This window comes from Magnolia sinica, chromosome 7, assembly GCF_029962835.1.
Source record: "Magnolia sinica isolate HGM2019 chromosome 7, MsV1, whole genome shotgun sequence".
NCBI lineage: Eukaryota > Viridiplantae > Streptophyta > Magnoliopsida > Magnoliales > Magnoliaceae > Magnolia > Magnolia sinica.
Genome location: NC_080579.1, coordinates 13,006,512 through 13,150,690, shown reverse-complemented (window position 1 = coordinate 13,150,690; position 144,179 = coordinate 13,006,512). Strand labels below are relative to the sequence as shown.

The following is a 144,179-nucleotide window of genomic DNA, read 5'->3' as shown; positions in this document are numbered from 1 at the left end:
GTGAGAGAGAGAGAGAGTTGAGTTACACTTGTAGACTTGTAGTAAAAGAGAGGGGAGAGAGAGAGAGAGAGATTTACACACAAACAAAATTACAATTACAAATTTAAAAAGAGGTTCCAAATTCTTCAATCTTCACTTATTGTCTAAGTTGTCTTTACTTATGCCTTGAGTAGTTGACCCTTGAGTCTTGATCTTAATTCTAAAATTATATATAATGTAGATTTGTAAAGTTGTGTTGTTGTAACTTGTAAGTTGTAACACTAAGTCACTAACACAACACTAACTTGTAACTTGTAACTTGTAATAAAGTAACAAACTAAAAAAAAAAAATTGTTAGAAGTTGTTAGAAAACTTAGAACTTGGATATGATTATGAAACTTTAAGAGAGAATGAGATAGAAAGAGAGAGTGGTGGGTGTGTTGTGGTTGTGTGAATATTTATAACTTGGAAAAATTAAAAACTAGAAAAAGAGTTCAATTCAATGGATGGAGAGTTTGGTTGTCTTGTAATGTCTCTTGAATCCTTGTAGATGTATGTACTTGTCTCTTAATTGAAACTTCAATCTTAAAAGAAATATGGATGAAGGAGCGGAGCTTGGGCTTGGAATTGTGTAAGAGAGTAAAATAGAGATAGAGAGAGAGAGAGTTTGAGCTTTGAGTGCATGTATGAGTACTTAGAATCCTTTTTACAGAGAAAAAATCAGGATTAAAAAAATTAATAATAATAAAATGAAAAAAATCCAACGGTCAGAAAATGGTCAGATTTCTGACCATTGGCAACTATGCGATCACGTATAATCACACATGTAGCATATGCAATCGCATATGTGCAGTAATTGCATATGCCACTATCACATATGCGATCTGTGCATGTGCACGCATATGCGAATGTGTGATCGCACCAGTGGCATATGCGATCTGTGCACATGTGTGCGCATATGCGAATGTGTGATCGCACATGACAATGTTGGTTAGGTCCTCAATCGAACCTTCCTCGTGAGCCCCAAATCCATGAATTTCGCCTCACACGGGCTCCAAATCTATAGGTTCCGTGGGCTACCCAACCCAAGCATGCCGCTGCATCCCACAAGCTACCCCACTCGAGCCCGATGCGAAAATGCCCCTGTAGTAATCACTCCCAGTGAAGAGTCTTGAACACGACACCTTCCGCTCTAATACCAATTTGATGCGGGGACATGTGATGACCTAATCCTATGTTCTCCTATATTGTTATCATTGTTATTCCGGTCTTATATCATATAGAAAAAGCCTTGCTGGAGAGTTTCACGTTACTGGACTCTTTCCTTTAATGCTTCTGCTAAAGAGTTGTTTTTATTGGATTCTTGCATTTAATGATTTCCAACACAAACACGCCTATAACCTCTTGACTTTGATATTCATCTTCAGCTCGTGACATACATGACTATCATATGGCATCTTCTGCACCATCTAATCTGATCATAAAATATTCATTTAGGTGAAAATTCAGGCACGTTGGATACATTAGTGGGCTATTGTATAAAGAGTGCATATGAGCGACACAAAATATATTTATCTATGTATACAATTATAGGGCAAATAGTTTTGGATGATTTTGCCCCTAGAATCACTTTTTGGGAGAGTCCTCAACCTCAATAATTGAAAGGACATAGGAGGGATTCACAGTATATGTTACAGTCAGCATAAAAAATGTTAGAGATTATTTTCGACATTTAAAAAGGCCTTTAGCACCTACTTTTTCTTTCCAAGAATCTCTAGCTCCTATTTTCTTTCTCTGGATCTCTCCTCCTTTCTTTCTCCAATGACAATGCATATGCCAAAGCCCTAGTCTCTATTCATAACACAATCAATTTTAGACAATTTTGCCCCTGCAATTAGTTTTTAGAAAAGTTACCAGCCTAAGATACAAAAGGTCATATGAGTGATTTTCAATTTAGGTTGGGTTATCATGGGCATTAAAAATGTAAGTTATCAACCAAGGTCGCTTTTATCATTTAAAAGAAAAGAAAAGAAAAACTCTAATACCTACATTAGCAACTGCTCCCCCCTCTCTTCCTTTCTCTCACCACATGCAAAGCACATTCCTAATCCTGATTATTTTTCAAATGGAGCCTAAGGTGCGTTTGATGAACTAAAAACAATATCTGAAAGTGAAGTGCTGAAAACTTAAAATGTTGAATTGTAATTTTGAAATAAATTTAAAGATATTTTAGTCAAAAGTGATAAGAAATTTTATTAATGCACTACCACTTTCAGCATTAAATGGAGGAAAGCTGGAAAAATATTCATATTATCAGTGAAAATTAATTTAAAAACTTAAATAATCTAAATATGTCAATCAATCTGAATTGTCTAAGTCTGGAAAAAAAGTGATAAGTACTAAAAATAAGTTCTATCAAACTGTACCTAACATTGAATGTTTTGAGGACATGGAAAAACCCCTAGAAAAGAATATTTTAAAAACTCGAAAATGTAATTAATGTCTAACAAATAGCTTAAATTTCACCAACAAAAGCCAAACAACAGTTCAGCAAAAAGTCTTTATGTCCACTTTCTCTCTCCCTAAAACACTAGCACCAACTCTCCCTCTTTACGATTTCTCTTCCTTTCTCTCTCCACATGCATTGCATGTGCCATTCCTCCTAGTTTATTTTAATGCATTTTTCTTCTGAATCAAAGTTCCTCTGAGGAAGCATACCAACGGATGAATTAAACCTAATCTTGTGGCCAACCTAGGCATCTACCGGGCCTAAAATTCACCTGAATCTGTACTCAATAGCTAGCATAACGAACAGTTCGGATCCTCAACAAATGTTCAGGCACTTGAAGATTTAATTAGAAATGAAAGTAGGTGGCATCCAAACACACCCTTATGTTTAATTCAAGCTGTTGATATGCTTGTCCACACCTATTGGGAGAAAACCGCACAAAAATGCAATTTTAGAGGCTCCCAGACATTTCCTAACACATTCATTCATGTCCAACCAAACAAGGCAAAAGCTAGCTGCTGCGGACTCTGATTTTGATGTCATTCCAAACGCGGCCCTTTTCAATAGGTGGTACTATACAGTCATGGTTTTAAGACAGCACTCCGTGTGTCTCATTTGAGTCAACTCGGACTGAGTCGGACCCGATCCGGTCTGACAGGTTTGACACCACGAGTCACCTAGACGATTCGCCCCCAACTCTCAAGCCGATTCACCCCACGAACAGGGTGAGCCCTAACTAGAGCTCGGCATCTAGTTGAGTTGGACCGAGTTAGGACTGACCCGACTTGATCCGGTTTTGAAATAGGCCTGACCCGAACTCGACCCGACTCGGTACCGAGTCCAGCATGCCTGACCCGATCCAAGTCCGGGTCTAGCCTGGACTAATCCGGACTGAGTCTGATCCAGTCACAAGTACCAAGTCAAGTTGGGTGCAGCAAGTATCCATTGAAATCACAACAAAAAACCTAGGTTCACTTGCCATAATTGCAACTTCTCCATCAGTTACACGGCATCTCAGGTATGGACCGTAATATTTGAGTTATATATGTGTGTGTGTATGCGAGTTGAGTCAATACCGAGCTGGATTTTAGGTCCGGTTGAGTCAAGTTACTAGGTGACTCGAACTCGACTCAGTTTGAGTTCGGATTGAACGAAGTCAACTCGATTGGGATTGACTCACCCACTTGGTTCGGATCGAATCAGACGAGTCGATTTTGCCAAGTCGAGTCATCCTATGCCCAGCTCTAGTCCTAATCCAGCTCGGGGGCAAGCAAGTTGATCCATGTTGTTGTCTTTTAACCATGCATACAATGTAATGCAGGGCATGGGCATTTTCACACCGATCTTAAGTAGGGTGGCTTGTGTGAAGTGGGGGCATACTTGGGGTGAATAGCCCATGTGAAGCGGGACCCATGAGGGGGTTCAACTAAGGGTCTAACCTGGGATATGAGATAAAGGGATTGATTTCCTACACTTTATCAGTTTGAGCTTTTAGAACAAGTGATTAGTTATTCTGCAAGTGCCCCCATGGTTCATTGATCCAAATTGATGATTTGATAGTCCTCGCCACCAATGCTCATGCACAAAAAATCCCCAACTTTTGAATCGGAGCAATAGGACGTCTTCAAGGGTTAGGATTCTTCCAATACGGTGTATTTTCAGTGCATACAAACTGAAAACCTGAGCGGTAGTTGCAAGCAAATATTTGCTAGGCCTACACACACGTGCAATAAAGTTCATCTACACGCCATACATATGCTAGCATGGCACGATAGGTCTAAGATGCAATCCAACAGTCAGAACAGCCTACTATATTCATGCCCTAGCCCAACAATCAGATTGATCCACTGGTCATGTGGGCCACAATTAGAAAAACAAATCTATGGCTTTAAAAAACTTGGTTGAAGTTTTCTAACCCATCCATACGTTTCCAATATTGGGGCCCATATGCTGAATGGACCAGATTTATATTTGAGAAAACATATACAAACCAAACTGGTGGATGGATTGGATATCCCACCCGTTTGCCATTGAGGGAGTATGCTTGGCATGTATAGGAGTTTCATTGCACACGTGTGTGCTTAGAAAAGCTCATTACAAGCATTATGTGGAGCTTTCTCCAATATATCTTTAAGCAGAACTTGGCCAACACTTGGTTTTTTACAGTTGATGTTTTTAACATTTTCATAGAAATCACGCGGGCTAAAATAAATATAATAACATAGATTCTTTTCCACACATTCTCCTTTCCTCTGTTGTGACATTTGGTATTTCATATCTATGTTTTGGTTTCCACCAATCCAAAAATTTACAGAAATTTACATGAACGAGCGTGTACTTAAAATTGAACAAGGATATTTTGAGTAGATCTTACAAGATTAATCATACTCACAGGCCTTTAGATGTTCTTCTGTTGCATGAAGAGTAGGAACCTTCACTCTTGCTGGTTTATGCGAGTTGTAAGGACCCTCAGGGAAGAAAGCAATATAGAGATTGTCACTACCCGGATCGCTTTCTAATCTATAAAGATGCTGCCCAGCAGCAAAGCTGCCTAGCAGCTGGTATGATCTCTCTGATCCGTCCATCGCCAGGCAGAAATCATCAGTACCTGCGAAAAGAAAAATCTGATTCGTAATCATGTAAATTGGACATAGACAAGATAATCATCATCATCGGTTATTGGTCTCAGAGGCATAGCATGATTTTGTTGTGTTGAAGAAAAAAAAAGAGAGAAGAAGAAGAGCAGTCCAACCATGCAATAAAGGTATCAGGAGCGAGTAACCAACCAACAAAAGTATTTCTAAATAACATCTTGTTGTTGCATCAAAACATAGAAAATTGGTATTAAGTTGCAACATATTGTCATAAGAAATGACAGGGCCATAGCTATTGGATCTGGGTTAGTGTTTAAATGATCCAGACGTTTATATGACAGAACTCACACGATCCATCATCATCATCTAAGCCTTGTTCCAACTAATTGGAGTTGGCTAATGAGAAAAGGATATGGCAAAAGTTTTACACAGTCTGCCTACCTTGCACAACCCTCCTTTATCCGAGCATGGGACTGGCAGTAAGAGCACAAAAACTCGCACTAGCAGAGCAAGACTTCGACCCCAGATTCAACGGCTATGGTCCCGATGTATTCTATATGCAGGGATTTATTGTAGCAAGCTTCCTACTTCATCTATAAGCAAGTGACCTTAACTAATTCAAGTACCACTCGCATCCCACCTTTGCAAGGCAGCAAAGTCACCCTTAAATTGGACAAAAATATCATGAAGGGTGGTTGCTATTTTGTTTTTGTTTTGTTTTTTTAATTATTCTTTTCAATTTTATGTCTAACCAAATTTGTTACACTACTTTGAGATACATGACTTTATCTTCATTGCTTCAAAACTCGAAACATGTTCTGAAACAGTGGTAGAATGCATGGGAAGCGATGCAGCAGGAGAGAGAAAAAGTGCTTATGGGTCACCACTAGCCAAAATCCTGGAATCTATGGTAGGCTAGGCACTGTGGAACCACAATGACCAGTGGGTCGAGATGTGCGGTTTAGATTTAAATAACTCCACGTGATCTACGTCTGCAGATTCTGAGGGCCTTGGTTATGAAGAAAGAAAGTGTGGGGCACTGTTCTCCACCCGTACAAATGTTCGATCCATACTTTATGGGATTCGGTATTATTGGGATTTTAGCTCCAGATTATTGCTTGAAAATGGGTAAATGAACAGAGCAAAAAACAAAGCACAAACTACAATACAGGGTGCATGAGAAGTGATGTGGTAATGTAGTACACGAAAAGCAGTGTAAAAGAAAACAGCCCCTTACAATGGGTTTCGAAGATACAAATCCTTCCTTTCTATTGAGCCACAAACCAACCTAAGTAAATCCATGAATTCAATTTGATTATTCATTCATATTCTTAATAACCATCTGAACCTTGAATTGCCTTATGACTCATCAATCAGGTGAATTTTGATTTGTCAAGGAACAAGTAATCTCCTCTCACTACCAGTTTCTCCTCAGATCTATCTCCCCGCTCCATCAACTAATCTTATTCTTAGATCTTTTTCGTGATATTGAGAAAAGATCAATTCAATAAATATCTCTATGGATTCTCTTAATTTTAGTGTTTAGTGTAAATGAACTGCTCGTATTAACGAGGGCCTAAAGATGTGAGAGGAGAGGGAAGAACTTCAACATTCCTCTGAGAAAGAAGATGATCAGTACTCTTAGATCTCCAATTCTACAAAATGTCCAATTGCAAGACGGCGGGGCCTGATTTGAGATGTGAGCAGGGAAGGAAGAACACTAGTACTCCTTAGAGAAGATAGCTGGAGTTCTTCGATCCGCTTCCGAACCTTCTCACATGGAACTTGTGGGAGGGTAGTCTTAGAGAGAGGGAAGCACTTCACCCTTTTTCTCTGGGACGTCCTCACCTATTCTTGTGTGCCATAAATGAGAGGAATGGGGGAGTATTTATAGTTGCAACTAGCAAGTGATGACATTTTGGTTATTAGTGGGTAAGTGATGGGCAAAATATCACATAGCTTATTATGATTGGCTCTTCAAAGTTCTTTGACGCATGGATAGGGCACTCTCTCATTGGTTGGTTGGGGTGGTTGGCTTGGTAATTTAGGTGAGAGCTATGGGTAAAAAATGTAAAGTGATTTTCTTTTAAGGGTTTTTGATAATAAGGTTTGAAGTAGGCTTATGAGGGAGGGGAAGGTGATAGGAAATTTGGAAAAGTAAGAAAATGATAACATAACTGGGCCATCATCAAAAGCAGAAATCCAATTTCCACTTGTAATCTTTGAACAAATCTTGGCATCTGACTGATTGCTGGGACACCTAGCTTTTGGAGAAGAAAAGGTGTCGGTGAAAACTGAATTTATGCTACCACCAAATGGCCAATCTGGCCTTATTATGGCACCCGGATGGCTTGAATCAAGCTCTGGGTCAGTTCAAATTAGGTTGGGAGTGATCTGGGTTGGATTTATGCTTGGCTCATATAAACTTGGATAGAGTGTGTGGTTCCAGATTTCCGTGTGAAAAGCAATTCTTCTAATCAAGCACAATCAAATATTCTGTTACTGGGTGGGGTGTCTACGCACAAATAAAACATTTTTCATCTAAAAGCTAAATATCAATATTATTTGGATGCTAGTCACCAAGTCTTTTTTTAGGGAGACTTGTTATTGAAGGAGATTCAAGCAATGTTACATCTTGTGGAAGGATTTTATTTCTTTATGAAATTTTTTATTTGGCCTCCATGATAAATATATCATTTATGGGCATGTAGAGAGGCAAGTGAAATGGTTGAGACCACAGCTTTTCTGATTTTTCTTTTGGATTGTGTTCGGCTTTTGAATGAAATGTTTGCAGATTATTGGGAAAAAAAGAAAAGTTTCCATCACAATAAACACTCTTAAGGCTGTGTTTGGATGCACCAGAGAATTGAATTGTGAACATTCATCTTAAGAGGGAATGAGAAAAAATAGTGCTGTTTTGTCCCCACTGACAGTTTCTTTTTAAATGTTACCAAAAAAAAACAAAAAAAACAAAAAACAAAACTAATGGTGTTTCCTAGAATTCATAATGTAGTCCTAAATTGTTATTATTATTTTTTTAAGTAATGCTATTGTGATGTGCTTGGGGGTGATTCACTCTCTAATATCAAGACGTGTCCCTTCCCGTTCGTCGCCAGAAACAAAAAAGCTTTATCAGCCCACCATCATCTGTGTTAGATCCACTCCACCCATCAGTTGCACCATCTCATGTTAGGACATGAATCCAAAAACCAGGTTGATAAAAATTGAAGTGGGTTACACCATAGGGAACAATGGGAATGGGTACACCCACCATAGAGACCTTCTTGGGGCCTACTGTGATGTTTATATGACATTGAAGCCATTCATAAGGTGAGTACATCAGGGGATAAAGGGTAAAAACAAACATCAGCCTGATCCAAATCTTCTATTGGCTTCAGGAAGATTTCAATTGTGTGTCCCATCCCCATTGCTCCATTTGGTGTCACCCACTTGAGATTTGGATAGACCTGATTTCAGGGTCACGTCCTAGCATGAGACGGAGCAAACAATGGACAGAGTAGATGCCACACAAGCATCATTGCGGCCCCACAGATTTTTGTTGCAACTGCTGCCTCAGTCAGAAGGAGCAGACACGTGCTGGAATACGAGGGTGAATAGCCATAGCGTTATTCACTTATTCTTTCTTTTAATCGGGAAATTCGAGTTGTATTTGTTTCTTTCAATTCCAACTTGAAACTAATGTAATTGCAATATGGAATCCGGACTCTCAATGTGAATGCAAAGGAAATTATGATTTGGTTATTCCCCTTTTATTGGACAAAAATGCAACCTTACTCACATAAAGCATGTTGGGAAGCAGGATGGATTTGGGTGCAGGAGTAGGGAAGCATCTGCTGTGAAACATTAGCAAGTGTGAAAGGCTAGCAAACGGGAGCGGAAGCAGGAACAATGGTGCAGGACATGAGTAAGAAGTGAGAGCGGCATGTTGGTAAGTCTAGAAGATTTGTGCAACTACAGTTGCTGCTCAATTTAAAAATTTGCAGAAGTTTCGGCACCTAAGATTGCAATTAAATTCGACAGTGCATCCAAATGCATCTAATTTGTGTTTGAGGTTTCGGGTTTTTCGCAAAGAGAAACGCAATCAAACTCAAAATCTTCAAGCTACAATATTTCCTTAAGAAAATTACGATTCAGAACCATCGACTTCTTCTCCATGAAGGGTAAATTGCTAGAAGTATCATGGATACTGAAGTTAAAACAAGATGTAATTGAGATCACTTACAGGCAGCAAGTTCGAGCTGAGTCTGATAAATGAAATCAAGGGCTGCGGATATCTCTTGCTCGAATTGATGAAATGGCCCTTCCGTGAAATTCATCTTCCGGAGCTTACAAAGACCTTCCCCAAGCTCCATCATCGCTCCTCGGTGGTTCTTAAACACAATCAAAACCCAAAACACTGATCTTGAGTAAAACCACAGAAAAAAGGGGATTCCCAAGCTACCAAGTCATGAATCATTACCCCCTGATGGGTAAAAAACAATCAAAAACTAAAACTCGCAACTCGCACTCCAATACCATTTTTTTCAGGATCAGCCTGCATGAATGGGGCCCACATTTAGTGATTCCAACCATTTATCTGGCAGGCCCCACTGTGGAAGGAGACAGAGAAAAAAATTAAATAAATGAAAGAATCTCCGCCATTTAAATGACAGATTTTTTTTTTTTAAGATGCTAAATGATATAATTCTTCCCACTGCGTGTGGACTGTTAGCTCTATTCTTTTTTCTTTCAGCCAAACATTTGCAGGACTTCATGGTTGGGATTGTACAGGGAGAGTGTTTGGAAGCATCACCCATCCACAGTGGGCGCCTTCAGTAATCTAGATCATTCATCTAGTGTGTCCCACCAATACGACATTGATTGGGGAAGGACAAAAAGTCTCCAACAACAAATCTGTCATCTACCAGGCCTTGAATTGGATTGCCACAGAGAGGCCCACTAGATAGATGGCTTGTGTCACTATAAGATGGTCCCCACCCACATGTCTTGAGCTGGCTAGAATGAGGATTTATGTGAGTCCCTCTGGGCATTGTACACGGGAAAACAATCCATATTCAAGAAATATGGTCCACCCATCAGCAGCGCCGCCTAAAAAGCAAAAGAATACTAGTGCCATGTGTCGCGGCCATTTTAGTGGGAGGCCGAATTCAATACAGAGCTTTGTATGTTAAGATGATTGCACAAACGCAAAAATGTGTCTAATTGTGTCTAAATACTGATAAGGACATCATGTCACGTACACCCTTACGTACGTATCAGAGGAGGCGGGTCACGCCGATTTCCTTGTGGCTAGACGAGTACCAATGATTGTGTGCATGTGCGAGCATTTGCAAGACCCCCACCGGGAAGATGCACGTGGGGCTACTTTATGGAGTGATCCAGACCGTTGGATAGGAGGGATGCGGCCATCGGGCCATTGGATCACATGAATCACACGATCGGGTCATTGATCGTTGATCATCCACATCAGTTTTGGACTTTATCATATTTTAAGATTTAGTTTTTTATTATTTTATATTTGGACACATTATGAGTATTTTAGTTGATTTTATTTATACTAGGGCTATTTTCGTTAAAATTCAAAAGATGAGGATTTTTGTAAATTTTGAAACTTTTTTGTTCTATGAAAAGAGGGGGGCATGCGACCACTCTCCCATTGGATTTTGTGATTTAAAGAGAGAGAGAGAGAGAGAGAGAGAGAGAGAGAGAGAGAGAGAGAGAGAGAGAGGGGCTCTTGCTATCTTCTCCCATCTTCATGCGAAGATATTTCCATGCGATTTAGAAGGAAGATTGATGCGAGACTAATCTCCATCAACGGAAGTGTGAGGTCTCCATCTATCCCCACACCATCTTCTCATTTCTCCCTCATCCAAGTATTTTCTTCAGGTTCTTAATTCTCCCATCCTAGATATTCGTCTTCTCCCAAATCCAACTTTATCATACCCATCCACAATCCAAATCATAACCGACCTAAACTTATCCTCCCACGCCACACGTGTGAATCCCATCTGCCCCTTTTGGTTTCCCACCATCATTATCAAAACCCCTTTCTTCCATCCCCTAAACCTAAATTTCCAAATTCTCCTACTTTCCCAAATTACCCAAAACTAATTTTTACCCTAGGTTGTATTATGTTTCCTATTTTAAAATAGACTATATCCTATGCTAATTGGATGTCCTTACATTCATTAGATCCTAGTTTCTTTTTATTTAATGATCTTGTGTTACGACGTTGGTAGCTTAGGTTAGGATTATGCATGATTTTCTTTTGATTTTTATGATATTTGTGATGAATATAACGACGTTTGTGTTTTTTTGTTAAATATCTTAATTTGGTGATTTGATCTCACGTGTTACTTAGTTCATGCATCGATCCTGCATCAAATATAGTTTTGCGTATCCAAGTCCATCACTACATCTAAGTGCAACATACTTTATCCACACTTGGACACATGCAAATGCACTTGAACACGCTTAGACACAACTTGCACGCACAAAGCTTGGATTGTCATTCACAATGAATTACATGATCACATGAGGATATTTAGAGTATCCTCGACTTTCTTTTACTTTGTTTTGCTTTCTTTCTTTCCCTTTTTTCTCTATACAAATTGGTAATTCATACCATTAATGTGATCCATGTTTTTAAAATTCAAAGATTTTGACATAGAATGGGTCAAGTTGACTCGACTCAACTCTATCAGATATCATCAAGACATGATACAACTTGGTCATGGTTCGGCCAAGACTTTAGGACTCCGTAGACTCAACTCAACTCAATAAAACTCAGAAGTTGAAAAGAAAGAGTAGATTTGACTTGCAACAAAATACAATATTTATGAATTTTAAACATCCAATGGTGCTGAGTCATAGTGCACAATGCTAGAGAAAAACTCAGCTGAGTTACCCAACTCAAATCTATGGACTTTTAAATAAAGTCGTGATTTTGAGTTTTGAAACTTTTGGATCTGATGCTCCAAACCATGGATGGACCATGCCCCAAAATCCCACTTCACAGGACAATCCTAACCCTCGGATTAAAGGACTACAAAAAGACAGTCAAGAATATAAATACAGCAACATTTAACAATGAAAATGGAAATTGGACGGCCTTGATTTTCCAATCTGCAAGTTTTTTGAAACATTAATAATCCACATCAACAATCTGGACCGTCCATCAGATCCAACACGATCTTAGTGATTGGTGTCCGAAAAGTACACCCATCCAAGGACCTAACCAACCAATAAATGCTATAGAAAAAACAGTTTGGATCATTTACGACGAAAAAAAGAGAAAAAGAACAAAAAGAGAGGAAACTTTGCGAGAGAGAGAGAGAGAGAGAGAGAGAGAGAGAGAGAGAGAGAGAGAGAGAACAAGCTACCCAATTAATTTAAGTAATGGCTGTGGTACCATTGACTGAAGTTGGATCAGTTGTGTGTGTGTGTGTGTGTGTGTGTGAGAGAGAGAGAGAGAGAGAGAGAGAGCAAGCTACCCAATTAATTTAAGTAATGGCTGTGGTACCATTGACTGAAGTTGGATCAGTTGTCCGAGTGAAGGGGTAGGGCTGAAAGTTGGGCGGGTTCAACCCGACCGACCCATGACCGACCCGACCTTGGGTTGGGCTTGGGCAAGATGTATTGGGTTTGGTCTCGGGCTTGGGCTATAAAAATGCCAACCTGATAAAACTTGGGTTGGGCTCAGGTTGAAGTCTCGGGTTGCCCGACCCAACCCGAACCCGATCAATATACAAGATCCTTGTAAATTAATTATAATTGAGGCAGATCGTCTATGTTGAATGCACGGGAAATTCCAATGCCGTCGGGTTTCATTGGTCCACGTCATTTCTAATAACTTAAGCTAACAAGATACACCGAATTTCTCTCTCCCAAATAGATTGCTTGATCCATAATACAACTTTTAAAGGAGCAGTTGTCCTATATTTTAGCTTGTTTGTTTATAAAAAATGTTCTTTACGATAAATGACTACATATATAATTAATAAAATTATAGGTATAAAAAGTAAAACTTGTATTGAAAATATAATAGACTAAGAAAATATTAACATATATCTACCCAACCAATCCAGTCAACCTGACCAAACCCGCTTGGGTTGAGAATTCCCAACCCGACCCAACCCGCCCGACTTTCAGCCCTACGAAGGGGTCGATGACTGGGGTGGGCCCCACCATGATGTTTACGTGAAATCCACCCCTACCACATGTTGGGCCATACTCACCCTCCAAGTTGTTTCCCTCAGTGTGGCCCACCTCAATCACAGATGGGCCTATTATTTTGGCATGAGATCTAATGGTTTGAGTGGATTTCCTGTAATCATCACAGTGGTCCCTGTAAAAATCAAGGGTGGACATCTCTCTCCCAACCGTCTTTCCTTTGGTATGACCCACCTGAATCACATGCCAACCTGAACTTTTAGCCCTGGGACTAACTTAGGATTACACATCTAATGTCTAGAGTGGATCTCACATACACATCTTGGTGGGCCCTGTCAAAGGCCAAAGGTGGGCATCCCATAAAATTCCATTAATACATGGGCGGAAATCTGGGACCATTTGGGAGAGGGGGACTTGCCCTTGATTTTTTAAGGGGGGCCACAGTGATGTTTATGTGTAATCCACTCCCACCATTAGATGGATAATCCCAGGCTAAGCTCCGGGCCAAAAAATCAGGCTGACCTCCGATTTAGGCGGGCCACACCAAAGGAATCAATTATTAGAGAGATGTCCACCCATGATTTTTACAGGGCCCACCATGATAATTATAAGAAATTCACTCCAACCAATAGATGTCACACCAAAATTTAGGCCTTGGACCCAAAAATCATGCTCATCCGTGATTCAGGTGGACCACACTAAGGGAAATAGTTTGGAGGAAAAGCATTGCTTTATACACTATTTCCAATCATGTGGTCCACCTGAACAGTGGATGGGGCTGATTTTTCGGCCCTTGACCTGACATGGGTTGAAACACCTGGTGTACCGAGTGGATTTCACATAAACATCACAGTGGGGCCTACATGAGCCGCCAGCCCATTTACTCCAATGATAAAAAACATTAATGGGGTATCTTATTGAAAACCATTTTGAAAAAGGCATCAGAATGTAAATTCTATATCAAGTAAGTAGTTTTTTGTAAACACCTTCAACCGTCAGTCCGAACCCGTATATTCAACTTTCATCGGACAATCTTAGCCATCTATCCTTAGAATTGAGAACTAACGGTTATAGAAAGGAAGCCAGCTTCCATAGTGTTAGAGACATGCGATCAGTGTAATTTTTTCCGGGTGGCCCACCAAGCCATGGATGGACCTATTAGACGGTCTAGATCGATGATTTCAAGGTCCATAGTACAATTATAACTACACGCGATTATACTTAGCATCCTGCTACTAAACAGATCGAACTTGAGGTGAATGATGTACCAGGAGCCTACCTGGTTAGAGAGGTGATGAAACCCCACTGCGCACTGTAGAATCCCGTGGATTAAAGTGCGCCGGGGCTCTTCCGCTCTGTTCCAGAGATCCTCAAGGAAATCATGGCACTTGTAGTAATCCCTGCTATTGAAGAGCGAAACCGCTTGATCGAAGTTGCAATCGTCGCCGTCGGATTCTTCGAATGAGCGAACGGTCGATAATCGATAGGAAAGGCGAAAATCGGGCCGTTGATGATTGGATCGTGTGAAGATCCTGCGGTTCGGAGATTGGGAAGGGATGTAGGGTTTTGGAAGAAGGATGAGATGGGGGGAGAGATGGAGAGGGATTGAAAGGGAAATTGAGAGTAGAGAAGGAGAAGAAGCCATTCATGAGAGTGGGAAAATCTTCGCGTGTTCGGACATGAATGTGGTTGAGCTCATGTATCAATCTGGACCGTCCGTTGGTGGTCCCCATCGCGTATGGATTACGTTCAAATTTCACATCCATTACACAATCATTTCCTTCAATTTCTCGTAGTGAAAAATGTTTAGCAATTTACGGGCGCGCTTTCGGTGCATCCGGGGATTCACCGAGATCGGTGTATCCCTGACTGTGGGTCCGACTGTGATCTATATACGTCTCATCCAAGACGTTCATCCGTTTTGACCGCTCATTTTAGTAATGATTCCAAAAATGAAGCAGAACCAAATTGTCCATACCCATTATCACCCTTCCTTGTGAGATTCAATTAGATTAGGTTACGTGTGGTATGGATGATTCCGCACGCTAGACTGAAAGATTTGTAAAAACGTATGAAAAAGATTTCTTGATAATACAGCTGAAACACGTGGACAGTGGCAAGTCATTGTTTAAGCGATGGGTAGAAGAGCGATCATGATGCAGTGATTATAGGGCGAATAGCATAAAGAGGAGCAAAAGATAACGGTGCTGAACGGTTATAACAACCGCTGGAACATGGTGAGGATTCCAATGGCCTAAGGGTTTAAATAGTAAAGTAATTCAGGATAAATGCCTTATGTCATACTAACCACGTCAAAACCAAATATTATCTTCCGATTATCCTTTCAATTATCAGTATTTTTTACATTTTTTTTAGTATAATCATTTTTCTACCAAATAGATTATATTTCTTAATGTAATCCTTTACTTTCAGCTTGCTATTTACATTTATCTAATTCATATTGTTAATCAAGTAGCGAGTAAATTTTAGCAATTATTTGAGTCTATGTTCACACGTTGAATTCAATTATACATAATAAAAAAAATTGTGTTTTGCAGTCGTTCTTCACCGTCGATTGTAAGAATCCATTTCTCATTCCACTTTATATTCATTGAAAAATCATTTCGTACAGAAGGCAAGGGTATAACCCACCATCAAAGGACTAACCCTGCCCTCTGAATATCGTTTGATCTTATTTACACATTGAACGAGTGGCTGAATAGGCGGCTAGATTTCATTAGATATCGGCCATATACTACGGGTCATAAACTCATACACTCAATCCTACATAAGGAAAGAATGTGTGAACTCACACTTGACAACTTATTTGTCAAATTGAGCCCCTTCATCGCATCTTTTTTGAGTTGCTTGATCGATACTCTTATTTGCTTCAATCATCTCTCATTGTGCTCCCTCAATTGATAACGTCGATGCTTCAGCTCCTACGATCGTTCACCTTGAATGTGATGTGCCAATAAGGTGAGCAAGAAATGGAGGTTGGTGGAATCTCTTACAATTAATGGGATAATTGTTTTTCAAAGAAAATTGAGTCTGCTAGAATTTTTAGACAATAATATACCAATAGGTGTATTGTTTGATCCCTAAATAATGGTGGAGATCAAAAGCATATTCATAATGGAGGTTGGAATTATCACTATAGCGGAATCTCAAAGAAAATAACTTGAACCCAAATGATTATACTAGAAAATTGAGAAATATGACCGGGGAATCACCTAAGCTATAAATGCATAAAAACTCATCAAAATATTTAAAAAAACGAATGCTCTTTTATAAGAAACTGATTTGTAACATCTACAAAACAACTAGTTAACACCTCTGTCAATCGGATTAAAAGTCCTTTGATAGGATCGAAATGGTCCTCAATGGGATCGAGCAAAACAAATTTCTAACTGAAATATTACTAGATAGTTTTTATGTTACCTACCCGATGCCATTGAATGACAATTCGATCCCATCGAGTCTCATCGACAACTCCTCAATAGTATCGAAATACACTAAAAAAATTTTGTTTTTTGCATATGATTTCACGGAAACTTAGCACTTCTTTTACCTTACTTATCATATTCCAATTTGGCTCCTAATACTAAATAACGATCAAACAAGGTTTATATATAAAAAGTTATTATCATTTTAAGGCTAGAGATTGTTTTGGGTCTAAGATTAGAGTCACCAAAGTATCTCATTTACTTGTTCCTTACTCCTTGATGCTCCATGTCCACTTATGTTTTCGATCTCTAACTTTCAAGGACTCAACCGACTACATGACACATAAACTCACATGATTGACAAAATACGTGTACAAATAAGTACACTAACAACCTTTCCCTTTGTTAATTATGTGACAAAAAACTAACACAGAACTTGTCATGAGCCATACCAATAACAAACCAAAACAACTAAAATACTATATGTTAATTACAAAAGATTTACAACATGAATACAAAGACATGCAAACACTGCAATGCTCCCCCATAATTTCTCTCTCGTCTCCATAAATCCCCTACAGCAACAAACAAATCCTACAAAATAGAATACACTTGTTTTGCTAGGATTTGATTTTTCTCCTGATTTTTTTTTTTTTGTACTTAACAACGAGACAATTCCATAAATACACCAATTAAGCACAAAAAATGAAAAACTCTATAATAATGGATTTTCCAATAAGAGTATACTAATAAAAGTATAAGATACAAATCATTAAACACATGGAGCATGCATATATGGTCATTAGAAAATATATATCATCATTTGAAGTAACAACGACCAGTGACGGTTTAACATTAATTATATGGTATTTATAATAAAGTAACTTTAAGGTTAAAACTATCAAAATGAAATGAAGCTAAACTCCTCGAATTTAACTATTAAGCTCGTAAATTAGGCTCTAATCATCAGATTTTTCATTTTAGCCATTATAAATCTCTTAAGATCACATTTACCTATTTACAACCCACTTAGGTGTGAATATTCTAGGACCCAGATAAGCTTGGGAAGGGGAATGATTTTTCTATATTTATCTCATTTTATTGAATTCTTAGTTGGAGATTTATGTTTGGAATAGAGGCAATAATATTCCTATTAAGTTCAAATCCTCTATTATCCCGAAAAGGCTTATCCATTCTAAAAGATTTATCAAATATCCATATCCTTAGGTAACCTTAGCTTTTCAACTCATAGGAGGATGTAATTTTATAACGCCCCGAATTTCGAGGGTCAAGCAAAGCTCGACTCCCAAGATTCTGGACATCACTTATGTTTTACGGAAGCTGATTTCTCAGTTACTTCTACATTAGGAAATTAAGCATGTATATGATTATATTAAACCATGTATCATACTCCGGAATAAACACGATCAAAGTAGAAGATTAAATTGAAAAACATATAGTATGATTATCCAAAGTATGGGTCTAGCTGGGTCCAATATATAATTCCAAAATCAATAAAAATGTGAAAATGTTCCATCTATCTAAGCCCGATCACTCGACTCTCCCTGTCGAGAAGTGCGCAGCCTACATCAGCCCATCAGAAAGCTGGAAGTAAGAGAACTCCTCATTCATGCCCGCCTAGTCCAATGCATTGACCTCAGTGGTCCCTGCATCTATATCAGCGTCTGGTTGGTGTTTTAAAACACCGTCCCAGAGTGGGAGTGAGCAATCAACTCAGTGGTTTCATAAAACATGAGTTACACACGTTATCAAGTTTATCAGTACATAAATGATAAAGCAATGTAAAACAAATATTTTCTAATTACTCTTCTTAATGCGAATAATGGAGTTTATGAAATGATGCATGCCCTCACCATACAACACTCCCTCAACACACGGCTTCGACCATCTGTTTCGCAAATGACAATACTTCCTCAATACGCGATTCCAACACCTATTTCGCCACATTCTAAGCTAATACAATGCTGTGAATGATTATGTTAGTCGAGTAATTAATTATACTCATTCATCCAGCAGTTTGGGGAAGCTAGGACGCCTCCCTTTTAATCATTGATCTCAACTGAATCACTAGACGCGGGACGACCACAACAGTCGTACGCTCGTAATTCTTGATCCGTTTAGGTTCGTCACTCCCAGTTGAATACATATGAAAGGCAAGTTGTAAAAGTAATGCTCACGGTCACTAAGGGGAGGCTCGTCACCTCAGCGTAGGCCGACAGCATGGACATAGTGTCCCATACCACCATGGCCGACTCACGAGTCTTGAGGAACATGATGGTAATGGTTAATAATAAACCTTTACAATTGGTAAGGGGGGTGTCCCAGATTCAAACAGTTGTGATCATACATGGTGAACATATATAGGGTTAGTTAGTTCTTTAGACAATTTCGATTGATATAGGTAAACATCGACGTAACTGGCATGAAGTGTGTAAGCGCCCCCCGTGACCCGACCACTATCGATCGTCCATGTTCGACCCAGATCAATCGAACACGTCCGGGGTGGCCAACCTAATTTGGTTAACCCATATCCGGAAATTTGTCGACTAACCAAACTACTCTTGTAGTCTTACTTCTTAATCTAATAAAATCAATGAGCATTAAAGATGATTGGATTTACATTCAATCACTAAAATTAATAATCTACTCATTCAAGCATTTCATCGAACACATAGGTGTCGCTATACTACAAATTGCAATCCATTGAACATAAATTGAAATATATGTAAGTTATCATGCACATACTACATTAGCAATCATAAATCATTAACTAGTGCAGTAACATTGATAAATCGCAACCTAAGCACTTATAGTCTGCACCTTTCGGTAGCACGCTCGATTCAGACTCGCTCCTAAGAATATGTTTCCAAAGGAGAATCGTCGGTCACCTATACAAGTACATGGATTCATTAGGGTTAGAAAAGACTTATTTGGAGACGTATATCTATAAGGAAGTTTGTAGTCTTTACCCTAGGTCGTAGCCGGAGAAGTTCTGGTAGCGGGAGCGGTGGTAGTTAGGCATGTGAGTCAATGAAAGAGAATCACCCTTCGTAGTAAGCACTCTTTCGATCTCTCTCTTCCTTATCTTCCTCTTTTCTCTTCTCTTTCTCACCTTAAGGTTTCCGATTTCGTATTAGGAGGAAATGGGTTGATTTGGGAGTCATTTATAGCTACAAATGGTGTGTAAATGGCCCTAGAGCCACCTAATTTGATACTTATACCCTATGGCCAGCCATTTCTGACTAACGAGGCCCTTAGGAGGGCCCGCAGGCTCATCTATATTATGTGGTAGGTTTCCTATCAATGGATCAATGCTAGGACATAGTTTCGGTGCGATCAAATAAGTAAATCGGCCGCGAGAAACCTGTGTCTGATTAACGGTTGGTAATATTTAATTGAGGCCATGGTTATACGGATGTGTGTGGAGAATTATTCTTATCCTACGTGTGAAGTTTGGTCATAAACTGACAGTTCGAAGCTCTCAACTTCACGAAGGAGTGTGCAACTTAAATCACTTAAGTTTTGGATTCTTCCTTAGGATATTTTGACTTCTCATGCACCCGCCCTTCGACTCAAGTTGAGCGATCCTAGACATTATCCGAGTTTGGCTCCCGCGATGGACGTCGAACCCAGTAAGACGGACATTATTCTATAGTTTCAGAACTAGTGGCCCACTAACGAGTGGTCTAGAGCTCGTTTGGATAATCAAGGCATTTCTGGAATGAATTAGGTAATAAGATTTCTTGTGTGCAATGATTAAGGTTTGGATTAACTATGTTCATAGTGTGGCCTATCGTAATTAGTAAAAATGACAATTCAGTCATAATCACTCTAAACTATTGGTTTGTAGGCTAAATGGATAATTGAGTCACTTTGGTTTGTTAATTACGATTCGACCCCTAGTTATCTTGACTTTGGGTACATCTTTAATTTAGTTGTAGTCGTCTTGATTAGTCAGCGATAGGTCGGCTAGATTTGAGCCCTATGTGAACAAATCACGAGGCTAAACTTGAGGTTTAAGTGATCGGGTGGATTTGTTGGATTTCTACGGTTGATTTATCAAATTTGTGCGGTTCTTTACTAGCTAGTATTACCCGTGTATGGGCTCACCTCGAGTATTAAGGTTCAATTAGTAACCACGTGAGCTAATTATAACTAAATTTTTCAAGAGTTTTTGAAAATCCAAAACAGTGAAAATCCAGGACATTACAATCTACCCCCCTTAAAACAATTTCGCCCCCAAAATTGCCTAGTGTTAACATTTAAAGATATTCTAATTTTTGTATGCTTAAGTTTCTGTTGAGTTTACGTTCATATACGTGTTAGAGTATATACTAACGCTAATAGCTTGGCTTATTGTGGTCTACCCCCCTTAAAAGTTTCCACCTACGAGATTTGAAAACAGGTGTCAAAATTATTATTATTGCACTATGTGTTTGACAATGAAGTTTACTTAAGGGTGGTATATTATGTTCTTCATGATTGAGCTAATACGAAAGAAAAAAAAAACGGTTGTGGTAGGCTCAAATCCGATACGTCGATTGTCCGCCTGACTAGGGTAAAAAACTTGTCGTATTCCTTCCTAATCCTGATAGGTCTTGGTCTTCTGCTCGATCAAAATAGTGAGTCCGTTGGTAGTCGCTCAGGATTGAGAATTGGGTCAAGCTGCAAATACTTCGCAAGTATATGGTCTCGTAATTTCGTATTCCGATCAACCTAAATGGTTAGAGAATGTTACACATTATTGGAAAGTTATTTATAAGGTTGTCATTCGGGTCTTTGTCAAAGAGAGTTCTTGTTTTAATTCATGTCCAAATTAGTGATTAATAAATCTTTCATTATGCCTATGGTCAAACGATTATCCTAGAAAGGTTTCTAAGGGCCTAAGATTGTATTTATATGTTGCAGTTTCGATCATATAGCTAGCAGGTTATAAGCAAAGCATGCCTCGTTTTCATTAATTTCGAGAGAGAATGAAGAATCAGAAATTCTAAGGTATTTCGAAGGTTTGAAGGGTTAATAACGCTAAGAATGACGCAGAAAAGGAAAGACGAAGAATGTCATTTTCTCAATGTGGTATGAACCTTAAATTTATAACAGAATAGGAAAACTTGAAATATTTTACCATAATCCGCCTCTAATACGAACTTACGGAGCATTAAACTATGAAACCCAATCCTACTCAAGGGTTCTAATTCGATTGCATTGAAAACTACTTAAAATATAAAAATATATACAAATTAATCTAATCATAGGATGTTTCCTAGTATTATTAGAAATAAACATCCTTATCTTTGTATGAGTTTTTTTTTTAAAGTTTTGTAAGATAATAAGTTTGATATCAATAAAATTATTTCACCCTCTACTCTATTATTCTTGTTAATGTACTCTTTGTCCATTTCTTATGATTCGTTTATCGAGGTCTCATTGACTCGATAATCGGGTTGCACCAAATGTTTGTCATCATCATCACCACATCCATGTCCTAGCTATTTAATTGGCATTATTGATCCTGTTTCACGATTCAATTGTATCGAAGTCCCTGTCCTCAATAAGTGAACAAGTCTTCGTATCCTTTCTTACCACCTCAATCCAGGTCCTTTTAGGTTTCCTTAGAGCCTTCGTCCAAATCTCATATTCATCATTTTCCTCCTATAATCTCATCATCCAATACCACATCTTGCAGACAACATACACCAAGAGACATCATCCCCAAATAGTGGTTAATTCATCTGTAACAAGTACAAAAAGGTAAGGACTTAATGTTGATACCTGACGAAGATCCACTATTACTAGGTACAATCTCACAAAGCATGTTCTCACTCTTGTGATGGAACCCCTGTAGATTTCTTTAGTGATGTAGATATAGCCTCTTAGGACCCCCTTTTCTCCTTATTACACACCACATAACCCATCAAGGTCTTCTATTCCATGCTTTCTCTAGTAAAATAAAAAATTATGTGTCAATTCTTCCTCCCGTTTCTCTGTCTCCATCAATTGTCTGAATAGAAAAATAATTTCAGTTGTTCATCTTCCTGGCATGAAGGCTAAAATGATTTTATAATATCCTTGTTTCTTGTCTCAATCTTTGTTCCACCCTCCCCTAGAGCTTCATAATGTGACTCATAGGTTCGACCCCCTGATTAATGATGCAACTTTGTCCATCTCTTTTGTTCTCGTAAATATAGCTATTGTGATGCTTCTCCACACATCTAGCATTTCTTGTCTATATTTTATTGAAAAACTAGTTAACCAAACAATCCGATTTCACTCCTTCCCACTTCTATAGGTATATAATCCTGTTCCCACAACCTGCAAGATACACGTGCTCCCAACCCCTAGTGTCTGAGGTCCCTCTTATCATAGTACTAAACTGTGGGTCGACTAGAAACTCCTCTGAGTAAACTCAATTTGGGAAGATTTCATGTCAAGTCTCATAGGAACTCACTGCATAGTATGTTATCTCAGAGAATATGTGAATCATCCAAGGAATTTACTCCTTATATTCATGCTGAAAAGTTCTTTTAAATGTAATGACTTAGCCTTGATTCACTTTACATTGAAAACCAGCGTAATGACATTCTTGTACTTCATAAGCATAGACCACTGGTAGCTCTTGTGCATTTCACATGTTATCTACAACTGATCAGCCAAATTTCATAAAAATGACACATGCACACCAACACATTACTTTTTCTACAATAGATTGGCACATATCTAGAGATATACATGGAACAAAAACAAAGGCTACACTTCCATTTCGACGAGAAATCTAATGGAGAAGAAAAAGTCAATTAATGAGGAATCTAAATAGGCTCTTGGGATTTCATTAGGGAAGCAGGACTGTTAGAGTTGGAGAGGCAACTTGGTTTCTAGTTCTAGTTTAGAGCTTTTGAGGAGAGTATCAAATTGGTTTTGTAGATAAGTGCGGTGAATCAAATTCAGCTTTTGAGAGCAATTAGTTAAAATGATATGTTTCCTACCTCAAAATTCTGCTACTCAAAATTGTCTCGATGCCTGATTTTGTTTTTCTGCTAGAAATTTCATATCACTACCAGTCAATTTAATTTGTTCTGCTGCAATTCTAGTGTGGGAAAATCAAAGGGTTTGGTGGATTCTTATGTTGCTTCAATAGTTAGCAGTTTTTATTTTTTATTTCTTTTGCTTTTCCACTGCACATTTGGTTTTCTACTGCAAACCTGTTTAAAATCAATCCATTATAACCTATTTTGTGTTTATTACAAACCCATTAATAGATTCAGCTTATTGTTTAGTTTCTGCTTCTAGAAATCTTTCCAACACCCATAACCTATCCTGTAACTTGCTTATCAGCTCCTATTTCAGCAGAGTTTTCACCAGTCAACCATCTGGCCAACAGTTAATTCCTAAGGCAATTCAATAGGAAACTAATAATCCAACCTAAATCTGTCCATAGTTAACCATCTGTCTTCATGACTGATCTGTTTCCTAGCCTCTTCCACACCCAACATTGGTACCAAAATCTAGCATTGAGTGTCCATGGCTACAAAGTATCTTCAATTGTGGACAACACAATAATCAGATGGGGATGTGTATATGGAATCACAATCTATTTATTTTTATTTGGAGCAACATCACCTATCTATGATGAAGCACATTAGATGAATGGATTGGGTGGCACATAAAGACCATGGTAGGCCCCCCATAAAACTAATAGTGGATGTTCCTTCTCAACTATTCTGTGGGATGGCCCATTTGAGTTTTAGATGATCATATTTTAGTTCAATGGTTGCCTTTGGAAGAAAGAAAAGAAGAATGGATTGTAATAATGGGTTTTTTATGATGGGTCTGGAGAAGAAGAAAATGATAAAGATGGGGTTTTTTTTTTTATGATGAGATCTAAGAAGAAGAAGATGAAGGAGGGTTTTTGGATGATGAGAATGATAAGGATTTTGGAGATGTAGAGAGTTAGGGGGTTAGGGATTTGGGAGAGGTGAGTGAAATGGGTGAAATAGGGTGGGATTTGGAAGCCTAAGGGAGGCCCCACATGTGCAGCACATGGTGCAGCTAGGACCTCCGGCGGTGGCGCACAAAGTCTACGGCGATGCCGCGGGTTGCTGCCCCAAGCGGTGCGACGCTGCGGGTGCGGCAGCGACGGCCCCGCGGCCTGCTGTCCTTAAATGGCGGCGGTGCACAGTAGTGGTGGGGTCACGCCATTTGCGTGAATGCATTTAGGCAGCAACACGCCTGGCCCGGGGTGGTGTCGCACCTGTCTGTCCTAGATGGAGGTGGAGCACCACCCCTGCGGTGGTAGCAATGGCTGCTACTAGAGCTGGGCATTGGACCGAGTCAGATCGGATTGGGTCCAACTTAATTCGGTCCGAAATCTACATGGGCTAACTCAAACTCGATCCGTTCCGGGACCGAGTCCGGGACATCTGACTCGAACTAATCCGATGCACAGTTGGCCTGACCCGAACCGAGTCTGAATCGATCAAGGAAACCGAGTCAAATCGGGTTGGGTACGATTCAGATCGAATTTTTTAACAATGAAAATCATCATCCTCGCTGCTATTTTCGGTGTGGTCCATTTGAGCTTTAGATATGATTTATTGTTTTTCAAATGCTCTAAAATGATCACGCAAAATGGATAAATGGTATGGATATAATAAATACATCATTGTGGGTCCCATGTAATTTTGATCTCATTTGAGCCGTTCGTACAACTCGGAGCTCGAGGCGCATCTCCGCTTGTCTTTGCACGACATGTATCTACACCATCTCTGTGTTGACGGGACGCATATTAGATACTGACAGGTTGAGTAGAACTGACATCACCAAGTTCTATGGGCCCACTATGATGTATGTGTTGTATCCACACCATCCATCCATTTTGAGATATCATTTTAGGGCATGAGCCAAAGAATGATGCAGATAGAAAGATGTAGTGGACCCCACTACAGAAAACGGTGGGGAGAGTGATTCCCACCGTTGAAACTATCCTAAGGCCCACCGTAATGTTTATTTGAAATCCAACCTGTTCAAAAGTTAAAAAAGACATGAAATGAGGGAAAACACAAATATTAGCTTGATCTAAAACTTTTGTGGCCTATAGAAGTTTTTAATGGTGGGCGTCACTGTCCCCACTGCTTTGTGTTGGGATCCACTGGAGCTTTGGATTTAATTCATTCTTTGGATATTACCCTAAAATGATCTCTCCAAATGGATGGAAGGTGTGGTACAAAACATACATCATGGTGAGGCCCATGGAACTTGGTGACGTCACTTTATTAGGGACTCTCGCTACTCAACCTATCAGTAGCTAATCCACGCACATGTTGATGTGCTACTAGAGCTGGGCATCGGACCGAGTCGGGTCCAACTCAATTCGGTCCGAAATCTATATGGGCTGACCCGAACTCGATCCGATCCGGGACCGAGTCCGGGACATCTGACTCGAATCGATCTGATGCACGATTGGCCTGACCCGAACCAAGTCCGACTCGGTCAGGGAAATCGAGTCGAATCGGGTTGGGTACGATTTGGTTCAAATTTTTGAACGGTGAAAATCATCATCCTCGCTACTATTTTTGGTGCGGTCCATTTGAGCTTTAGATATGATTCTTTTTTTTTTCAAATGCTCTAAAATGATTATGAAAAATGGATAAACGGTATAGATATAATAAATACATCATTGTGGGGCCCATGTAATTTTAATCTCATTTGAGCTGTTCGTACAACTTGGAGCTTGAGGCGTGTCTCTGCTCGTCTTTGCACGACACGTATCTACACCAGCTATGTGTTGACGAGACGTGGATTAAATACTGACAGACAGGTTGAGTAGAAGTGACGTCACCAAGTTTTGTGGGCCCCACTATGATGTATGTGTTGTATCCACACCATCCATCCATTTTGAGATATCATTTTAGGGCATGAGCTAAACAATGATGCAGATAAAAAGCTATAGTAGACCCTACTACAGAAAACAATGCGGAGAGTGATTCCCACCATTGAAAACAGCTGGGGTCCACTGGAGCTAGGGCTGGGCATGTCTGACTCGATCCGGTGTATCCGACACGATCCGAACAGATCCGACCCGATTCGAATCAAACCGACGGCCTGGATCAGCGTGGTTCGAGTAGGATCAGGTAGATCCGACTGTTTATCGGATCGAGTTCGGATCAATGTCAATCCGGACCGAACCGATTCGAAATTTGAAGCATTGATAGTATCTATGTTTAATCAAAATGCCTGATTCTTACAATTAGAGCCCATGTTTCTGTTATCCAGACTTCCGCCTGTGGGCTGCAGGTATAAAATCTCCCTAATGCGAGTCCTATCCCCTTTTTTTGCTTTTTTTTTTTTTAAAAAAAAATTCTTAAAAAAAATACATCTGGACCGATCTAAACCATGTCCAATTCGATCCAACTCGATTTTCCTGACCGAGTCGGACTTGGATCAGATCAAGCCAATAGCGGTTAGGATCGGTTCGAGTCAGAGGACCCGGAATCGGTCCCAGATTGGATCGAGTTTGGGTCAAGCCATGTAGATTTCGGACCGAGTCGAGTTGGACCCAATCTAATCCGACTCGGTTCGATGCCAGCTCTAACTGGAGATTTGGATTTAATTCATTCTTTGGATATTGCCCTGAAATGATCTCTCCAAATGGATGAAAGGTGTGGATACAAAACATACATCATGGTGGGGCCCACGGAACTTGATGATGTCACTTTAGTAGGGACTCTCGCAACTCAACCTGTCAGTAGCTAATCCGCGCCCGTGTTGACATGTTGTGCACATAACTCAGTGGGCTTGTCTTTGCACGACACGTATCTACACCAGCTGGCAGCTGTAAGCTGTTGCCTGTGTTAACGTGCTATGCACGCAACTTAGTAGGCTCTTATCGTACTGAGTAAACTCTGTTGGGGCCCATCGTGAATGCATGTGGTTTATCCACGCCGTCCATTCATTTTTCCATATCATTTTAGTGGTTGAACCCAAAATTGATGCATATCCAAAGCTCAAGTGGACCATACCACAGGAAAAGTAGAAGCATTGATAAGAATCACTCTGGATCGGGCGGATCGGATCAATCCGAATCCACTGGATCGGGTTTTCGGATCAAATCGATCTGGATTGACCACGACCCGATCTCGATCCGAAAAACTGTTAGATCTGAATGGCCCTACTCGATTTGCACCGATCCAGGTCGTCAGTTTGGTTCAGAACGGGTCGGATCAGGTTTGATCGGGTTGGATCCACCGGATCGGATTAGACATGCCTAACTCTAGCTGTTGCGCCCATGCTTGCGAAAATGCTCCTTAGGTAAGGTTCATGGCATGGTGGTGGGTTTTGCTGATGGTTTTTTTTTTTTTTTTTGCTGGCAAAGGGGCATGGTGGGTTTTTTTTTTGTTTTTGCTAGCAAAGGGGCATGGTGATGGGCATGGTGGTGGTTTTGCTAGCCCATTTGCACAACGGGCGCCAGATTGTTGGAAGTCATGACTTCCTTACACACACACACACACTCTCTCTCTCTCTCTCTCTCTCTCTCTCTCTCTCTCTCTCCCATTCCAACCCCTTTTAGTCATTTTATAGTCAAGGTAGACTTAAAATGCTCATTGGAAACGGCAGTGGCCCATTTGGGTAAAGGATCAATTCGTGGCGAAATTAGATTTTTCTCAATCTCTTTTCTATCATCTCTTTATTTCCAACTTCTTTCAACCATTTCGAGGTCAAGATGAATCTCAACAACCCAGTCGAAGTCAGCAGTGGCCCAGGATGGTTCGAAAAGGTCAGATCTGAGTCAACGATGGCCCATTTAGGCAAAATTGTATCAATTTGTGCCGAAGTTAGATTTTTCTTAATCTATTCTTCCCCCTCTTTCTAAATCCGACTCTGTTTTACCCGTCCCATGATCGAGGTGGGCCAGATAAAGGCTCGACCGGAAGTGAAGATGATCTGGGCAGTTAGAACTTAAAACAGACGTACCGAAATGAATTATCGGACGCACGATATATGATTTTGGGGTAAGACGAGCTACTTTAGTCACCCAACTCGCTACACAGGGTTGTGTACATCGTATCTATGAATTTTCCTTCGACCTGATGTCGAATTACTTTCAAATTCCAAGATCTTAGCCCTATCATTTTCTCAACCATCCTCCCTCAGTTTAATTTTTCTCCAAGATTTAAACTCTTCTTTGATACCACCCCGAATTTCGAGGGTCGAGCAAAGCTCGACTCCCGAGATTCCGGACATCACTTATGCTTTGCGGAAGCTGGTTTCTCAGTTACTTCTACATTAAACAATTAAGCATGTACAGGATTATACTAAACAGTGTATCATAATCCGGAATAAACACGATTAAAGTAAAAGATTAAATTGAAACACATATAGTATGATTATCCAGAGTATGGGTCCAGTTGGGTCCAATATACAATTTCAAAATGAAAAAAATGTGGAAAGGTGCCATCTAGCTAAGCTCGATCACTCGACTCTCCTTGTCGAGAAGTGTGCAGCGTACATCAGCCCATCTAAAAGTTGGAAGTAAGAGAACTCCTCCTCACTCATGCCCACCTGGTCCAATGCATCGGCCTTAGTTGGCCCTACATCTATATCAGCATCTAGTTAGTGTTTTAAAACATCATCCTAGAGTGAGAGTGAGCGATCAACTCAGTGGTTCCATAAAGCATAAGTTACACATGTTATCAAGCCTATCAGTACAGGAATGATAAAGCAACATAAGACAAACATTTTCTAATTACTCTTCTTAATGCGAATAATAGAGTTTATGAAATGATGCATGCCCTCACCATACAACACTCCCTCAACATACGACCCCGACCACCTATTTCGTAAATGATAACACTTCCTCAATACGTGACTCTAACGCTTGTTTTACCATATTCTAAGCTATGCAATGCGGTGAATGATTATGTTAGTCGAGTAATTATTTATACCCATTCATCTAACAGTTTGGGAAAGCCATGACACCTCCCTTTAGTCATTGGTCTCAACTAAATCACTAAACGCGAGACGACCAAAACGGTCCTACGCCTATAATCCCTGATCCATTTGGGTCGTCACTCCTAGCTAAATACATACGAAAGGCAAGTTGTAAAAGTAATGCCCGTGGTCACTATGGGGAGGTTCGCCACCTCAGCGTAGGCCGACAACATGGACACGGTATCCCATACCACCATGCCTGGTTCACGAGTCTTGAGGATCACGATGGTAATGGTTAATAATAGACCTTTGAAGATAAGGGGGTGTCCCATATTTAAATAGTTGTGATCATACATGGTGAACATATATAGGGTTAGTCGATTCTTTAGACAATTTTGATTGATATAGGCGAACACCGACGTAACTGGCATGGAGTGTGTAAGCACCCCATGTGGCTCAGCCACTGTCTGTCGTCCGTGTTCGACCTGGATCAATCGAATACGTCCAGGGTGGCCAACATAATTTGGTCAACCCATATCCGGGAATTTGCTGACTAACCAGACTACTCTTGTAGTCCTACTTTTTAATCTAATCAAATCAACGAGCATTGAAGATGATTGGATTTATATTCAATCATTAAAATCAATAATCTACTCATTCAGGCATTTCATTGAACACACAGGTATCACTATGCTACAAATTGCAATCCATTGAACATAAATTGAAATACATGTAAGTTATCATGCACATACTACATTTGTAGTAAGCACTCTTTCGATCTCTCTCTCTTCCTTATCTTTCTCTTTTCTCTTCTCTTTCTCACCTTAAGGTTTTCAATTTCATATTTGGAGGAAATGAGGTGATTTGGGAGTCATTTATAGCTCCATATGGTGTGTAAATGGCCCTAGGGCTACCTAATTTGATACTTATACGCTATGGCCAGCCATTTCTGACTAATGGGGCCCCTAGGAGGGCCCGCGGGCTCATCTATACCATGTGGTAGGTTCCCCATCAATGGATCAACACTATGACACAGTTTCAGTGCGATCGGATAAGCAAATCGGCCGTGGGAAGCTTGTATCTGATTAATGGCCGGTAATATTCAATCGGGGTCGCGGTTATAGGGATGTGTGTGGGGAATTATTCTTATCCTACGGGTGGAGTTTGGTCATAAACTGACGGTCTAAAGCTTTCAACTTCGTGAAGGAGTATACAACTTAAATCACTTAAGTTTCGGGTTCTTCCTTAGGATATTTGCACTTCTCATGCACCCGCCCTTCGACTCAAGTTAAGTGATCCTAGACACTATCCGGGTTTGGCTCCCGCGATGGACGTCGAGCTCAGTAAGATGGACCTTATTCTATAATTTCAGAACTAGTGACCCACTAACGAGCGGTCTAGAGCTTGTTTGGATAATCAAAGCATTTCTAGAATGAATTAAGTAGAGGTGGGCAAATTAGATCCGATCTGGTGGATCCGACTTGATCAGACACGATTCGACCCGAACCGACGGTCTGGATCGGTCTAGATCGGGTTGGGTAATTCAGATCCGAACGAATTTCGGATCGAATTCGGATCTTGGTGGATCCGATCCGACCCGATCCGAAATCGGGTATTATATAAATGCATTTTATTTTTTACCCTAACCTAAAAACACCCGATCGCTATCTCTCTCTCTCTCTCAACGCTCCAACCCCCGACAATTCTCTCTCCTAAACCCTCACACTCCAACCCCCGCCTACTCTCTCTCTCTCTCTTAAAGCTCCAACCCCCGCCTCCTATGCTGATTCATGTAACACCGTTTAGAAGGTGACCCCACACCGGCCAGCTAGCTGGCGTCAAATCTCTCTGGCCCACCATGATGTATTTTTAAATCCACGCCGTTCAAAGCTCTCTCAAAGCCCTCACGCACCATCAAGCATAAGGTATCTCTCTCCCATTCTTTCTTTATCTCTCATTCTCTCAAGTGTAGAAATTGGAGAGTTAGAGCTTCCAATTTTGGGAGTTTTAGGGCCACAGATTTAGGGTTTTTATGGTTATAATTTTGGAGGTTTTAGGGCCACAAAAATAGGGTTTTTATGGTTATGATTTGAGGATTTTAAGAATTTTGTTTTGTGGATTTTAGGAGAGTATATGAATTTTAGGGCTTCTGGTGTAGTAAATTTAAGGGCCATGGAGATTAAAAATTTTAGGGCTTCTGATTTGGTGGATTGTAGATTCATGTAGTTTGAAAATTTTAGGGATTTTTATTATAAAATATAAATCTGGACCGAATCGTCCCCAATCCGATCCAACTTGGTTTTCTTGACCGAGTCGGATTCGGATCGGATCAGGAAATGCACATTTCGGATTGGTCCGAGTCAGGTGACTCGGACTCGGTCCCGGATCGGATCGAGTTCGGGTCAAGCCATTAAGATTTCGGATCGGATCGAGTTGGACCCAATCCGTTCCAATCCAGATCGATGCCCAGCTCTAGAATTAAGTAACAAGATTTCTTGTGCATAATAATTAGGGCTTAGATTAACTATGTTCATAGTGTAGCCTATTCGCAATTAGTGAAAATGACGATTCAATCATAATCACTCTAAACCGTTGGTTCTTAGGCTAAATAGATAATTGAGTCAATTTGGTTTATTAATTACGATTCGACCCCTAATTATCTCGGCTTTGGGTAGATCTTTAATTTAGTTATAGTCATCTTGAATAATCAGTGATAGGTTGGCTAGATTTGAGCCCTATCTGAACAATTCATAAGGCTAGACTTGAGGTTTAAGTGATCGGGCGAATTTGTTGAATTTCTATGGTTGATTTATCGAATTTGTGTGGTTCTTTATCAGTATCACACATGTATGGGCTCACCTCGAGTATTAAGGTTCAGTTAGTGACCATGTGAGCTAATTATAGCGAAAATTTTCAAGGGTTTTTGAAATTCTAAAACAGTGAAAATCCAGGACGTTACATATTTAAAAGTTCATATATGGATCTTACTATGAACGGTTGAGTTATCGAAAAGCAACCTGCATTGATACCAATTGAATTTGTGTGGTGGGAACCAGATAGCCTACCACGTCACGTTCGAAAAGCTTGGAGGAGCTATGAAATTATGGCTAACTCATAGACTGGGGATGATTAAGACTAAATAAAAATTCTACAATTAAAACAAAGTTGCCTACCTTAAATCAATTTACCAATTAAAGGTAAGAAGGCAATTTAACACTCAACCTTCCAAGCCAAAGTGAGTCCAATCACATAGACTAGAAACGATGTTCCAATCAAATAATTACCAGTCTATAGGAGAGATATTGAACGTGTGTATACTTACAAGATAAGTGCATATCATATAACTCGATTCAAGCATTCGTGTGATCTAACTAATTAAATACACACATAAATTAGAATTGTAAACATTCACAATCGTAGACGTAGGCATGTATAATGGTTCAATTTCCTTAGTCTACTCCTGACGGATGCACTGTCCTTGAGTGTACTGGTATTTACTATTGAAGGTTTTGAATCCGATTCACCTCTAACATTTACATGGTTTCTCATAGGCTAACCACTAACCTATACATAAACTTTCGTGTTGGAGACACACATTTCTACATGTGTCATTTACTTCCATAAGAAACTCTAGTTTAATTTTTTTTCGATTAACTAACAACCACTGGTGGTCCTAATATAATGACCTACATACATTCCTGTTGGAGGCTCCCATGGAGACTAACATGTACGCACTCATACCCGGTGGACCACATATACACCCGTGTTGGTGAATTCAACCCTACACAAGAGCCTGGGTCCTATAGAAAAACTTATTCGAGTTTGGGTCACAAATTCTTACACTCAATACAATACAAGAAAGAGTGTGTGGACTCATACTTGACAACTTACTTATCTGATTAAACCCCTTTGTCATGCCTTTTTTGGGTTGCTTGATCGATGTTATCCCGTGTTTCAATCAGCTCCCATTGTGCTCCCCCGATTTATAACACCGATGCTTCTGATCTTATGATCATTCGCCTTGCATGTGATGTGCCAATGAGGTAAGGCAATGAAGGTTGGTGGAATCTCCTACAACTAATGGGATAACTGTTCTTCAAAGGAAATTCACCTAGATGGGTCTCCTAAAAGATTTAGACAGTGATACACTAATAGGCATAATGTCTAACTTCTAGAGAATGGTGAAGATCAAGAGCATCTTTATAATGGAGGTTGGAATCCTCATTATAATAAAATCTCTAGGAAGATGACCTGAATCTCAATATATTAGAGTCATAGAATGATGGATATGAGTGCAGAATCACCTAAGCTCCGAACGCACAAGAAACCCATCTAAATGTCCAAGAACTGAATGCCCTTTTATAATAAACCGATTTGCAACGGTTATAAAAAGGCTAGTTAATGGCTCCGTCAATCAGATTGAAAGGGCCCTTTGATGGGACGAATGTCTTTTGATAGGATCAAGATGGCCCTCAATGGGATCGAGCAAAACGAATTTTAAGCTGAAATGTTAATGAACAATTTTTATGTTACCTACTCGATGCCATCGAGTGGGACTTCGATCACATCAAATCCTATCGACAGCCTGTCGATAAGATTGAGATCCATTTGAAAATTGTTATTTTTGGCATATCATTTCATAGTAGTTTAGCACCTCTTTTAGCCTTAATTATCATGTTCCAACTTGCATCATAAGGCCATGTGATGATCAAACAAGTTTTACCTATAAAGCTTATGATCATCTATAGGCTAAGAGTTGTTTTGGGTATAAGGTTAGGGTCATCAAGGCACCTTATTTACTCATTAATACTTCATGTCTACTTGTATCATCGATTTTTAGCTTCCAAGGACCCAACCAACTATATGACACACGGACTCACGTGACTGATAAAGCATGTTCCTAAATAAGTACACTAACACTAAGATCTCCAACACTCCTCTCATTCCTTTATTTCCTTTTAATCTCATTTTCATTTTCATTTTTTTATATTTAAATTCTCTTATTATCCCTTCTCTTCTCCATGAGAGAGCTCATAGTCATGGCACGTTTCTCTTGCAAATGAGATGCAATGAGAGGGAGAAGTGTAGAGAAAGGAAGTGTACCTAGATCATTTTACTTGGGGCATGTTTAAACAGACGAGGTGCGTGGGAGTAGGTCGTGTTAGGTCAGCTACGAGCTCCCATCCCATCTTGCGTGTGGGACTAATGGCGCATCTCATCCCAGGCGGCCTCATAAACGGCGTTGGCGTCCAAGACGGATTCGGGCAATCCCACCTTGGGATATCGCCCATCCTTGGATTTAGATGTGGGATACGGGATGGGATGGGCTACTCGATTCGGGCGGTCGTCTCAGCAGCGCCTTTTGACGGATGAGACGACTCACAGAGGGGAGGCGGTCTCCATTTAAGGATGATGATAGAAGGTGGTTTGTTGCGAATGGTGAACCCTGTTTTCTCTACCCATCCTGACTAGAAGTGTCGATTGTCTTCATCACAACCTGCGAGGAGGTTGGAAACTCTGGTAATCGTAGATAAGTCCGACCATAACCTTCATTTGGGGAAACGATTTTATTCTTGTACTAGCTTTTGTATGCCATTAATGGGTGTGGGAGTTGCTAAGTATACGAAGAGTATTGATTGATTCTGTGTGGATTCTCAGTAGCATGTTGCATTATTGAGAAGATGAAATTGGAAAGGGGATCGTGATAGGATTTGCTTGTATCCATCCGAATCCTAACAAGATTTCCACGATTAACAACGGGATTGGGATTACAAGCTCCAAACATGACAAATTTTACACCGATTTTAATAGTTGACTAATCTAGTTTCACACATCCGGTGATGGATATTGCTACTGAGGGCCACTCGAATGGCCTTTTGGGGCTTTCATATGGTGAGGGTCATTTAAGTACATGTACCAATTTTGCATGTTGATGATATGAACAACGGTTATTTTCGGATTAAATCCTCTTCAAGTACTGTGACTTTATTTGAGAATCGAAGGACGGTGCGTTATGTTTGATTTGATGAGCCTTTTTTTTCTCTTGCTTGTTTCTCTTATTAGATGAAACAAGTGGATGAAGGATTTCGGGACTGTTGACATGAAGAGGATAGCATGCTCATCCAAACACGATGTGCTCTGATGTCTGGCATCTTAGCACTAATTTGATCCCAGATTGTTTATTAAGGCTGGATTTGGAATGTGGGTATAATGTCCAAGACAAGATTCCTCCAAATGGTCATTGTGCATCTTGACCCCTATCACTTATTTGATCATGGAGATTGTTTATTATGGCTGGATTTGGAATATGTGTAAATGTCCAATACGACATTCATCCAAATGGTCATTGTGTTTGTTTCTTAATTTTAGAGGAAACGAACTCCTAGTCATTTCGGGCTAGTTTCAAGGAGTGTCCGTTAAAGTCACTATGGAATGTTCTTTCCACATTGACAGACTATGAAAATTATAAAAACAAGAGGAAAATGCATAAGTAAGACATTTTCCCTTCACCAAAGTTCGTACTTCCTCAATTTTTCATTAGGATAGTAACAATTCCATCATGTGAAATGCATGAAAAAAAATTATAAAAGAGAGAAGAAGAGAAAAAATAAAATAAAATCGGGTTGTTGGACCTATAATACATCAATGCACATCATTAGTCACAAGTGGAAGAGGAATCCACTCTCCATGCATATCCAAACTCTATGCCTTGTTAATAGACAAGGTTCCTTAAAAACCTTTCTAGTGGAAAGGAAGCTTGAGGATAGTTCCAATGATGCCTTTGTGAAAATCAAATTTTATTTTAATTTTAATTTTATTTTTTTCTTTCTTTCTTTGGTTACTATTGGCACATGGTTTATTTTACTTAATTCATTGAGTTGCTCAGATCTGGTATCTTAGTACTGAGGTAAAAAAGTGGTGACGAGGCAACTCTTATATTTTCAGAAACCAAAGGAACATAGGTTTTTCTAAGTGTCATCTAATAATTTCATTTTCTTTTTTTACTCCTGTAAGTGCTAAAATGTTATAATGATGTTAGTAGAACAATGTGATAGTTGTTTTATCTTTTTGGATACTACAGTATGAATTATCCAAGTGTCATGCCACTGCAGCCATTGTTATTAATAGAAACGTATCTGTTATTTGTGTAATCTGCTTATATTCGCAGATTAGTGGATTCCAATATAAATGTGTTGACATTGGAACACTGGATGTAATCTTCTTATTTGTGTAATCCCAAACATAGACAAAACACTGGATGTGTAATCCAATATAAATGTGTTGACATCAGGAATGTATTTGTAGATTTCTTAAGATTAAGCTCAACAACTGATTACACACCTGTGTTAGGATTGATGATTTACAGATGATTTTTTATCTATGCTTTGTAATTTTTCAATCATAAATTTAGGATTGTATGTATATTTGTTTTACAATGATTTACAGCTGATTACACATCCTTATGCTTGCCTATAAAACAATTAATTTATGTTATCCTAAAAAATATTGGATCTGTAATTTTTCTATGCTACTCTAAGGAAATTACGTTTTTATACTAATCTCAGGACTTGAAGACAATGTTTGATGTGTAATTTTTCTATCATATGTCATTCTTATTTTTTTAACAGATTGTTTTTCACCCTTTCAAAAATATTCGCAAATCCAATGTCAGTTAGAAACTACATATTTTGTCTTCATCCTCATCCTCAATGTCTGTCCACATCAAACATGGGCTTTTACAGTTAGCATTGTTTTTAGAATAGTTCAGTAATTACCTTTTTTTAGTTAAGTCTAAGCACAACACCCCTTACGTTGTGGGATTCGAACATCCAAACCAATAACTGTTGTGAAATTCCCTAATCAGATCATCCTAATTTTCATAAGGCTTATGCATTCAATGGGACCATTTTTAAGAGCAACTTCATCTTTCAATGCATGATATTCTCTCATGGACGGATGAGAAGTTGTTTTTGCACTTGCTCTTCTTTAATAAGTTTAGATGAAACATTAATAAGTTTAGATGAAATATCCGATCCTTATAAAAATGATGTGTCATACCATGAACTCTCATACAGGAAAAATGGAATTTTTTTTGGAAAAATCACTCCTTAGGTGAGCCCCACACAGATAATGAATTCTATCATCGGCTGTCTATTGATTTTGCCTAATAAGCAGAACGTTGCCGGTTGGAAACTACATATTTTGTCCTCATCCTCATTCTTCTCTAATTTATTTATCCTTTTATTTTAATGAATGGGATCAAATGACCAGTTTTGGCTTAAGACCATCTCGTGCCACTAGAGTGTCCCTTTTTCAAGTAGTTCAAGTCTGCGATTTACCTTTGAAATTCTAACTCACAAAACTGGTACACAGATTTGTAGACATTTTTCCCTTATAGAAACAGAGAATTCTCAATCTAGGTGGAACAAAAATCCCATTGAAATAGAATATTTATCAACATAAACAAACCGGTAACAAAAAGAAGAAGAAATTCAGTCGACTTATGTCTTGGTTACCACAACTTAGGTCCTGTGGTGGATTGGCTTGAGTCCCAAGTTGTCAAGGAATGTCCTGTTCCATCAAGGGAGGACATTGGGAAATAATACAGATTTATTTTTCTTTTGAAGGTTGTAAGAATTGAAGGTTGGGGTGGATTGTATAGTGGACTGAAGTCTTCCTTATTTGGTAGTGCAGCATCTCAGGTTGGCCCTTATCCTTTCTTCTCTTTGTATATACTCCACTCATTCGTATAGTATAGAACATTACATGGACAATGTTTATGTGATTTGATTAGTATTAATTGATTCTTGAAAGCACATTAACCTCTCCGTGATTTAGATTGTGGATTGTTCCCTTTTTTTTTGGGGTCATAAAAGAGCTGATACTATTCAAGGTAAATGTACCATTTTTTACTTTCTCATAATTCTTTAAGTTGATCGAATTCTTCACGCCTGTAATGAGCAGGTCACGTTTAGATCATCGGATATTCCACATCGTGTGAACTAATTAATAAGTCAATTCTCATCAAGGTAATCCTATACACAACTTAATACAATTGCGCTCAATACTAGTATCAAGTTTTGTTGTCTACCAATTAGTGATACAATATTATTCCTCTTTACCAACTTTAGAAAAGAATATAATTAAAAAAATAACCTATTTTGAATGGACGCTGGAATATTTAAGGATTAATGATATTTGTCATAGGATTACTGATATTGGTCATAGGAAAAATATTTAAGGACACTGGAATATTTAAGGTCCATTGTTGTTCAGGTGATGATAGCCTATGTGGCCACGGTCGGAGAATATTGTTGAGTATACATGTTCAAACAGTCGGCACGTCACGAAGATGATGAACGGGCGAGGTTCATCAACTCGATCATTCAGGCCAGTGACCGGGACTGTGTTACTCAACCAATAATTAGTCGAGAAGCATTTTTTCAATTATCTAGTCAAATACGCGAGAAGACACATCTCTAAGATAGTTGTAACGTCGATCTTGAAGAACAACAGGTTATTTTCCTACACACAGTTGGTCATAACATTCGCAATCATGTAATATGACACAGATTCATTCGATCAAGTGAAATCGTTAGCCATCATTTTCACTGTGTACTAGATGCATTAGTATCACTATATCCTGAGTACATTAAATAGCCGAACAAGAGACACCCTTTGAGATTCGAACAAATTTAAATTGGGCTGCATACTTTTAGGTATCAATTTACCTGAAGGCCTATTTGTATATATCATTATTCATACACATCTATTTATAGTCATTCTTCCTCCTTTTGAAATTTCATGAAATGCATCTAGGTTTGTGTTGGTGCAATTGGCAGAACATACATTCCTACTCATGTACAAGTAGTCGACTATGAGAGTTTTTGCAACAAGAAAGGGGTCATGTCTCAAAACGTACTTGCAGCCTGTTCATTTGATATGAAGATTTTGTATGTATTGGCTGGTTAGGAATGTTTTGCTTCAGACGCAAGGGTTTTACACAACGCTTTAAGTCGCAATGATGATCCTCTAATTATCCCTACTAGTAGTCTTTGATGATCATAATTATTGTCCTTCCCTTAACTTTTATAATGAATGCTTCGAATGAACTCTTAATAAATCATACATTCAAATGTGTAGGAAAATACTATGTCGTTGATGCTGGATATGCTCATTCACCGGGATTTTTGGCTCCATACTGTGGGGTTCGATACCATTTGCAAGAGTATCGAACTGGGAGAGCACCCGTAAACATGAAGGAGTTATTTAACTATCGACATGCACAGCTCCGCCATGCCATATAACGTTGTTTTTGCGTAATGAAGGCTAGATTTCTGATATTGAAGATGACGATGTAGTATCCATTCCAAACACAAGTGAAAATTGTGATAGCTTGTTGTGTCTTACATAATTTTATACGATTAGATTGTGAGTACCATCAAGATCTACAAGATGCTGGTATATCAGTAAATGACATAAATAGTAACCCTATACCACATGAGGTCTCAACAAATGACGAAAGACAATTGGTACTCCAAATCACTCAATGGGAGAAAGAAGCGTGTGTTAGAGCGTGTGATGATATTGCACAGCGAATGTGGGCAGATTCGCAACACAATAATAAGACTAGATAGCATACTAGATATCCACGATATACAAACTTCTTCTTTGCACGTACTTGTTAAAAATATGAACTATTTTGATTCATGTACTGCAAAGTATGCATTAATGGAGGAATATTTCTAAATAACTTGATGACTGTATAATTAAACAACAACTTCTAATTTGATTCCTCTGGTGTAGTCATTTACATTTCCAATTTCTAGAGTGTTGATTTTAGAGATGTTTCGATTTATGTAACTGTGCGTTATATGCGTAGGTGGAATGTTGGACTCCTAGCCAATTGATGCATCGACACCGATACAGTCACCGATTAGGTCTGTAGTGCCACCAAGTTAATGTTCACCACAGGAGAAGACGGTGAAATCCCTTGGAGAACCACTATCCCGATCAGCAAAGATCAAATAGAGTAAACCAATGGATCAAGTATCATTTGACACTTTGCTGAAACAGATTGCACTGGGATGGAAAAGCTGACAATGGTTTCAGGAGAGAAGTGTATCAAGCTGCTGCTAAGGAAATGGCAAAACATACAAAGGTTCATGTCAATTGGCATTCCTATCAATTGGCAGAATGTGCAGAATCGGTTGCGCTATCACAAAAGAAAGTAAATGACATCAAGGACATGCTCGCAGCCAGTGGATTTGGATGGTATAGTAAGCGAATGGTGGTTACAACACCTGATGAGGTATGGGAAGAGTATCGTAGGGTATGATCTTCAAAACTTTTTAAAGTACAGTACAATATGTAGATGGAATGTCGGAATGACGCTTCTTTTAATTAATATCTTTAAAATTACTTATAAATGCTCATTTGTTGTAGTCACACTCGTGCGCTAAAAGATTACGAGGCAAAAGAATCAAGAGAATGGATAACTTCGTGGTTATTGTTGGATCCGATCAGGCAACAAGACGTTACATGCAATGAAGTAGGAGTATGGTTGCATCATTCTCTTGGATCTAATGAGATTTCAACGAGGTATGGATGAAGGTTGATTATGATGTCAATGATACGGTTGACCTCTCAGAGGATACTCTAGGCGACTCGACGGGGAACAATCAATTTTCCTTAGACACACCGTCCATGAAAAATCGAATGTTTCGCAGCACTCCTAACCACACATCTGATTCTGATACTAATCGTAGTAGGAGTAGCACCAAGAAACCACAGTGACCTCATCGTCCCTTTAATGTACTTGGCATATCTCTTATGACTGTTGCAGAGGCGATGCATGATTTTGGCCTTGAAAAAGGAGGTCAATCGAACAAGCAAAGTATTGAATGTGCTCGAGGAGGTGAAAGGGCTGACCAATTCTAAGTTCATTGAAGATGGTCAGCTCTTAAGTAGGGACGAGAAGCTCACTTATTTCTTTATGAGTCTACGACCTGAGCACCGCGTCAATTGGTTAAAAAAAACTCTCTCCGATAAGTTTGGTGATGTTGGTAATGGATCCATTTGATGGGGATTGTGAACTATTTGATACATATTTGTGTTTTTGGACATGTAATAACTTTTTTTTTGTAGTTTTTTGGACAAGTTAAATTTGGTAGACACCACGTGCTAAACTAATATACTTAGATATATTTTGGAAATTAATCTCCTTATTTATAGATTCATATCTTGGTTTAATACGCATAGATCAGATAACTAATTTTGATATTGTCGATGGACATCATGATTAAATGATAAGTTTTTTATTTTGCTACTCTCTCCCACTCCAAGGGTACATATTCCTAACTATTCAACACATTGGGATAGACACATTGATCTCACCTCTGGGATTTGGTACCGCTTCATTCAATCGTACTCAATTATATGAGATGAATTGACGGTTCCTATTCAAATATATTCATTTATTGACCTATACAGATCGATATGCTAGTCGTTTGTAATTTATATGAAATACTACAACGCTTCTTATTTTATGATTTGTAAATCCACATTCTTCTGAGTTGTTGAACATATATATACAGATGGAAAAAGAAAAATATTACGTTGTACTTGTTGGTTGCCGATCGGGCATGTATCTTTCTTGGGAGGAGGCCAGATTGGAAGTAAAAGGCTACAACGGGAATAGACATCGAGCCTTCAAAAACTGGAAAGAAATGTCTTCTTTTTGGAATAGTCACTATAGTAATACAATTGCCCAACCAACTATAGGACGAGCCACATGTGATGGATGTGTATCCACCTCTTGTAACGAGCTTGACATAAGGAGGACTTCTTGGTCGTCGACCCAACAGACGACATGAGCCATGGTTTCTTGGGCTACTTTGACGGATGATGCCGACATGTCCATTAGTGAGAGAGTAGCTGCATTTGTTACAGGAATCGTGGTTATGTTTATCATTCTATATATTATTATTAGACTCTAGTTTTTCTTATTGGGAAAAATGTTACTATTGTTATGAACTCCATTTACACTTATTTCATGATCTGCATACATGATGCATCATGCTAACTGCCATTTGGTTGCTTCTGTTTGCTCCAATGAAATGAGTTGAAAAGTGAGCGTGGAACTTATATGTCAGGGTGGACACAAATCCCCGCTGATTTTATGGTCAACACTGGCTACGGGCAAGAATGAGTTGATATGAGTAGGTCACCATTTAACCCCACCTCACAGTTTGCCCATGCGTGATCTACATATACTCGGATCCACACTGTGGGATTAATTGATATAATGCTGTAATGGATCAGGCGTGATCTACAACCTTTGGATCGACACCATGGGTAATTTTGATACAATGCAGCGTTATCTTCACAGTTTGGATGGACAGGTTCAACTCATTTTATTTTAATGTTGCGGTGGATCAGCCTGTGGATCGACAGTGGATCATGCGTGATCTATAGATGGTGGATCTACACTATGAGATCACTTGATATTTTTTCTATGTTATCTCAATGGTTTGGATCCACAATTTCAACTTAAAATTATACAATGCTACAGTGCATCAGCCTGTGGATCTGCGATTTCAACACATTTTGATATAATGCTGCAGTGGATTAGGCATGATCTACAGACTGAAACAATGTGTGGGATTGTTTGATAAAATGCTTTGGAGGACCTTACATGAGGTGGGTCACCAACTTACCCACCGCACATCACAGTTTGCCCTGGTGTGATCTACTGCCCTTGGTCCACAGTGTGGGATCGTTATACACTGTACTGGGTATGGACCACATTGACACACAAGGGAGTGGATTAGGCATGATCTACAGACTGGAAACAATGTGTGGGATTGTTTGATAAAATGCTTTGGAGGACCTTACATGAAGTGGGTCACCAACTTACCCCACCGCACATCACAATTTGCCTTGGTGTGATCTACTGCCCTTGGTCCACAGTGTGGGATCGTTATACATTGTACTGGGTATGGACTACATTGACACACAAGGGAGTGGATGGTTGTGGTCGGACGACTGTTGCACTAAACATGCAAGCGGCATGAGAGTACCAATACTTAGGCCTTTCCAAACACGTTTCCACTCTAGATCTGGGACTAGGGGTGTACATCGAGTCGAGCTGGCCTCAGTTCGACTCGGCTTGGCCACTAGCTGACCTCAGCTTGAACTCGACTCGGCTCTGTCCTCGAGCCTGACTGGCCAGCTCGGCTTGGTTTGGTCAGCAGCTCGAGCTAGCTCGGGTCGAGTTCGAGCCAAGATCGAGCCGAGTTCGTCATTGAGCCATTTTCATAAACACCTGAACTTCACCTTCAAAACCTCACTGTATTTGAGATAGCAATAATGATTTTATAGGTATTTTATCAAACATCTTCTAAGCAACATAAAAATCAAGAAAAAAAGGGGGTTGGTATGTACATACCTTCCTTGCCACTAGCCACACTTCTTTGAGTCATTTAATCAACCACTTGGTGAGCAACATCAATATCAAAGTAATCGAGTCACCGAACTAGTTCGATCCGAGTCGGGTCGAGCTGGGGCCAACTCGACTTGGCTCGAACTCATTTTAGAGCTTAAAAAATCAACTCGACTCGGCTCGAACTCAGCTTCGAATCGAGTCGAAATGAGCTTTTTCGAGTCGAGTCGAGCAAGCTAACCGAGCTAGTTCGGTTCGTGTACACCCTTATCTGAGACTACACTGAATCCCACCTGCTCAAACAGACAGCCGTGTACGAAGCATTGCAATTCCATCGCATAAATGGACATTCACTAGCAGCCCATCGATTGCCTTAAGGGCGTGTTTAGACGCAGGGATTAGATGGGAGTAGAGTGGAGTAGGTAAGATAGGGTTTTGAAATCCCACCCCGTCCTCTTGCAGTTCTGTTTGGGCGGCGCGGTATTGACGACGGATGGGAGTGGTCTCTGGATTCGGGAGAGGATCCGGTGGATTGCGAATCCTGTCGACTTCAAATCTCGCCCCATCCCTATCTGTAACGGCCTTGGAATTTTTGTGCTAATCTTTCCTTAAGTAGTTGTTTTGGGGTAATTAGCGCTTTACTCAATTGCTTGTGAAATCCGCATCAATCACTTTAAATTGTATCTGCATGGCTCTAAACGTGTAGATTAGTGAGCGCTACGTTACTCTGAAATCTGGGATCCATCGCTAAATCCAGTTGTTCTGGAGAATTTTTGGAAGATCTGGATCAGACCTGGACCGCGCGTCGAAAGTCCGATAGCGATGATCTTAGGCTGTTGCGGTCACCGAGTTGGGCTTGATCTTCACCTCGAAAACCAAGTCGATCTGATGTTCTGGGTCGATTTGATTGAGTTTGGAGTGAAGAGTGTGAGAACGGTTGGAATTTATTAAGCTTTTATTGAAATCTGAGTCGTGTCGCTTGCGCGACGATTTTAAGCATTTTGACCATTGGATTCTGACCCAATTTCACCCTCTGATCAGGATAGTTGGCCCAGGCATATCCTAGTGCTTGTGGACCTGATCGAGTTTCCGTGACGGTTGAATTGAGTATGGTTCGCCACGGCTGATCTGAAGAGCCGGTCGGTATGAAAACTCAGCTTGACCTAGATCCATGGTCAAGGAGCTTAAGTCCGACCTTTCGTGGTTATAGGCCCACCAGAAGTGCTTCGTTGGATCGAGAAAGGCTTACTTTGGTTATAACCTAAGTATACCTTGTCCCTAGGGTTATTTTCATCAAGAAAAGGCCTATTTATAGTCCTTAAACCCTAGCCCTCTTTTCCATACGATTTTCTCTAACCCTAGCTTGGAAAGAGAGTGGAAAAGAGAGAGAAAGTGAGAGAGATAAGTTGGTGAATCATCTTGATTTCTTCCTTGTTCTTCTTCATCTTCGAACCTTCACTTTGAATCGTTCTTCTGACGATTCTGAGTTCCTTTGGGGTAAGTTAACCTAACCCTAATCTGTGTTAGAGCTTAGACTAGACTTGGTGTTGTTGTATCTCATTTCTATCCTTATTTTAGGGTATTCTAGCGCCGTTGACGAAGACAACTCGTCTAAATCAGCTCGACGGTTCTTTCTTCGCTTAAGGTGAGGACTTTAAGTGTATAGGTTATGGTTTTCAAGGCTTTCAATCCCAGTTAGTGATTTATTCTTGTTATGGATGAGATTTCACATGCCAAATGTTATGTTTACATTGCTTTCCTGATATGCATGTGCTATATTGAGATTTATGTATTCTATGTGTATTTATAAAATACCGTATACGTATAAAATATGCACTTGTGTTTGTCATGATTATTTGTCATGTATGTATGCTAGATGCATGTATGACGACTCGTTGGTAAAAGGAATTGTCTAAGTGCATGTATTCCAACATACGTCATGTATGTTGTTCCATGTATGCTAAGTGTTTGTAGAAATGCATGAATGATCTAAGTGTAACTGATTACACTAATTGTGGGCGTTGAGAAGTGATTCTCAATACTCCTATTGATGCGCATGATTTCCTTTATACAGTTACATTCCAAGTTATTTAAATTCAAGCATTACCTATGCTTACATGTATGTTAAGTTGTTATTTCTTCAAGTGATGATGTACCATGATTTGAGTTGTTGTTCCATTACTGTTTTACATTTCATATGAGTATCTGTAGTGGCGTAATGTGTTTGGGACTATGCCTTAGTCCAAGAAATCGGTAATTGACCCTATATGCGTGGTTGAGATTGCTTTCGCCACGTCGGACGTATTAGACGAACCCGAGTCATATTAGAGTTGCCGGCAGTGGTTTGGCCACGCGGAGTGTTTGCGCACTCCATGTTGCTCAATTCAACGTGCGCTTGTGCTAGTCGAGTTCGTCAAATAACCCGATTGTCCGATGTATGTTAACCATGTATGGACGCTACTGCTTGAATCTAGGATACCGAACTTACCAGTGAAATCCTGTTAACTATGGTACTTGATCCGCCAAGACTCATGAGCCGGACATGGTGGTATGGGACACCGTGGTCGAGCTGTCGGCCTACGCTGGGGTGACGAGCCTCCCCGTAGTGATCAATGAGCAACTAAACTCGTGAGCCGATTATGGTGGTATAAGACACTATATTCGTGCTGTCGGCCTACATTGATTGGTGACGAGCCCTTTGTAGTGACCTCGAGCATACCTGGATACCGCAAGGAGGTGACGAGCCGATCTGTGGTAGTAAGGGCATGAAAGGCGTGCATTGATTGGTGACGAGCCCTTTGCTACGACCTCAAATGTATGATCGTATGAGATATCTAGGATTGACGACCCTAGTATGGATCATTGTTTGGATAGTGATATGAGGAAGGTATCTTAGCTTCCCAATCCTGTTGTGTGAAATGGACTAATAACAACTTGGTAATCATATCCATGCACCGCATTTGCATGTGCTTTGTAGATGTGGCGCACTTTGAGGCGATGTCATGCGTAACGTAAGATGAAGAAGCTGAGGGTGTACGTGTGAGGGCACGCATCATCTTGCATTCATCCTTGCATTAACAAGAGTACTTAGGATTTATTTAATTATCCTGCTGTATCATTACTGTTTGATTGAACTGAGAACATGTTAACCAGTGCCTTATTGTTCCATTGAGTTGATCACTCACTCCCACGTTTCTGGGGCGGTGTTACACACCCACCAGACTCTGTCTTAGGCCCTGATGTTGTAGATGTGGATGCGACATCTGAGGCAGAGCGGGAGCTGGATGACGACGAGGCTGCCTTCTCCTATATGCAGTTTTCAGACGGGTTCTAGCGAGCCTCGGTCTGTTGCGCGGGATCTCTGGGATTATATTTTTGGAACTGAAATGATGTAAATTTGATACTTATAATTTTGTTAAATAACACTTTTACACGATCTGGTTGTATATGTAATTCAGGGATTTACACTTGTACACATGTTTTCCTATAAGTCTTCCGCTTGCTTTATTCACTTGTCCCTGAATCATATCTGTGTTTTGGCTTAATCTATTCCATGTTTTATGCACTAATATAGTCAACATACATCCATCATTAAATATGTTGCATAAGTGATGTTTTGGAACTCGGGAGCTGAGTTATGCTCGACCCCCGAATTCCAGGGCGTTACACTATCCCATGCTCAATCCCATCCCTAGCACATCCGCAGTCCATCGTATGAATTGCGGGATGGGATTTTCCATGCTTCCGATTTGGCGGGGGAGATGTTGTGGTAGGTTTCCGTTTTGGCGTGAAATGGGGTTTATAACAACCACCTGAGGGTCGTGATGGTCGTCTTCATCGATCGGCTGCCAATGCGAGCTGAGGGTCTGATCGTCCTGAGGTATGTCTTCTTCCACTCATGATTAGCATGAGCATGAAAAGAAGAATTTCATATCCTTGAATTTTGCATGGCAATAACTTTGGATGATTCCAATATGACCCTTTTTATTGAGTCAAAATCCTCTGAAATCATTGCTGTCAAACTTCCTTAAAAGGGGGTGAAATGGATTTTGATCAATTTCCCCTAAAATCCTTGCAAACAAACAACTCCTTATTGTTTGTTGTTTTATGTGAGGTGTTTGTTTAAATCTATGACATAATTTTCTTTGTAGTCTCGACTATGTTTTATTCAATAATTTCACGTTGTTGGTTCTTGTTTTTCTACACTGTTTTTAGGGGAAAGTATCAGATGCTAAAGTGTTTAGTTATCAAGCAGTATCTGCCCATACATAGCAGAGATGTATTTGATATGAGATTGCTCATATGTTAGGCCCGACCATTGCTTGGCCATACACTGAAATTTGAATGGTTTTATGATCTTGCCACCGGTTGAGTCTTTTTCCCCATTGACTGCTAACCATTGGTTGGGCTTCTTTCGTACTTACTTATTTCTACTTCTTCCATACTGCATATGATTTTGGGTTTTCTAGTTACTATTTTCTATTTTAATGTGTTTTTCGATCTATGTCATAATTATCTGTGATACGAGTTTTGATTTTGTTTGTTTCTGTAATGCCATGTAGGTTCTTAATTGTTTGTGATACTATTTTTCTTTGTAGTGGAGTGATACACTGCGCATTCAAGAATTGGAAAGAGGTAGTTGCATTCTGGGACGGTAACTTCAGTAAGGCATGTGCATCATCGAGACCTCACACGGATTCTCATGCGGTTCAGTTTGCTGTATTTTCTGATGATCTGGACATCCGCCATTCTTTATCATCATCTATCTAACAGACGGTACAGGCGGCATAGGCGACACCGGCCATGGTTTTTAGGGCTGTGTCGACTGATAAATCTTCCCCCCATCAGACAGAGAGATATTTTGTGCCCTTCTAGTTGGTCTCTGTGTCCTTTTTCTTGCCTTCCTTGTTATTTTCAAATTCTAGCCTAACACGGATGACTGTATGTATCTGTAATATGTCACTTGTTTCTTTTCCTCTCAAATCCCTGTACAACCTATGTTTTGACATGTCATTTTGCTTCTCATGTTTTTATATATCTCTATTTTCGATTGCCATATACCTGTTGGGATCTATCTATATCACACCACTGTCACATAATGTGGTCCATGCAGATACACAGCTATGTTCAATGGTGATAGTGATATTGATTGAATAAACTAGGTATTAAGGGCGTGTTTGGCCGGACCAATTCCACGGGATTAGGTGGGATGGAATGGATTTTAAGGTAATGATGGTGGTGTTAGTGTTTGTCCCTTGATCCCATGGGTTTGGGATAGCCCATGGGATATACAGCAGCCTGTTTGGACCATCCCAAATGGATGGGTTTGCATCTACACTGCTTCTTGTGGTGTGCCCCACTCACTGTTTTATATTTGCCTTAAAACAAGTTTATGGCTAAATGTAGGCCGGTGAAAATGATGGACAGAGTGGATATCTCATTGATATCTTGGTGGGCTCCCTCATAGAGGTGAAAATTTACATCTTGGGATTGGCAGGATCCAGGTTAGCTACGGGCGGTGTTTACGAGGGCGAGGTACATCCCGCCATCCCAAACGGGGGATGGGATGAGATGGCGCGGGATAACCCTCCTAATCCCATCTAATACCATATCCAGTGCCCGACCAAACACGCCCTGAAGGCGCTGATGGGTCTATATCTTAATGTGGTGTGGTCCACCTGAGATAAATCGCGCCTCCAATTTTTGGGACAATGGTGTAAGGTGATATGTCAAAGTGGATGGATGACATGGATGAAACATTTACATCATCCCGTGGCGCAAAGAGCACAAACAACAGCCATGTCATAGGCTGCAGTGCATGTATACATGCAATTCGTCCGTTGATGCGAATGGGACGCGGATGGGCTACTCCCCCTGCCACCAGCCAGTGGCTAGTGGTCGGTGATTTGTGGGCCCCAACATGACTTATGTGTTTCATCCATGCTGTTCATCTATTTTTACAGATCATTTTATGATATGAGACCAAAAATGATGTATATATCATTCTCAATTGGACCACATTACAGGAAACAATGTCAAATGAGCGTCGACCAATTAAAAATCTTTTGGGGCCTTCCGTGTTTTGGATGAAGCTGATTATTTTTTTTTCCATTCATCTGTGCCTGTATGACCTACTTAACAACTTGGATGTCCAATAAATAGTACAGTGGGCCGTAGGATGATTTCCATGGTGGATATCCAATTGCTATTGTTTTCGTGTGGTGTGGTCCACCGGAGATATATATCCCCCTCAATTTTTTGTGTCAGGCCTTAAAATGATCTTTAAAAATGAATGAGTGGAATAGATGAAACACATACATATGGTGGGTCCCACATATCACTGACCACCAGACACGGGGCTAGTGGCAGGGGGGTTATAAACGTTCCTTTGTCCAAGTATATCAATCCCATACAATCCATGCCCGCCCAAACACACTCTGCTTTTGAAATCTCATCCCGTCCGCCCGTCCAAACATGGCAATAGATGGGCTGATGGATATAGCAATCCAATGGGATTGTATGTAATCCAATATCAAACTCATTTATGACATTAGAAGCCGTGCAATCCACCCTAATATAACCCACTCCCACCTAATCCGCGCGTCCAAACACACCCTAAACGTATCCCATCTCTACTCCCCTCTAATGCGGTGTGTTTGGGCAGTGGGATTAGAAGGGATTAGGTGGGATGGGATTCACCTGGTCTCGTGCCAATTCCACTCCATGTTTGGGAAGAACGGGAAAGCTTGGAATTAGAATTTATTGGAATTGCATTGGGTCCCATGCTAATTTTGCTCAATGTTAGCAAGTTGTGTAGGTTCCAGCATGATGTGTGGGCTATATCTACACCGTCCACCCATTTTTTGAGATTATTTTAGAGCATGGGCCAAAAATCAAGTAAAGCTAAAGCTCAAGTGGACCCCACCATAGAAAGCAACAGGGATTGAATACTTACCATTGAAAACTTCATCGGGGCCACATAAGTTTTGGATTCACCTCATTTTTAGGCCCATGCCATAAAATGAGGTTACAAAACAAATGAACTATTTAGATATAACACATGTGTGTTATTCACAGTAATTTCAAATGATGGAGGGTATATCTACTCAATGTACCACTGTATTACCAATAAAGTACGGCAATAATCTTATTCCATGACAACAGGAACAATCCCTGCCCTGCGTAATAATTATGTTTTTTGAATCCCATCCCACCTAATCCCTTCTAATCCCACCGCCCTTAGGGCGTGTTCGGGCGGTGGGACAATCCCTTCTAATTCCACTTGAACTTTAGATTTACGTATTTTTTGGCCCATGCTCTAAAATAATCTCAAAAAATGGGTGGACGGTGTAGCCCACACATCATGGTGGAACCTACACAACTTGCTAACATTGAGTGAAATTAGCATGGCACCCAATGCAATTCCATCTAATCTAATTCCAAGGTTTTCCATTCTTCCCAAACACGGAGTGAAATTGGCACAGGACCAGTTGAATCCCACCCCACCTAATTCCTTCTAATCCCACTGCCTAAACACGCTGTGTTAAGGGGTAGTTTGAGGGGAGAATTTGCATCGGGGAGAAAAAAAATATAGGGGTATTTTGGGTGGTGTAAGGGATGCTTTAGTAGCCAATGTAGGTACTTTCCATCCAACCGTTGATAATGTCACACGGACCTGAATAAAGGTTAAAAATAAATAATAGCCTGATCCAAGATTTTCTTGGCACACGACGATCTTTTAATGATCCATCACCACTGTTTCATGTGGTGTGGTCGACCTGACATCTGGATTTGATCCAGCTTTGAATCTGTTCCCTAAATGATCTGGAAAAACGGATAAACGGCGTGGATCTACAAAAAATACATCGATCAGTTCTCGTCCTGACTGAATTCGAGGGGATGGCACTGCCTCGCGACGGCTCACATTTCAGTTTCACCCACCAAAATCAAAGCACGGAATTTCAAATTCGCGCCACCGCCTATCTCCTGTGCTAGTTTTGTACCCGTTAAAAATGGTGGTGGCTCTTCATATCTACGCATGGCGTAATTGCACGACAACCCTGACCGTTTAAATGGCAGGGCCAACTTTGGATTTGAAGCACTCACCATTTTACTCTTGACCATCCACTACATATCCATGGATTTGATGGTTACAGTTTATTAAACGGATTGATTTTAATATATGTTCCATTAACAATGGAAATCCACAAATTAAATGGTCCGGATAGCTGTACAGCTTTGACACGTGGATGGACGCAGATTGCCAACTGAGTTTACTGAGTAAACTCCGTGGAGCCCATTGTAATGTATGTATCTTATCCATGCCGTCTATTAGTTTTATCAGCTAATTGTAGGGTTGATCCCAAAATCAAAGCATATCCAAAACTCAAGTGGGCCACACCACAGGAAAGAGTGAGGATAATGCTGTCCACCATTGGAACCTTCCCACGGTCCACATTGATGTCGATTTTACATCCAACCAGTTCATGGTGTCACACAATCTTAGATGAAGCGAAAACACAAATATCAGCTTCATCCAAAACTTCCAGCGGCACTTACGAAAATTTCAACGGTAAGCGTTCAATTCCCATTGTTTCCTGTGGTGTGGTACACATGAGTTTTGGATATGCTTCGAGTTTTGGATTATTCCATGAAATGAGCAGGAAAAATAGATGGACGGCTTCGATAAGAGACATACATAAAGGTGGGTCCCACGTAGTTTACCACAGCGTACTGAGTACGTAATCTGCGTCCCATATGGGTATTTAGCAGTTATCTTGATTCTTTAAATGGTGTAAAGCTACCACAGTATCCTACTCCTCCCGCCTCACAAAAAAGTAGCTCCGAACCCTCTCTCCAAACACTCTCCAAACCCTCTCTTTTCTCTAACTCAGGCGATTGAAGAGAGAGAAGGAAAAGGTTAGTTCGGTTTTGATTTTTGATTTTTGATTTTTTTTTTTCATCTGATTGTTTGTTGGGAAAAGCGCTGAATTAATGTGAACCACAACGATCTGGACCTTTCCCTTACTGGGCCACTGATAGAGAGGGTTGATTCGAAGGGGCGGAAGGGGGTTTTGGGGATTGCCCTAAAAAGTCATGAGATATGAACTTCCGTTTCAAAATTGTATTTATATATCTGGAGCTTTTGTTTAGGCATCCTTCATGCATGGCGGGATCCATAAGATAAGTACGATTGTTACCCGTGTCGGGGCAAATGATCCAGACCGTTAATCGAATGGGGCACACCATGGCTAGGGATTCCCCCAAATGGATTTGATTTTTAAGGGTTTTTTTAAAAATCAATCTGATGGTCGATTTTTGGGCAACCATCATCCTCAGTGGGACCCCTACCTAAGCTAGCTATCCAGAAAAAATGGACGCAGATTGCCTGCGACACCCTGTTGCAGGAAGTTCCTGCACTCAGAAGCTACGTGGGGCCCACTGTGATGCTTGTGAGAAATCCACCCGGTCCATCCGTTTTGCCAGATCCTGTTTGGACATGAGCCCAAAAATCAGGCAGATCCAATACTCAAGTGGGCCACATGACAGGAAAAAGTGGGTAGGAAAAATGCCTGCCGGTGAAACCTCCCTGGGTCCACCATGATGTTTCTATGCCCTCCAAACTGTTTGTAAGGTCATTCCTACTGGGGTTAACTGAAAACACAAAAATATTACCTTGATCCAAAACTTTTAGGGCCTATGAATGTTTCAGTGGTGGATGTTCAATCCTCACTGTTTCCTGTTGTGTGGCCCACTTGAGTTTTGGATCTGCTCATTTTTGGGATCATGTCCTAACATGATATGGCAAAATGGATGGGCTGGGTGGATTTCTCACAAACGTCATGGTGGGCCCCACCTAGCTTCTGAGTGCAGGAACTTCCTGCAACAGGGTGTCGCAGGCAATCCGCGGTCCATTAGTTCTTTTTCAACACATACGTCGATCCCACTGTGTGCAAAAGCTGGCATCTGCCGGCCGGCAATCCTGATTGTTGATCTATGGGTCCCACTGCATGCTTAAAGCTTGCACCTGCTGGCAGGCAATTCTAATTGTTGGTCTGATGTGCCACACATGCGTTGGGCACTTTTTGGAGCATGCAAATGCTTGCACCTGCTGCCAGCAATCTTGATTGTTGATCTGATGGGCAGACTGTTTTGGGCAATTTTTGGAGCAATCCCTCATGCACTCTGTGACCCATCAAATAAGGACACTTGCTTTTGCTGCACCATCAATCAAGGCCGTCGATTTATTGGGCAGATTGTGGATGTGGATTGCCAAAGGAAAGTGATGAATCGGATTGTATCCTGGATGCGGATTAGGTACTACCACTACTAGCATTGACCTCCTCTTGACATGACGTAGCAGAATTTGATTGGTTGGCAGGCCATTGCCACAGATGGGGCTATACAAATTATGTTTGAAAGTTGTTTGGTTGAGTACATAATCGACTGGGCTCATCTCTGCTAGAAGCCTGTTGCTCAATCAAATCTCATCGCGTCATTTCAGGAGGGAGGTCAGTGCTGGCAGGAGTAGTTTCTACTCTGCGTCTTTGTATCATCTCCATTTGCTCTCACATTTTATGTTACCACATATGGAGAGGTTTAGAAATCCTACAAACGAGAGGAGCCATAGCAGGGCTCTTATAAAGTTTAAACAAAAAACTCAACCCACAATTTAGCTCTTCCAAACACTGATAGGGGTCGTTTGGATGCCTATAAGTTCTACTTATAGGTAAGTCACTTGTAGGTGGTGTTTAGGGGAGGAAATTCACCTATAAGTCACTCACAACCTGCAAGTCACTTACAAGCAAAACTGCTAGGAAACTTCATGAGGCTGGGGTGAAAAGTCACTTCCTTGTAAGTAATTACGGCTGAAAGTCACTTGCAACCACTGTTTTAAATATCGGCCGATATATCCCACGATATATCTTGTATCCCATCAATGCGATACGAAACGCACAAGTAGGGCGATATATCCCACATGTTTGATCTAGTGAGCATTTTCGAATTTTGATGCTCTTATTTTTTGTAAATTGTGTTAAATTAGTGTCAGATTGTTACAAATTCATGATTTTTCATGTTTTGCATGAAAAATCATGGATTGGGAGTTTCAATTTCGAGATTTGGAGGAGATGGGCTGAGTTGTGAAAAATTGAAAAAAAAATTAAAATTTCTCAATTTCTAGCAAATCGTTCGCAATCTTTGTGTTCAAACATCACATCAAACATGTCTTTAACCTAGTGATTTTTCTTTTGCTTTTGAATGTATTGCTTGTGTTTCCACTCGTCTTCTTGCATTTATAAATTATATGAATAGACATTGAATATACTTGCATCAATTAAGTTAGGCAACGCATAAATTAGGATCCCATACAAAGAAAACCTATTATGTGTACTTGTTTTTTGTAATGTTTTGATTTATAAGTGTGTATTGATGTCTTTTTTAATAATCACCGAAGTTACATTGAAAAATTCAACCAATTTCTCAATGTTTCCTCATGTTTCCAACAATAGTGATACATTGCATGATACAACTGATATATGCGATAACCGATATGTATCCGCATCCCAAGAATGCGATACGTAACGCGATACCGATATTTCTAACACTTCTTGCAACTAAAAAACTTGCAGGCATTCAAATGACCCGTTAAATTCTCATTAAATCACCCACCCAATTGTCTCCTGTCTTCTTAAAGTCTCAAAGCTCCTTTTCCATTTTAAAGTCTCCTATTTTCAATCAATCTCTGTCCAAATCTATTTTGATTTCCATCTCGTAACATCCACTCCACAATCAACATCTCTCAAAAATCTGTCATGAAGGTTGTGGTTAAGGTTTCAAAACCAAAATCTTAACATCCGTCAATCCTTCCCTTTCAAAAATTTCACATCCTTCTCATGAAGATTATGGTTACGGTTTGTTAAAATCCATCCAAAGATAGCTGAATTGAGCTAGAAGCACTACACACTCATACAAGCTTTGATGTCCAGCTGTGCACTGCATGGACAGGAGTTTCATTTGATCTTTGTCTGCATCATCAGAAAAAATCTAGGTTTTTTATTAGATTTTTCATATTTTCATTTCAATTTTCAAGCAACTATTTCTTATCCAACCTTTCAATTCTTCCAGAGCTTTATTATTGGTGCTGTTGTTCTTGTTTCCTTCATATCCTGAAGCACTGTTATATACAGATGGGGCCACCATTATATACAAATGGGCTCATGCTTTGGTCCACTATTATGTACAGATGGGCCCACCATTACAAATGGGGCCCGTGCTTCAATCATCTGGACTGTTGATCTTATGGTCCACATTGTGGATGTGAATTCCTCAAAAATCTCATTTATTAGAGGTTCTGAACCATTAGGCCAGTAACCTAAAAATAAATGGTTAAGAAGAAGATTATAAATGTCCAGAAAAAGGCCAACAAATTGATGGGTAAGATTTCCAGTCCAGAAGATTTTTGGGTTGTTCCCCATATGCAGTGAATCTCATAAGATCAATATTCTGCATCAATGAACTTGGACACCACTTGCACAAAATGCATCACGATCTGATGCATTGGGACTTTATTACTATTGTTATTCTCTAATTTGCATCTTCTAGAGCAGATTAATATAGACAGGAGTTCTCCTTCTTCTCCTTCTTCTATTTTCTTTCTTCTTCCTCTTTTGTTTTATCTTAACTTCACATAAGAAATGCTACAATGATGCATGCTTTGTTGATCTAGATTTTTTATTTGGGGGAAGATTGCGGAACAGTCACAGTGATCAAAGGATACCAACCATGCAACCATTGTGGATTTTTCCAGCTGAGTGTTGACTTTTGCTCGACTTGTTTAATTGTTTATTTGCAGGTCACTGATTGTATGGATACCATTGTTCAATCACCTTGACTTAAAATCCACCCAAAGATGGCGGAATTGAGCTGGAAACACCACACGCTCATACAAGCTTTGATGTCTAGTGGTCCATTGAAGGAATCGGAGTTGCTTTCTATCTTCGGCTGCATCACTGGAAAAAATCCAGGTTTTATTTTTAGTCGATTATTTATATATTTATTTCAGGCTGTGAATTTCTTCAAATCAATCCTTTCTCCTTCTTTTCTTCTTGGACACTTGCATGAAATTGGCACACAAGGATACTACTGCTGCGCTTCAGGACACTTACTGTTCTGATGGATCAAGCATCAGCAGTCTATTATTGTTGTTATTACTACTATTATTATATATTACTTTCATTATTGGATTCTAATTGCATATTCTAGAGCAAGATTCCTTTTTTTTTTCTTTCTTTCTTTTTCTCTTGTTGTTTGTTTTATTTTAGTTTCACCTAAGAGATCTTACATTTATGCGTTGGTGATCTGGACTGTTGATCTGGTTGGCTATAGCCAAATCATCATGGTGATGAAACGATCCCAACTGAGCAGTTGTGGTTTTTGGTTTCCTGTCGATTATTGACTGCTGCCGAGTTTGTGTTAACCACCCATTTGTAGCCACTGATTGAATGGATATCATTGTCCATTGTCCGAGTGGAGGTTAACCGTCCATTAGCAGGTCATTGATTGTATCGGTAACATTACCCAGAAAATCAACAGTCATTATAACAATACATGCACAATGGAGATGTTTTGGATGGCACTACAGGAAGTACCCTAAGTGTGTGCACAGTCATTGTAGCAGGCATTCCTTTCTCAATTTCATTCAACTTCAGATTGCTTTTTCTTATTTTACTGTTTCAAATTTGCTTGGTTGGTTAACTCACTCTATTTCAGTAGCTGACTTATAGAACCTTCTCATATATTGGATATTAGATTTTGTATGTCATGATATTTACTTAACTTTAGATAAGACTATTAAATATCTTTTGTAATGTTCTCGCTATTTTGGGGAGATGATCTAGTGTGACACAAGTCAACTTTAGTAAAAATTTGCTGTTAGTGAGTCTTATAACCATCCGACAAATACTTGATGTTGATGGAACCTGCTTTCCTCAAAATTTTCGAATGAAACTAGATCAAGTAGAAGCAGTTCTCAGTTCCATCTACATGGTCATAAGGTTCACTCCCGGCAAACATGGCTAAAAAGTTATTCACAGAAAGTGATCCCTAGTATATCGGATTTTTTATCCAATGGGATAAAGCAGGGACACTTTCGTCTCTATTTGTTCTTGATTCCATAGTGATAGGGTTTGCTCATAGTGAAATTTAGCTATGGGTGTTTCCCACTGGATCATTTCACTTCTCCCCTCTGCTTGGGGTCTTATTTGAGAAAGTATGCATTATTATTATTATTTTCAGGTAGCCATCAACAACTATTCAACGAATATCTTCGCAAGATTAATAAGGAGTTGGCCTATGTGCAATTTGAGTTGCGGGGGTGCAGAAACCAATATGATGGCTCGGTTTATTATGGTGTGGTCAATAATGTAGCCGATGAACAATCCAAACTAGGAACGAAGTATTCGGTTCCTCAAATTGCATTCTATAAGGCTGTTGTAAGTCTTGTCACACATGGATTGCTGAATTATTGCAATTATTTCAATGTTAAATACTGGTTGTTGATGTTTTGTGTCTTATTATTTCACATGACTCTTGATGGAGGAGAAGAAGAAACTGCAATGCTTGCCCGAATTACTGTTGGGCAAGCATTCTTTACAAGTGCGGCCTACCTTCACTGATCAAGATCATTCATTTGGTGGTTCCATTGTGAATGGGTTATGCTCGAAAAATTTCCTGTGACGAACAGCCTAGCAATTCAGTTCTTGCCTTTGCATGAAAAGAACATGTAAAATGATCCATATGAAATGGGAAAAAAGTTTCAACAATCTGATGGCTGGATTTTTTGACAAGGAGATTCTTGGTCCATTGCCCATCCACTGTGGGTGCACCATGTCAACTGTTTGGATCACTGAAAATTGAGCCCCACCTGTACGGAATGTTTGGCTCAAATGAAAAGTCTTATTGCAGGCCAAGCATTCTATAATGGCTTCCAGTGAAAAGGAATCCAAAACTAGCTGTTTGTGGTTGACTATGATGATTGTAAGTAAGTCTCATTGGGGTCCAGAGCAAGTTCCATATGGTCACTTGTTGTAACATGAGATTTGTCACTTGTGAGAAAATGATCTTGCCAAATTCAATTGGGGTTGTTTCAGTTGACTTTGCATACTGCCATTACCGTCACGTATACTCATACAGGCTCCAATGGAGTTGTGGACTCCCTCATATGGAGGGGTTGCATCATGACCTCATGATGCCTTCAATTACCCAGATTGTGCTTCAGCTTCTTTACTTAGAAAATCAGAAAGTAATTTTTGATAATGCCTATGACATGTGCCCAGCGAACTCACTAGTAAGATAAGAACGGGCACTGCCTGTTCTTGTTTCTGTATTGATTTGGGACAGAAAAAGAGGAAATGGGATCCTGCTTATTGTGGTCTCTGGTTTCCTCTCTATCCCAAATGTAATGCAGGCTAAAGGTGCCAAACAAATAAGGATGATGGTATGTCCAACTGGCCCAAATGAATAAGCACCATACGATCTTAACTTCTATGTTTTTCAGCTTTATTTGTAATCTGGGGGCCATTTGTTTAATTGGATGACAATTACTTTTATATTGGGCTTGTGATGATCTTCACAATAGGTTGGAGACAAGAAGTTGAGAAAGATGCCTTCAAAGTTGCCAAATGAATGAGAGAGAGAGAGAGAGAGAGAGAGAGAGGACCTAGGTTATGTTAGATGTATGAAGAGTGATGACCCGAGGGTACTAGTCAAGGACAATGAGATCAATGAAAGGTGTCCAGACTGCCACTCTTGTTGTTGTTAATTAAAGCTCCTTAATTACACCATAAATGAGAAGCTACCTGTGCAACGTTGAGTGTTAGTTGGGTAAAAGTAGTTAGTTCACCAATTCCATGCAATAGCAGTATAACAATAACAGGCAGCTGAACTCGAGCAAGGATGCATATACATAATTGAAATGAAGATGCTTGTATAATTGTATTCTACTTTTTGAAACTAAGATGCTAGCATTCCATTATCACGTGTACGCAAAAGCAGACTGTGTAATGTACTAATGTTCTAATATGTACACGCAAACATACACGCATACTTATATATACTCATGTATGCCCATTTGTCGCAGATAGAGGCAATTGTGCAAGATGCAACAGCTCAGGGTTGCATATCCAATATCGAAGCTCTTAACGTCAGTTTGGATAATCAGGTCTGTTTGCATGTAGGTTACATGCTCTATGCACTTTTTGTCAAGGAAACATTTTATTTCTCATTGTGATGTAGTTTGTCTGGACAATCAGAATTCTGTAGCATGTTTTAGCCTTGCCGGCAATGATGTTTACTTTTCTAGCTCAGTGCAGTTCTTCAAGGAAACTATGAGAAATTGGATGTCCTTTATAGCACTGTTCTAAAACTTGCTAACTCAACTCAAATTTTGTGCAATTCAACTTGAATCGGCAAGATTTCGAGCCGAGTCTCTTGGAAACTTGGTTCTGGGTCTGACTCGATCCCCACTCAGGAAGACTTATCTAGTCAACTTGATCACTCGGTTGACTCAATGCAACTTGTAGTGACTTACTGTGTTGCTGCATTATTGTTATTAGAAGTACTTGAGGAGGGTGGGAATTGAGCTCGCAGCCTCTCCCACACAAAGAGGCGGTCTTAACCAGAGCAGCAACTAACAATTTCATGACAATGTTTCTGTTTTAAATTACTAATGCATAATTTTAACTATTTTCGACGTCCTTTTGTAAACCTAGTCTTTTTAATTGTAATTATTAAGTATCGAGTTGAGTTGGGTTGAGTCTTTGGCTTGACCTGACCTGTCTGAACATCATATCAAGTTGTGTTTTTGGGTTTTCAAACTATGCTTTATAGAAAGGTGATAAATAAATAAAACGTAGAGACTCCCACTTACATTGGTAAATTTCATTTTTGCTAAATGGAGGAGGTTCTTTGTTTGGTATTATAGACTTTACATTCTTTCCTGACAAGAGATCTTCATCCTAGCTCCCTCCCTATTCCAGTAATAATCCATAAAAGAGATTATAGCTCTGCTTTTCTGAGGTTGTATAATGAAATGCAGTTTTGGAGTTTGGTTAAAGACGGTTCTTTATTTGGTGAGTTCGACAATAGCTGTTTCGTTAACAAAACTCCTTGTGCATTTATCTTATATCATCAATGTTGTCGTTGACTCATTGTCATCATCCAACCCTTATCCCAACTAATTAGGGATCAGCTACATGAATCTTGTTCCGTCATTCCACTCTATAGGGGGATTTATCTGATATGATGATATGACTATTAGCGTGTGCAGATATATGGCCGTGGCTATTTAGTTACTGTTGCTCATTCTGTTGGTTTGGTTTTGTATACAGACAGTGCAGGAATCGCAGGGAGGTCAATCTCACATTCCTTCCGCCCTCAAGAATTTCTCAATATATCAGAAGGAAAAAACTCTCAAGGATCTGGTGCAGGATCGATGGTTGAGCGCTCCCACCAATGGTAATATTGGTCTTGGTGTGAGATCTTTTCTTGATCTACGAAGTTGGTTTCGGAACAATGATGTTCCTTCATGCAATATCTGCAACGAAGCTGGAGTGAAGGTCATACTGCTAATCCTAAAATTTGTCATGATGTAACCAATGCTTTCCTTCACTGAACATTTCCAATGCTGCTGCTGCTCAGATTGACTGCAGCTCATGAAGTTCAGGTAGCATTAGGATGGGCTGCAGGTCATGGTTGATGCAGCTTTACAAGAGTACCTTAGGTGCTTAGCGTTTGGGGCAGTATGTGATATGGGGAATCCACTGAGCAGGACTTGCATTTTCCCTGTCTGTTACGGCACTGATCGTATTGAGATAATGGTGCTGCTCGAGTAGGTTCCAGCCCAATCGGAGAGCAATAAGACAGGATTTGGAGAGTTTGGCAACCACAAATCTCATCAGACACCACAAACCACAAAAACCATAGTTCAAAAACTTGAAAACTCAACTTGACTTGATGTTCAGCCAGGATGGGTTGAATTGAAGACTTTGACGAGTCTTTGACTCGATTCTACATGTAGTAACTAATTCAATAATTTTTATAAATATTTTATGTAGTAATATGAGAATTAAAGTAGGAAAAGTTGAAGAAGACAAAAACCTGACAAGCAGTGTTTGACTTGCTGGTTAAGAGGGATCAGTACCCCTTGGAGAGGTCTCCTAAAAAAAAAAAGCTTTTCAACTAGGTGACTCCATTTGAGTCATGCGAATAGCGTTAAGCCAACCAAGTCATCGAGTTGGCTCGACAAGTCATGCTGAGTCGAGACTAAATCACTTGCACGGTTGAGTTTCATTGTGGCCGCTCAGCTTGAAATATTGGCAAGTCAACAAGTTGTTTGTCAAAAAGCTAGAGGAGAAAGTTAGACTTAGAGAGGAATAATCACGAACACACAAACCTTCCCAGCCTCACGGATTCATGCCAAGTCAAAAAAAGCATATGCACATTTCCCAACCAGTGTTCTCATGGCACTGCTCATGATTGTGATAGGAGTGATTGGACTGTTGGGTGTTGTTTTCTTAACGGTCCATTTTGTATTTTTTTCTTGCTATTTTGTTACTATGATTAATTACAGCCAGAATGGTCTGGGTTTCATAGGTAATTCATGGGATACTTAGGATCAACTGATTGGGGAGATTTTTTTTTATATAATTATTTCGGGGGCATCTCCATCCACAATGTGGCCCACCATATGTATGATTTGGATCAACAGGAGTTGCTTGATTAAACATTGCATGTTTTCTCCTATTGATGTTGGAGAAATGCTAAATTTCATGGGCAGCTGATCACCAACCCCTGGCAATAAATCATGAGAACGTGCTTTGAAATCTTGTGGTTGGTAAAACAGGACTCTTTAAGACCAACCCAGATAGCCGGGACAATGCTATGGTGATGACAAACACAGTGATGATTGGACGATTTGTATCTTTTAGGAGTTAGAGAATGCTGAGTTGCCATGCTTTCTCCTGCTTTCCTTGTTCTTAGCGTATTTAAGATCTGATTGTGCCCTTTGAACTGTTTAATGGCAGGCTGATCTGTGTCGCAACGAAGGCTGCACTGTAAGAATGCACAGCTACTGTCTAAAGAAGAAATTTTCTCAGAGAAAGGTCGGTGTCCTCTCCCCCTCCACCATTTAAACAGGGAAGCACTGAGGTCTTGAGTTCTTCCAAGTGGGTCCTTATTTGGTTATTTGAACCATTGATCTGATGGCCCCCAGGTTCTTGCACGAAAATCTTCCAGATCAGCCTATTTGCCGTCTCTCTCTCTCTCTCTCTCAATAGTTAATCTGGGCTCGAACCTGAGTCCTCAATGTTGCATTGAACTTTGAACATAAACTTTTTCTTCCTTTTCACTTGGGGCCTGTTTGGACGCGACTTCCACAAACAGAGTTTCCAACAAACCACGGTTGACTTCTTTGTCCACTTGCTGAAAACGAATCCAATTAGTTTTCGGCAAGTGGGCTTTTTAACACTGATTTCGAGTGGGGCATCAGATGGGGTTTGTAAAAGTGCATCCAAACATGAAATCCCGAACTGGGTGTTTCTGCATCAAAAGTCCCCCTTTTGAGGGTGCACTGGGTGTTTCTGCATCAAAAGTCCCCCTTTTGAGGGTGCATCCAAAAGGAGCCCTTAAACACTACCATCGAACCACCCTTTCGAGGTATGGATTATGTCATGAGGCAGATGAATGGGGCATGATCCATCTGTAGCAGCAACCATTAGATCAACAGCCTCAAAATGCTTAACCACAGGCCCACCTGCACACGAACTCAAGGCCAGTAGTAAAATTCCTCCAATAACAGAATGCTTGCTTGCTCACACTTCAAGGTTTACTCATGAGACGCAGGTTGATAGAGCTTGTCCGGGCTGTGGCACCGAATGGCAGTGTCCAGAGGCGAATGCAGCAGAGGCAGCAGCCACGGAAGAAGCAGGCTGTGGCACTGAATGGCAGTGTCCAGAAGAGAATGCAGCAGAGGCAGCCGATGGATCCACTCAAAACCAAGTGCCATCCGCCAGCTACCCCAAGAAAAGGAGGCTCAGAAGCTTCAAAGTTGAAGAGGATGTCTCTCAAACCTCCGAACCAGTACCGGATGCAGGAAAGAGAGTACGAAGATCAGACCGTCTACGGTAAATCCGGTCATTGGCATGCTTTTGATAGAGATTTCTTTCCATTTAGACCGGCATCTAGATCTTGGATCAGTGATCGACATATGTAAATGAACAGTAGCTCCTTTCTGTATTTTTGGACAAAAGCAGAGCTGTCTTGAATCAGCTGATCAATGGATGGAAATGAACTGCGAAATTTCAGTTGCTGTTGTTACAGAAGCTTGTTGCAGTAGAGATGATTCCAAAGAAAATTGGATTACACACACACACGCGCGCGCACACACACACACACACTATCCCTGTATGAAATCACTAGATTGCAGCCCACAGTATTGTGATCCAAGTAGCTTGGATAGAGAATAGATTTATGGAGAAAGGGTATTTTCATTACATTCAGCCATAACTTCCAAGACCAAATAAGTGCATGTGACATCCATCATCAACGAAGTTCCCTATTGAAAAATCAGTCATATATACTCATCAAGTGGGCCTAACCACAGGAAACAATGTTGGACAATTCAAAGAGAGTTTTATATATCCCTTGTCAATCTGGCCCATCCCTTATAGAAACCAGGCTAGTTATCAGATCTCTCTGCTCCTGTGGTGGTTAGGCGGACCATTGAACCTACATCTTTGACTGTTGCGAAGGTCACATATCGTGTAGACTGTCGGATCCTACATGCCCATCCATCCGAGCTGTCTTTCACATTCATGGGCTAAAACCAAGTAGAATGTCTCCTCCTGATTGCTCATGGGCTAAAACCAACTACAATGTCTTCACCATATCAAAATCCTTCTTTTGATCTGATAAAAGAACATTGGGGAACTTAGAAGGCAGCCCTTTTGGAATCATCTTAAGGAACCGTTTTGAATACATGGGATAGTGTAAGGATCCCTCCTCTTTTAGATAAGGGAATGATATGTTTATCTCATGATTTTCATCCGATATCTCGTCCTCATATCTCTTCCTCGTCCAAATGAAATTAAAATCGAATTTAAACATCCAATTCAAATTTGATTCTCTTAATCTTGAAATATAATTTCCAAAGATAAAAGTAGAAAAAGGGTTACGGAAGGAAACTCATGCGAGGCCCACCCACTAGTGGTTGCTCACAAATGGGTCCCTTGGGCCCATATACAACAAAATGATCACGGTAAGAAACTGATTATATGTCCAGAAAATCACAAACAGATTTGTTTTATCGAAAAAAAAAAAAAAACCAAGGTAGAGGAAGTGTTCATACCTTCATGTTACAAACTATGAAAATGGTCACCTTAGATTTGAATCAATCAGATTCCAGTACATTCCCAGCCAAGCTTGGCTAACAGGTTCGGCGTAAGCACCCACACACTCTGAAATCATGCCAGCTTCTTCAAATAATCCTTTTTTGTGTTTTGAACTCATCCATTGAGGCAAAGATGCTCTAGGGGGGCCTGCAGCTCTGGCAAACTGGCATGAATTAGTTTGAAAAAAGATGACCATGGCCGCTTTCAGTCTTTGGGTCTCCCAGAATTGAAGTAGATGAACTGAATAAGTATCTGGAAAAGCTGTCAAGAATCTTACATCCATTACTGAAGCATAATAATAAGAAGATGAAGAAAAGATTTGCTAAGCACACACGCAGGTGCATACACACCACATGCCACGCGTGCCATATTGGCATATAGGTGCGGAATCTAATCCATCCATCAGGTGGGTCTGATCTTGTACATGTTTTCCCGAAAATAAAATATGGTCCAATCAGCACATGGACAGGTCGATGGGTTAGAAAACTTTGGCCAAGTTTTTCAGAGCCTTACCTTGAAATGTGGCCCACCTGACTAGTTGATCAACCTGATTCTTGGGCTGGAAAATAAATATAGTGGTGCTGTTCTGATGGATGGATTGGATCTTGGACCTATCTTTCCATGAGCTTTATTTCCCTTGCATATGGGCTTAGCAAGTCCCTAATAAGAACAAGACGAAACTTGAGAAAGTCTTAAAATGGTACAAGTGCAGTATCCATGTAAGTTGATCCAAACCTCAAAATTGCTAGACTCAATGTAGATGTAGCTTAGCTTGAAAATCACGCTTAGCAATCTTAAACATCTGATCTTGCCCATTGAATTTGTACTAGCCATTTTCTTGTCAACTGTCCATTTGATGGCTGCAGCTCAGCCAGTTAGGATGTCCAATTGGTGCCTTTCAAGCTACACTCTGTCCGCACTTCGCCTACTATTCGGGCAGTCAGGATTTAGCATGCATGCAGTTCCTTGATGAGTCGCCACAAATTGCCAGATGGAAATACATTTTTTTTTTTTTTAACACGCACTCACACCCCACATGCACCCACACACTCACACCAATGGTTTTTCACCACAATGGGTACTCGAACCCATGACCTCGTGTTGAAACTCATTGCCACACGGAAATATGATCGAAATACATTTTTTAAACACGCACTCACACCAATAGTTTTTCACTACAACGGGTACTCGAACCCATGACCTCGTGTTGAAACTCCTGTGAGGCATGTATTATTGAAATATACATGTAATAATTAAATTTGACTAAAAATCAAGATATTTTAGTAACTTTCTCTGCGAAATTCACATCTTAAAAAATTGCAAGCTAAACTGACTTTTCAAGGATACAAAGGAATCTAGCATAACGCATCCTCCGGCATCCACCAGCCATGGAAGATTTGGTCTGATTTTTGACCAATGCAAGCTGCTCACGAGTATGCTACACAAAAGGAACGAGTCAATTATAGAGTTCATCAATCAAAAGACATTCATTTTAGGAGTTTTGCTAAGCCCACACATGATCAAACATGCAAACTTGGACATGTGTGGTTTGCCCGAGCATTTGAATCCACGGGCCTAGCTAACCCAACTTATCAAGAGAGCTGTATGACTTCACAGCGTGGACCATTGACAATTTTTCTTAAAAAATCAATTGTTTCCATTCATGGGTGCCCACAAATTGAGTTGATTGGCCCACCCGGCTTTCAAGCTAGGTTGTTTGAGTGGTGGGGCCTGTCTGATGCACAGGTGACCCACACACTCATGCCAAGTTGGCAGATGTGGTTGCTTGTGGCCTTAGCAAAACTCCATCCCAGATTGGTGTAGAAACAAGAACACAAAACTAGAACACTTGGTTCTCTTTCGAAGATATATCTGTAGAAAGAAACGAGGGGGGGAAGAAGCTGAGGAACAAACATGTGAAATCAGGCATAGTTACCTCGCCACATATGTTAAATTTCCGACTAATGCAAAGATGAACATTAATGGATTCAGACCCTGCATAAGAAGATTTTGCATGTAGTCAGCACATAATTGCAAACACCCCACAACCCAAGATGGTTTTGAGCCTCTGAGGCATAGTTGGTAGCGGCACATGATTCTGAACATGTGGAGGTAGGGCTGTCAACAGGTTGGGTCCTATAGTACTTGTATGGCTGTACCCAGGCCAACTAGGTTTGGGTCATTTTGGATCCAGGTCTAGATCTTGAGGACTCAGACCCAGATTTGATTGGGTTTGGATACCCAGTGGGTTTTTTGGTCTAGATTTCGAGTTGGTTTTGGGACAAATGGGGGCATGAAATGGTTGGGCCCACCTGATGGATGAATGAGATTGCATACATGTGCCACTTTTGATGTGCGCATGGTGTGTGAACGGGCTCTCTTATATGTGTGGCTTAGGAAACCTCATTTCTTTTGTTAAAATAACCAATATATGGTAAATATATAATCTTACTAAAATTAACTAGACCCAACTTGGATATGAATATGAGCTGACCTCAACAGGTCCATGTGATCGACCCAGCCCAATTTTCAACCCAATTTTCAACCGGGGATTCAAAAGGTGAGATCCAAACTGATTTCTTAATGGGTCCAATAAATGGGATCTGGACCTGTTAAAATCGGGTTGGGTCCATATCCAGGTACCCATTGACAGCACTATGTGGAGGTTGTGGTTCACTGACCCAAACCACTGCTATGAAGGGGTTGATCGCCGATCTATTCATATTGAAAAAGATATTCAACATGGGAGATATAAGGAGAACTAAGGGTGTCACCACCGTAGCCAAAAATAAAAATAAAAATAAATAAAAGCTAGAATAAGTGGAAGATGGGAAAGCTTACCTCAACATTACCCCTTCTAATCTGCAAAAATATTAGAATTTAATGCATGTTAGATTCATTCATACACATCGAATAATGGATAATTAATACCAAAAAAGTCAAGATTAATTAAAAGCATGCAATTAGTGTATAGAACGTCACGAGACATTGTATCATCATTTCCAAGCTATATTGAACATGGACACAAGGCATCAGATAGAGATACCATGAAAGTTAAACAACATCATCGTCATTGACATCGTCATCATCGTCATTATCTAATAAGCCTTATACCAACTACTTGGGGTGAGTTATGTGAATCCTGTTATGTCATATCACTCTACCATGGAACATATCTGAATGTCATATTGTCAGGATTCATGATAAAAAAGTTAAACAGTAGTTTAAAATCCAGAAACGAATCAATATTCATCTGGGTCGGGTCGACTAGAGGACTCGATCTGACTCAACTTAATAATTATAAATTAAAAATATTAGGAAAAATAAAGAATATTTAAAACAGTCATATGTCTCCTTTAAATATTATCAAATAAGAAAACAAATGGCTAAGTACCACAGAGCTTGCAAGTTGAGAGCGTCTGCTCATCTCACAAAGGTAAAGAGTATGATTCCCATTTTGCTCCTTTTCAGCTTTATTCCACACCCAGAATTGAGTTACCTAATGACTCGGCTTGAAATCTCATCAATTTGAGTTGACTCAGCTGTGTTTCGAGTAGGGGTGCACACAGAACTGGTAGAACCGGTAGAACAGGACTGGAACCGACCAGACCGCACGGTTTGGTCCGGTTCTAAAGTGCACCGGTTCCGAAAATCAAAGAACCGGTTAGTTCGGTTCGGTTCTCGGTTTGGGGTTCAGTAGAACCGAACCGGACCGTAAACCGGACTGTAGAACTGAACCCTGGAACCCGATCCCTTGGTCAATAAATATTTAAATTTTTTAACATAAAAAAACTATAGACCATTTCATCAAATGGATCACAACACGAATAGACATTGGCAGCAAAATAATTTTGGGAACAAGAAAGGGTCACAAAAACAAACCATGACAAGATTACTCCCTGTAAAAATTTTCAGTAGAGGAGCTTGGGCTGGATTATAAAAAAAAAAAACCCATGCAATTGGGCAGGATTATAAAAACAAACCATGCAATTGGGCTATATTATAAAAAGCCTAGAACCGTAGAACTGAACCGGTTTTTTACTGTCCGGTTCCAATTCGGTTCTAGGGTGCAAACGGTCCGATTCCGGTTCTAGTTTTCCAGGAACCGTCGGGAACAGTTTGGTTCTGGTTTCACCACAGAACGGACCGAACCAAACCATGTGCACTCCTAGTTTTGAGTCAAGTCAACGAGTTTTAGAACTATGAGTTAAACACAGCCACACATTCGTGTGTGGATATATTATGGTATTGAATAAAAATTATTACTGTGTTAGTTTATGCAATTTAGTTTGAACAGGCACAAGACAGAATGGTGTATTAGTGTATCTATAAATATTTTAGAACTATACAAATAAATAAGTACAGCTAAAAAATAAGAATGAAAGATATATTAAGGTGTCTCCAAGCGGTAAAAAACCATTTTTCGAGAATAATCAATTCTAAGCGATTCATTCCTTGGCAATGTGTGGGCATGTCAGACAACATGTTTTAAAAACAATGGAATTTCATGGTTAGTTTGCAACAAGGGCAGATATAATGAGGGCGGCTAATAAACACTGCTTGACTTAAAAAACCACAAGACCATTTAACGCAAACACATTGAGTCACTCAAAAATAGAGGCTTGCTAGCCCCATAGGCATCCTTCTACACACACCACTACCTGCAGAAACATGTGCCATGCTGGCAGGTGCCTGCTATGTCTCGGGTGGGACACACAAACAAGTCATGGATAAAAAATCAGGCCGTTAAACTTATCAGGTTAGCCACAAGTGTAGGAAAGAAACTGACGGTCTAAAATATCTTGCAAGTTTTTTTATAGACCATCCATTGTTTTCATACACGTGTGGCCTACCTGATTGTCAGCTTTAGCCGGATCATTTACGATGTGCTTCGGACTTGAGATACAGCTTGGATGTCCTACAGGGTAGGACATGAAACTTGTTAGGTTGCAACATGTGTCCACGGATACATGCACATGTAGAGGGGTGCATGTGCATTTAAAGAACCTCCCAGACCGAGGGTTTTTGAGCATTTGATGTAGATAGCAACTGCTTTCGCATGTGTTACTGGATGAGTAATCGAATATTTAGAATAGTTGATATAATCTCTCACATTTAAACAAATCTGGGGAAGCCGTCCACCCATGTAGATCGCTGCCATCGCCCAACCAAGAAAGGTTCCGATGCCACTGCTTCCACTTCCTCGTCTCAAGTTGATTGATGGCCCACTATTGCTCTGAAAATAGCCCAAGATAAACAAAAACTAGTGAATCATATATCCAAGAAAAGTAGCCCAAGATAAACAAGAATTTTAGATCATATATCTAAGAAACCCATTTCCTAGAATCCAATCAAGTATACTAAGTGGGAAGGACATCTCCTCTGACACACATTGTTGGAGCTGTACCTGTAAAACCAATGTGGATCTTGTCCATTGGTGATATGGATGTATTATTGATCTTATTTGTATATTATCATGAAGTTGCAATGCCATAGTTAATATGTGGGAGTACCACGAACTTGGGTTGAAGGAGAGGGATCCCTCTGGTTGTCCTTAGGGAACTTGTGATTGGACATAATGGTCACTGACCAAGGGAGAGTTATGGGCCATGGATCTCAGTATTTATTGTTTCATGACTGCCTAGCAAGTTATAGGACAGACCTGTGGTTACTACTATCATTATTATGTGGTCATCCTGTGTGAAGGGACTGATGATGAGTTATGATAGGTTGTCTCCACCATCAGGTACAATGATGAGTTGGTGTGCCTTGCCCTACCCCCACATATGTGTGATTGTGCAATGGGAATAGGCACTTGGTTTTGGACCCGTTGGACACTTGCATTAGTAGAGGACACTTGCATTAGTAGATCGAGTTTAAGTCTCTAGACCGGGAGGCCCATCATGCCTATACTATGATCAACTTGAGAATGTACCAGATCCCTTTAACTTGAGAACATGTTAAGAGTTCAAAGTCTTGATTACATGTGCTTTGGCTTATTTTACTAGATTATCATGTGGCTTATTTTACTAGATTATCATGTGGCATTATAGCTAGGTACATCCATCAAGGTTTGGTTGAGGCTCACATGGGCCAACGAGGGACTCAACTAGTTGCTTAGAAACTATCTTATGGCTTACATCTTAGGATTAAACATTCATCAAGTGGTATTTTCATTGGGCCCATCACTCAAAAAGGTTTTAAGTGGTTTTACAAATATTTTCAACCATTGAACTTATGTTTTAACTACTAAAAAGGTTTTGTTTGCGCTCGATGATACTTTGATGGTTTAGATCTAAGGATCCACCACTTGATTTGCATGGGCATTGGATTGATGGCGGATGGCCATGATAGTGGAGGGATTGGATCAGATATTAGGCACATGGAGAGTAGGATCACAAGATTCCAATTAGTAGGGATATGAAAGGTTGTAGGGTGTAGAGCATCATGATTGATATCTCACTGAAACTTAACTCCTTATATGTGTGTGTGTGTGTGTGTGTGTAGGAAAAGGTTCTATGCGGCCAAGCTCATGGGAACTTCCCATGAGGTCAAGCTGTGTGGGCGCCACCATGATGCGTGTTGAACATCTACCCCATCAGTCAGATGCACCATTCCATGGTGGGCCTCGGGCTTAAAAATAAAGTTAATCCGTGACTTGAGTGGGCCACACCACATACAAAAGTTGAGAGGGGTTACCCTCCATTAAAACATTCATAATCATTTGTTGGGCCCACCAAGATGTGGTTCACAAATCCAGCCCATCCATTATGTGTGTCCCACTTGGATGAGGGGTCAGACCAAGTTTCAGACACATCCAAATTTCAGGTGGGCCCCGCCAAGTACTTTTATATGTTTTAGGCATGTCTTCACATGATTTTAGATGGTATGGCCCACCTGAGTTCTATATATGGCTGATTTTTTGGATATCCCATAATTTAAAGGGGACCCATCAAATGCATGGTGTTGATGTTCGCACGCATCATGGCGAAACTCGCACAGCTTGACCTCATGGGAAGTTCCCATGAGCCCGACCGCATAGAACCTTTTCATATATATATATATATATATATATATGAGATGCAATCCCAGAGAGAGAGGATGGTGTAGGGAGAGCTTTGGATGTCCCACCCCTTGGAGCATCACTTGGAGGGAAGGAGAGATTTCTCTCCTTCCCTTCCATCACACGTTCGCATGTGTGGGTCCACCAATGGATGGCTCTATGCATCTTTCCTAGCCCTGCTTCAAGGATGACGTGTTGGCTCTCACCTTCTCCTTCACCTGGGATAGATCTTCTAGTTGAAAGATCGGCATTGGCATTTCGACAGTTTCTCAATGGCTTGATCTAGGTAATCCTAGCCATAGGATTATGTTTTTATCTTCTATAAGCTTAATAATATCAATAAGGTATCCTTAAGTTTGTAAATCTAAAATATACGATTTTGAAAATGTTTATTTTCCTCTACATTGGGAAAATCATAACTAAAGTGGTACAAGAGAGATCATGTTTCTTGATATTCGTTAGTTTCTATTTTTTATCACACGAATGGGTGTGTTTGTTTCGCACTATGATCAACCAAATAGAAAAAACCTTAACAAGCAGATGATCAATTGATCTAATTGATTTGAGCAAGCAGACACATGGATTTGGAGATCTAATTGATTTAAGTTACCATGTCACCGATGATCAACACTGAATCCATTATTAATCAGGGCACATGGGGCTTGTTTTATGTGTTTTTCTTCTTTGTGGATGATGTGGGGTGTGGGTGTTAATTCACGGGTTTGAATTATATTAATGGTGGTGATTTTATGGATTAATTAGAAAGTTAAATGTATGTATGGTTCACATGGATTAGTCAATATGATTGTTTCTTGTGATCCAATGAATGCAATTTTTTGTTTTCTCTTAGATCTCATCATGTATAGTGTCCTAGATGGCTTAGATTACACTGGATCTTGATGTACATTGAAAAACCTAGGGTTTCCAAGTCACACCATTGACGAAGATCCAAGGACACATGGCAAACCACTCATGAAGAGAAGAACATAATTGAACCTGGCTTGGTGGGAGCAGCAAGATGGACAAAGGGGTCCTAAGAATGATTTGGAAAAGAATCGAATGAAGGAATTTCCGTATGCGTCAGTGGTAGGGAGCATCATGTATGCTCAAGTATGCATTGGCTTAGACACCAGCATGTGTGAGTGGAAGAGGGAGATATTTTCTCTCTCCACTTTCCTTCCGTGCACAATTTTCCTCTTTTCTCTCCTCTCGTCTTAATGTGAGTTTTCCACAACTTTCCTAATTAGGAAACCTTCCTCTTTCCTAAGTTGATCATGCTAGTTTTCTTCTCATGAGATGATAATACTGTCCATATTAGGAAAGTGTGCAGATACCAACCATTGGGATGTATAAGGCCTACATGATCATGGTATCTAAACCACTCATGTGGTTGACCAACTTTTGGAATGTCTAGGGTCTGTTAGACAGATCCGATCCAATGGAAGTGTCTAGGACGTGCTGGACAGAAAATTAGTGTGGATGTTCACTTTGGACAACACACAGATGGTGAGAAAAAAATGGATGTTTGTGATTAACCATTCGATGATCGGGCCATATCTCTTAGGCTGTATCTTGGTTTAACCTGAAACTTGGTTTGTTTGGACATCTCAATGAGCTCTACGGGATGGTCCAAATGGATCTGATAGCACATGTCCAGATCTGGATCCGATTCGATTGGAGCCGTCGATCTTGTCTTTGATGGATCTTGTTCATTTGAGATCAAATTAGCCTGATATTTGAACTAGCCCAATGGAAGTATGTTGAAGACATCTAGTGGCTCAAATTGGTCGATGGAAGGCCCAATCTACAAAATCTGATAAAGACAGTCCTTTATTGTTACACAATGAGATCTGAGGTGCACATTGTTTTTATTATTTTTGGACATGTTTTGCATGCCTTATATACCTTAATGTGTGTGGCATTGTTTATCCTATGGTATAGATGGTTGCACGGTCATTCTTAATTGTGATGGTGGATGCTACATGATCTTTATGCATGAGATGGGACATCTTTACCGTTGCATGCCTTCCAACGGAAAACTAGAATGATTTTGTTGGTATCATGGTCTATTGCATATTGACGGACACCCCAACTCCTATTATGCCTTTGATACAGGACAAGAGCCCTTTCATAACCTAGAGCATACCACCACATAGGAAGGTTGTTGAACCCCTAGACCAGCCCGTCGCCTGCGTTCTCCCTTGCTCGAGGTGATCCTTGGAAAGGATGGTTGTCACTGCCCATGTGCTAGATGACACAGAGCGGAAGCATGGCATGGCAAAATCTCTGGTTGCATCATGTTATGATGCTTTATCAATTAGTGAAGAAACCCATTCCCATATGACATAAAAAACCTTGGTAATGTATGGTATGGTTAAATGCCATGTTTATCTTGCCCTTATTGTGAGAACAAGGGATTTAGATGTTAATCACATTGGATGTGGAGGTTTGTATTACTGGCATATCCATCTTTCTCCTATGTTATGGGTTAGTTCTAAGGCGTTAAGTGATATTAACCTACTCACTCCACTTTAGGGATGGATGCCTTAGGGCATCTTTTAACATATAGATATTAGATCCCAGTGGTAAAGTGATTGTTCCTTGCTCTTAAGATGAAGGGAACTTGATGTTCATCGTGTATTGTTTAAGATCAAATGAGAGGTCTTAGTCAGTGGAGGAAGCATAAGACATACCATAAACAACTTGATTCAGAGCTCACGCTAGATGTCTTTCATGATAGATAGATCTTGGTATAAGCATGACTTCAGATCCTCTTGTGTGGATGTGTGATTTTTCACTTGTGGTGATGTCTTAGATATCGGATTTCTTTTGTGGATCTTGCGGTAATATTATTTGGTTCTACATGAAAATGCAAGCTAGTTCCACGATGTTCCAAATGTGTGGGAAGCACATGTTTATTTTCTTTGATGGATTATGGAGTTCTTAAATGAACTAGAAGTTTTTGGATGATCGGTGAATGATCACGATCCAAAAGAATTCCAAGTGCATGACAACTCTGGAACAAATGTTTTGCATAGTATTGTTCTGTACTATGGTTGGACTGTGCATAATGGGCAACGAGGATTACCATTAGAGAGACTATATAGGCTTTCATTAGAGGACCGATATGACACCTTAACCCTCTGTGTTGTTGCCAGCCATGTTCTACATGTTATTAAGTTTCTTGATCATGATTAGTTTTAGGGTAAGTAGGAGATTATTTGAATTGTGCCCTGAAAAACTAATGTGGGTCTTGTCCATTAGTGATATGGATGTGTTATTGAAGATCTTATCCTTATATCATATGACCATGGGTCCTAGATGGATAGGTTGCAGTGCCGGAGCTAATATATGGGAGTACCCTAAACATACATAAACATGGGGTTAAAGGAGGGATTCCTCTGACTGTCCTTGGGGAACTTAAGATTAGACACAACAGTTACTAGCTACCAAAGGGAGAGTGATGGGCCATGGATCTTAGTATCCTATTATTTCATGACCGTTAGTGGTTACTACTATCATTATTATGTGGTCATCCTATGTGAGGGGATTGATGATGAGTCAGGATGGAAGGTCTTCACCATCGGGAGTGATGAAAAGTCATTTGCCTTGTCCTACCCCACATAGGAGTGAGTGTGCCATGGGAATAGACTCTTGTTTTTGGACTTGTTAGGCAGTTGCATTGGTGGACCGAGTACAAGTCCCTAGACCGAGAGGCTCATCATGCTTGGACTATACCGATTTGAAGATGTACTAGATTTAATTAATCCTTTTGACCTGGGGATATTTGAGGAGTTGAAGATATTGGTTATATGTGCTTTGGCTCACTTTACAATGTCATCATGTGGTGGTGTAGCTGGGCAGATCCATTAAGGTCCGGTTGAGGCTCACATGGGCCAATAAGGGATCCACTTGTTTTCTAAGAACTTTAGATTTTGGAATCAAACATTCATCTTTTTCGTTGGGCGCAACACTCGAAAAGTTTAAGAGGATTTACAAACGTTTTAAACCGTTGAACTTTCATTTTAATGGTTAAAAAGGTTTTGATCACACTTGATGATACTATTATGATTTAGATCTAGGGGTCCAACACTTGATTTACATGGGGTTTTGGATCAATGGTGGATGGCCATGACAATGGAGGGATTGGATCAGATATTGTGGTACATGAGAGGGTAGGATCACGGGATTCCAATGTAATTGGGAACATGAAGGATGGTAAAGTACCATAACTGGTGTCTCTAAAACCCTAAATCCTTATATATATGTAGAGAGCCTTGGATGTCCCACCCCCTAGCATCACTTAGGGGGGGGGGGGGGGGGTTGGGGTGTTCCTTCCCTCCTCCTTCCACCACCCATGGGTCCACTGATAGGCAATTCTTTGTCTTCCCCAGCCCTACTCTAGGATTGACGCGTTGGCTCACACCTCCTCCTTCTGGGATAGGTAGGGAAGAGATCTTCCAGTTGATGACATTGGCAATTCGAAAGTGTCTTGGCGGCTTGATTAAGGTAATCCTATCTCTAGGATTTATGTTTTTATCGTCTAAAAACTTGACAATATAGAACAAGGATCTTAGAGTTGTAAATCTAAATTATGGGATTTTGAAAACTTCTATTTTCCGCTGCATTTTTTAATATCCTAAGACAACTAACCTGACAAGTTCATGGTACATCCGAACCGTGCATCAGGTAGGCCTCACCATGTAGATGACCTGGCTCAAGTATTAGGAAGATCAAATTATCAGGTGGGCACACATATACTGAAAAGACAGTTCAATAAAAATGGCTGTTTAACACCAACATACATGTGTGGCCCTATGGATGAGTAGACTGGCCTCCAGATCATCTACATGGTAATGCTCATCTAATGCACAGCTCTAATATCCCACATGTGTGCTAGGTTGGCACATGTGGCTGCAAGAAGAGGTGCACAAGAGCTTAGCCAGGCTAATTTAAATATCCAGAAGGAATAGTGATGAATTTTGTATTCAAAGGGTGAATTTGGTTGCACCAAATATCTATTTAAGGGTGCGTTTGGTTGCATCAAATATCACCCGAAGGTATAGAAAAAAAAATCTCCATTTACAATTACAAATACCCTGCCATTTGTTACCTGTAAAAGCTTTCGCCCTACTCGAATGATGACTCCTTCGGGCGGTTTTCTTATAAACGCATTAAATCCATTATTCACAGAGAGGTTGAGATTGAAGCTGCTGAGGAAGAACATCATAGCCGAGAACTAGAAATAAAAGAAAAAAGAAATATTAAATCCCATCTTCTAAAGCCAGAAAGATGAACTCATACCAACATCACTATCTCCAAGCTCACCACACAAAGCATGCTTTTAGTGTTCAAAGGTGGTGCTGATTGCATGGAGACAGGCCCGCCAAGCAAAGGCTCCTCTGTGGAGTTTTGGTTGTTGATAGCGATGGGACATGTTCTTGTATGATCGTGTGCATGTGCTAAATACGATCTCATTGTCGGTGTACGGCTCTTTGTTAGAGATCTCGCTGACCTGGTCAGTTCATTTTCAAATCCAAACAATACAAATTAGGTGCTATACAATGCTTGATTGAATGAATCTCAATGTGATACATGTGGGGTCCACCTTTTATTGATATATCATTACATCTGGTGGGCCCCATCATGGGATGGACAATGCCCACTGTCTCCCCCATTAGATAATCCTAGCCATCCAATTGGACAGTTAAGATTCATACAAAGGAAAGATTTTTGGGTACATCTGATCCAGAATGGGTCATCAGAAAGTGTGATACAAGTCTTTTTGTTTGGGCCAATCAAAGGCTAAGATTGAGTCAAACAAAATAAAAAGATCATCCGATATCAGCTAAGAATTATATGTTCAACAGATTGATGCTGATGGGTTGTTAGCTCTTGATCACTGAAATTACATCAATGCAATCTTCAAGACTCAGACAACTGAAAATGGGTCTTTTGATTTTCCATGTGAGTTCCTACTCACAATCCTTCCAGACTGAGTTTTGCATCTAGCAGCTTTTTGAACACCTACACAATAATCTGACGTTTCTTCATATTTATTGAAAGCAGTTAAGTTGCAAAGTTAGTTACCACTTTTATTTGATGGGGTGCACTCCAGTCATTCCAATACCACCTTACGCCTACGGTGTTATCGGGAAGAGATGGGTCCATGCGACGTATTCACATCATCTAGACCGTCTATCAGATGATTCACCTCCGAGGACCCCTAGGACCAAAAACTCAGCCCAATCCAAAACTAAGCTCAGTCACGGAAAATGTAACAACCTGGGAGGGTACTTTCACCCTTGAATTTCAAAGGCGCCTACTCGAGTCGCAAAATGGCCTGAATATTGGCCTGACCCTTCATATATACTGGATGAAGGGTCTGAACAGCCTTGCTTATATGTACACAACACGGTGGGCCCTACATGCTAATTAACGGCAGCCATTCCCTCTAAATATTTTCCCTGTGCTGTAACCCATCGGACTGATTTTTGGGCTCTATAGGTTTTATGAGGTGATTCATCTTATGTATGGGTTGGATTCCATGAGCACATCACTGGGCCCGACATGTACTGGTACCACTAGAGTGTGGCCCTGATCAGATTGCATGTTATACCCAAAGTGGCTGCAAAGGATATATGAACTTTGATACTTCTGAACAGATCACTAGAACAAATCACTATCACCACTTTCAACAACAGTTTTTCTCCCCCCCTTAAGAAATTCAAACCTTCCTAAGTTTTCTTGACAGTTATTTTTTATGTAGTAGAATTTCCCAAATCCAAGCTTCAGTCATTTTGAAATCAAGGTTTTCACTTCTTCCTAGACAAACTTCGAGAGCAGTTATGCCATTTAGAGTAAAAGGGAAAGAGAATTACATGTAGTACAAGTCTCTTCCAAGGGAACCATAACGAGGAAGTACTGTGGCAGCAACAGGAATTGGTGAGCTTGGTGGATGAAGTCCTTCCACAGCAATGTTAGATCCGTTCGTTGTATTATCCTGGGCCTTGAAGTCATCAGCAGAGCTGCCATTTGGCTCATTTTTAGTTACAATACCTGATTGGTGATGCTTGGAACCCTGCATTCACAAGTAAGAAAAAGCATATGAAATTAATCAATAGGACTGTTTTCCGGACGAAAAGGATGCGGACAGTTAACTAGACTGACTCAGAACTCAGCTGAGTCGACTGGGTTATACACAAAAACAGGTGGTGTGTATGGTCGGCTCAGACCAATTATTTATGAAATTGGGAAGTTCTAATGCAGGGGCATTTTCAAACCGGGCTCGAGTGGGTTGGCCTGTGGGATGAGGGGGCACACTGGGGGTGGGCGGCCTATGTGAGGCAGGTGGCTCGTATGAGGCAGAGCCCATGTGATTTGGGGCCCATGAGGGGGCGGAACCCATGGATTTGGAGCCTAGGAGGAAGGTTCAGCTGAGGACCTAACCCATGGATCTGTGGCCTAGGCTATGAGATAAAGGGATTAATTCGCCATGCTCAATCAGTTCGAGCTTTTAGAGCAAGTGGTTAGTTGTCCTGGGAGTGATTAATAAATGGGCATTTTCACACTGGGCTCGAGTAGGGCATCTTGTGGGATGCGGGGGCACACTCGACGTGGGCGGCCCCGATTAATTCGCCATGCTTTATGCCTTCAGTTGTTCAACTGAGGGCTGTGGCTCAAGATCCAGAATGTTGGTTTATTAGGCCCGGACCTTGGATGAATCATGGCCCAAAAATATCCTACATTAGATTCTCCTAGCTGCCAATATTGGGCCTTTTTTTCCCAGTTGCATGTAGACCATTGCTGCCTCTCTTTTTTTGAGTCACCATTGCTGTATTTCTCTTCTTGACAATCCATTAGTAGGCTGCACGTTGAAAGGTCAGGATTGGTCTATTCATAATATTTCTGAGTCATGGTCCATCCAAAATAGGGACTAACATACCAATGGTCTGGATTACTGAAACTTTGAGTCTCACCCGTATGAACTGAAAACCAGAGGTAGTATGCATATCCTCATGATGGGGATTACATAATTCCAGTTAGAAAATTGTGAAACTAACATAAGAGGATGATTTTTTAAATTGCATCGACAAGCATCCATGCTGTATCCAGTATTGGAATCACGCAATGCAAAACCAGTACCTTCCAAGTATCTGGTAGGGTAAACTCAGATGGATTGGGTCAGGTTGAGGTTCAACCCTAGCCCGACCTGATCCACAAGCTGACCTAAAAACCAACTGAGGTTCCCAACCTGAGCACAAACCAATTCCTCAAGTACTCTTAACAGACCCAACCCGATCCAAATACATGTTATGCCCAACCAAATGCAATACCAGTACCTAACAAGTATCTGGTAGGGGTGCAACTCAGGTGGGTTGGGTTGGGTTGAGGGTCAACTCGAGCCTGACCTAAAATCCAACTGAGGTTCCCAACCTGAACACAAACCAAATTCCTTGAGTACCCTAAACAGATCCAACCAAATCCAAATACATGTTATGTCTATCCAAATGCAATACCGGTACCTTACAAGTATCAGGTAGGGGTGCAACTCAGATGGATTGGGTCAGGTTGAGGTTCAGCCCTAGCCCGACCCGATCCACAAGCTGACCTAAAAGCCAACTGAGGTTCCCAACCTGAACACAAACCAACTTCCTTGAGTACCCTAAACAGACCCAACCTGATCCAAATACATGTTATGCCCAACCAAATGCAACACCATTACCTCACAAGAATCTGGTAGGGGTGCAACTCAGGTGGGTTTGGTTGGGGTGAGGATCAACCCGAGTCCAAATCCGACCCGACCTGAAATCCAACTGAGATTCCAAACCTGAATCTAAGCCAAATTCCTCCATACTCAACCCTAAACAGACCCAACCTGACCCAAATACATGTAATTACGAACCTGACCCAACCTGATCCAAATTTCTCAACTCAAGCCCCACCTGATTTGAAATTGGGTTGGAGTTTTCCAAACTAACCCAACAAGAGGACCCCGACAACCTGGCCCGAACTCAGGTTGGGTCAGTCGGACACGAACCCCAGCTTGCACCCTAGTACAAGAGTGTGTGAGTATGCAAGCAAACGTTAACAAATTCAAAAAAATAAAAATAAAAAAATCAATTTGCATCTAGAACTGATGTAGGTTTACAAGTCAAATACATGAAAGAACATTTAAATGGCAGATGGGAGAAAAACCATATTTTGCGGGATAAGCCTATCTCATAAGTTAAAAAGTTTGAAGGCCATTTGAATGGTAGGTATGAGAAAAACAATGTTACAAATTCTGACCTTGCAAGGTGAGCCTATCTTATTGGCTTTCGGTCGATGATAGATGTGACCATAGTATGTAGTTTGTGCAGCTAGAATGACTGTAGTAGCTGTGTACAGCTGCAAGTAAGAAAGCCTTCAGGAAATATTATGAGGAGGTTTGCTTGAATACATCCTGATTATTTACAATATGAAATGTCAGGGCTTTAGTCTTTGAATCTGGGCTGTCTCCCAGTGATCCTAACCATTTACACGATGAGTCTCACTTTGTATGATGGATAGAAAACAATAAAAATCTTTAAATTGTATTATCTTAACACTTTAAAATTCGGCTCTTTTACTTTGAAAATGGACGCTTACCATAACCTTTGTATAATCAAAGGATTGAATCATTCAATCTGAGATATTTTTTCAGGACTCCACCATCCAAGAGAAGCCTTATCTGATAAATGGTTTGTGTTATTGAAAAAATTCAATTCAAATGGCTACAGCACTGACATATCATATTGTAATATGTTGGGATGTATTTGACCAAACCTCTATATGAGATCAAATCAAATGCCTGAAAAAAATGTTATATGATGTCTTACCATTGCCATGTAATATTGTGTTGGGAGCTGCAAAAATCAAGCAAAATCATATCAATAAATGTTAGGATAGCATGTTTAGCTTGCAAAAAATTCTATGCTAGATGCACAAGGACTGCTGAACTGTGCTTGGAACAAGAAAAGCTAGACTGTTGGTCAGTTTCTATCACTTAACTTATTGTGATTCACTTTCTATACAAGTGGTACATGTACAAGCTCCCTCTAATAGAATGGTTAGGATTGTCAAGTTGGTTTTTGATTTTGAGTATGGCCCATCCAAGGTATAGCCTACTTGATGATTGGCTTCAATCTCACACACGTTTTCCGCACTTACAAAAGTCAAATCACTGATAAGTTGAACAAAAAGAAGTGACAAACATCATAATCTAGATACTTGGTTATTGCTACTAATTTCAAGTCATTGATTTGTTATCTTTTCCTATGAACTGAATAAGAACTAAGTAGCCCATGTAACACCTCAGAATCAATGCAGTAAAGCAAACACAACGGAGCTCTACTGTGCTAGAAATGGATGGAGTTGAACTGCAATCAATGTTCAAAAGCTCATGGCTTCACTCAGATCTGTGCCAACTTAACTCGGTCTGTTCAACCTCCATAAGCCACGCATTGAGTCCAAATGATCATTTCATAAAATTGGACTGGTTGGTGATCGGCCCGGCTGATTCTTATAAAAACATGGTGAATTTTCATTGAACCAGCTGACTCAAATGCAGAAAAAAGGACCAATTTCCCAGTCGATTTTAAGCCTATGGATATTAATGGAAGCTGTGCAATATAACAGGAGCATAGGGGAGGTAGAACTAAAGACACTCTGTTGTAAAAATAGTTAAACAGAGAAAATCAAGAACTTACAGTAGCTGGCTCCAGCATACAGCCAAAAAGATTGAAGAGATCTCTGTGAGAAATCAGACCAAACTTTCAGAAACTGTAACAACATCAAGCTTTTTAGATTAAAGGAGGTATTATTTCTTTCCTTACAAGGTGAAGTATGGATTCAATCGGCAAACATAGTAGAGGTTTTTATTTATTTATTTATTTTAAATCTCAATTGTAAGTAGAAAATAATCATAAAACCTTGTCATGTTATGCCCACAGTAGGGGAAAGATAATGTCTATGGAGGGAACTCCAACAATGGAAAGTACAACTAACTTCAGCACTTGAAAGAAGCAACGGAGCCATGAAAGTACTAGAAAAGGATCGTGGCAGAGATGTGGCAGGGATGTCTGCAGAAACAACCATAAGGGCCTGTTTGGATTTTGGAAATAGAAAAAAAAAGGAAATTATAATGGTTATCCAATGATGGGTTTTTGTTAATTCTATGAGCACTACGGCAATATCAATTCCCATTGGTTCCATTTTTGGGAAATCTTGTTTGGATAGCAAGTGGAAATCTGATATTTGTGAGACAATAGACACATCATATCTCATGGTATGGAAATTGACTATGGAAAAGAGTAACGACTAATATGTTTTTTCGATTGAATTTTTTGCTACCCAAACATAATAAAACGTCCGATCATGGAAAGAGTGCTTCATTTTCTTTTCTTTTCTTTTATCGCAATAAAAACAGGTCCTGAAAGAAAGGGTCTGCACAATCATATTCTAAGAAAGCAGTCACGCAATCATATTATAAGAAAGCAGTTACACAAACATGTTATAAGAAAGCAGTAAAGAGAAGATTTATTTGAAATGGGTGGTTCACTAATCTCACACATGTGGATGGCCCAGCCCCATGAAGGCTAATGTGGCACACGTGCAACATACACGAGTTAGATTGGAAATGCCCCAATATCTAAAGATGCCCAAGTCCAATAATCAGACAAGTCAGCTGATCAGGTGGTTATTGGACAACTCACGTATAACTGTCTTTTGTTCATTGTGGCCCACCTGATTCCTAGGGCAGGGCATCTGCACATTGCAGCAGACCTAAAGATGGCTTGGACATCACAAACATGTGCTACATTTGGCACTGTGAAGGTGTGTACGGAGCTGGGCTATATGTATCGGCATCCATGAAGGGAGATGATAATAGACCTAAGTGACTGTAAACCTCTTCAGCGTAGTAGTAATTACCCGACTATCCATGTCATCAGAAAAACAATGGAAATACCCTCTGTAGATTTCTTCTTATAGTTGGTAATGATTTGAGGAACCTCAGCCACTCCCCAACTGAAAACACTCACCAAACCTAGAGTAAACGAGAATCTGTCCTTCACACCGCAAAGACAATACTTCATGTAGATTCGAGCCCATTCCGCACAATGCTGAGATCTCAGACAGACAGGCAATGACCCTTTAAGAAACCCCATCACGTACAATTTCCCACTTTCAAAGTGAAAAATCTGTTAAGGAAACTGAATCAAGCTGCTTTAGTTCATGTAAACTTCCAGACCAAAATGCCTGAAATAATGGAAAGTTCAATATCATGTGATAGAAGTGTAATGAAAGATGTGGGTTATGATGTTAGAAGAATCCAAAGAATAATGAATCGTAGAAAACAGACAGTTTTGGCTCTGATATGGAACCGTATATATCAAGTCTCCCCAAACTTACCAGCATAAGCTAGAGATTTGGCTTTGAGAAGAATCAAGAAAAACATAGAAAATAGATTTCTAGATCAATGAAGCAAATCCAGATATTCTGAGACAACTTAAGCCTTCTGATTTTACATACAAGGACTAAATAATGATCTTCCAAAAAGATAACAGTCTCAATAAACTTGCCAGGACAAGCTTGAAAATGTCATGTTATGATGAAACAGTAAAAGCCCACCACATTAAATTTTGGCGCAAGACCTCAGGGGCAATTTGGAGTGAGGAAACTGTAGAAACCAGCTTCAAAGTTCTAATGGGATCATCTTGAACGTGTGGACACAATGGTGACCGCTAAGCACTTGAGCTGTCTTCAAGCGGTTCTGCTCTAGAAAAACCTGATTGAAACAGGAAGCAAAACCAAGGAATCATATCTCCAAAAAATCTTAGAAGCTTACTTTCTCTATAAAAATTAGCAAAACCCAGAAAGCATATCTTGAGATGAAGAGTACAAGCAGTAACCGACCATTTAAAAATCTTTAACATAGATATCAGTGTCCCAAAACACCTTTTTTTTACTGTCAAACCATGAAACCCAAAACTTCTTAAATTTCAACCATCTGTTTCAAGTTAAGCTTAGAAATTTACTTCCTGCATTTGAAAAAACAAATAGAAATCATATTTTTTAGATAAAGCATTGAAATAACTAAGAAGGCTATTGACCTTCAAACGGTTTCAGAAAATTCAATCATTTTGGGGGTCAAATTTTGAGGGTGAAGTCAAAACTTACTATTTTTACTAAGTTAAGATTATGGCTATTTTTAGTTTTTTAAGGGTTTAGAGAGGCCTGCAATAGCTTAAAGTCTCTTTGTAAGTCATCTTAGAGAGTTTCAGTCAATTAAGATGTCTTTTACTATTTTTACTATTTTGGAGAGTTACTATTTCGGAAGAGTTATGAGCCTAGGGATTATGGGTTTATATCAGAAATAACCAGTGTGTTGTAAATGGAATTCACCCATTGTCATCAATTTTATTCTTGTTTTTAGAGATTTTCTACCTTGTGGAGCTCCTTATGGATTCAAGAATTATAGACCAGGAAAGACAGTGATCATCTTTGTCCTTTTCTCCACCCACCCGTTACATTAAAAAACCATGAACTTAGAAGCTTCTGAAAAAAAATCCAACAACCATGAAACTTCCTTTCTAGATCAACATAAGCAAAACCCAGAAATTGTACATTGAAATAAAAGAATTCAAAATACAAACCAATCATCTAAAAATCCTCAAAAGCAGATTTCACAATTTCAAGGCTCATGAATGACTTAAAAGACATACTTAAAAGATTTGGAAATTTTCCAACAACCATGGAACTTACTTTCTGGGCCAAAACATGCAAAACCTGAAACCATACATTGAAATGAGAACATTTGAAAACAAAGCGACCATCTAAATTCCTTAAGAACAGAAAATAGTCTCAAGGCTCATAAATGACTTGGGGAAAAAAACCACTTAGAAGCTTTTGGGCACTTACTTTCTAGATAAAAAAGTGGACACTTATCTTCTAGATCAAAACGAGCAATATCATAAACCATCCATTGGAATAGAAGCACTCAAATACAAACCAACCATGTAAAAATCTTTGAGGAAAGCATGGGAAAGGAAATAGTATTTCCCATGAAACTCACCTTTTGTTGTTTGTTAAGCATTTCTTTGTGGGAAACACCATTTCCCACTTTCTATCTTTGTTGGAAAATAACCACCTCCACCCCTAAGAAATGCATTTTCCCAGGGTGGAAGGAAAATGAGTTTCTCAAGGGTTAAAAGCCCAAATGCCCCCTATCCATGTTCAATTGCCTCACATGTGCCAAATGAGACATTGTATATCTTTGGTCATGCCCCACACATGCCACTATGCCACATGTGCCACCATTCATCTTATCTTGTTGCTCACAGGTGTAAAGAACCCCCATGTGCTAATGTGCCATGTGTCACCATCCATCTTCTCTTGTGCCCCAAGTGCTATTGTGCCACATGTACCCCCAATCATCTTACTTGTGACCCACATGCGCCAATGTGGCACACATGCCATTGTCCATCTTCAACCCTCCAAAATGGCTTGTGCCATTGTCCATCTTCAATTCTCCAAATATGGCACGTGCCAATGTGCACAAGTGCCATCATCTAGCTTTAGTGCCCACATGTCAAATATGCCAATGCGTGTCTCCACACGTGCCACTGTACAACTTCAGGCACCACACATGCACCACGTGTGCCGCAATTTAGTTTAAAATGCCCACATATGGTATGTATTCCACGTGACACTGTTCATCTCCAAGCATCCCACATATGGCACATGCCACGTGTGCTAAACTGCTAATCTAACACAAGCTAGTGACTAAAAAAAATTTCAAGAATTTTTATTTTTTTTGTTTTGCCAAATAATAAACTTGAAAAATAGATTCTAAATTTCTATGAAAAGCTTATTTAAAACAAACAAGGAAAACAATATTTCCTATCCCATACTTTTCCTAGAAATAAGGTTTCCCAAGAAACACTATTTCCTTTCACATGCTTTTCATGAATCCAAACCGGCCCTTAAGGGGTCCTTGATCTTACTCCAGTGGTAGACTCTCAGGAGTTTCAACACCTGTTAAGGGTTCAAGTACCCATAGGTGGTGAAATCCCACTACGGCGTGAGTGTGTGGTGGTGTGTGTGCGTGTGTAAAAAAAAAACCGGCCCTTAAGGCTCATCAATTGAAACCTTCTGAAAATTTCCAACAACATATTTTACAATTTCAAGGTTCATCAATAGGGCTATAAATGGGCTAGGCTTGGTTTGTGATAAGATTTGCCTAGCCCATTTAGCTTTTGAGCCTGAAATTTAGGCCCGGCCCAGGTCTGTGAACCTGAAAGTTAAGCCCATGAACGGCCCATTGTACACAAAAACATGTGCAGATTCATGATCGGGTTGATCTCAAATAGAATTGGTTGTTCAATATTTAAGCCCATGCCGAGTCGGTTTACGTTTCAGCCCAAGCCCAGCCATTGGCTAAAAGTTGAACCCAAGGCCAGACCTTGCTTGACCCGAGAATCTGATGAGCCGGTCCAGCCCATTGACAGCCCTGCAGTCATGGCTTTTAAAAAAAATAAAATAAAGGTATCAACAACATATGAAATTCTCCACCAATCATGAAACTTGCTTTAGATCAAAATAGGCAAAACCCAGAAATCATGCATTAAAAAAGAAGCATTCAAATACCAACCAAGCATCTAGAACTTCAAGAACATGTTACAATTTCAAGCCTCATATGGATGATTAAGGGGAAAAGAAAAGCCTCTGAAGATTTGCAACAACAATGAAACTTGCTTTCTAGATTAAAATAAGCAAAAACCGGAAACCATACATCAAAACAAAAGCATTCAAATGCTAAACAACCATCTAAAACTTCAATAACATATTGTCAAACAACCACTTTCTCTAAAAGCTCGAGCCGGATGGTGTATCAATGTATATCAAGGGACTTTAACACTTACCCCCCCCACAACATGCGGGGTGAAACTCTACACGAGAATGTTGGGGGAACCGCGGAAGCACATGAGATGAATCTAGGGTAGCAATCCAAAAGCACCAAGTAAAAGGGAGAAGAACACAAAGATTTTATTATGGAAAAAACCACGGCACAAAGCGATAGATGATCACTATGAAAGCATAAATTACAAAGAGAAAAAGCTTACCTGATTCAAACAACCTCGAATCTCACCCTTGCTACACCCCTTTGAAACCCTAGGAAAATTTAGAAACCCTTAGAATACCTCCTAATCCTGTTCACACCCATCTATGTAGCCTAGGGAAGAATCCCAAATGAAATCGGAAACAAATTTCGTAGATCCGGCAGACCCACAAGATTCTACGCAAAACGTTTCATGTCATCGACACTTAAACTTCGATGACATTGAAAAAATGCCAAAACTACCTAGAGACAAAACATGGATTTTCTGGAAATCTTTAATTACTTGACCTAGCTTCGATGGCATCAAACACATCTTTGATACCATCGAACACTCCTCAATGTATTGAAAAATGGCACCAATATGTCCACCAACCAACAGAGGAAAACCAGGAAATACTCGATGACATCAAGCCAACTTTGATGGCATCAAACCTGTCATCGACAAACTGTTGATTTTACATATTTAAGACATCTATCAACAACTGGGAACATACTAGGCAAGGGTGGAGGGACACTCACTCACACCATAAACAATGGCCCCTCATGGGAGAATATATTACGAAGGCTTATTTGCTGCTCTCAGGATTCAAACACATGACATTCTGCTTTAATACCTTGTCAAACAACCACTTGATCTAAAACCTCGAGTAATTAGAGGATGGTGGGACTTTAATACATATTACAATTTCAAGCCTTATGAACGACTTCAGTGAAAAAAAAAAAGAAGCATAAAGCTTCTGAAGGATTCCAGCAACCATAAAACTTACTTTCTAGATCAAAATAAGCAAAACCCAGAAACCATGCATCAAAGCAAAAGCAGTCTAATGCTAACCAACCATCTAAAACTTCAATAACATATTACAATTTCATGAATGACATAAAAAGAATGTTTTTGAGAGCTTCTGAAGATTGCCAACAACCATAATACTTGCTTTCCAGACCAAAATAAGAAAAACCCAGAAACCATTTATATTGAAATAAAAGCATGCAAAAGCTGGTGAAAACCAAGAAACTAAAAGCTGGTGAAGAGTTCCACATCCAATGCTTATATTTCTAGATGAAATGAGCAAAACCCAGAAATCATATGATGAAATAAAGGAAATTCAAATACTTTAGGAAGAGATGAACAGTGGTTTAGAGGCTCATACGTGGAAAGAAGAAAGAGAAAACCATGGAATTCAGTGCCTGAAAGAGAACAATTTTCAGGGTCTTTGGAGGGAGAGATTCTGAAAGATGGATGGTTAGATGATGTTGAAACGGTTTCTGGAATTCGGATTGGAGAGAGAGAGAGAGAGAGAGAGAGAGAGCTTTTCTGGAAGCTTTTTTGTATTTTTGCGGGTTTCAGTTGAAGTTGTTTCTGCCTGGAAGTTTAAGGTATATTCTCTCATTTGAGATGGAATAGAGAACTTCGCGGTCCACGTGGAATATTAAATACATTTCAAAGATCGAATCCGTTCATTCTGATTTAGTACACTAAAATTTTGGAAAAAACAACTTCATTTCGGATTTTATTTCTGCCTGCATGTCAGCCATCTGATGAATGGACCATTAATAAAGGTCATCCTTGTAATATCCTATCTGATGAGTGGTGTAGATCTTGCATTCGTATTATACTAAAGAATGTGTGACGCGAAGACCCCGTCCATCTCAAGCGAGCGAGATTACTTGGCATCTTATTCGATATGTGTGGGGCCCACTAGTGATGATCACGTGCCAGGTGGAAGGGATGATGAGGTAGGCAGCCACCAGGCGCCGCGCGCAGGGGCTATGTGACGTATTTTGACACGTGTACGGTCAACTTTAATCTGCTTTGAATATGCCAAGATGAGATGATCTGACTACTGTTGGTCTTATCCAGGGCTATAAACGGGCCGGGCCTATTCCAAATTCTTTTTTCCAAGCCCGCACCCGGCCCATTTACACCCCTAGTCGTATCCTGGGGAAATGATATGGTAGAGACAGGTAGAATCAAGGAATTTGTAGAGCCATCTTGGTGTCTTACACGTGGCGAGTGATATAACAATCGAGACCGTCCATTATAATCTATGGGCCATGTATCAACATGTATAGAAGATACAGATCTGCCCAATTATCCTAACCTATTACTTTTCTTGGATTTTATGCCATGAATGTGGACCGTTAAATATTTTCTTTTCAACCATCTTTTTGAAGATCTCTCTGGTCAGATGCTTGAGATCTAATTTTGAATCATTGGAAGGTAGACATGTTAGAGGCATCATACGTGCGGTCCTGATCGACGTCACACTAACACGTGTACTGTCGAGAAGTGGCGCGGATTGGGTAATACCCCCCAACAGGACCTAGCTAGAGACGGACGGTAGTCTGTGATGTGGTCCACTTGACAATTCAATCTGCTTGGGTACTACCTCCCAAGAAGTTTTCAACCGTAAGGTTTCAATCCCCACTGTTTTCTTGTGGTGTGGTCCACTTTACTTTTCAATCTGCTTTCTTTTCAGCTTCATGCCCTAAAATAATGTGTCAACATAAATGAACGGCCTCGATAAAACATATATATCACAGTGGCCCCAGATAGCTAACACTTTAGTGGGTGTTACTCTAACCGTGTGGGGCCCATATTGATGTGTATATATATATCCACGCCGTCTATCTATTTTTAAATCTCATTTTATGACGGTATACTAAATTTTAATAAGATCCCAATCTCAGGTGGACCATAACACTAGAACCAGTGATGAATGACCATTACAAACATTTTGTGGACTATAAAAGTTTATATCAAGATAATATTTCTATTTTCACTTCATAAAGATATTATATAAATTATCAACAGGTTGGATTGCAAATAAAGATTACGAAAACCATACGATGGGCCTTTTTTTTTTTAATGGTGAGGAACTTAATCACCACTGTTTCCTGTTGTATGGTCCGCCTGAGATTTTAATCTACATAATATTTCTTAATATGTTCTAAAATGGTCTGGAGAAACGGATGGACGGCGTGGATACACAAAAGAATCATCAAGGTGGGCCCCACGGTAAGGGTCACACCTAACCCAAAAAAAAAAAGGGTAACACCAAATCCGCTCCTCTTTTATCGGCGAAAGACGTGTTTATGTATGATCAGACGCAACATCTTCAAGCGCCAAATAATCACGCAGCATGTGGCATAGATATGCAGGATCTGAACCGTTCATTCCATGTTGCGTATACTCTGCAATAAGATTCAGTCCGTTCACTCCATCCATATGGTTTGATCCGTTGGGTGTAGGCCGTCCGTTATCATTTTTCGAGTGGTCCATCTTTGTACACATGTGGGCCACCTGATAAATAAAGTAATCGGATTTCTTAGGAAACGTAACAATCACCTTAAGGACCTACTTATTAACATCCTGGATCTCATGCACATGTGACACGTACGTCGTATGGTGCACACGTTTAGAATAACATTCCTCTCTACAGCCTGGACGCGGATTGCGTCCTACCGTCCGGGCATGGCTCTGTGGGGGCCACCATGGATGTAAGTGTTTTATCCACGCCGTTTATCGCTTTTCTCAGATCATTTTAAGGTATGAGACAAAAAAAATAAAATAAATAAGGTACACAACTCCAGTGGACCACACTAAAGGAAGATGCATTGATAATGACACCCACTGTTGAAACCTTTCTAAGGGCACCGTGATGTTTTTTTTACCATCCAACCTATCCATAAGGTCATGTAGACGTGTATGAAGTGAAAAAACAAATATCAGCTTGATCCGAAGCTTCTCCAGCTCCCAAAAAGTTTTTAATGGTGGACGTTCAATCGCCACTCTGTGGTCCAGTTAAGCCTTGTACCTGTCTCGTTTTTTCGATCATACATTAAAATGATCGGATAAAAACGATGAACGGCGTGGATAAAACAATTACATCACGTTGGGCCCCACATAGCCCTGCCTGGACGGATTGCCGTACGGGCGGGGGAGGACGCAATCGGAGACGGATTGGCTACTCCCCCGACACCAGCCCCGTGGCTGATGGTCGGTGCTCTGTGGGCCCCACCATAATGTATGTGTTTCATCCATTCCGTTCATACATTTTTAAAGATAATTTTATGGATTAAAAATGATATTATAGGATAGAAATGTTAGGTTGACCACACCACAGGAAAATAATAATGATTGGATATCCACCAATAAAATCCTCCTATGGCCCAGTATACTGTTTATTTGTCATCCAATATGTTGATTAGGTCATAAATACCCAGATAAAGGGAAAAAATAAATATCATCTTGATCCAAAACTTTTATGGCCCCCAAAACGTTTTTAATGGTCAACGTTCATTCAACACTGTTTCCTGTAATGTGGTCCACTTGAGATTGATACATATCTCATGTTTTCTCTAATATCATAAAATGATCTATAAAAATATATGGACGGCATGGATGAAATACATACATCATGGTGGGGCCCACAGAGCACCGACCATCAGCCAATGGCTGATGGCAGGGGGAGTAGCCAATCCGTTTCCGACGCAATCCGCGTCCGTACCGCCTAAGGCGTACTATGAGAGTGGGCCCTGCTCTTATGATGCTCTGCCTGCAAGAATAGCCATACTCACATACTCTCTTCACACGTGCAACAGATGCAGTTCGTGTGGAGTGGCCAAACAGGTGAATCACATGGTGGGACGAATGTCTTGTAGCCTAAGGGTAAGACAGAACTCTGCCCAATAAGGCCATCAGGTGGCACACACGTGGATAGACTGATGATCGGGACCGTTGATCTAGATGGTCCATCGCCCGAAACCAACGGGAGTTGGACCTAAGGCTGGGATTGGACTGCATCTAAGATCTCATCAGCCCGCAATTAGTGGACTGTGGAACCGTGGAAATGTGGAAGATAGCATACGGATCCCAACCATCTACTTTGTGGGGCCCACTATGGAATCAACCTTTCCAAAACAATCAATCGATGGGACGATCCATCCTAGCCATTCAAATTATGACTTCAAAATCAACGGCATAAAACAAAATAGTTTTCAGTCCACATTCGGCAGAGAAAAGTAACAAATCTGATGGCTAGAATCCTGCCACGAGTCCCGATCTCTGTACAGTGATATGTCCATCATGTCTTCCAGACGATGAATGGTCCCGATCGTTGCATCCCCCCGGCATGGGGAGTCCTCTACCATTTCATTACAAACAGGGCTGTCAATGGGCCGGGCCTATCCTGTAAAAAGCCCATTAAACTGTTTTGGGCCGGGCTTTCTATGTGGGCCTTTTCAAGGCCCGGCTCATGGAAACATCAATTACAAACCATTAAAAAACCACAAATTAAAAAAAATATATATAAGAAAAAGATTAATAATATCTTATTAAAGCTAAAACAAGCATGTTATTAAGTAACAAAACCCCACTTTCTACGGTGTGAACGGGAACGGGCTCGGTGCCAGGCGGGCCGCTTCATTGGTTTCGCAATACGAAACAACTTTCTCCACATACAATGTAGGAATTTCCAAAGGCGTGAACATCGACGGCCAACATGGCTTCTTGGCTAATCCTTCGATCACATGACAACACGCCGGCGTGATGGTCATCTCAAAATTCGGGTTGATGAACGGTGCAAGGACCATGAATCCACAAAAGTGCATGTTGAGGATCCCGTCCCAGCATTGATCTATGTATATATCGGCTGGGATGGATGGACCCGGTGCATGGGCCGGCCGAGAGGCGAACCCCGGAGAGGCCCATGTGGCTATTAAGGTCATGATCATGATCATAGATGCATGGCCCATTTTCATCATGGTTGAAAATATACTACTCTTGTTTGGTCTTGTAGTTTTAGTTGGTGTGTGAAAATGGAATTTGGAGTGGTGTATTTATAGGGTTTGGGTGAGATATGAAACCGTTAATTAGTTATTGAGTGCATGGGGTTGAAACTCCCGAGCATCAATGGGAAGGCCTTAAGTCCAACCGGTTGGATCACAAGTTACAGTCCACCTAGCCGGTAACTTCCAATCTATTTTATATGTGTGAAATCCAACCCTTCCAATATCTTGGGCCCACAATGAGGATTATTTATGATAGAAATTAGCTCCATCTGATCATAAGGTGGGTCACACTATAAGTATAATTTTTACCCATTGATAAATAAAAAATTAAGGTGTGGTTCATTTATTGGTTTTATGTTGCTGAATTTTTGTATAGATTATATCCATGGTGGGGCCAACCTATTGTACGGATTGGATGATGCACGAATATGAAAGGTTGGAGTTATTCAGAAGATGGATTATGACGTATTGGAGTTGAGAACTCTTCCAATGTATATCACGTGGAGAAATGCGTTGGGATTTTTGGTTCCTATTCTCCCCATGTGTGTGAGATCCAGACCGTTCGTCTGGTAGTCCCCGCCGTTTAGTTTCGATGGATAAAAAATCAGGCTGGTGTGGTCATCGGATGAGCTATGTGTTGATTAAAAGATTGGACGGTTAAAAATGACACCCGGGCATCGTTTAGATAAGTAGCTATCTGATTCCTATTTGCTCATGTGGGTGCGATCCATGTCGTCCATCTATGGCTTGAGAATCAGATTGGTCTGATCATCAGGAGGTCCACATGAGAACTAAAAGATCTGACGGTTAGAAAGTGGACCACGACATTTAACATAAATATGTGGCTTACCTGATGTCTGGACCGACCTACTCTTTCGTCCGTAACGGTTTTCAAATGGGCCAATCTGATGAACGGCCTGGATTTCGCACGTGATTGATAAGTTTACAAGTGCATCGGTACTAGTATTTGGATGACAGCTCAAGCGAGTAGCAATGGCACTTATCATCCTCGTGCAGGTAAATGCATTCCAATCGTCCATTTGCAAGCCATTGATTGAATGGATACGATCGCTTAGTTTCACCATACGTCGCTGTATTCAATGGTCCCGATCACATACAGCATGCCAGGTGTACGGTAGATGATGGGGACTTCCATCACCATTTCCCTCTCGTGTATCTTATTTTACGGTTTCATATTTTATTTTAAAACAATAGCTAACATGCATTGATTGGGCCCACCCACATGCGTCTGGATCATTCGTCCGATGGGCCCACCATGGAAATCGCTGCAACCACAGAAATCACATTGATCCTGCAATCCTAACCATCCGATCAGAGGATCTTCACCATTCGAATCTGCAGTCGTTCCATTTTCAGCCATCCATTTCAATGCCGATGAATGGATGGTTAAGATTAGAAGTAGCTTTTGGACTATTACAAATCGATCGTGGGCCCCACTGGACGAACAGAGAACGGTACAGATGCCTCGTACGTCTCCCCTAATCTACGTGGCACGGGAATGGATAAATAGAATCGGCACCATCCATCTGGTGGGGCCTATCAGGAAATGATCACTGTTTCAGATTCACATTCATCTGACCATCCTAGCCATTACTTCTCTGCAACTTTTCGCTGGCTATTATCAACCGCTAACTTGTTTTGCTTTGTCAAGTTGGCTTGTGGGATCTACCAATTCGATGGTTAGGATCATCTCACCTGCTTAGTTTTGAGACGTTTCGTTAGGACCGTCAATTGGTTCGTGGACTCGATGACTTGACGGACCAGATCCGGCATGAATCCGGATATCGACTTACTTTTCCGATCCATCAGATCAGATCCGGGTTCGGGTCCTATGATCGGATTCAAGGACCTGGTCCAACATGGAGCAAGATCTGGACCCAAATTTCAGATCCATCAGATCAGATTTGGATCCAGGTCCGACATGGATCCAGATCTGTATCCACATTTCAGATTCATCCAATCAGTTCCTGGTTCAGGTCCTTGGATCAATTCCTAATCGGGTCAGATCCGATAACCCGGAGGACCAAATCCAATTCGGGCACCATCACGTGGACCACTTTGTGCAAAAACTAACCCCGTCCAACCACGAGTGTTGTATCTTTTTTTCTTCTTTTTTTGGTTTTTTCTTTTTAAAATCATTCATGAAAATGGCTAATTAAGAATGGATACATGCCATTGCAAAAGAGATATACAACATCGAAATTACAACTCCCACCTGGGTATTTCACTCTTCACAGATGGATGGATTGTCATCAAAAAGCTTGAAAGGAAAATGTAATTGAGAGAAAGATCACACTAAAGTGGTTATTAAGACAGGTATCAAAGAAGAGTTTATAAGGTTAGAGTAATGTCGAAGTAATTATCATAATCAATAAAATGTGGGAAGAAACATTTTAATGACCATAGTAGGAAAATTTATAAATAGTAAAAGAGATCAACAAAACAAAGTATTGCATACTAATCTAATCAAACCAATCAAATATATCAATTATGTTTTATGTTCTTTAGCATTATTGATCTTTTAAATTCCTTAGTATAATCAATAATTTAATCTAACATTAGGAGTAGGTATAATTCAAGTCCATACTTATACGCTAGGTGATTTCCATTTACAATACAAGAAAATTTTCTTTTGAGAGGTACTTTGCAGTTATTCTTGTTACAGTTGACTATTAGTATTTCCTTTTTATTTGTTTTTGTAATTTGAAAGTCATTTCATACAAAAGATAAGTTGCAACTCATTCTCGAATGATGAATTCTACCAATCGATAATCATTTGATCATTTAAAATAACAGCTTACAAGTGGCTAAATAGGTAATCGATTTCCTTAAATCTTAATTATATATGCTCAATTCTAACGTATTTGCCTATCTTAGTACTTGGGGTCAAAGTTGTTTATTAGACTACTCATGCTGTATAGTAGGTTCTAGCACACCCACACATATCATCTAATTGAATTCTACATCCGAAGGACAACAATCAGGTGGGCCACCCTTGTTTTATGCTATTTATCAGCAACTATTCATTGTTTTTCATGGTATGGCCCACCTGCTATTTATATGACATCTAACATGTTCATAAGGTGAGTATATGCATGACAAAGCCAAACAAAATATATTCCCTATATATTGACTTTGGTTGGTCCAAGAAGATTTCATTGGTGTACTTCCTATCTTATCATTTCTTATGGCATGGCCCAGTTGAGTTTTGGATTGACCTCATTTATGGGATCAATCAAATCTTAATAGTGTAAAAATTGTAGACTTTACAAAAACATCAAGATAGCCCCATGTGTATTTACATGCTAAGAAGATGACTTTGTTAATCACGTATTTACAAGTTAACATCAGAATGGTTAGAATTGAGGGAGGAGATTTCTTTTGAACAAAGTTAATCCATGATGGGCCATCAGATCAATGGCTTGGATAAAACAACCATGGCTCCACTACAAACTAGGTGAACAATAATAGAGTTCCATACCTTGTATACAATCAAATATTTAAGCTGTATATAATTTTCCCAATAAAATTACAAAAAATTGAAATTTATCAAGATTTTGAAAATGTATGATTTTAACATGAAATTTTATTTAGAATGATATTTGGTGCAACCAAACGCACCCAATTTTGATTCACCCAATTATGGAGCCTTGTTAAGGTTGGTATAGTTTTGGACGGACCAGATTAATTTATAAAATACATACAAAATTACATTCAAAGATGAGCAACAGCTAATTTTTTAAAGTTGTGTTTGGATGCACCAATGAATTGAAATACAAAAGACAAATTGCAGCAATCTTTAGGATAACATAATTGCAATTTGAAGCAAATACTGCAGAATGCGATATGGCCTTTTCCAATTGCAAATTAAATTAATGTTGCTTCCAAACATCTCCGAAGGACCCGATTTCTTAAACGGATCCTCGTCTCATTTTCAGACCCGTTTAAAAATTGCACCAGGTTCGAGCCCATGTGTTACACACCTTAGCTCTGTGGGGTCTACCATGTGTTAAATGTAAATCCACTCCATCCATCAGGTGAGCTCCATTATTTTAAACTTACATATAAAAGATCAGGCCCATTAAATACTTTTATGGGCTACACCAATAGAAATAATGCAAAATTGATATTAAAACATTTTAAGTTCATAGGATGTGGCCTAACTAATATTTGGATTAGGCTAATTTTTGTATTTTTACTTCATCTTGGTGAATGAAACGAGTTTGATGAAAGTCACACCATGTGGCCCCACACACAAACCTATGGTTGGCACCTATCCCCATTGTTTCCTATGGTGTGGCCCACCTGAAATTTGTATCTACCTGATTTTGTTGCTCCAAAACTAGAATGGAGAATAGAACCTGATGGACGGAGTGGATTTTACATATACAAAATGATGGCCCCACAAGAGTGGCTGATGAGGATACCGGTCCACACCAATCCATGGACATCAATTTGATGGTTGAAAAAAAATGGATCAATGGTCGAAATTCAACCTGAGAATTTTTTATTCTGTGTCCGATCATTGTGAATTTTGAGCTGTGATCCATCCATCAGGGGCCCACACAACTGTTGTGAAAAATGGATGAATTAGATTAGTAAGATCACCCCATCAATGTGAGTTCTAAGATATGGCCCACCCACAAAGGGGCCTCATTTATGGTGGGGCCTACAGCTGTTAGAAAATCGAACCGATGGCATAGCTTTTTAATTACCATTTTGATAACTGCATGAAACGATCTGGGTGTTTAGTTGCAATTAATGCATTGAGAAAAACTTTGATACTCTGGTGTGATGATAGTTGATACTCAGGCACTAAGAAATTGCACATGTGGCATACAGGTGATTTAAATCAACCGATCTCATGGGTTCTACTTTAGGCACCACACAAGATGAAAATTACATTGATTTTATTTCCAAACCGGCTGATTGGTGGTACGGCTGTCAACGGCTGGGTGGACGTGGATTGCCCTGCGAAGTTAGGTGGGCCCCACCGTGATATTTGTGAGAAATTCACCCCGTCCATCCATTTTGATAGCTCAAGTTTGGACATTGGACAAAATGAGATGGATCCAAAACTCAATTGGGCCACGCGACAGGAAAACGTGAGAATTGAAGGCCTACATAAGTTTTGTATCAGGTTAATACTTTCTTGTTTTCAGTTCATTCCAGTGGGAATGACGTTACGAACAACTTGGATGACATTAAAGTGGACCCAGAAAGGCCTCAACCATGGGTATTACTGTACACGAGTTGAGTTAGCTAGGTCAGTTCGCTTAACTTGACTCGGAAAAGCTTGACTCGCCTCGGCTTGAAATTGTATTCAGACCGCGTCTAACTGGTTTTTGGAGCTAGAAAAAATCTCAAGCTGAGTTCGAGCTTGCCCGAGCTCGACTTGACTCGGATCAAATCAGCTCGATTATTTTGATATTAATACTGCCCAGTGTTTGATGAAATAACTCAATGAAGTATGACTGCCCTCATATCTTGATTTCGATATTGCTCGCCTGAGTGTTTGATGAATTACCTGTAAAGTTTTGTTACTGTTTTGCATTTTGTAAGAAATTGAATATGGATTATACATGTTTGAGAAAATGTCCCGAACAGGCTTGAGGACTGAGCCGAGCCGAGTTCGAGCTGGGGTTAGCTATTAGCCGAGTCAACCCGAGCTGTGCCAAGCTTGACTAAGCCATGTGAATTTAAATATCTTATAATGTAGGACAAAGTCATGGACAATGACATGGATGGCTAGATCAAAGGAAATCAAATTAAAAAGTATGATCAAAGAGTCTAAGGTATACTAAAGCTTCTTACAGCCAAAACCTTATGATTAGTTGCCAATTTCACACATGTAATTTATTATTAGAAAGCTATCCACAAGCTCTACACAGGGCAAAACGCCAAAGGCTATTGGCTCTTATATGGTTTTGTAAAATAAAGTCATTTTATAAGTTAAATTATCGATTTCAAAATTAAAATAAAGCCCACTTAAACTTTGGACCTGTCTCATTTTTTGGATCATGCCCTAATACGAGCTCACAAAATGAATGAACATCATGAATAAAACACATACATCATGGTAGGGCCTATAAAGGGTACTGGAGGGTGTCACAAACGAATCCGAGTCCAATATGGACCATTGATACATGGCCCCACATATAGGAAAACTTGTGCATTAACAAACCACATGTGCAAGAGTCTACATGGGCATGGTTTTAACTTTTAAGACATCAAGGCTCGTCCAAGTCAACTAGGACTCAATCAGACCTGATCCCTTGACTCATGCAAGTTCCGACCTGACTCAGGGCATAACGAGCCAGGTCAAGTCACCAAGTCTTTTAACCATGGTGCATAGATCATTGGTTTACTGGCCCCACAATCATGACCGAGCACCTGAAAGCCATCCACTTCCAACTGCTAGCAAACATAAGTAAATCTGATAACTTGTATGTATACATCATATCATATACAACCATACGTGCATCTTCCAAAATTGCATTCACATTCAACACCAAAATAAAAAGAAACTCATCTGAGTCGACTCAGGCCGACTTAAGCGAGTCGAGCCGATTCACCTCTACTCGATCGAGTCACAACTTGACTCAAGACCAAACATGTCGATCCAAGCCACCAACTCATTTAAACATGACATTACCCGTAGCCGGGACGGGCGATGGCCCACCAAATGTACAGTAATCAATGACATTCTGGCCATACGATACAGGAAGGCCCATGAGTATGAACATATAGCTCTTGCACGGCGTGTTTCTCAATTCCCGAACGGATTTGCAACATCCACCCTCTAAAGAGAGATTATTGATCTTGTAAGACATGACGATCGCATTGCCGCAATCATCACCGATGGCTTCCCAACAGAAATCAAGAAACATCGTTGATTTCGGTGGGCCCCCGAGCTTGTGGGCCACTAGGAAGAGATCATGAACGAGCCCGATCACGGCCCATACCATCATGAATGCCATTAACATGAACAAAACAACCCGAGTCGCGTGACTCATTGCATCCTCCTCCTCTAATTTTCCTTTCATTTGTACATTTGAGAATGTGGTATTTAAAAGAGAATAAATGAGAAGGTTACAGGATATTGAAACGGTTGCTCTTATGTAACAGTAGTAACGGTTATGGTATATATTGCACGTGCAATGCACATGCATTGAACTTATGGTCATGCCATACTCCCATAGTTGCATGGGACCCAATCTGATGTTTGAATATCATCCAACCTGTCAAGCCTTCTTATGTTATGTCTATATCCAACAGCCCAGCTTGATCCTTAAGCGGGCCACAAGAAACGTAACCACGAGGAACCAGCGATGTGGGTGGTACCCTGACCTTAGGGCCCACCTCGATGTATGGATTGTATATCTACGCTGTCCATCCGTTTTGCCAACTCATATGATTGCATGAGCTCATAAATGAAGCAGATACAACTCTCAGGTAGGCCACACAAGTTTTTGGATGAAGCTGATATTTGTGCTTTCCCTTCATTGAGGTCTCTGTGACCTTATCAACAGGTTGGATGGGAAATAAACATTACAGTGGGCCCAAGGAAGTTTTTAATGGTGGGGCATTCAATGAACATTGTTTCCTGTGGTGTGGTCCACCTGAGATTTATATCTGATTCATTTTTGGGCTCATGGATGGACTGCGTAGATGTAATGTGCATACATTGAGGTGGGCCCCACAGTCAAGGGCGGCCAACATTTTTTGGGGCCTTAGGCAAGTCATAAAAATGAGGCTTTTTAGTTTAAAAAATAAAAAAATTAATAAATTCAAAATTAAACTATAAATTTCCTTCTTGCCTTTTTAGATGCAAAATTACTAATTAACTTTTGTTTTCAAGTTTACCCAATAAATCAGTTTCGAGATAGATAAAATTGCTAAACCGTTTAATCTATCTTGAGACATAATTGTTCGTAAATAATTTTTTTATAATTTTTAGTTTTGAAAAACTTCTTTTTGTAAATGCAACTGTAACAGGTATGGTAAGTGGTATTTTATATGCAATAAAACAATTTAGAAAACAATCTAATTCTTTTATTAGATTAAGTATTTCAATTGGAGTATTAATTTTTGTTTTTGCAACTTCTTTTAAAATTTTTAATTCCGAAAATAAATCTAAATCATTAATATCAGAATGGATGTCATACTTAAGAAAATTTTTAAGATCGAGACATTTTTTTCTAAAGCACATTCATAAAAAGATCTTAATCTTTCAAGACCAAACAAAAAGCCGAATATGTCATCATATTTTAAAAATAGTTCAAATTTATCCTCCTTGGAAGATATTGCTTGATCTATAATATAATAAAAATAAACAATTTTGAAAGATTCCTCTGCTGACTTCATCTCATCATCATTTTATTCATGTTCATCGAATTGTTTTTTCCTATAAATGACACGCTTTTTACGGAATACAGCTTCTATATCCATCTCAACTGCAACTTTTTTAGATAAATCTAAAGTAGATTTAAAACCATTTTCTGTATAATTTTTAAAATAAGTAATAAGTCCTTTTAATTTATCCATAGTAAAATCTATATGCATATTTTCAAGTTGTAAGCTCTTACTATAGCAAACATTATCTCATACCAGATATTCATTCCCAATAGAAATTAAAAATTTTCAATCTCATAGGTTGTTAAGCAAATGGCTTCACTCCTTGTCTTAGGATCTTCACTAATTTCTACTAATTTCAATAAAGCATCTTTAATTTTTTGGGCTTAAAATTTTAGACCTTTAATACTTTTAATGTGACTTTCCCAACGTGTTTGGGACAAAAGTTTAGGAGTCAAAGTAATATACTCCAATAAAACTTTCCATCTTTTTGTAGAAGAAGCAAATAAAGAATATATATATTGTACTACTCCAAAAAAAATGATATTTCTTTAAAGTATGAATTAGTCATATCATAAAGAACTAAATGCAAACAATGGCAACCACAATGAGTATAAAATGATCTAGGATTTAAATCTAAAAGCCTATTTTGCACACTTTATCTGTTACATTTCATGTTAGATTCATTATCATAGCCTTGTCCTCTAGCATCATCCACATCAAGATCATGTTTCCTTAGTATACTTAAAAGTTCGTCAAAAAGTCTTTTCCCTGATATGTTATCTACTATCAAAAATTCTAAAAAGTGTTCATCAATCTTTATTGGACTCAATGAAGTATCAACGCTTCGTAGTATAACAGTCATTTGTTCTCGATGACTTACGTTAGGAATACAATCAAGAATAACCAAGTAATACTTTGTTTTTTTAATTTTCTTGATGATTATACTTTTGACTTCATCGGCTAACATCAAGATCAACTAATTTTGTATGTTATGTCCTAAGTAATGATTATGAATCTCATGTACTTGAACACGTCTAATATGTTATTGCATTATAAGATCAAACTCTTGATTGTACTCCTGATGCAAGTCATCGAGAACAAATGACTGTAATATTACAAAGTGTTGATACTTCAGTAAGTCCAATAAAGATTGATGAACACTTTTTATAATTTTTTATGGTATCTAGTGTTCATCAATCTTTATTGGACTTACTGAAGTATCAACACTTTGTAGTATAACAGTCATTTGTTCTTGATGACTTGCATCAGGAGTACAATCAAGAATAACCAAGTAATACTTTGCTCTTTTAATTTTCTTGATGATCATACTTTTGACTTCATTGGCTAACATTAAGATCAACTCATTTTGTATGTTATGTCCCAAGTAATGATTATGAATCTCATGTACTTGAACATGTTTAATATGTTTTTACATTATAAGATTAAACTCTGTTATTATCTCTATCAGGCCTAAAAAGTTTCCATTATTATCTTCATATAATTTTTCCTTCTTCCCCTAAAACGCAAGATTGTTTTTAGTTAACATCTTCACCACAGCGATGATTCTAACAAGAATTTTTTCCCAATGTTCTTTCTCCTTGTTAATTCGATCTTGGACACTTTTATCAATTGTCTCATTTTTTGACAATCTCTTTTCTAAGTCAAGTCATCTAGTCATATTGATAATATGCTCATTAGATATTTCGTGAGACTTGAGCTTTTTACTAAGATTTTTTCAATCTCTACATCCTTTGTTAACTAACTGACTTGTACTATATTTTGAGCCAAACTATTTACAACAAAAACAAAATACTCTATCCGTATTTATTGAATACACTAACCATCTCCCATCTTGCTTTTCCTCATTCGATAGTATACAAATATAATATTCTTTCGAGAAATGTCTATTATTTTCATCTTTTGGGAACTCGATATCATCAATTATAATTGGACCTTTCTCTACTAAGATATCTCGTAACTTCATATCAATTTCCTTCAAATGTCCAGAATCATAACAAGTGATATTTAAGATAGATTGATCATCATAACTTGGACTATTTATGTATGTCTCACTAACAATTTATTTTAAAATTTCATTTTATTGTGTCACATCAACATTATCTTTTAAATTCTCTCCTTGAGTCACATCAGGATTATTAACTTCTTCTAAGTCCCCCCTAATACTTGGTTCTTCACTTATTACCTCTTGATTAGAATTTGGTCCCCTTTTGCCAACAAGATATTTGTTAAGGGTCCCTCTTTGAGATTGCACTAAACTTTCTATTCTCATTTTTTTTCTTGAGTTTTTCATATTCAGATGCATATTTTCTACCAGTCATTTTAAAGATTAACAAGTTGACACAAATAAGGAATAATAGTAATAGATAAACAAAAACTAATTGATATAAATAATAAATTGAAATATAAATTCTTAAATAATAGAACCTAACGAATCCTAGATTTGTTAAAGCAGCAACAACCAACGGATCAAAACTTCGAGAAGCTGATTTGCCGATTATTTGAGAAGTTGTTTTGCAGATATTGTTTAGCAAAAAAGTAAGAAATACTTTGAGATTGAGAAGCTGTTTTGCTTAGGAAAAAAGTCGGTTGTGTTGTGCGATTGTTTTGCTGTTTAGCAAAAAGAACAATCCACTACTAATAATCTAATTAGACATTGGTGTGCCACTGTACCGTTAGAAAAATGAAGTTAGAATTTAATTTTAAAAAATGACGTTAGAATTTAATTTATTGAGAACTTAATTAGCAATAAAGTAGGTAGTTGTGGTCCTAGGTTTTAGGAGAAGAATTTATTGGGAATGATGCTATTATTTTGAAAAGAGACGATAGAGTTAGACTGTTATTATTGATAGTGCTCATTTCTAGGATTTGTTTTTTATTTTCAATTTCAAATTTGTAAACTAATTTTTAGATGTTCCTATTTTGTAGGCCTATCAATAAATTTTATTTAAAAAAATGTAGGCTTTTTTTTTTTTTCCTTCTTCTTAAATTTAATTTTATTATAATATAGGACCTTCATAATTAAGAAATTTTAATTTTGTTATAATATAGGGCCTTCATAATTAGGGGGCCTTAGGCGATTGCCTCACCTGCCTACCCCTTAGAGTCGCCCCTGGGGCTCGGGCAGGATGTATCGGGTTTAGTCTCAAGCTTGGGCTATATAAACACCAACCCGATAAAACTTGGGTCTGGCTCAGGTTGAGGTCTTGGGTTGCTAGACCCAACCCGAACCTGATTGATATATAAGTTATAAGTTATAATTGAATGTGGATCATCTGTGTTGAAGGCACAGGAAATTCCAGTGCCATCGGGTCTCATTGGTCCATACCATTTCCGATGACTCAAGCTAACATGGTATGCTGGATTTCTCTCCCCCAAATAGATTGCGTGCTACACGACATGACTTTTAAAGGAGTAGTCTTATATTTTAGTTTGTTTATTAAAAAAATGTACTATAAATAACTACATATATAATTAATAAAATCATAGATACAAAAAATAAGACATGTATTGAAATATAATAGACTTGAAATGTAATAACGAAAATGTTAGCATGTATCCACCCAACCAACCTGACGGAGCCCGCTTGGGTTGAGAATTCCCAACCCGAGGTTGGGTTGGGTTGGGTTAGGGTTGAGGTATAGGAACCTTGGGTTGGGCTAGGGTTGAGCATCGACCCGACCCCGACTTTCAGCCCTATAGAATCCGAACTTGTTAATTGATGGTCGTTGATGTTTTTATTTTATTATATGTTTTAGCAAACTTCTCATTAATGTGATGAACCTGTGGACACACCCCTTCAATCTTCATGGACTGCCTTTTAACCATACTTATCCGGTGATCAAAGCCATTCGGTTAGTGGCATGTAGAATAAAGTCATTTTATAAGTTAAATTATTGATTTCAAAATAAAAATAAAGTCCACTTAAACTTTGGACCTATTTCATTTTTTGGATCATGCCCTGATACAAGCTCGGAAAATGAATGAACATCATGAATAAAACACATACATCATGGTAGGGCCTGTAAAGGGTACTGGAGGGTGTCATGAATAAAACACATACATCATGGTAGGGCCTATAAAGGGTACTGGAGGGTATCACAAACGAATCCGAGTCCAATATGGACCATTGATACATGGCCCCACATATACGAAATCTTATGCATCAACAAACCATATGTGCAAGAGTCTACATGGGATGGTTTTAACTTTTAAGACACCAAGGCTCGTCGTCCGAGTCGACTAGGACTCAATCAGACCCGATCCCTTGACTCATGCAAGTTCTAACCTGACTCAGGGCATAACAAGCCAGGTCAGGTCACCAAGTCTTTTAACCATGGTGCATAGATCATTGGTTTACTGGCCTCACAATCATGGCCGAGCACTTGAAAGCCATCCACTTCCAACTGCTAGCAAACATAAGTAAATCTGATGACTTATATATATACATCATATCATATACAACCATACGTCCATCTTCAAAAATTACATTCACATTCAACACCAAAATAAAAAGAAACTTATCTGAGTCGACTTAGGCCGACTCAAGCGAGTCGAGCCGATTCACCTCTACTCGATCGAGTCACAACTCGATTCAAGACCAAACAAGTCGATCCAAGCCACCAACTCATTTAAACATGACATTACCCAGAGCCGGGACAGGTGATGGCCCACCAAATGTACAGTAATCGATGACGTTTTGGCCGTACGATACAGGAAGGCCCATGAGTATGAACATATAACTCTTGCACGGCATGTTTCTCAAATTCCCAACAGATTTGCAACATCCACCCTCTAAAAAGAGATTATTGATCTTGTAAGACATGAAGATCGCATTGCCGCAATTATCACCGATGGCTTCCCAACAGAAATCAAGAAACATCGTTGATTTCGGTGGGCCCGCGAGCTTGTGGGCCACTAGGAAGAGATCATGAACGAGCCCGATCATGACCCATACCGTCACGAACCCCATTAACATGAACAAAGCAACCCGAGTCGCGTGACTCATTGCATCCTTCTCCTCTGATTTTCCTTTCATTTGTACATTTGAGAATGTGGTATTTAAAAGAGAATAAGCGAGAAGGTTACAGGATCTTGAAACGGTTGCTCTCATGTAATAGTAATAACGGTTATGGTATATATTGCACGTGCAATGCACATGCATTGAACTCATGGTCATGCCATACTCCTATAAGCTGCATGGGACCCAATCTGATGTTTCAATATCATCCAACATGTCAAAGCCTTCCTATGTTATGTCTATATCCAATGGCCCAGCTTGATCCTTAAGTGGGCCACAAAACGTAATAACGAGGAACCAACGATGTGGGTGGTACCCTGACCTTAGGGCCCACCTCGATGTATGGATTGTATATCTACGCTGTCCATCCATTTTGCCAACTCATTTGATTGCATGAGCTCATAAATGAAGCAGATACAACTCTCAGGTAGGCCACACAAGTTTTTGGATGAAGCTGAAATTTGTGCTTTCCCTTCATTGAGGTCTCTGTGACCTTATCAACAGGTTGGATGGGAAATAAACATTACAGTAGGCCCAAGGAAGTTTTTAATGGTGGGAATTCAATGAACATTGTTTCCTGTGGTGTGGTCCACCTGAGATTTATATCAGATTCATTTTTGGGCTCATGCAATCAAAAGAGTTGGCAAAACGGATGGACTGCGTAGATGTACAGTGCATTCATTGAGGTGGGCCCCACAGCCAGGGGTGGCTCAACATTTTCGGGGGCCTTAGGCAAGTCATAAAAATGAGGCTTTTTAGTTTAAAAAATAATTAGTTTTTAATAAATTCAAAATTAAACCATAAATTTGCTTCTTGCCTTTTTAGATGCAAAATTACTAATTAAACTTTTGTATTCAAGTTTACCCATTAAATCAGTTTCAAAAGATAAAATTGCTAAACTGTTTAATCTATCTTGAGACATAATTGTTCGTAAATAATTTTTTATAATCTTTAGTTTTGAAAATTTTCTTTCTGCATATGCAACTATAACAGGTATGGTAAGTAGTATTCTATATGCAATAAAATAATTTGGAAAACAATCCAGTTCTTTTATTAGATTAAGTATTTTAATTGGAGTATTAATTTATGTTTTTACAACTTCTTTTAAAACTTTTAATTCCGAAAATAAATCCAAACCACAAATATCAGAATGCATGTCATGCTTAAGAAAATTTTCAAGATCGAGACATTTTTTTCCTAAAGCGCAATTATCAAAAGATCTTAATCTTTTAAGACCAAACAAAAAGCCGAATATGTAATCATATTTTGAAAATATTTCAAATCTATCCTGCATGAAAGATATTGCTTAATCTAAATATAATAAAAATAATCAATTTTCAAAGATTCCTTCGCTGATTTCATCATCTCATCATCATTTTCTTCATTTTCATCGAATTATTTTTTCCTATGAATGACATGCTTTTTACGGAATACAGCTTCTATATCCATCTCAACTGCAACCTTTTTAGATAAATTCAAAACAGATTTAAAACCATTTTCTCTTTAGTTTTTGAAATAAGTAATAAGTCCCTTTAATTTATCCATAGCAAGATCTATACGCATATTTTCAAGTTGTAAGCTCTTACTAACGGAATTTACAGCAAACAATATCTCATACCAAATATTCATTCCCAATAGAAATTCAAAATTTTCAATCTCATAGGTTGCTAAGCATTTGGCTTCACTCCTTTTCTTAGGATCTTCACTAACTTCTGCTAATTTCAAAAAAGCATCTCTAATTTTTGGGGCTTGAAATTTTAGAACTTTGACACTTTCAATGCGATTTTCCCAACGTATTTGGGACAAAGATTTAGGAGTCAAAGTAATACTTCAATAAAACTTTTCATCTTTTTGTAGAAGAAGCAAATAAAAAATATATACATTGTACTCTAAAAAATGATATTGCTTTAGAGCATGAATTAGCCATATCACAAAGAACTAAATTCAAACTATGGTAGCCACAAGGAGTATAAAATGCTCTAGGATTTAAATCTAAAAGTCTTTTTTTGCACACCTTGTTTGTTACCTTTCATGTTAGATCCATTATCATAGCCTTATCCTCTAACATCATCCACATCAAGATTATGTTTCCTTAGTATACTTAAAAGCTCGTCAAAAAGTCCTTTCATCAATCTTTATTAGACTTACTGAAGTATCAATACTTCGTAGTATAACAGTCATTTGTTCTTGATGACTTGCATCAGGAGTACAATCAAGAATAACCGAGTAATACTTTGCTCTTTTGATTTTCTTGATGATCATACTTTTGACTTCATCAACTAACATCAAGATCAACTCATTTTGTATGTTAATGATTATGAATCTCATGTACTTAAACACGTCTAATATGTTCTCGCATTATAGAATTAAACACTGCTATCATCTCTATCAGGCCTAAAAAGTTCCCGTTATTATCTTCATATAATTTTTTATTCTTCCCTCAAAACGCAAGATTGTTTCTAGCTAACGTCTTTAATACAACAATGATTCTAATAATAATTTTTTTCCAATGTTTTTTCTCCTTGTTAATTCAATCCTGGACACTCTTATCAATTGTTTCATTTTTTGACAATCTCTCTTCCAAGTCAAACCATCCAATCATATTGATAATATGCTCATTAGATATTTCGTGAGACTTGAGCTTTTTACCAAGATTTTTTCAATCTCTACATCATTCGTTAACTAACTGACTTGTACTATATTTTGAGCCAAACAATTTACAACAAAAATAAAATACTCTATCTGTATCTATTGAATACACTAACCATCTCCTATCTTGCTTTTCCTTATTCGATAGTCTACGAATATAATATTCTTTCGAGAAATGTCTATTATTTTAATCTTTTGGAAACTCAATATTATCAATTCTAATTGGACCCTTCTCTACTAAGATCTCTCGTAACTTAGTATTAATTTCCTTCCAATGTCCAGGATCATAACAAGTGATATTTAAGATAGATTGATCATCACAGCTTGGACTATCTATGTATGTCTCACTAACAATATATTTCAAAATTTAATTTTGTTGTGCCATATCAACATTATCTTCTAAGTTCTCCCCTTGAGTAACATTAACATTATCAACTTCTTTTAAGTTCCCCCTAATACTTGGTTTTTCACATATTACCTCTTGATTAGAATTTGGTTCCATTTTTTCAACAAGATATTTGCTAAGGGCCCATCTTTGAGATTGCACTAAACTTTCTATTTTCATTTTTTTCTTGAGTTTTTCATATCCAGATGCATATTTTCAACCAGCCATTTTAAAGATTAACAAGTTGACACAAATGAGGAATAATAATAATAGATAAACAAAAGCTAATTGATATAAATAATAAATTCTTGAACAATAGAACCCGATGAATCCTAGATTTGTTGAAACAGCAACAACCAATGGATCAAGACTCTGAGAAGCTGATTTGTCAATTATTTGAGAAGTTGTTTTGTAGATATTATTTAGTCAAAAAGTAGGAAATACTTTGAGATTGAGAAGCTGCTTTGCTTAGCAAAAAAGTCGGTTGTGTTGTGCGATTGTTTTGTTGTTTAGCAAAAAGAACAATCTACTACTAATAATTTAATTAAACATTGGTGTGCCACTGTACCGTTAGAAAAATGAAGTTAGAATTTAATTTTTTGATAACTTAATTAACAATAAAGCAGGTAGTTGTGGTCCTAGGTTTTAGGAGAATTTATTGAGAATGATGCTATTATTTTGAAAAGAGACGATAGAGTTAGACTGTTATTATTGATAGTGCTAGTTTCTAGGATTTGTTTTTTATTTTCAATTTTAAATTTGTAAACTATTTTTTAGATGTTCTTATTTTGTAGTCCTTTCAATAAGTTTTATTTCAAAAAATGTATGCTTTTTTTTTTCTTCTTAATTTTAATTTTGTTATAATATAGGACCTTCATAAGTAAGAAATTTTAATTTTACTATAATATAGGGCCTTCATAATTAGGGGGCCTTGGGCGATTGCTTCACCTGCCTACCCCTTAGAGCCGCCCCTGCCCACAGTCAGGGTACCACCCACATTGCTGATTGGGGGTACCAGGCATAGGAGAGGGGTGATATGGAATGTAGGTCCAGTGTTGTATAAATCCCATCTATAATCCCAGTCATCGGAAGAGATGGACCAAAATCAAGACCTTACAAGACAAAGTGGGCCACTGACTAGATTTTTTTTTTTACAAGAACAATCTTCTTCCTCCAGTTTTGCATGCCACTAACTGGACAGTTTCGATCATCTATTCAGTAAGATCAAACAATCTCCACCATCCATTTTGCATGACAATAACTGGATGGTTCGGATAGCCTAATCAGTATGAAAATAAATAAATAAATAAATAAATTCTGCATGCCATTAACCGAATGACTTTGATCACCTAATAAGTATGGTTAAAAGGCCGTCCATGAAGATTAAAGGAGTGTGTCCATAGGTTCATCACATTAATGGGAAGTTTGTTAAAAGACATAATAAAATAAAAACATCAACGACCATCAATTAACAAGTTCAGATTCTCTAGGGCTGAAAGTCGGGGTCGAGTCGGGTCGGTGCTCAAGCCTAGCCCAACCCAAGGTTCCTATACCTCAATCCCAACCCAACCTAACCTCGGGTTGGGAATTCTCAACCCAAGCAGGCTCCGTCAGGTTGGTCAGGTGGATACATGCTAACATCTTCGTTATTACATTTCAAGTTTATTATATTTCAATACATGTCTTATTTTTTGTACCTATGATTTTATTAATTATATATGTATTTATTTATAGTACAATTTTTTTTATAAACAAACTAAAATAAAAGACTACTCCTTTAAAAGTCATGTCGTGTAGCACGTAATCTATTTGGGAGAGAGAAATCCGGCATACCTTGTTAGCTTGAGTAATCGGAAATGGCGTGGACCAATGAGACTCGACGGCACTGGAATTTCCTGTGCCTTCAACATAGATGATCCACACTCAATTATAACTTATAACTTATATTTCGATCGGGTTCAGGTTAGGTTTGGCAACCCGAGACCTCAACTTGAGCCCGACCCAAGTTTTATTGGGTTGGTTTTTATATAGCCCAAACTTGAGACCAAACCCATTACATCCTGCCCGAGCCCCAGGGGCGGCTCTAAGGGGTAGGCAAGTGAGGCAATCGCCTAAGGCCCCCTAATTATGAAGGCCCTATATTATAGCAAAATTAAAATTTCTTAATTATGAAGGTCCTATATTATAGCAAAATTAAAATTAAGAAGAAAAAAAAACCTAAATTTTTTGAAATAAAACTTATTAAAAGGCCTACAAAATAGGAACATATAAAAATTAGTTTACAAATTTGAAATTGAAAATAAAAAACAAATCCTAGAAACTAGCACTATTAATAATAACAGTATAACTCTATCGTCTCTTTTCAAAATAATGGCATCATTCCCAATAAATTCTTCTCCTAAAACCTAGCACTACAACTACCTACTTTATTGCTAATTAAGTTCTCAAAAAATTAAATTCTAATGTCATTTTTCTAAATGAAATTCTAACTTCATATTTCTAACAGTACAGTGGCACACCAATGTCTAATTAGATTATTAGTAGTGGATTGTTCTTTTTGCTAGACAACAAAATAATCGCAGAACACAACCAACTTTTTTGTTAAGCAAAGCAGCTTCTCAATCTCAAAGTATTTCCTACTTTTTACATAAACAATATCTTCAAAACAACTTCGGAAATAATCGGTAAATCAACTTCTCAGAGTCTTGATCTGTTAGTTGTTGCTGCTTCAACAAATCTAGGATTCGTTAGGTGCTATTGTTCAAGAATTTATTATTTATATCAATTAGCTTTTATTTATCTATTATTATTATTCCTTATTTGTGTTAACTTGTTAATATTTAAAATGACTGGTAGAAAATATGCATCTGGATATGAAAAACTTAAGAAAAAAAAAAAAGAGAATAGAAAGTTTAGTGTCATCTCAAAGAGGGGCAATTAACAAATATTTTGTTGACAAAATAAAACCAAATTCTAATCAAGAGGTAATAGGTGAAGAATCAAGTATTAGGGGAGACTTAGAAGAAGTTGATAATGTTGATGTGACTCAAAGGGAGAACTTAGAAGAGAATGTTGATGTGAAACAACAAAATGAAATTTTGGAATAAATTGTTAGTGAGACATACATAGATAGTCCAAGCTGTGATGATCAATCTATCTTAAATATCACTTGTTATGATCTTGGACATTGGAAGGAAATTGATACGAAGTTAAGAGATATCTTAGTAGAGAAAGGTCCAATTAAAATTAATGATATTGAGTTTCCAAAAGATGGAAATAATAGACATTTTTCAAAAGAATATTATATTCGTAGACTACCGAATGAGGAAAAGCAAGATGGGAGATGGTTAGTGTGTTCAATAGATAAAGATAGAGTATTTTGTTTTTGTTGTAAATTTTTTAGCTCAAAATATAGTACAAGTCAATTAGTTAATGAAGGATGTAGAAATTGAAAAAATCTTGGTAAAAAGTTCAAGTCTCACGAAATAACTAATGAGCATATTATCAATATGACTAGATGGTTTGACTTGGAAAAGAGATTGTCAAAAAATGAAACAATTGATAAAAGTGTCTAGGATCGAAATAATAAGGAGAGAGAACATTGGGAAAAAAATTCTTGTTAGAATCATTGTTGTGGTGAAGATGCTCGCTAGAAACAATCTCGCGTTTTGGGGGAAGAAGAAAAAATTATATAAAGATAATAATGGGAACCTTTTAGGCCTGATAGAGATGATAGCAGAGTTTGATCCTATAATGCAAGAACATATTAGACGTGTTCAAGTACATGAGATTCATAATCATTACTTGGGACATAACATACAAAATGAGTTGATCTTAATGTTAGCCGATGAAGTCTAAAGTATGATCATCAAGAAAATCAAAAGATCAAAGTATTACTCGGTTATTCTTGATTGTACTCCTGATGCAAGTCATAAAGAATAAATGACTGTTATACTACGAAGTGTTGATACTTCAGTAAGGTCATGTTGTTAACGCTTAATTTTTGCACTTAACGCGGAATGGGGAAAATTTTTCATATTTAGTGGTGTTTGTTAATGCGTTGTTAACGCGGAAGACGGAAAGCGCTAAGTGGTTTTTCACTGAATTCTTTCCGTGATAGGAGTCTGGCTTAATGGTGAACGTGGAATGCGCTCCGTGATTTTTCATTAAACAAAAATTTTTTGCTTCCAAAAGTACCCCTTTAAAGTTACTACAGAAATTTTTTCTTTTAAATTATTTGCGCAATACAAAATCAACCTTCAACCTGTGAAACTTCTTTATGCCCCACCATGATTTATGTGTTTGATACACACCGTCCATCAACTTTTTCAGATAATTTAAGGTGTGATCCAATAAAAGAAGCAGGTCCAATGATTAATTGGACCATAAGGTGGGGATTGAACGTCCACCGTTAAAATTTCTTGAGAGCTGGAGAAGTTTCAGATCAAGCTGATATTTGTGTTTCACTTCATCCACGTCTACATGGCCCAATGAATAGATTGAATGGTAAAAAAACATCACAGTGGACCTGTGAATTTTTTAATGGTGAGAATGATTATTCCGCTGCTATTTTTGGTGTGGTCCTTTTGAGTGTTGGATCTGCATCATTTTTGTGTTCATGCCTTAAAATAATATGAGAAAAGGGATTGATGGTTTAGATGTACAAATACATCACGGTGGGCCCACCCACAGAACTGCTCGTTCGGAGCTAGGGACGGGCGGGGGTAGTACGTAATCCACGTCCTCGTGCTCGTCCTGGACAGAAGACGGGAATGGATTGGATACTTCCACCACCGGTCAATGGGGGGTGGTCAGTGCTCTGTGGGCCCTACCATGATGTATGTGTTTTATCCATGCCATCCATCTATTTTTTAAGATCATTTCATGGTATGTGACAAAAAATTAGGTATATCAAAATCTCAAGTGGGCCACATTACAGGAAACAGTGTTGAATGAGCGTCGACCATTAAAAACCTTTTGGGGGCCATAAAAGTTTTGGATCAAGATGATCTTTGTTTTTTCCCTTCATCTGGGCCTGTATGACCTAATAAAAAGATTGGATGTCAAATAAACAGTACATTGGGCCTTAGGAGGATTTTAATGATACATATCCAATCATTATTGTTTTCCTATGGTGTGGTCCACCTAAGATTTATATCCCTCTAATTTTTGGGATGAAGTACTATAATGATCTATAAAAATGGATGAATGGAATGGATGAAACACATACAACATGGAGGGGCTAACAGAGCACCGCCCAGGGAGTAGCCAATCCGTCTCGAGTCAGGGGACGCGGATTTCCAGCGAAGGGCTTTCGCGGGAAGTTCCTGCGCTGGAAACTTAGGTGGAGCATACCGTGATGTTTGTGATAAATCCACCCCGTCCATCCATTTTTTGAGATTATTTTAGGACTTGAGACAAAAATTGAGAAGGATCCAATACTCAATTGGGCCGCAATAAAGGAAAATGTGTACAGGGAAATTCGTGCCGTTGAAACATTCCTGAGTAGACAATGATGTTTATATGCCATCTATACCGTTTATAATGTCATTCATACTGGGATGAAATGAAAACAAAAATATCATCCTGATTCAAAGCTTCTGTGGCCACACAAATATTTCAACTGTTGACGTTCAATGCTCACATTTTTGTCCCACCTGAGTATCAGATACGGTTCAGTTTTGTCTTTACATCCTAAAATGAACTCACAAAACGAATGGATGGAGTGGATTTCTCACAAACATCACGGTAGGCCCCACCTAAGTTCCCAGCGCAAGAACTTCACGCGAAAGCCTTCCGCGAGGAATCTCCGTCCGAGTCAGGGACGGGATTGGGAAGTGGATTGGCTGGTGTACTGACGTAAGCAAGTTCTGTGGTCCCATCATGATGTATTTGTTATATCCAAACCGTCCATCCATTTTACGAGCTAGTCCTAAGACTTGAGCTGAAAAATAAGACATATATAAAGATAAATTGGACCACACTGCAAAAAGCAGTAGGGGATTGAAAGTGTACCATTGAAACCCTTTTGGGGTCATAGAAGTTTCGGATCAATATGAAATTTGTTTTTCCTCTTCATCCAGATATTTTTGACCTTATGAATACATTAGATGGAAAATAAACGTTATAGTGGCCCTGCAAATTTTTTAATGGTGAAAATCATTATCCAACTGCTATTTTTGGTGTGGTCCATTTGAGTTTTGGATATGATTCATTTTTTGGACAATGCTCTAAAATAATCTTGAAAAAATTATGAACAGTATGGATATAATAAATACATTATTGTAGGGCCCATGTAACTTTGATCTCCTTTGAAACCTTCATACAAGGCGGACCTCGAGTAGCGTCTTCACATGACACGTATCCACGTATCAACGGATTGGCCACTCCCCAGCCACCTGCCTGGTGGGTGATGGTCCGTGGTGTGAGGCCCCATGATGTATGTGTTTCATCCATTCAGTTCATTCATTTTTTACATATCATTTTATATCTCTATCCCAAAAAATTCCACCACACTTGTACATACAAATCATTAATTTGCAATCTGTATTCATGAATAATGATATTTTAATTTTCTATTAAGTATTTTATAGTTTATTTGAATTAAAAAAGATAATTTTATTTTCATTCAATAAAAAATAATTTCTTTATAATGTAAAATATTTTCAAACAAGAGATATGGACAAATGTGTCTAATCAACATATTTCAGACAATTCATATGTTTGTTAACAAACAGATTGTTTCAAATTCAATACTTAATTTTCAGACTTCAGCCATACTTACCAAACAAGTTTTTTGACTTCAGATTTCAGATTCAGGCTTTAGATTTCAGATTCAGCTTTAGATTTCAGATTTAGGCTTTAGACTTCAGATTTAACAAACGGGGCTTAAGTCCAATAAAGATTGATGGACACTTTTTAGATTTTTTTATGGTAGATAACATATCGGGAAAATGATTTTTTGATGAACTTTTGAGTACACTAAGGAAACATGATTTTAATGTGGATGATGTTAGAGGACAAGGCTATGATAATGAATCTAACATGAAAGGTAACAAACAAGGTGTGCAAAAAAGGCTTTTAGATTTAAATCATAGAGCATTTTATACTCCTTGTAACTGCCATAGTTTAAATTTAGTTCTTTGTGATATGGCTAATTCATGCTCTAAAGCAATGTCATTTGTTTTTTTTGAAGTAGTACGACGTATATATTCTTTATTTGCTTCTTCTATAAAAAGATGGAAAGTTTTATTAGAATATATTACTTTGACTCCTAAACCTTTGTCCCAAACACGTTGGGAAAGTCGCATTGAAAGTGTCAAAGCTCTAAAATTTCAAGCCCCAAAAATTAAGGATGTTTTATTGAAATTGGCAGAAGTTAATGAAGATCTTTAGACAATGAGTGAAGCCAAATGCTTAGCAACTTATGAGATTGAAAATTTTGAATTTCTATTGGGAATGAATATATAGTATGAGATATTGTTTGCTGTGAATTACATTAATAAAAGCTTACAACTTGAAAGTATGCTTATAGATCTTGCTATGGATAAATTAAAGGGACTTATTACTTATTTTAAAAACTACAAAGAAAATTGTTCTAAATCTGATTTGGATTTATCTAAAAAAGTTGCAGTTGAGATGGATACAGAAGATGTATTCCGTAAAAAGCGTGTCATTCATAGGTAAAAATAATTCGATGAAAATGAAGAAACTGATGATGAGATGATGAGTCAGCAGAGGAATCTTTCAAAATTGATTATTTTTATTATATTGTAGATCAAACAATATCTTCCATGCAGGATAGATTTGAACTATTTTCAAAGTATGATGACATATTCGGCTTTTTGTTTGGTCTTGAAAGATTAAGATCTTTTGATGATTGCGCTTTAGAAAAAAAAAAAATGTCTCGATCTTGAAAATTTTCTCAAGCATGACATGCATTCTGATATTGATGGTTTGGATTTATTTTCGAAATTAAAAGTTTTAAAAGAAGTTGCAAAAACAGAAATTAATACTCCAATTGAAATACATAATCTAATAAAAGAACTATTATTTTCCAAATTATTTTATTGCATATACAATACTACTTACCATACCTGTTACAGTTGCATCTGAGAAAGAAGTTTTTCAAAACTAAAGATTATAAAAAATTATTTACGAACAATTATGTCTCAAGATAAATTAAACGGTTTAGCAATTTTATCTATCGAAATTGATTTATTGGGTAAACTCGAATACAAAAGTTTAATTAGTAATTTTGCATCTAAAAAGTTAAGAAGCAAATTTATTATTTAATTTTGAATTTATTAAATTTTTTTATTTTTTTAACTAAAAAGCCTCATTTTTATGACTTGCCTAAGGCCCTCAAAAATGTTGAGCCACCCCTGCCGAGCCCAACCCAATGTCAGGTCGGTCACGGGTCAGTGAGGTTGAACCCGCCTGACTTTCAGCCCTAGGATTCTCCCCTCTAAGACCACACAGCAACGGTTTTGGATCACTGAACCATGAGACCCACTTACACGATCTAAAACCTGTGGATAATCTCAAAACGAGCAGCATATCATACCTCATCAATGCAACTGTTTGTGCCTAGAACATGCCAGTTGAAGAAATTACCGAATCAGCTGGCCATCAAAGCTGTTGGCATGGCCCATAAGATCCAGATGGTTCATTCAGTGGGTCCCCATGGTGAATGGACCACAGCCCAAAATCACAAACAGCTCCAAAATCCAAACCCATTTGCCCATTTTTCATTTTCACCGACAACTGTAAGCCACCGACCAGTCTCGGACACAATCATCTGGTCAATGCAATTCAGCAACAGCACTTGCTGCCGTGCTGATGGGGTCTCATAAAGCCATCTAAACTATTACAACAAAAGGCCTGAAGAGAGATTTGAATAGATAGCAACCTAAAAAAGACCATGAATCAATAAGCGATTAGAAGTAATACACATAAAATGAGATGGGATGAAAGATTAAAAAAAAGACAAGGATTCTTAGAACCGAATCATCAATGGTGGATGTTAACCTACAGCAATATGATCCTACATTAGTTCTGGGGTGCTGGTTCCATTGTCTGAACTTGTGGGGCCGTCACAACAGCGGGCCTATGATCAGATGGATTGGAATTGGCTGCCCTGTCGCGGATCTCACGATATTCCTGACAGATGGCACACAAGTGGCAGAAGAGGTGAGTCGCCAGGTCCCCACACGGTGCTTCCTGCACACAACATGAAACAATGGGAAGACGAGATCAGGAGGGAGAAAATTCACAGCAACTTGTAAGAGGTAGAATCATTGTTCGTTGATCCAGAATGTTGATCGGATGGGCTGCAATGCGGTTGGGGGAGTAGCCCAAAAGACTCACATATCAGAAGATCCAGATCTTTCAATCAGATGCTATGTTGGGGAAAAAAATTCAATGATTTACATTCAACAGAGACAAAAAGGCTGAAGGTCTAAGGGTTAGGATCTTCCTATCTGGGAGATCGTTGGGACGTCCCCCAATCCACGATGGGACCATGACCATCAGATCAATATTCCAGATCAACGAACCATGGACCCCATCAATGTCTGACCATACCATTCCCCATAAATTTAATGAAGATACAAAGGTTGGCCAACCAACCTTTCCTATGATGAATTTGAAAGTTCTTGCCAAAAAATTGTATTTGGATGCATGCAGCACAAATACAAAGGGTGTTTTCACCAGTAATGATTTTAGCATTGGGGTGAGACATTCATTTCAGATTTTAGAACTGGCAACTGTGAATTTGCATTGGTGGGACATTTTAAAGAATAAAAACAAAAGAGTCATACCCTATTTGGATGACCCACTCATCATCATGAAACAGTAGTTTTAAATTATTCAATCGGTGAGCTGAATCTTTAGGGAACTTGGTTCTAGCAACGACTCAGCAATGACTCAGAGAGATTTGTTTAATTGACTCGATGCAATTCGTGGCGACTTGGGCTCAGCCAGTTGCCCTGTGAAGAGTATTCAACTCGCCTTGGCGAGATTTTGAGCCAAATCTCTAGGAAACTCGGTTCTAGCACTGACTTGGAGAAGCTTGTCAAGTCGACACGAATTGCAGTGACCCAAGCTGAATCAGTCACCCTGTGAAGAGTTTTTGGTAAATTTTAAGAAGACTAAAGTAGGAATCGAACCTGCAATTATTTAAAATATTCTTCGTTTTAGTAGTATGTTTTTGTATAGCATGCAATTATTTAAAATATTCTTTTTACTATTTCTAAAAATCTTAATTTATATTTATCGAGTCTTCAGTTGGAACGAGTCTCCGAGTCAACTTACCCAGTCATCAAGTCGAGTTTTTGGGTTTTTAAACTATGCATGAAACTGCAAATGCTATTCCAAGCTTGAGCTTTTGCATTGAATATTTCAGCACCGGTAAAGAAGTGTTTTCTCTCACAATTAAGAGGGGGTTGTGCTTATGCAACCAAATTCCAAAGACATGGTTAACGAGGGATAAATAGAATTTGCAAGATTTGATGGAATAGGTTTCGTCCATGACATCAGACCACATACAGCGTCTGAGTAGAGCATATACACAAAACATATGTATACTCTCATTCATGCATGTTGCTTTCTCCCTGACCACACATGCATACTATGTCATGTTGGTTAGATGACTCCTACAGGAAAGACAATGATAATAAGACTGGTATCATTGAGAATCATCAAACGACGAGTCTGCTCAAGGGGTAACATGAATTTTGAACTGTTCTAAGAAATAGCATTAATAAAATGTCATTCCATACTGTAGCAAGTTTTTTTTTTTTCCTAAAAGCCCAAAAAAGGAGAATTTCTAACAAGAGCAGCTTGTTCAATTTCCTTTTCATCCTTTATGTAAGTTTGCTGTCCCAAAGGTAGTTTAATATGGAGTGCATAAATGGAGGAAAAAAAAAAAAAAGAAGCTAAGGCTGATGTACGTGCATTGTATTCAAAAAAGTCATTATCAATTACTTGAAAGAGGCATACTCCAATGGCATCAGTACCACAGTAAGCTTATGCTGGTACCAGCAGAAGTGGGGCCTAGGTGATGTATGCAGGCCATCCAACCAGTTCATTAGATGTGTCACCTCATAGTGCTTACAAGTGCTAAAACTCAGCCCAAGACCACATGCAGGTGGCCACAACATAGGGAAATATGAGAGAGGATGCCCACCCTTGATTTGCACAGGGGCCAACCTGAATTGCAAAAAAGCCTGAGTTGTAGCCTGACCCTTCTCCAGGCCAGATGAAGGGTCAGAACAGCCTAGGTTCCATATAAATAGCATGGTGGGCCCTCTGTGCAAACCCGCGGGGGGGCACCTTATTCAAAGGGATCAGCCTGATTTTTGGGATCTGGAGGTAACATGCGCCGATGCATCTGATAGACAGGTTGGATTACATTCATGCATCACGTGGGCCAAACATCCGTCTGGTAACACCGCAGCTGGAGCACGCCCTTACTTGGAAAACCTCCCTTCTATTGAGAATGAAAGGTTAAAAAGAAAAGGAGAAGGAATTACAAAAGAAAGTGAAATAAAGGAAATAGAAAAGCATCCTATGACAAGCTATACAAAATGAAAACCAACACAGAAAGATGGCACTTAAATTGCCAATGTTACAGAGTGCAAGGTTTCTACCATTGTACGACACAAAAAACAGATGGGTGTATCCAGCAGTTGGAGTGATGGTGTTGCAACAACAACATATTAAGCAGTGGCATACCTGCAGATTATACTTTGCCCGAAGCGTTCTGCGATAACCACAAGCATAACATGCTATGAGAGATCCAGGTAATCCCAAAAGAATACCATCGGTCAACAGACAGCAGAGACCATTGACAAGACCCCACAAAATAAAATGGGTCGCGCATGATCCCACCAAAGTTCCGGAGCCTAAGAATTCTGCATTCCTTCCAAACAAGAAGCAAGGGCACAAAAGACCTACACAGCCTGGAGAAAAATAACCAATCAAGCTTAGAAAATTGTTGCTTGTTGTATGAAAAAAAGTATGCTCAGCAGTCAGTACTTCATCTACCATTCCACAAGCGGTTGCCTAAAAATTGGAAAATGGACACACCAGATGTTAACATGTATATCTCAGTTATACTTGCAAAATGGCATATGTAAGTGAGGCTGGCATTGGGTTGGCCTAGGACCCAGCAAAACCAAAAAATTGAACAGGGCCAGACCTTTTCCAAAGGCCCAGCCCAATCAATTCAAAATTCAGGCCTCGGACCAGTCCATTGCTGAGACTTTATGTAAGAGCACATTCAAATTTCAATCATAACCTTGAAAAGCTAGAAATTACATGCTAAAGATATCAAATAATATACAGATAAATAACCTTTTAAACAGAATACAACTAAATAAATAGAAATAAAGAAGAATACGACAGCACAATAGCTCCTAAAATATTTGATAAGAAACCAAATTTGGATAACTGCATATCCTCCTTCCAGTGTTTTTTCAGGGTATCCTCCTTCCACATTAAAGATAGACTTCACATACATGTATGTTAAGACAAGTTTAAGAAACTTTAACCTTACAGGATTCTTTCATTTTGTTACAAAAGCTTGAGCTACGTTGATGTCAATAAGGAATTATAAAATGTATGGAAACATTGGAAGAAAGAGAAAGCAAAAAGGAAGAAGGTGCTCTTCAAATAGAGGTCGGAGAATGTAATCCGTACAGTAGAAAATGTTCAAATGGAAATTCTTCCTAAACAATGTCCATGGAACACAAGCCGCTAAAATCCTTTGTTCTTTTATATACAATTCCTTTGTTCTGAAACCTTTAAAAAGGAAGGAGTTGACCATAATTATCCCATGGTGCTTCAGGAGTTGACCATAATCATCCCATGGTTAGCATCAGCCCAGGTCTGAATCCATGGTTGCAATTGGCATAAGCAGGGTGAGCTTATGTAAATACCCAGTCTGTTAGCTTTGCAGCCCCTGCAGGTGATAGAATCATATTGCTTTGTTCTGCTGATGAATTACATTAACTTGTCCGTGACAGCTTGCGGTTCCATTTGGCGCGAATATAGATAATATTAAAATTACGGAATAGTTCAATTACTCAAATTATAGATCAGAGCTCTGTATCACATTCAGCTTATGTATGGAGGGCCCATTCATACGCCTTCCAATTTGCCCAAAGCAATTGTTAGACTACTCTAAATGACAAACAAAGATTGGATCAACACCAAACAACGTTGCATGCGTAAGAATGAGGCAAATCGCATAAGCCATCAGCCTGGGCTGATCGGTTATGCCATCGTATAATCGCATAAGCGATCGCTCAGGCTGATGCCCTTTTTTTAAAAAAAAAAAAGGTAAAAAAATAGAAAAAAAAAATCCCAAAAAATAAGAAAAACTATGTATAATTAATACAAGTGATTGGATTGGGTTTATTTACCTATTTCATTGTAGTTTGACTATTAGGTCATCTATATGTTGAGTTATATTATATTATATATAACAAAACAAATTTAAATAATCAACAAGTTACACTAAGAAAGAATTATTTATTGAAAACTACAAATATAGAAATTGTATTGATAACTTGAATCTTGATGAGTTGACACATACAATACAACTTACAACTTACAACTTATTACAATCTACAAGAAACTTGACTGTTGGCCATTATGCCATGGCATATGCGACCATGGCATAAGCGATCTAAGCCATGGTATGCAATTATGCGATCGCATAATTGCTTATGTAATTGCATATGACAACACTTATGTATGTATGCATGGTTGCATGACTGATGCAGGCATTCAGTTCTTAGATTATCCACTTTTTGGTTTGATCTGAACAACCATTTGACTATGTGGAATGAACATCACCTATTGGGTTAACATTAATGATTAAATGCATTTTTTAATCAGAACTTTCATATGTAAGCATGCATGCCTGCAGATATGAAGGCGTTTCTCTTTATGTCATCCATGTTTCTATAGATTGGATCCGATAAATTGTACTACAATGATAGCCAAAGTCTGAACCATAGTTCAAAAAACCCGAAAACTCGACTCAATATCCAACCAGGTCGGGCCAACTCGAAGGCTTGTATGACTCTTTGCTAGACTTGTCTTGATATATTATAATTAAAATATAAATTATATTTTTTGGTGGTCAATATTAAACTTGTTGGATATATCAAATAAATAACTATTAAACACAATTGTAGCACTTGGTGGGCTGTTAGTAGGTTTGTGTCCTCTGTAACTGGTCATGGGTTCAAGTTCTTGCATTTTCATATTTGCATTTTACTAAGAAAGCATTTAACCCGAGCTGAGTGACTCGGTTGAGTCATGACAAGTTGGGTCAAGTAATGGCGAGTCTACAAGTTGACTCACCAAGTATTGTCAAGTCTTGACTGAGTCAAGTGCGTCAACGGGTTTCCAAGAGACTCAGCTCGAAATGTTGTCGAGTTGAGTTGACGAGACCAACTATTGGGTCAAGCCACCGACTTTTGGAACTATGGTCTGAACCCCCAGCAAATCGATGTGGAAGCGTCTCAAAAGATTCAGTGAAGGCATGCCAAATCTTTCATTGATCTTCTCAAATTTTTTTCTGGAAAAACCAACACTTTACGCAACATGACTCAGCAACAAATAATCTGAGCCCAAATTGGGTCATAAGCTTTCTAATATCTTTCACTGTACCATCATGAAAATGGAACGGGAAAATAAAAACAAATCCATCGGATCCTTCTCTACAGTCAACTTGCACCTTTCATGTTTTCCTTCTGATAAATCAAGGGTCACAAGGCAGAAAGTAGCATACAGCTCTGCATATCATCACAGCATGCACAGATTCCAGAAGACCACTGGGTCGGATCTTGGCTGATTTGACGGTGACCGGGGGAGTCATTGTTCTCTGGAATGATGTCGGCTTCAATATCTGACTGATCCAAGGGAATATATGGTGGCGGAACGTAACTGCCTTGGCCTTTCATTTTTTTTTTTTTCTGGAAGACAAACAATGTTCACTATTCATTTACATATTCTCAAAACATATTCACAGTTGACATGATAAATTCCATCAAGAAATAGAAAAAAGAAAAAAGGAAGCATCATCAGAACCTTGTTCCAGTCAAGAAATGGAAAAATAATGGTAAGAAAAAATCCATAGCTCCACTAAGGAATATCAGGAACTCATCAATTCTGCTTTACAGGAAAAAATAAAGTGCACATTGAACTGCTGGGTGGGAAAATGCTCTTGATACAAAGGTTTAAGAGTATCATATGATGGGAAATGGTACTATAAGGTCGACCTCATGGAAACTTCCCATGAGGTCAAGCTGTGTGGGCCCCACCATGATGTGTATTGAACGTCAACACCGTGCATTTGATGGGTCCCCTTTACGTTATGGGATATCCCAAAAATCAGCCGTATACGGAACTCAGGTGGGCCATGCCATTAAAACCATGTGAAGACATGCCTAAAACGTACAAAAACACTTGGTGGGGCCCACCTGAGTTTTGGATGCGGCTGAAACTTAGTCTGACCCCTCATCCAACTGGGACACACACACAATGGATGGGCTGGATTTGTGAACCACATCTCAGTGGGCCCAATAAATGATTATGAATGTTTTAATGGGAGGGTAACCCCTCTCAACTGTTGTACGTGGTGTGGCCCACCCAATCATGGATTGACTTGATTTTTAAGCCCGTAGCCCACCATGGAATGGTGCATCTGACTGATGGGGTAGATGTTCAACACACATCATGGTGGAGCCCACACAGCTCAACCTCATAGTACCATTTCCCTTATATGATATCAGTACGTATATGCGACACAATTTTATATGTACAACTGATTACAGATTTAAAGCAACTAGTTGATTGTAATCAACCTGTGTAATAGACTACTAGATACTGCTTGATTGTATAACCTATGTAATTCTATTACATTGCATCTGTGGAAGTTTTGTTCTCTCATTACTGGCCCCCAGCCCGGATACAAGATGAGGGTTGCATCGGGTTGGCAGCCGGCATCAAACTTGTGCCATAGTTTTCATGATGAATCCCAACAATACCACATTCCAAACAATGCCAGGGTGTTCCCTGCATCGGGCCCCGGTGTAGTGAGCAATGGGAGAGGATTGGCTAGGGTGTCACCTGGAAGTGATGTGCTGCAACAACACCTGGTTGCTGTGAGAAGTAGGAAAGGTTCCCGTGCCATTCTGGATGTGCATGAATAAAGAAGCTAGTCGAAGGGAAGATGATTCATCTTGGAATAAAGAAACATTGGCAGGTGAGAGTATGGAGTTAGCAGATACCATGAAATGAAAGAAAGTTAACATAGCTTGCATTTAGAAGACCAAGTGGAAAAAGGCCAAAACTAGACATATTAATGAACATAAACTTTGCTATGTAGGAAAGGATAATAATAGAAATGGCGTAGGTATAGCAGTAAATAAAGATTTAAAGGATAAAGTTGTAGATGTTAAGAGAGCAAGGGATTGGATTTTGTTGATAAAATTGGGTCAGGAGAGGAGAGGGTTAGAGGATTGAAAGAAGAGACAATTCTAGGAAGGTATGGATCAAAGTATGCCATAATGGCCGTTACAAGGCCATATCGGCCATTATGTAATGGTAATGGTGCCAACCATTATGCATTAAAGTATGGAAAAAAATGACCTATAATGGCCATAACGATCCATTACGAGACTGATGCAGGTTTCTTTTTAATTTTTAATTTTTAATTTATTATTTTTTTAGAGAGAGAGAGAGAGAGAGAGAGAGAGAGTAATGGCCATTATGGGACCCGTAACGACCGTAATGGTCGTTATGACCCATATTGTAATGGTAAAGGTAGCAGTCGGTACAGAATACCATGGTAGGGATGGACTAATGTAAGGAATTGCGAACCGAGAGAAGATATTTATAAGAGGAGAATTAAATGTTCATGCAGTAAAAGAAAATAGAGGATATGAGAGCATACATGGAGGAAATAGTTTCGGGAGAAGAGATGAAATGGGGCATTATATCCTTGATTTCACTATGGCATACAATCTAGCTCTAGCAAAAACATACTTCAAAAGGAGATATGAAGACTTGATAACTTTCAAAAGTGGATCATATACAAGCCAAATAGATTTATTTCTACTTAAAAAACATAACGATCAATATGTAAGGATTGCAAGGTTATACCATGTGAGAGTCTAACTAAGCAACAGAGGTTAATCGGTTATGGATGTCTACATTAAGAGATCAAAGAAAGGGAATGAAATCAATAGGTGTTCGAAAACTAGGTGGTGGAATTTAAAATGAGAGAAAATAATGTTATTCAAAAATAATTTATAGAAGAAATAAAGTCAAATGTCGAGGGAATGAGATGGCTGAGTGCATTGGAAAGTGGCAAAAATAATTTAGAAAAGCCAATCATATAAAGAAACCTAGTGAAAGAAATACGATGTACAAAAAGCTCTTCATAAGAAATGTTTGTGTTTTAAAATTTTTAAACAATCTAAAAATGCCCCAAAGATTGCTAAGAAACTAGTGAGGCTAAACTTAAAGGGCTTGTTTGGAAGCTTGTATTTGGAATGCATTGTATTCCATCGCTCAAATACACTGGAATCAAGGTGATTCCGAATCATGAATTGCGCTTGGCAACTTGTTATTGGAATACACTGGAATCCAAACCTCCTGCTTGGGAGTTTGTATTTGAAATGCACTAGGATTCTTTAGTATATTCACAGGTCCTAATTTGAAACTTAATCAGCTTCAATATCCAAAATTAGTATACATATGTGATATTTGACAAAATAATTGTAACAAGCCCATTAAAATATATACTTTGGCCAAAAAATCAAGAAATTATGAGCCTTTGGTGGGCCACAAATGTAAGGATCACAAATGAAACTCATCAACGTTTTTTAACTGTCCATTTAGATAGCCAACATTTGGACAGTTCAGATCATTCTATTAATGTGATTTTAGTGTTGCAGCCAACTATTGGATTGTTTTGGGGGTATCATCAGCGTGCCACGTGTACAATGGATTAGTAGCCTAGGGACCCCACTTCACACCTGCGACTTTACTGCATTTATAGATGGAAGACACCCAAATCTTAGCAAAAACCAGAGATTTCAAAACACACAAAGTGTGTATTCGGAATACCATTCGATTCCATTTTTACCTCCAAATACACGGTGCTAAACAACTGATTATATTCATAATACACTCAAATTCCCTCAAATACCTCCAAATACAAGGTGCCAAATGGCCCCTAAGACTTATGACGATCTTTACAATAGATTGGGAACAAAAGAAGGTGAAAAAGATGTCTTCAAATGGGCAAAAATGAAAGAGAGGAAGGGTAGGGACCTAGATTATGCCAGAACAAGGTTACCTGGATTGTGGGTAGCTTTGGTACGTGGAACATGAATGAGTACGTGGTGCGCTACTTCCTCCAATACACAGTACGCTACGGATAGGATCATGCACATTAATCCAATACATACACTGTGTGCAATATACTTGTATATATGAACTCATAATGCAACTTATACATGAAATGATGAATGTTATTTTTATAGACCCCGCATGGTTAGTGTTATAATATAACTAAATAAATAACGATATAAATCTCTAATTGTAAATATAAATTTGCATTAATTTAATCAATAATAAGAACAAAAGGCTCTAATTTGGATCATTAAAAACAGTGATCCGGATCACAAATGACCCATAATCCAAAACACTCGATCTAGAACATAAAACACGGGAGGTTTTGCATTTTAGGTAACATTATGTTAAATGCATTATAGGCGATAATCAGAGGGTACTGGTAAAGGACAATGAGATCAATAAAAGATGGAGAACTTATTTCAACAGTAATGTTGGTAACTATTACGTGTCATAAGACCATAACACAAAAATTTGCCCATAATTATATTTTTAAGAGAGAGAGAGAGAGGGGGGGGGAGAGTATGGCCCGTATCAGAATGGTAATGATGGTGTGATGGTGGCCATATGGCCAACATTACTGTTATGAAATACCTTGATTTTCAGAACATGCTAAATGATAGCCATTCTAAGAGCATATGGACATAAAGAACTGTAAAGTCAAATGTCGTTGGAGACTGTAGATACTTTTATAAGATTAGGATATCTTAAGTGAAAGGAGTTGTTCAACAAGAGTGTAAGACCCCATAGCATACGTTGTTTGCAAATAATATAGTTTTAATTGACAAGACAAGGAACGTTGTAAACACAAAGCTAGATTTATGGAGAGGTGCATTAAAATCTAAAGGATTTGAAATTGATCGGACTAAAATGGAGTATACGGAGTGCAATTTTAGTAACAACAGGAGTGAAAACAAGGAATTAGTTAAGGTTGCTGACTAAGAAGTTTCCCAAAATGACCACTTTCAATACCTTGGATTGATAACTCATGAGAGTGGAGAGACTGAGAAGGATGTTGACCATAGAATTCAAGATGGGCGGAAGAAATGGAGATGTACCTCTAGAGTTTTATGTAATGGTCGGGTACCACTCAAATTGGAAAGGAAATTTCATAGGATAGCTATAAGAACAGCCATGCTTCAAGGCATAAAATGTTGGGTTGTTAAGGAACAATAGGTTCATAGGTTGTGTAGCTGAAATGAGGATGTTGAGATGGATGAGTGACAAGACAAGGATAGAATTAGAAATAAATTCATTCAAGGGAACGCAATAACACACCTATAAGTAATAAGATGAGGGAAAGTAGAAGTGGATGGTTTGATCATGTGCAATGGAAACCAAGAACCATGCCAATTCGAAGGAATAAGTTGGTAAAAGTTGATGGTTCTAACAGGGCAAGGGGTAGGCACAAAAGGACATGGATGGAGGTAGTGAGAAAAGACTTGATGACCTATGGTCTAGTTGATGGTATGGCCCTTGATAGAGTGGATGGTGGAACAAGATTCATGTAGCGACCCCAATTAACTGGATAAGGCATAGATAATGATGATGACGACTGAAAAAGGACGACACCATTGGGGCAAATTATCCTATGAAGCAAGGCATAGGCCTCAAGGTATGCGAAAGTGTAAGCTTCAAAAAACAAATCCGTAAGATATCTAAAATAAGAAAAATGGTAAAAAATAGAGAACTTTGAAAAGAATTAAATGCACTTGACAAAACAAATCATAGGCAATGGTGTATAGTGCATGTGGGCATGTGGGTATGTGGGGATGTGTTAGTCTATTACCATAAAACATAATTGATTGATTTATGTTATGATGGAATTGTAAACTACTAGTAATAAGCAAATGTAATAAATAAATAAATAAACTGGTTAAATAAAAATAATTCGAAAGCACTGAGTTATGAATTAGTAGAGACAGCTGATCACCAAGAGGTACAGCACCACTTGTGGTGCTGTACTATTTTCCTGCTGTTGTGCAACTTCTTCAGAAGATCACATGCCACAGGATCATGCCTTTTGTATGGTTCTTAAATAGGTCCATGTCCAAATTCAGATACATATCAAGGCCATGCCTTTTGCATGGTTTTTAAATAATAAATATAATTAATCTTGGTTTTTAAGAGAGAACGGAACTTTATTAAGAGACTCGCAAAAGCGAGAAAAGAATACAACTCAAGCAAACTAGCCTAAACAAAACGGCTAGCATCAGGAATGGACTTAACATATACAGCCCAACTAACAACCAGAAACTTAACTATTCTTAATTGGGCCCAAAACCAGGAAAAGCCAATATTCCAGTACCAAGGTCAGGTACCCAACCTGACCCAATTTTGAATTGGATCCAAGCCATTGATCCAGTTATTAATTGGGCCCAAAACTGGATCTAGATCTGATTAAAATGGGTCAACTATTTTGGGCATCCACGGATCTAGGTACCCATTGATAGCCCTAGCGGCAAGCCGACCATTGTCACCCATACATGGATGGAACTACGAGTAAAAGTGTTCAAAATATCAAAGAAACAACAAATAGATAAATATATATTTATTTTTTTAAAGAGAGGATATTTTTGCCCAAATACACAACGCATACACCTTGAGGCTGAGGCTAGGCCTCAGGTAGTTGAGCAAGCCTCGGGAATAGCCTAGACACATTTTTCTTCAGCCCTGAGGTGTGAGGCGCATGTCTTTAAAAACTAGGCAATAGATATGGCAAGGTGTTCTTGCAAGCTGTTCAAGTGCGGAAATTTCTACTTCAATACATCATGGGCACCTCTGAAGTTCTTTTTTTCCTTTGACTGGATGAAATGGATTATGTTGATGGCTGTTTGGAAAAATCTTGATAAGCACTGAACGGCCCTACAGAATTTATAAGGAATTAAAAGAAGATAATGATCATTAAAAGGTGACATGCTGGCTGAATGTGAACAGCTTATCAGTTTCTTTTTAACCATTCATTTGATGGCAACCAATTGAAAGGTTAGGATTGTCCAATCAGTGTGATTTTTGGGTTAACCACCTCATAAAAGTGGGCCTATGTTATGGACGGTCTGGATCAGCAAACATGTAGACCGTGTGTACGATGGGTGAGTTACTGATATTAATTGACGATGGCAAAAGCACAGCGCAGACAGCCCCTCTAAAAATCTCTCATTTCAGATGTTTCAGAAATTGTAGAATGTTCCATCATACAAGTCTGATACCTTCAAAAACCGTAATTCATCATATTTTCTTAAAAGCCATAATTCCAGAAATTGCATACATTTCCATCTTTCAAGTCCAGCGCCTTTAAAAAACATATATATAGATTTTGTTCAGAGTCCTTGGTATGGCCTTTCTTCCTTTTAGGTGGAATTGTGAAAAAATAAAGAAGAAAACACAGGTTGGTTCAATTTGAGAACCAACCTCCAATAATTTCATAGAAGGGATAAAAAGGATTCAATGGTTTTTCTTTATCATTCAATCACAAATAAAGAACTACATAACTCAACCACCCATAACCACACAACAACTTAGTCACATGACATGTGTCCCATACTTACAAAACTACCTAGACATGGATGATGACTCTTTACATGACATGTGTCCCATAACTACAAAACTACCCAGACATGGATAACTCTCGACTTAAACAAAAACTAACTGTAAACTGTAAAGTCATGAGAAGGCCCCATGATCCACTTAGGAGGGCCCCATGACCGATTTATGCACGTATCAATCTTCCCAGCTCGGAGTGACCTTGTCCTAAAGGTTTACATCAAGAAATCGCTCCAAGAGTGTATGATACCACTCCCATGCGGCGTCTTCTGGCTGCGTACCCTCCCATTGAATGAGTACTTCTGTAATAGCGCGATTGCCTCACTTCACCATCCTATGGCCGAGAATGGTTTGTGGCCTTGGCTGAATAACTCCATCTTCGGATCGGGGAGGGAGTCTTGCACATACACGTGAGTTCCCAACTTCTTCTTTAGATGCGAGACATGGAGGATGGGGTGGACTTTGGATCCCATTGGCAGTTCCAATTTGTAGGCAACCTGTCTGATACATTGAAGAACCTTCAATGGGCCAAAATAACGAGGAGATAGCTTCATGGATCTCTTGAATACTATAGACGTTTGATGGAATGGTTGGAGCCATAAATACAGTACACCTAATCATCAGCTTCGAACTCCCGCTTAGTGCGGTGTGAGTCTACTATCCATTCATTCTCTCTTGTGCCACCCATAAGTTCTCCTTGAGGTACAGAATGCAGTCCCAACTGCGTAGCTCGGCCTCTACTGCTTGACTTGAGTCATCCCCAACACATAACTGGGAAGATGGGGTGGGGATGCACCATATACAACTTCATACGGGGTTATCTTGGTAACTCAATGACAAGAGGTGATGTACCACCACTCTGCCTATGGTAGCCACTTTACCCATTCTTTTACTCATTCGCTCGAGAACATAGGTAATTTTCCAAACATCAATTAACCACTTCGATTTGGCCGTCAAGTTGAGGATGGCAAGCTGAGCTTATATTCAACTTGGTTCCTTGTACCTTGTAAGCGAAACAATGCTTGCCAAAAAAGGCTGGTGAAGATGGCATCCCTATCATTGATAACGGTGCATGGCATACCATGAAGTTGAAAGATGTTCTCAACAAAGAGATGGGCCACCAACGAAGCTGTAGGGGTGCAACATTGTTATGAAGTGCGCAAACTTAGATAAACGGTTCACCACCACCAATATCACTCTTACCGTATTAGAGGGGTAACCCATCTATAATATCAAGAGAAATGTATGTCCAAACACGTTCAAGGATGAGAAGTGGTTGTAACAACCCCAGAGGTGCCACATTCTCATTTTTGTGGAGTTGACACACGTCACACTCTCTTATATACTGGCGAACATACCATCATAACCTTGGCCAATAGAATGACGTGGTTACCCAATGAAGGGTCTTGTGAAACCCCGAGTGCCCAACAACTGGACTCTCGTGAAGTTCTAAAGAACTTTGTCTTGTAAGGGTGACGAGGCTGTGAGCACTAGGCGCCCCTTATAATAGAGGATCCCATCAAACATAATTCATAGCATAGCATAGCATGTCATGTGTTGTCCAACAGGCCTTCCTATCAACATTGAGACAACAATTGTAACTAGAGGTTGGTGTTGTATTTGACCTAAACCTCATCAAGCCATGTAGGAATGGGCAGTGATATGGCTAAGAGGCTCCCTTACTTCAGCCATCAACTGCTTTATTGTCACGTCTGCTCTTGTAGTCTATCTCATAATCATATCCAAGGAGCTTTGTTAATATGCAGGAATGGCTATATGCTGCTCTAAGAGATATTTTAGACTTCTTTGATCAGTTTTAACTTTGAATCACCTCCCCAATAGAGAAAGACGCCATTTTTGGACTGCGACAATTATAGCAAGGAGCTCCTTCCCATAAGTGGAGAGATATAGACTTTTCCCTTTTAATGATTAGCTAATGAATGCCAAGAGTTGCAAAGCCTACATTAGTACCACTCCAATTCCATTTCCCGATGCGTGACACTCCAAGACGAAGGTTTTGGTGAAGTCGAGTAGCCAAAACAAGTACCTATGTCATGGCTTGCTTAAGCAAATGAAAGGCTCGTTCAACCGCCTCCATCCATTCAAAAGAATTCTTTTTAAGAAGAGAGGTGAGCCGTGATGCAATCTTGCCATAGTCTTTTATGAACTTTCTATAGTATTCGGTGAGGCCCAAAAAGCCTCACAGGGCCTTTGGAGTAGTGGGGCAAGCAACTTTATCAGGGTCAACAACTATTCCCTTTTGTGATATTATGCAGCCCAAATATTTGACTTCCTCCTTCTCAAACCTGCATTTCGTTATCTTGGCATAAGGTTGGTGATTACATAGGATCTCTAAATTAGTCTGAAGATAGGCTAAATGATCTCCCAAGTTCGGTTGTATATTAATATATAATTAGGGAAAAAAAAAACCAAATAAACTTGTGGAGATATGGCCTAAAGACTCGTTCATTAGACTTTGAAATGTAGATGGGGCATTTGTAAGCCTGAAGGGCATAACAAAGAACTCATAATGCCCCTCATGGGTTTGAAGGGCAGTTTTGGAAATGAACTCGGATCTAATGGTATCATAACCGAAGGTCCAACTTAGTAAAGTATTTAGCCCCATATAGCTCATCAATAACAGAAATCAAAAACTTATCTTTGATGTTTTCCTTGTTGAGAGCATAGTAATCCACACAGAGACAGCAATTGCCTGGATAGGGGATGAGTAAGGGTTGGAGCTCGGTCAGATGATCCTCGAATCAAGCATTTCATGAACTATCTTCTCAATTTCATTTTTGTGGTAGTGTAGGTACCGATACAGTCTCACACTAACATGTTGGCTTCCCTTAGGTAAGGGAATCCAATGGTCCTATGGGCGTGGTGGCAACAACCAAAATGGTTCCACGAACACATCCTTTAAGTTATCAAGCACAGACTTCAGTTGATTGTTTGAGGTAGGCGATTCTGGTTGGCCGGTCAAATTGTTGATGTGCAACATTGCCCCCTCACCCTGCTTCTAAATCAACTTCACAATGCTTTTACACACGACCACCTTTGTCCCACTTGCAAGTATCCCTTGAGCTCGTGCTCCCTTCCTTCTATGGAAAATTGCATAAGCATATTTGAAAAATCCCAAAGAATAGGATCTAATATGCGTAGGCAATGAGCTCTTAGGACAACGTCACACCCACCCAAGGGTAGGAGGTAGACATCAATGTGAATAGGTAATCCTTGGACGGTGATGTCGAGTCACTTGTATTTTCCCTCACTAGTAAGCCTTTCACCATTGGCCATCATCACTTCGAATCGGTTGCTATGTCGCCCCTTGATACATGCCCTTTTGATCACGATTGGGTCCATAAAGTTGTGTCTTGCCCGAGTCAAACAAGATGGTCAACAACTACTTGTTGATGTGACCTTCAACCCTCATGATCTCGGGTGCTAGTGCCCCCCACAATAGCGTATAATGTGATCACCGGAGAGGGTTCTTAAGGCTCTTCCGTCACCGCTTCATCTTCATTGAGCTCTTGACTAATCTCTTTCTCCTCATCTTGTCAGTTGCCTTCCATAGGAAGAGTTTTGTGTCTTACAACGATGACCCAAATGGAATTTATCACCAGAGTTGTAAAAGAGACCTCAATCCCTTCTTTCTTTGATCTCGACTGGTGTCAACCGTTTGATTGGTGGTATGGTTCCCTTAGATGCCCTTGAACTGGATGTAGTGGAGGCCTTGATCCCCTTAGGCCACATCAACTTCCTTTTTACAATCAACTTTTTCCTCTTGAAGTCCGGTCAACCCAATCGCTACTATAAGGGACTTAGGATTGAACATCCAAATGTCCAGCTTGACTTCATCCTTAAGCCCACAAACAAAGCAACTCACTAGGAAGGACTCACTCAAGCCTTAAGTGTGGTCGGCCAACCTTTCGAACTGCGCTTGATAATCCCGAAATGATTTGGTCTGTTGCAGCTTGGCTAGAGCTCTGACATAATCCTCGAACTTGGTGGGTTTAAACCTTGCATTCAACGCCTTAACAAATTCATCCCAAGACATGGGGCCTTGGGCCTTCTCCAACCATCGAAACTACTGGAGCGCTTCCCCTTCCATGTGGAAGGATGCAATGCCCTGTAAATCCAACTAAATGGGTCTTCCCCACTATAGTAAGGAAAATTCAATTTTAGCAACATTGTTTAAATGATCCTAGTTGAACGAGATTGTGAACAATCCCCTTCGACTTTGGCTCGTGAAATCTGAACATAGGAACCAATGTTGTTAAATGGCATAAGCGATCCTGTGCAATCACTTATGTGAGTGCGCAGTTTTTTTTTTTTTTTTGAAAAAAATTAAAATGAAATTTAAAAAAATCAAGAAAATTGGAAAGTATGCAATCGCATATGCTATTATGTGATCGTATCATCGCATATGCGATCGCTTTATGCGATATGCGATCGATCGCATACCATCCATATGGCATATGCGACCATCGCATATGCCATATGGATGCCAATATGTGATTATGCGATCACTTTTGACAACATTGATAGGAACGCCCTTCAGACCTCTTACTCCTATCTTTTTGGAGAGAAGTTGCAAGATGGTAATACTTGATATCTATGGTCGTCAACTTCCGTAGAATGTCAACTAGCAATAACTCCTGTTTGGTTGATGATTCCCATAGAGGCCCAATCTCAGCCTTATGCTCATCAACTCAAGGGTCAGCCATTGTCGAAGGTGGCTCTAATACCACTTTAGTATGACCTTTCTTCCTTTTAGGTGGAATTGGGAAAAAATAAAGAAAAAAAGCATAGGTTGGTTCAATCGAAGGAGATTCGGCCTCCAATAATTTCATAGAAGGGATAAAAGGGATTCGGTTGTTTTTCTTCACTGCTCAATCATAAATAAATAACTCAACCACCCACAACCACACAACAACCTAGTTACATGACATGTGACCCATACCTACAAAACTACCTAGACATGAATGACTCTTTACATGACATCCCTCCCATACCTACATAACTAAGGGGTCATTTGCACCGTGGATTTTGTGTGTGTGTGTTGGGGGGGGGGGGGGGGGAGGAATTCAAATTCCCTAGTATGTTAGGCACCATAAAGTAGCTAGGGGTTTCAAATCCTCTCAAAGAGGGGGTTTGAAAGTTTGGATTACATCTAAAATCCTGCCAAGAGTTGCATGTGTCACTAGGCTATTAATCTATTGGGCACATGGCCCATTGATGATATCCCAAAACAATCATATTATCAATTGCATCACTATAATTAGTTTAATACAATGATTTGTGTCGTCCAAACATTGTCCATGTAAATCAACGGTTAAAAATCGTCGGTTAGTGACTCGGATGTGATCTTGTGTTTGTGGCCCATCCGAGACTTGGAATTTCATCATTTTCGGGCAAAGTATATATTTCAACGGGCTTATTACAACCATTGTGTCAAACATTACTTACGTACACTAATTAGAGATATTAAAGTTGATTTAGTAATTAAATTCAAACCGCTATAAATATACTATGCATAGCTACTTTTGGATTACAGGGGATTCTAAATCCAGGGTGCCAAACACAATAAGAGGATTTCAAATCCAGGGGGTTCCAAATCCACACTCCCAAACAAGCCCTAAGACATGGATGAGTCTTGACTTAAACAACAACTAACTGTAAAGTCATGAGAAGGCCCCATGTTCCATGTATGCACATATCAGTCCTAATTTCAGAAACCTCACAGATCTGTGTATTCATGGAGAGTCAAAACCATCAGAAATTTCAAAAAATGCCACCTTCCAAATTCAGCATCTTTACCCATATTGCATAGATTTTCTTAATTTCATAGTTTAATTTCGAAAATCTTGAAAATTTGCACATTCATGGAGATTCAAAACCATCATAAAAAAAAAAAAAAAAAAGGAAAAAGAAAAGAAAATGCCATTGTCCAAGTTCAGCATCTTTAGCAAAATTATATAGATTTTCTTAATATCACAAATAAAAGAAACGGAAAAAAATCTCACATGCAACTTAAAACCCTAATTTACAGGTCGTTTGGATGGTGGTAAATGACTCTCTCTCTCTCTCTCTCTCTCTCTCTCTCTCTCTCTCTCTCTCTCTCTCTCTCTCTCTCTCTCTCTCTCTCTCTTTGTGCCAATGGCAGCAGATCTTGCTACCGGCCTTATAAAAGAGCATTTGAATCCATGGGCCCACTTCTATGGCTCACCTACTGCTTGGTTTTATTGGGGATCAACCTTAAGATTTAGCGAGATGGGCTTGACCCAATGCTCCACTTTAAAATCCACTCTTATATACCCTTTGAATTTTTTTTTCTATGAATTACTTCTCTAAACTATCTTAGGTGTGAATACACAATTACAGGATATAAACCATTTACAGGTTATCCAAACGCTGTAAATGATTTACTAGTAAATTATTTACAACTTAAAGCCAAACAGACAGACTTTAAATCATTTACAGCCAACTTAAACCATTTACCACCATCCAAACGACCACTTAAAATGAAAGGTCTAAAAAAAACTCACAAAAATATCAGAAATTTTACATTCCTGAAAATTTACACATTCATGGAGATTCAAAACCATCAGAAATTGAGAGAGAGAGAGAGAGAGAGAGAGAAAGTGCCATTGTCCGAGTTCAGCATCTTTACCCAAATCGCATAGATTTTCTTAATATCACGAGTTTAAACCAAAAAAAAAAAAAAACGAAAAAAATCTCACCTGTGCCTCAAAACCGTAACTTACGGGATTTTCTTAAAATGAAAGATCTCAAAAATATCAGAAATTGTACGTTCCAGAGATATTACTAGGAATCCAAATCTCCAACAATTTCACAAAGCTTTCTCGATTCAGAAATCCCTCATTTCAGAAATGTAAAAAATCGAACAAAAATCATTAAAAAATCCAGCAATTCCGCCGTTCGATTTCCACAGCTCTGATCCCCGATTATAGAAATTCTCTCAATCCAAAATTTTCAGAAAATAGTTTCAAATTTTCATAAAAATTCCACCTTTCGATTTCGGCACCTTGAAACCCTAATTCCGGATAATTTCTTCAGAAAAAAAAATAAATAAATGAAATATCTGCTGAAAGAAAATGCTATGATACACGGCATTCGGATCGAAGATTGGGAATATAAATTACAAATTTTTAAAAATAAAAATAAAACTGAAGAGATTAAAATCGATTTTCTTACCGTTATTGATTATCCTCGCTTGCGAAATCTGCAGAGAGGGAGAAATGCGGAAGTGAAATGAGTAAAAGGAAAGTAATTATACAGTACGTGACTCGCAGTTTACACGGTACACACGAGTTTTCAATTTTTAGATGTGAGGCCCATTTTTTCGTAATCCAGGCCATTGGTACGTTGTTTCCCACCGTTTATTTCCTAACTCTCGAATTATTCCTCGATAAGTGATCTTGAACCTTAGATTTTCTTGCAGAAATATAACAAGGGTTTCTGTGAAATTCATGTATACTGGTTGCCGGGATACTACAACGATAGCCCATAAAATGGTACGAATCCATTAGTCAATGGTCCAGATTAACCGAGCATGATCCTGAATTGTCATAGTTGAAAACGCGTGTATACTTTCTGAGGTATTAAAAAAAAAACAGAAACAAAGAAAAAGGCGAGGGAATCGGACTCGGATTGGGTGGCGACCCAACACCACCAAGCTAGCTGGATCCTCTCTTGCCACTAGCTGCTGTATTGACTTCAGAAAGTTTTGTGGGTCTGATCTTGAGGTCTGTGTTATATCCAAACCATCCATCATTTCGCGAGCTCGTCTTAAGGCTTGAGACGGAAAATAAGACACATCTAACTATCAAGTGGACCACACTGCAAAAAGCAGTGTGGATTCAACGTCTACCATTGAAACCCTTTTTCGGGTCACGGAAGTTTTGGTTCAATATGAAATTTGTTTTTCCTCTTCATTTAGGTCTTTGTGACCTTGTGAATAGATTGGATGAAAAGTAAACGTTATGGTAGGCTCTATGAATTTTTTAACAGTGAAAATCATTATCTCCGCTACTATTTGTTGTGTGGTCTATATGATCTTTGGATATGATTAATTTTTTGGATAATATTCTAAATTGATCTCTAAAAATAGATGATCAGTGTAGATATAATAAATACATCACTATGGGCCATGTAACTTTGATCTCCTTTGATAGCTGCTGTGTGGTACACCAGCCAATCCGCTTCGACTTGTTACAATCGGATTAACCATATGACCGCATATTGCTGATAATGTCAATGATGACATGGATAATGCAGGAAAATATGGATTTTTTTCTCATGGTGTGTAACGCCCTGAAAATCGGGGATCGTGCATACGATCGACTCCCGAGTTCCCGGGGTCACTTATAATCGGTTTTCATTAATATGCGATTAATCTAAGTTTAAAGGCGCAGCATGGAATTACTTGAAACATGAAGCACGATCACAACTAGTCTGCTGAAATGAAAATAGATCATTATATACATGTCCAAAAGAATACAAACAGGGGCACAAAACTAGTCCCACCCATATACGACCCAAAGCGATTAGGGCCCTGGTCCATACCCCACGGTAGCCCGACCTCAACTAAACAGATCCGTTAAAAGTCTGGAAGTAGAGAAGCTCATCTTCCCTATCCTTGCTCACCTCGCTCGGCTCATTGAGCTCCACCTCACCTGCATCTAGAAAAGGGTCCGGTTGGTGTTTTAAAACACCGTCCCAGAGTGGGAGTGAGTGATCAACTCAATGGGTGCTATTAATCTTAAGTTGTAACAAGCATCAATTATAATATGAATTTAATGAAAAGCAATCAATCATAAACATCTATCTAGTCTTGTTAATGTGCATGCATGCAGGATGATATAATGTATGCCCTCACCACAACGCTCCCTCATGCGACAACATCTAACGATCGCCAATGCCAACACTCCCTCAGTGCGACCTCGACTGCCGAGTCGACAACCTAGCTAATGCCATGCAATGATGATGTTAACCGGGTTCTTAGTTAAGTCCATTCATCCAGCAGATTTGGGAATCTGATACACCCCACGTATCAAATGCCATGAACTAGTTGCGAGGCCAAGACCCCCAATGTGTGAGGCCGAGACCCCGCAATCCTTGACCCCGTCGGGTTTCCCCCATCCCCGACTTCAAGCACATGGGGGGTGCTGAATGTGAGGTCGCTCGCGGTCACTACGGGGAGGCGCGTCACCCCAGCGTAGGCCGATAACTCGGACACCGTGTCCCATTCCACCATGCCCGGCTCACGAGACTGTGGATCAATATTCCATCTGGTATTGATGGGCTACAACGGTAGTAGGGTGTTTCAGTTTCCATACATATGTGAGCAAACAAGGTTAACAACCAGGTGGGTCAGCTAGTGGATTAAACCGCACGAGCCCAGGCAAGTATGTGGCGGAACGACATCGGGTACAAGCGACCCATGTAGCCTAACTACTGCCGCCCACACATACTCGCCCAAACCCATGGGTTTAGCCTCAAGGTGGTCCTACCAACGGAACCACCTTCGCTCTCCTCATGTTCCTGACCAACCCAAGGGTAGGAATAGTGACTCATAGCATGCCAACTATCAATGTAACATCAAACATATTCAACACCATGTTCTCATATTGCTCAACATACAATTCAAATTTCTCTAGCAAGCAAACTATTAATAACATGAATAAGGTGTATGTGTGTGGTGTGAGTTGGTGAGGAAGTTAAGCACTTCCTACACCTCAAGGGATCAATTACACAAGAACAATGAATTAATACACTAAGAAGCAACACATATGAGAGAAAAGGAAATCAAACAAATACGAGCATGTAATCATCCATACACTAGATCATGAGAGGCGAGATTTAACATTAAGAAAAACTAAACATGTCATTCCATACAATCCAACAACATACCATTCCTAGGTTCCTCTAGATTCTTCCATACAACATACCAAGCAAACAAAATCATTAAACTCCAACTATAATTGGTGCTAGGCCACCTAAGGATAATAGTCCGCACCTATGGATCGTTGGAGGCTTGAAAAACGACCTAAAAGTGCCAAACTCGATGTTGATCGGCCGGAATCCTAAGACAATGCACTTGCATATTAGGATTTCAAGCAAATCTTTTCTCTACTCAAGGTTTTCAAGAAAAGGGATGAGGGTTTTTACCTAGATGATCAACGGAGCGAATGTGTGGTTGTGGTGGAGGGGTCTTCCTTGAAGAAGAGGTAGGGAGGTGCAAGATTGAACTCCCTTGGATCCCACCTTGCCTACGGTCCACCTTCACTCTCTTCTTCCTCTCTTCCTTCTCCTTTTTCTCTCCTCTCTCCCTTTGTTCCTTAGGGCAAATTCGTATGAGGGATTGGGTGCCCCAAATAAGGCCTTTTATAATGCCAGATTTGGTACAAATGGCCCCATGTGCTAGGTTTTTACTATACTAGACCTATGAGAAGGACTTTCTAAGCTCTAGAGCCCACTATGGGGCGTAGGAGTCGACACCCACCGTTAGATAATTGGTCCTAATGATGATCTACGTAGGTATATGATCGGCCCGCCATTTGGACGCGCCGATCGACAGATATGATTAAAAGTTTGTTTAATGGTCATCGATGGTCGATCAGGGCCGCGACTATACGGATATGAGCAGAGAAATATTCTTACTTCATGCGTAAAGTTTGGTCGCAAACCGACGGTCCGAAATCCTTAACTTGCATAAGAGTGGATGACTTAATTCACTTAAGTTCCAACTCATTTCTTTAAGGTATTTGCGCTTCTCATGCACTCATCTTTTAGTTCAAGTTAAGCGGTTCTGGACCGTACTCAGGTCCGATTCTCGCGATGGATGTCAAGCCCAACGAGACGGACATTATTCTATAGTTTTGGAACTAGTGGTCCACCAACGAGCTGTCTAGAGCTTGTTTGGATAACCGGGGCAGTTCTGGTGGCCCTCTGACCATGAAACTTATAAGATAGGTGCTCCATGGCCCGATGAAGGGCCATGTAAAATTTAAAAATGATCAGATATGGGGTTTGGTCGCACAGGTCTGATTCGCGATTAACGGTCACCCTGTCACGATCGGGTCCTAGAGTTTGTGGACGGGCGTTGAAAAATACATTAGATCCTCATCGTAAATTATGAAGAAATCCGACGGCTGAAATGTCTTACATTTCAG

The 144,179-nt window shown here is 39.2% G+C and overlaps 4 protein-coding genes across 7 annotated transcripts; 1 reads left to right on the top strand and 3 right to left on the bottom strand.

The window, feature by feature from the left end:
- Positions 1–4,689: 4,689 nt before the first annotated feature.
- On the bottom strand, positions 4,690–15,001 carry LOC131251089 (uncharacterized). The gene is made up of 3 exons (XM_058251597.1): positions 14,555–15,001; positions 9,326–9,473; positions 4,690–5,096 (listed from the first exon to the last, which is right to left on the bottom strand). Exons 1-3 carry the CDS (start codon positions 14,918–14,920, stop codon positions 4,867–4,869), a joined length of 744 nt encoding a protein of 247 aa, XP_058107580.1. The 5' UTR covers positions 14,921–15,001; the 3' UTR covers positions 4,690–4,866.
- Positions 15,002–52,902: 37,901 nt separating this feature from the next.
- On the top strand, positions 52,903–64,478 carry LOC131251088 (uncharacterized). Its single transcript, XM_058251595.1, has 7 exons — positions 52,903–53,028; positions 56,963–57,134; positions 58,405–58,601; positions 60,248–60,328; positions 61,497–61,724; positions 63,192–63,269; positions 64,009–64,478. Exons 2-7 carry the CDS (start codon positions 57,020–57,022, stop codon positions 64,291–64,293), a joined length of 984 nt encoding a protein of 327 aa, XP_058107578.1. The 5' UTR covers positions 52,903–53,028; positions 56,963–57,019; the 3' UTR covers positions 64,294–64,478.
- Positions 64,479–65,262: 784 nt separating this feature from the next.
- Positions 65,263–89,978, bottom strand: LOC131251086 (uncharacterized). Of its 3 annotated transcripts, XM_058251592.1 has the most exons (13): positions 89,809–89,972; positions 84,571–84,897; positions 83,349–83,391; positions 82,479–82,505; positions 81,910–82,008; positions 79,500–79,699; positions 77,947–78,133; positions 77,732–77,857; positions 70,669–70,791; positions 68,397–68,417; positions 67,492–67,550; positions 66,903–66,993; positions 65,263–65,807 (listed from the first exon to the last, which is right to left on the bottom strand). In XM_058251592.1, the coding sequence occupies exons 2-13, from the start codon at positions 84,804–84,806 to the stop codon at positions 65,760–65,762; spliced, it is 1,260 nt and encodes a 419-aa protein (XP_058107575.1). In that variant the 5' UTR covers positions 84,807–84,897; positions 89,809–89,972; the 3' UTR covers positions 65,263–65,759. The 3 variants fall into 3 exon arrangements, with proteins under 3 accessions (XP_058107575.1, XP_058107574.1, XP_058107573.1); XM_058251590.1 differs by lacking the exons at positions 65,263–65,807; positions 66,903–66,993; positions 67,492–67,550; positions 68,397–68,417 and having other exon boundaries at positions 70,097–70,791; positions 89,930–89,978; XM_058251591.1 differs by lacking the exons at positions 65,263–65,807; positions 66,903–66,993; positions 67,492–67,550; positions 68,397–68,417; positions 81,910–82,008 and having other exon boundaries at positions 70,087–70,791.
- Positions 89,979–119,902: 29,924 nt separating this feature from the next.
- Positions 119,903–140,221, bottom strand: LOC131251087 (cell number regulator 5). Of its 2 annotated transcripts, none has more exons than XM_058251594.1 (4): positions 140,200–140,221; positions 125,807–125,987; positions 122,737–122,963; positions 119,903–120,222 (listed from the first exon to the last, which is right to left on the bottom strand). In XM_058251594.1, exons 2-4 carry the CDS (start codon positions 125,976–125,978, stop codon positions 120,052–120,054), a joined length of 570 nt encoding a protein of 189 aa, XP_058107577.1. In that variant the 5' UTR covers positions 125,979–125,987; positions 140,200–140,221; the 3' UTR covers positions 119,903–120,051. The 2 variants fall into 2 exon arrangements, with proteins under 2 accessions (XP_058107577.1, XP_058107576.1); XM_058251593.1 differs by having other exon boundaries at positions 125,807–125,990; positions 140,200–140,216.
- Between the last annotated feature and the right edge of the window lie 3,958 nt (positions 140,222–144,179).

Bases quoted from the DNA above. Each gene is read 5' to 3' on its own strand.
- LOC131251089 (XM_058251597.1), bottom strand. From the start codon at position 14,920: ATGGCTTCTTCTCCTTCTCTACTCTCAATTTCCCTTTCAATCCCTCTC. The intron at 9,474-14,554 runs GTAGGCTCCTGG...ATTGTGTTTAAG, and splicing joins TTCATCACCTCTCTAACCAG to AACCACCGAGGAGCGATGAT. The intron at 5,097-9,325 runs GTAAGTGATCTC...TTCTTTTCGCAG, and splicing joins TCAGCTCGAACTTGCTGCCT to GTACTGATGATTTCTGCCTG.
- LOC131251088 (XM_058251595.1), top strand. From the start codon at position 57,020: ATGGCGGAATTGAGCTGGAAACACCACACGCTCATACAAGCTTTGATG. The intron at 58,602-60,247 runs GTAAGTCTTGTC...CATTTGTCGCAG, and splicing joins TTGCATTCTATAAGGCTGTT to ATAGAGGCAATTGTGCAAGA. The intron at 61,725-63,191 runs GTCATACTGCTA...GTTTAATGGCAG, and splicing joins GCAACGAAGCTGGAGTGAAG to GCTGATCTGTGTCGCAACGA.
- LOC131251086 (XM_058251592.1), bottom strand. From the start codon at position 84,806: ATGGGGTTTCTTAAAGGGTCATTGCCTGTCTGTCTGAGATCTCAGCAT. The intron at 82,506-83,348 runs GTAAGTTCTTGA...TGATTTTTGCAG, and splicing joins GTATGCTGGAGCCAGCTACT to CTCCCAACACAATATTACAT. The intron at 68,418-70,668 runs GTGAGAGATTAT...ATATTTTTGCAG, and splicing joins TTCCCCAGATTTGTTTAAAT to ATTAGAAGGGGTAATGTTGA.
- LOC131251087 (XM_058251594.1), bottom strand. From the start codon at position 125,978: ATGAAAGGCCAAGGCAGTTACGTTCCGCCACCATATATTCCCTTGGAT. The intron at 122,964-125,806 runs GTATGCTACTTT...ATTTTTCTCCAG, and splicing joins CTGTGATGATATGCAGAGCT to GCTGTGTAGGTCTTTTGTGC. The intron at 120,223-122,736 runs GTATGCCACTGC...TGTTGTGTGCAG, and splicing joins GGGCAAAGTATAATCTGCAG to GAAGCACCGTGTGGGGACCT.